We start from the raw sequence: 144179 nt of genomic DNA on the forward strand, positions 1-144179 counted from the left end.
TGTGAAGATTCCCAACTTTTTTTAGAAAAGATATAGTTAATGTCATTTTGTATATCAATAAGATTAGGGACCTTAATCAGAGAATTGCGTAGATCACCACCAACAAAAAGAAAACCACTTTTATTCATCAACACACATTTAAGACAGCGGTCTCTTAAATGGCTTCACAATTTTCAAGAATTTATGTGATCAACCTTACATATGACGAGTCAGATATTTTGATTATTGGAGTTTCCACATACGGATCTTGCTTTCTCTTGTTTAAGCCTCCTGCTCTTGCTTTTGCTTGTGCTCTTCTCTCACACTTGCTCACCCTTTCAACTAGTATCAAAGAAAATTGTCATTTGTGAATAAACCTAGTGTTCACAGTTTGGGACAAGAATTTATGTGATCAACCTCACATATTGCATATGACATACATAGAAATAAGCAAGAATTTATGTGATCAACCTTACATATTGCATATGACATATAGAAAAGAAGGCTCAATAGCATAAGCAAGGGTTATGGCCACTATTAGGAAAAGCAGTGTTGTTGGGGGTTAAAAGTTGATGTGCCTAACTGCCTGTATTTACCTTGTACTTAGTGCCCACACACTATTAGGAAAAGTGGTGTTGTTTGGGGTTAAAGGCGGATGTGCCTAGCCGCATGTATCTACCTTGTACTTAGTGCCCACAAACTATTAGGGAAAGTGGTATTGTTGGGGATTAAAGGCCGATGTGCCTAACCGCTTGTATTTACCTTATACTTAGTATCCACACATTTGTACACCACAAATGGTGGTCGCCCATCACTATTATCTTTATTCCTTATTCTATACTATGATAGAGCTTTTAAAAAAAGATGAGTCAAACATTATGACTTTTGGAGCTCCCACATATGGATCTTACTTTCTCTTATTCAAACCTCCATAGTTCTTGCTCTTGCTTCCGCTTGCGCTCTTCTCTCACACTTGCTCACCCTTTCAACTAGTATCAAAGCAAACTGTCATTTGTCAATAGACCTAGTGTTCACAGTTTGGGACAATAAACATTTGAATATTTATGCTTATTCACTAAGGTTATAATGTTGGGATGAGGTACTAATGCTTGGGGATGCTCTATGAATTGATTAGAGCTCATTTTTCTCAACCATTGAAAGGATCTCTGCTGAAATAAACAGTGAATAATACTTGCTTTGAATGTCAATAATCTATACTTACATGCCATCTAGGAATGCTCTTTAATCATATCTTTGCTTAACGCTATTGGTCATGTATAGATATGGTCTTCTTTGAGACTTGAGGTTTGCTTCTAAGCTCTCTTACATCCATACTTGAAAAGTTGCATGGTCTAATATCACGTGAAGCAGAATGTTTTAGCTACTTTCAACACTTTCTTGCTTTAATTGAGAACCAATCTAGGTATGGACTGAAATGCCTTAGATTAGATAATGGGGATGAGTACGTATCACATACTTTTGAGCACTTTTGTGATTATCAAAGCATAAAGCATCAATTGACCGCTCCTTATACCCCACCCTAAAATAGTGCTATCAAGCACATGAATAAGACCACTAACGAGAGTTTGTGGCATGCTCAATCGTACAAGCTTACCCCATACATTTGAGTTGAGGCAATTACTACTACAATTCATTTGATTAATAGATTTCCATGTACTACTCTTGGTGATAGAGTTACAGAGGAGGTATGGTTTTAAAATCTCCATATGCACACTTGAGAGTCTTTGGATGTGAGGGATTATGTCGTATTTCCAAAGACGAGTGCAACAAGTTGGATCAGAAGTATGTCAAATGCATCTTTCTTGGATATGATAATGTAGGTGAGATGGGCTATCTTCTTTGGGATCCACAGCTAGAAAAGTTATTTGTAGCCATGATGTGTTTCATGAGGATAAGATGCATAAGAAACCTAAGTAGGTGATTAAGATACATAGAATGATCTTTCAAGAGGAACCTCTGTTATTGTATAGTTAATCCCCATTAAACATCTTGAAGTTATTGATGATATTCTAATGGCCTAGGATCCACCTATTATGCAAAATCATATTGATGTTGGATAGAGAGGATATAACATACAGGTTCCACAACTAGTTTTGTGACACTCTACCAAAGTCTCGCATCCTCCTAATCATTATGAGCTCTCTATGGATTATGTCATGGTGACAAATTCCGATGAGCCCTTACTTTTGAGGGGGCTATGCATAGAGGTGACAATTCTTCCTAAAAGAGAACCATACAATCTGAGTTTGACTCATTGTAGAGAAACCATACATGGGATTTGGTTTCCCTACCTAATGGAAAACATGCATTGTCGTGCAAGTGGATTTATAAGAAGCTGAAGAGCACCCTTGGTCGCATTAAGCTAGCATGTAAGGCCCATTTGGTTGTAGAGGATTTTAAATTTTTAAAAAAGAGTTAAATTTGAGGAGATTTTTTATCCTATGGTCAAAATGAGTGTGCAAGTTAAGAGTCCCTATGGACTTAAGGAGACACCTAGGGAATGACGATACAAGTTTGATGCCTTTATGCATTCACAATCAAACATAGCCATTGGGTTGGAATTTGCCTCTAATCTTTACCTTCCTTAAAGTATTTCCCATTAGACATCATCCTAAAGGGAATTAATTTTGTAAATAAAAGAGTCTAAAATAGTGTAAATTTTAAAATTAATATTCGCAAAAATCATTTTTTGTAGCATAAATAAAAACCTTTAACTCAAAATTTTGGACAAACTATTAATTCAAATTATACATATTTATCATTTTATAATTAAAAATCTAGTAAAGTTCAAGATGTTGAGCCTTTTTGTTATTTCAAAGGCATTGCTAAAAAATTATTCGTATTTTTCATTTTACATTGAACCTCGATTTTCCATGAACATTGGAACTCCAAATTGCTTGATGTGCCTGTGCCAATTTAAGGAAAGTCAAATGGAGTTTGGGTACATAGGAGGATCTACACCAAGAGGAAGTAGCTCATATCAATCAATGCCGGAATCAAATCCTGCTCCTTCCCGCGTAAGACACAATCATCTTTAAAAGAAGAGAATTGCTAGCTACTGACCTTGAAACGAAGCCTACAAGTCTGTGACTTTGGCCTTTAGGTAAAAACATTGCAAATGCACAAGCTCGAGGTTCCCTGAAATGCACGACTCTTTTCTCCCTCCAAACGCTCCGTGAGAAACCCCTCTATCTCGAACACTCGGCATGGCCTTTGTGGCCTATTGTTGCATAAGTCACTATTGGCGCGTAGCATCTGGCCTTGTTCTCCGCATGCACGCAGGGAGCTCGTCCCGCTAATAAGCTTCCTTTCCCATGAGCGATCGGTAGAGCAATGGCAGCTCTTATCCTAGGAAAGCACGGAGGAATCAAGGTGATACAATGAAGATGGAGTACGCAGAAGTGCTCAGACATTCTTAGCCTGCCATGGAGGAGATCGGGCGTGCTCTGCCGGGTGATCTAACGGTCTATAATGAAAGGAAACAAGAGTCGAGGCTGTGTGGCAATGGAAGGGTGCTCAGAGCTCCAGCTCCATTCTCCCTGCCCCGACTCAAAGCAACAAGGTCTATTGATCACTCCCTCACAGGGTTCTTCTTTCACTCCTTGAGGGAACCCCCTGCTGAATAGTATTTGGAACAGTGGTTCGGCAAGACCTATCAGGCTAAAGCAATGCTGGTTCGGCATAGGTTTGTTGGTAGGAGCTTTTTCTAGGGAGTAGAGGATATGGGCTACCCTACCTTTTCAGATGCTTGTCATAGCGGACGTGGTGGTACCTTATTACTTGCTAAACAAGAATTGAGGCCAAATTTCCAATCTTCGGATGGTTCTGGAAAAATGATTGCAGTTAGGTTGCAGGTTGGACAGGAATCCTTTCTTGTGCTATTGGTGTGTGCACTGGACATGTCAGCTAACAGGGCTAGGAAGTGGGGTGCATTTAAAGATTTCCTAGGACAAGAGACTAATTTATTGATAGGAAATTGGAAGAGGCGAAATTGATAGTTCGCATGAGATGGGATTAACGGTTTATGATGTAAGGTTGAGAGACTCTATGCCTCAAACATAAGCTGATTGACATTGCTTTGGTCATAAGACATCACAGCACTTCAGTTTACATGGCACTATAGACATGATGATAGCTCATGGAGGGCTGCAAGTTTAGACAGATTTTAACCACTCATTGTGGTTGGTGGCTTGGGTCAAAAATGTAATCCTAGCATCAGACCACATCCCCTTGGTTCTCTCTAGCAGATTGATTACGATTATTAAAGAGTATTGGAGGCCCACCTATTTTCCAGCTAGAAACTGCCTTCCTACAGGATGAAACTTATATTAAAGCTACCGAAGAAGCTTGGGTTAATGCTACTGGGAACACCCGAGGGATAGGTGGATCAATGCAATTAGTGTTGTTGCTATCTCTGAAAGATATTGGAAGAGAAAGGCTGCAATGTGGCAATCACCTTTCAGTAGACTTACGGAATGTAGGGGAGATGTGCTTAGTGCTCTTGCTTTACTGGTTGAATTTTCTGGTGCGTCTTACAGGAGATTGAAACTTATCTTCAAAATCATTGAGCTCTCAGAATTAAATGTATCATGGCACAATTAAAGGCATCTTCGGAACTAGAAGGTGATGCAACCTTGAATACAGCACAGGTAGATGGTGGTTTTACATTTGGACTTCCACATTTTATAGCTTCTCTACTACTAACTTCACAGCACGTGTGCAGCCCTTTTCACACTACAGAAGATAAAAGTAGAAACGCATCTTCAATTACAAGAAGATGTCTTAAAATAGTCAAAGGATGTACTTTCATGTAGTATCTTTTCAAGCAATCTGTTCAACAGCTGTGGTTTTTCACACAGCTACAGAAGATAAATGTAGAAACTTACATTGAAAAACATACAAAACTGACAATATACTATGGAGAATAACTTCTTAAAACAAATAAAGAATGTAATTCCATGGATGAACCCCATTGCACTAACTACAGCAAGTGATGGGGAGTATAAACTAGTTGACTTGTAGAAAGGACAGACATTAAAAAGAAACTCTAAGAGCGGATGAAGACCCTTACAAGGACCTGGGCATTCTACATGATTTTTCTACACCTTTGTGAAAGTAATTAACATCTATCTATAGATTGGAACATGAAGCGTCTTTTATGAAACATTGTCCAGCTGCTTATAGTGGATCAGACCATGGTGCACGATGTTGTTGACTGTCACCTTTCCATTTCATGATTGATGTTCGGAGAAAAGGATCTCTTGTAAGACCTGTATGCTCTAGCTTTAGGTTTGTCATTGGTGAGGTTGCATGCTTATTAAGCCAATCTTTGATTGCAGCATGCTCATAGGTGAATCCATCAGCTGCAATGTATGGTTCTGACATCACTGTCTGAAAAAGTGTATAGAACAAGGTGAGTCCAGCTCACTTTGAAAAGGACAAGACAATTCATTGATGCACTAAGTATGTGCATAGATGTTGCCAGCAAAGAAGAAAATAAGTATATAACTATCTTCAAATACACAATGGAGTTATCATAACAGTAAACAACATATAATATTAATGAGTAGGAAAAAGTTGAGGAATCACACCTGAGACAGTGGGCAGACAAAACAGTTTGGCATAACCCTATTCTCAGAAAAACTGGCTTCCACAATAGATGCAGCTTGAGCAACCCTGCACAGTCTTTGAAGAGTAACAAGGACCTCGGTCTCAAGGTTAGGACGGTCTCTCCGTCTTGGTTCTGCACATTTCACAGCCAAGTTTGCTAATTCCAAAGTTTCAGGGAGTGGCCACTCTCCAGCAGATGTGTCAAGGATTTCTTCAAGCCTTTTGTCATTGATAGCTGCTTCAACCATGTCTGCCACACCAACAGCCTGCTTGCCTGTGAGAATTTGGAGGATCACAATCCCTAAAGCAAAGACATCAGAGAAGGGCCCAACGGATCCTGTGCGCAGGTATTCTGGATCCATGTATGCAAAGGTACCAGCTGGTGATGTATCTCTCTCAACAGTAATATAGTGAGGCAAGTTATTTGGGATCCATTTTGCAAGTCCAACATCACCCAGCTTGCTGACAAAGTTCTGGTCCAATAATATGTTGCCTGGCTTCAGGTCACGGTGAATGATTGGGTCTGGTGTCATATTATGAAGGAATGCCAAGGCAGTTGCTGTCTCAAAGATGATGCTGAAGCGTACATACCAAGGAAGTGGAGGTGTCCCCCCTCTGCACATCAAGCGATCTTCAAGACTCCCATTACTCATATATTCATAAACTATGCTTGCCCTTTCTTGGCACATACCAACAAGTGCTACAATGTAAGGGTGATGAACCTGGCTCAAAAGTTCAACCTGCCAGCAACAGTAAAACCGATTCTAACCCTTGTTGGATATTTTTGTATGCATTGGAGAATAGAAAGCATGAAACTAGCAGCCACCTATGAATGACCTAAAAGGGAAGAGAGACAACGAGACATCAAAATAGAGCTTCCATTAGAACACACTGATTTTTCCATGTTTAGAACACATTCTGAAATTGCAAAGCTGGATTTCAGGAGTTATCACACTGTGAAAACAAGTTTCAAAAACAGCAATTGTCCAGCACTGTTTGATAGAAACAGGACAAGCCAGAGGGCTAGAAGAGAGAGCTGCTACTAGTGAGATATTTACAAAAGATACCATCCCTCTGTTAACTAGCATATCATGAGATCCACTATGGCTTGTTCAAAAACAACCTCAATCCTTTTTTAGAATCTTGATCATGCACATGAGTAATACTACAAATCTATTCAAATTTCACAGAAACTATCCAGATTCTTTCTCTAAGACATTATCCTTCTATTAGTTCATATGGTAACTAAGTGCAATCTAATTTATACATAACAAGGGAAAGCAAGTAAGAGGGAAAAAGAAAACTACACTACTAGATGACAGCTTTGTTAGAAGAGTCTTTTCTTCGTCAAGTGGAGGGTGAAAAGGCCATATATATGGTCAGAGAGGCAGTTACCACTCCACTACTATGACCTCCTCATGCTGTTGTCCTTGCATTCCCCTATGAACCAGTGCATGTTATAAAGAAATGCTTGAATGGAGAATGAGAACTCCAAGTGGGCAACAAGAACATAGTGAAAGCAGTAGAACTCGAGGAGAAGAGGACTCTGAATGAAGAGTAAATGAATGACTGAATTAGAATATGCTGGTAGGGCAAAATGGCCCTCAAACCTCCATGTCTCAGGTGGTCTAGGGATGTGGTGAGCTAGAAGAGGATTCATAGACACCGATGGTAGCCCCAAAACTGTGTCGAATGGATCCCAAACACAAGCAGTCTCTCAGATGACCCGTTGCTGAAGACACAGATCATTGTACAATCACCTGTCCAAATCAGGCTTAAGCCAAGGGTGGCAGCAGGGCGGCCTGCTGGCTGCAAAAATGCAGGGTACAGCAGTCTACATGTGCCCTTTGTGTCTAAAATGCAGCTGTCAGCTGATGGGCAACAGCTGGAGGAGGAACACTGACTGCTCGGCGGCCTGAAACAGCTAGAGATGCAGCTTGACAGATGGCAACAGCTTTTGGAAGGTCCTTGACAGTTGGTAGCAGGTTGTGTGCTGAAAAAAAAAGGCTGGAGGTGGAACTGAATAGGTTGCTTGGCTGGGAGATTGTGGAATCAAATGGCAGCACTTTGAGGTCTCCAGGAACTGGGATATCCGCTGGAAGGGCCCAACAAGATGCTTTCAATGGCTTTTAATGATAGTGGGCAGAAAACATCCTCCATAAACAAAAGCCATGCAAGGCAATGTAGGGGTGATGAAGTACTTCATGAAGAAATGGTGTGGGTAATTGGATAAGGGTACTGATGAAGTAGCAAGGTAGACCACTGTTTGATGAAGTAAAAGGCAAGTATGCACAGATGCAAGGAGTTTTTGGCCTTGGATGGGCAGCCGACCTGGTCAAACCTGGCCAGCAGCCCCTAAGCTGGGCACATAGGTATGAATGCAGCCTCGGGCAGGCTAACATCTGAAAAGCATTGAACTAGATCACTGACAACCGGGGTTAAACACCAAAACCAACTAAAAAACGGAAATGCACACTAATGCAAGGGCTGAAAATAGTCAGAGATCCATCTCCATCAAAACTCTGATGGAATTCACAACCAAGAGATGACAAGCATGAAAAATACAAGCTAACACTTTCCACAGAACATGGGTATCCAGAGTTGCTTTGGGACTTGTCTTGCAAATGATATTTCATGAAGCCAAACTCAGAGTTAGCGATAGTGCTTCCATCATCCATAAGTCTATATACCTTTGTACCTTGAAGTATACGGTCTCATAAGGTGGAAATAAATATCGTACCTTGGAATCTTACAACCTAGAGCAATTTCGCTAGTCATTTGATTGTGCATTGTCCCTATGGATGAACCCTCAACTTGTGTCAGGATATCCCTCTAATTTGTAACAGTAGGGGGTAATGAAACAGAAGGTGGACACGATTATACGATATAACAATGAAGTATCAATCGTCGAGGTTTGATTAGGAATAGGAGTTTCAGTACCAATGAGGAGGATTCACAGAGTGAGGACAAGGCGTGGGCAAGGCTTGATGGTATTATAATGTTTGGGTTGCAATGTATCTCTTGCCACTTAGACAAGAAGCCGGCAAGTAGCATTCACTCCATACCAGTCGCTACTTGTATCTATTTTTCCAAAAAAGGAATTGACAAACCGGTCAGCATGGCTTTTTCTTTCTCCTTTTTTGGCAAAAAAGGAGTGGCTAATTATATTCCGTAGAAGAAGATGCAACGAAGCACAAACAATCAACAGTCTAGCTGGAATGGCACACAGATCAGCTGTATGATGATGAAATGATTGTGTCCTGACATAAGATTTTTCCATTCAAATAAAATATTCGACTGGAAAGTAAGCGATGGCTGGATTCAGCTTCATACATGCTGATAATAGATATACACCAACTATGAACAGAAATCAAAAGATTCTTGTGTTTTCAAAAATCTAACGCAAAGCAAACCAGTGAGTGAGAAAATTTATGATTGCTCACCTCGCGGAGAAACTGGCGTTGTCCATGTGAACCTGCTTGCCGAAGGACCTTAACAGCAACATCCATGTGGTGTAACACACCCTTATAGACCTGACCATAGCCTCCTTCACCAAGCTTTCCTTCCTGTGAAAAGTTATCTGTGGCCTCTTGGAGCTCATCAAAACTGTATTTTGTGAAAACATGCTGTGCCTTTTGCAACAACAGAATAACTTTCTGTTTTGCAATGGCTTCTTGCATAGCCTTCTCCTCAGCAAGTTTTCTGAGATTGAACTCCCTGGCTAGCTCTAACTTCATTTTTTCTAGATTGACCAAGGCCTCTTCATACCTAGATTGTATTGCAGCTTCTTGTTCTCTGGCAGAATTAACCTCCCATCTGTAAGCTTCCCCTTCAGCTTTAATTTTAGCAAGAGCAGTGATTACTTCCTTCCTTTTCCGTGATTCATCAGCTGCTATCTTAATTGCTACTTCCTTATCCTTCAGTGCAGCCTTTAGTGCTCTTTCCAGTGAGAGAAGTAACTCTTGCTGACGTTTTATCTCTGCTGCTGTTTGAAGTCTGATCTCTGCTAGATCCTTCAAAGCTGTTTCAAGCACCCAGGGACCTTCTCTACTCCTACTGTTATGCACATTTGCCTGGATTCAAAAATTAAAACATAAATCTACAGAAATTAACTGTAACATGTTTGCAGCCAGGGTTTGGAATAAACACTTCAAAATAATTTGTCACTTACATAGAACGTCTCTTCTTTTGCTATTAGTAATTCTAAATCTAGGTATATATTAAACTCAACTGCCATCTATATATGAACATGCATGTGAAATTCACAACTCTTAAAGAGCTAGTGGGCACAGACCAATTTTGGAAACTTCTGAAATCGAAACTACGGTTTATGTAACTTGGTCCAAATACAAATCTCCATTCCCATGTTTCTTTCGATTTACATTAATACTACTTGGTCCAAAATGAGAGTTTCATTCCCTTGCTTCAGTTGTAAAAGAAGAGAAGCTTTATATAAGGAAGCCCAAACCAATGCTACAGAAAACAGTACTGGTATCATTTCCTGAACATTCCACACGACAATCTACCTGTACACAGATAAATGGGTCAGAAATGAGTCCTGTGCAGAAACTAAGAATCCACGGGGCTTGAAACAATGTGCCCCAAAGAACCTTAAATTGGCAAAACTGCAAAACATGAATTTCATGCAGATACCAAACCAGTATCTGTATGATACTACATTATTGATCACATGCATCTAGGTGTTGGATTCCACCACCTCACTAATCGAAATTATCTGGTTCTGATATAACTGATATTTCAGACAAAGTGCCTGCACAAGCGAAGGTGGCAGAATTTTATAAACCCAAGCTGCGGGCCAAGTATGACTCATGCAGCAGAAAACGTCAACAAGACACAAGTATCAATAAGACACGTGCACACACGCACAGACATTTTTTTTTGTAAGCATAAATTGGTCTACATCAGTGCCAAGGGTAGAAAGGTCATGTTTAGCGTGAACATAGCCAATGCCAAAAACATTGAAAAAGGAGAAATACTGATCCTAATCGATATCCCGAAACCACAGTCATAAAGCGACTACTAGAGAGATCTCCTGTAAAAAGTAAAGGAGTCATAATGAAATGACCAAAGACAACATGTTGATTGCAATATTTCTAAATGCAAAACGTGAGAAAATTTGATTCAAGCAAAGGATGGAAAATAATGCTCTAAAGGAGCAGGGATGATTCCAAACATCAGTCTTTGCCAAACCTATGGGAATAGAAGCACGTCCTTAAGTAACATGATACTCCATGCTTGACAACACTAGAACAAGGGCAAAACCACATAATATGGGCGATTATTTTGTGAGTGCGATATCCACAACCCAAACTTGCAATCCTTCTCTTGGCAAGAAGTGTGACACACTAGGAGTGCATGGATGTGAAGAAAACCGCTAGGGTTTGCACTACAGAAACATAGTGTACAACCACAACAGAAACACAAAGAGATAGACACAAACACAAAAAGTAAAACTCAAACCCTAAACGCAAAACTCAAAACTCAAACACAAACAAAAGAAGGGAAAGAAGAACACAACTCTGAAGTGAATGAATACTGCAAATGAACGTAAAAGTGTACAGATACTCAAGGGTAGAGCAATGTGTCGGAGAGTGATATCCACCAAAGATGGATCCAAAATCTGTGACCACCAGTCGAACTGTGAAGAGAGAGGAATCTACAAAACGCTGACACCAGAGGCTGCTGGAGACAGACGCGACACCTGCAAAAAGTAATGAAGATGCTGGCAATGGCTGAAAGATGCCAAATGTAGCTTGGAGGAAGGCGCCAAACAGTGGGCAACAGCCTCGAGGAAGGTGCCAGGGCACTGCAAGGGATGATGGAGAGGTGGCAACAATCTCAAAGGTTGGACAGCCACATACAGAAAGAACTGATGGCTGAAATCTGTACTCAAGGGTGTGAAACCTGCACAGACAAGAATGAGGATGAATGGGGGCAGCTTGTCTATTTATAGATGTTGAAGGGTGTCCCAAAGAATTAGGGTTTTTGGGGGACCACTAAAACTCTCTTGGACCGCTCCTCTTTTTAGAGTTTTTCATTAATTAAGTGTGTTTTGGGGCTGTTTTAAGAATGCTAATCAGCTGAAAAGCATGTTTTAGCTCAACACCCCCTCTCAGGCCCAAAATGGAGTTGAAAGGTTAGGCCAGCCACTTTGATTTTTACTTACCCCAAGGTGTCCCACCCCAAAGCAACCAGGGCATCGAACAAAGGGTATACGTCAACTACCCAATGGCCTACCAAGACTGCAGAGGTGATGGTTATCTTACCATCGCCAAGGGAGTCCAAGTAGTCACCCTAGATTGGACAAGGCATTGGACAAAGAGTGCACGTTGACTGCCCACTGGCCTACCAAGCCCTACAAAGGCGGATGGAATCACATTGAACTTTTTTTTTAAATTTATAATGAGAGTTACATTTTATGGGATGCGGCCGATTGAGTAACAATGACCCAGAAGACAGGAGTAGGGAGGATACACCCAACACATCACAAAATAGTATAAGCTTACCCATCTACTCAAGGGTGTCGATGACAAGGAAAAAAAAGTAATGAGGTATTCATGTGATGATGGAGTATGGTGGTATGGTGACAATAACCGCTGGTGAAAACAACTTAGGATCCGCTCAAGTGGTGCTTTGCACAATGAGATACAAAGTATGCTACATGCTGAAGAATGCTCATACAGCAAGTGCCACTTGGATAGTGTCCCTTGTGGGAAAATTGTTCACTTGCCTAAGTGCCCTAGTACAAAGATGATGATATCATGCAATGCAAAGGGGAAAGGTACAACAGAGGGGAAGAAGCCGATGTCGAAGATGCTGAAGCCTGGAGAATACCAAGGGTAGGAACCCCCTCTCAACCTGGATGTAGATGCCAAAGAAGGAAGAGGAGCCTGATGTCGGTCTTCATGTGATGCCAAGAACCATAAGGAATGGAAGAAGATGATGAAGATTAAGTGGATAAAGCACCCCACTGGAAGAGCAAGGTAGAAGTCACTGCCATGATAGCATCGAGAGAGATGCTGCACAATTCGTCTCAGGAGAGGAAACCTCCATGCTTGAAGAAGAGCAAGTACTCCTAGGATGATGAAACCATGAAAGGAACGGTGCGCATCCCCATGTCTCTAGCCCAGGTAGGACCAAAGCAACCTGCAAGTTAGCCCTACACTGAAAGAGAAAACCTTGCAAAAGAGATAAAAATCTGCAAATATAGAGGTCAGTGGTGAGATGCTCAAAAGAAAAACATAACAGAGAGATAATCTAATTGAAAAGACAATGCAATGAATGTGTGTGTGTGTGAGTAAATGTAGCGGAAGACTTACGAATGGAAAAGCTATGGGCCCGACTCTAAGAGTGCGAAAAATGGATACTAGACTGACGTAGGGTATCCTAAAGAACCTAGAGATATGCTAGTCTAAGAAGTCTACCAACATGTACGTCCAGCAGGCTCTACCAAGGGAACACCTGACGAGGTGGAGAGGAAGGTGAGATGGATGCATGAAATGCAACAGGATCGGAACCTGCAAACCGATCAACCAATCCCTCAGGGGTAGTGAAAGAGACTGTTTGCTGAGGCTGTGCTCAGGTCATATGTCTAGCAGCAACAACGAGTGCTGAAGAAGCAAACGAAGCAAGAGCGGAAGGCGTAGCCCCACTCGACTGTGCAGGCGCAACGATTTGCTGAGGCTTTTTAGACGGAAGACCTTGTGCCTTGGAGTGACACTCCTCCATACTTCCAGACATCATTCATGACACACAGACAGGTTTTGTCTTTACCTTCTTCAAGACGAGTGACTAGGCCCAGCACAGTGGTCAAGGATTGGTTGTACTTCTTCTAGACTTCGAGAAAGCCTATGACAGGGTTGGCTGGGACTTCTTAGAGGGCACCATGGTGAGGTTGGGCTTCCCCCAGACATGGATCCACAAGGTTTCTGCACTTTACAGAGATCGGTCCAGTTGGGCTGTCCTCTTGCCCCGTATATGTTCCTACTCTTTGCAAAGGCGATGTCTTATTTCCTCCGGTCACGTGTGAGCGGGCTACGTGGCCTTTGACTTCCGATGAGAGAGAAGATAAAGCTGTTATATTCAGAGTATGCAGATGATACCGCCCTTTATATAGAGGATGATGAGTTGATGCTAGAGAGAGTGAGACTAGCTTTGGAGGTGTTTTGCACTGCAGCGGGAGCGAAAATCAACTGGCGAAAGTCGGTTTTCTTACAGACCCGGACTCTAGTACGGAGTGGGGCGTCTTGGGACTCGACATCACTCCTGCCCAGCAGTTTCTTCTAGTTCTTGAATCTATCAGGCAAAAGAAACCTACTCGAGTACTACCCGCCTTTCCTTAGCGGGCCGAACCTTGGTGGTCAACCAGGTCCTCCTAGCGACGGCTTGGTACATTGCCTCGTGTTGGTGCTTTTCCTCGTCTTGTGTAGTTCAACTTCGCCGCCTAGTGCAGAATTTCCTCTGGGCCAGCTCAAACGGTTCCACGGATTCTCAGGCCAAGGTGGCGTGGGCAGCCATCATCCGGCATTGGTCTGAGAGAGAGCTTGGGATCATAGACCCAGAGTTCTAGAGCCTGGCCCTTTTGGGCAAGCTAGTAGTCTGCGGGCTCACACCAGGAGGGTAGACCTAGAAGGTCCTTTTACAGAAGCGTTTCTAGGAGTGCAGACCGAGGCTTGGTGGCGATTGGAGGCCATCCTTCAGATGGATCTTCACGACGGCCCAGAGCACGCCACCCAAATCCTCCTTCCTCCGCAATCTACTTTGTGTGTGGAAGGGCCTCCGCAAGGCCCTAATTCAAGTCCCCCCAGGATGCTAGGAAGAGAGAGACCTCCAGCCAATGGTCTAGAACCCCCAGGTCATAGATCAGGACAAAATACAAATTGGCAAGCACCCCCAAATCCAGTGGGCTGGATGGGAGGCTGGCCCTGCTCATACTATCAGGACGTGGCAGGAGGTGTACAAGATAGTGGATCAGGAGAGGTGTTGAGTAGGCATCAAGTTGTTAGCGAGAAGCTGAGCTAAGGAGAAGGGATATTTACGCAGCGATCCCTCAGGAGTGGCTTGACCCCCCAATCCAAGAGCCGGTGGGGCTTGGTGAGGTATGGGCCGCTAGATTCTCACTAGCAGGTATTCCCCTACAGGTGACAAGTAGAGTGGGCGCCCCCTATGGGATTTTCTTCACCGTGCAGGATGGGGGGCGTTTGGTCCTTGACAGAGGACAGCAAGATGAGGAGATCATTGTCCTTCCTTGGAGGAGGATTCATGTGGTTGGTCTCCAAGGGAAGACCTAGCGTTTGGACCCTTATGTGTTCTAGGAGAAGTTCGGTGCAGTCACCAAGAAGCCACTGAGATTCTTGGAGTACACATCCAGGATTGGCAGACATGTACTAATGCAGTAAGACATGGACTGGGCACCTTCGTGTAGCAGATACTAGGCGGAGCACAGCATCACGAATGCCTTCCATCGGACTTTCTGCCGCCGCCTATGAGATAGCTGGAGGCCAAGGAGGGTATCGTATTTCCTATGGCTTTTGGCACATAGAGGTCTGGCGGTTGGGAGTTGGCTAGCACAGATGCAGCAGGATGGAGGATGTAAACGCTGCCCACATCAGCTTTTGGAAACTCCAAAGCATTGTCTTTGGTCTTCAAGGCGGCACAGCTTGTGTGGAGAGGAGCCTGGCGCATTCTCCGTTGTCTGGCACCTAGCCTTGGATATATCTCATGGGAGCTTTCTGCTAGTAGGCAATCAGCCAAGGCCGTCACCTTTTGTATGAGGCTGGGATGCAGGACACAATTTTCATCATTGAGGCTGGGTCTTGCACAGTGGTCGTCTTGGAGGCTTTACCCAACCACTAAGTACTGGAGCTCAAACAAGACCGCTCTGAGGTATGGGAGATCGTAGGGAGTCTTACAAGATGGTACATATGGAAGGCACGCAATCAAGAGGTTTTTGGTAGGGAGTGCCTTTCAGTACAGGCGACTTTGGCAGAGCTTTGGACTTCTATCATCCACCCCCTCCGCGGCCAGTGGGACCAAGTGCAGGGCAAGTCTCGAGCTCGTCAAGAGCTCCGTTTTCACTTTCTGCATACCTGGGGCGGCCAGGACCTGTTCTTCATGATGCAGGCACGCAGCCCCAAAGGCGATACACCCCTCTCCATGGCTTCTTGCCCCCATGCCCCCCAAACTACCTTGATAGGCTTGTATACATGATGTATTTGTGACTTTGCTTCAACTCCAGCTACTCTATTGAGCATGAGCACTCCATTGTAATCAACTTTTTGAGTAATATAATTAGCCACATTTTACTTGCAAAAAAAAGGGTGGCATTCCCCCTAATGAAGTTCCATGGTGCAAAGAGGTAGAGAATGGAGTAGAGAAGAAGAAGATGCTAGGAGTGGAGATGAAAGATCCAACCCCTAGTGTCTGTGAAGCGGATGTGGAGTGTAATTTGAGATTTTGAAAGGATGAAGAGAGATGATCAAGGGTGGGATGGGAGGGAAGTGAGAAGTGTGTGTTACATGCTCAAATGAAACAGAAGCTATAGATGTACCTAAATCCCGTCTACTTTGTGAGCCCCCTCTATTAAAGTTCACATACACAAATCCATCCGGATCCTGCACCTCAAAAGAAGAAATAAGCGAGGGTTTTGATTCATTCAACTCAAAAGGGTTATACGAATCTGACACTGGCCCTGGACGAAATGATGAAGATGGATCACCAGATGCTCCAAATGCCATATGTCCTCCATAATCAGAGAGGTGGCCAGTCTCACCAACCGGTCCGAATGTGGTAGCAAAGCTTGTAGGAGGGATGTAAACATTACCGTACTTGTTGCAATAGTACTCCTCAAATTTCTCCTCTGTCATGTTAGTGAAATCTGGAATAGGAGTAGAAAAAGAAGGTGAAGGTGAAAGTGGAGTCTCGTTCTCCTCATCGAGTCCATAATGCTGTCTCAGGGCCTCCAATGATGGAAAAGCGTGATAGGACATCATAGAAACTGAAGAAGAAGGTGCCTGGAACATTGTGATTCGGTTATGAATCGTATTGTGTGCCTCGCATAAAGACTAGCTCTCCACAATATCCGCGGGATACTCTTTACAAGAGCACTAGCTCCGATACCATGTGAAGAAAACTACTAGGGTTTGGACCGAGGAAACACAGAGTGTACGACCACGACAGAAACGCAAAGAGACAGACACAGACTCCTTAATCAAAACTCAAACCCTAAACGCAAACCTCAAAACTCAAACACAAACAGAAGAAGAGAAAGAATAATACAACTCTGAAGTGAATGAATACTGCAAATGAATGTAAGAGTGTACGGATACTGAAGGGAAGAGCAGTATGTCGAAGAGTGACGTCCATCAGAGACGGATACAAAATCTGTGGCCACCAATCGAACTGTGAAGAGAGAGGAATTTGCAAAACACTGCCACCAAAGGCTATTGGAGACAAAGGCGACAGCTACAAAAGGTGATGAAGATACTGGCGATGGCTGGAAGATGCCAAACGAAGCCTAGAGAAAGGCGCTAAACAGTGGGCGACAGCCTGGAGGAAGGTGCCAGGGCATTGCAAGGGTTGATGGAGAGGTGGCAGCAGTCTTGAAGGCTGGACAGCCACGTAGAGGTAGACTAATGGCTGAAATCTGCACTCAAGGGTGTGAAACCTGCACAGACAAGAATGAGGCTGAATGGGGGCAGCTTGTCTATTTATAGATGTTGAAGGGTGCCCTAAAGAATTAGGGTTTTTGGGGGACCACTGAAACTCTCTCGAACCGCTCCCCTTTTTAGGGTTTTTCATTAATTAATTGTGTTTTGGGGCTGTTTTAAGAATGCTAATCAGCTGAAAAGCATGTTTTAGCTCAACAGTGGAGTGCTTTGCCCAACTTTTCGTGCGTCACCCACGGTTGGCACTGTGATCCCCCGCAGTCAATCCACCACCTTTGCTCACAAGAAGGCACTTTGCTAGAAAAGAGTATAGCTTGTAAGAGAGCTTTGAGAATGAAAGAGAATAGTTGTATTATGAAGGTGCAAGGCCCATGTGGAGGGAGGAACACCCGAACGTTTGCAAGATGAATGTTTGTTACAATGCTTGTTTGCGCACTTCACCTCCCTCGTACATTCCCCTCCTACAAGAAAGCTTAATGCCCTCATTGAGCAGGAGTAGGACTAGTTGACTCAAAGAACCGGGGATCTTAATCAACTCCTAGAGAGTGGATCAATGTCTACCCGCTAAAAAGTTGCCTATCTAGGATTGTGCCTTGTTCACTGACTCAATACAAGTGTGAGACAAGTTCTTATTGAAACTACAATTATTTATTGATGTTGAGTGCCTTGCCCACTGACTCGATTACAGATGTGGATACAAGGACTTGAGAAAACAACAATTGGTCTACCCACCAACTGGTACAACTTGTGAAGTAGATGTTGGAAATACAACAACTGATCTGTCCACTAATCATTTACGACTTGTGAAGCAGATGATCACTCATGAGATAGAGGATGATATAAGTCGGGATCTTCTCACTCATTGTAGAATTGGAGTAACAAGTCACGAGCATCCTCAATGACTACCGGTTCTGCGACCCATGAAGCTTCTTTGATTGGCCGGTCCTTCCACTTGAGTAGGAACTCTAGATGTTTGGCAATGAACCGGGTTTCCAAGATGAGTTCTAGCTCAAACGGGACTTAGGCTAATTGAGTTGGAAGAGGTCGTTGTCGCCCAAACCTGGTATCTACATGAAAGTGCCGCAACTCTTGTACATGGAAAACATCATGAATCAACACATTGGGCGGCAGCTGTATCTTGTATGTCACATCATTGAGTTTGGCCACCACTTTGTAAGGTCCATAGTACCTGTTGTTGAACTTGGGAGTAAGGTTCTTGGGCAATTCAATGTTTTTGGAGCTAATAAGTACCAAATCTCTTGGGAAGAACTCTACATGTTTGCATCTCTTAGCATTATATCTCTTGGCAATTAAAATTTTGTTGTTGTGGAGACTCTCTTGGGCCACTGCATCCGTTGTTTCCATTTGAGGAGAAATTCTTCTGCATCTGGATCCTCCACATATTGCTTTCCTGCTGCCAAAGCCATGGGGGTGATAACTTATTTGCCTATAGCTACCTCGAAGGTGTGAATCCTGTGGAACTATGCAATGTGGCATTGTAATGAAATTCTAAGATGTCAAGATATTGCGCCCAATCCTTTCGATCAGCTCGAACATAACTGTGGATATAATCTTCAATGCCTTGATTCAATCTCTCTATCTGTCCATCTATTTGGGGATGAAAGATAGAAGAAAAACGAAGTTGAGTATCCATGAGCTTGAAGAGCTCTCGCCACATGTTACTAAGAAACTGGGGGTCCTGATCTGAAATGATTGCTAAAGGTAAGCCATGATATTTGAACACCCTTGAAAAGAACAGCTTGGCCACTTTCTAGGCTATAATAGGAGGTTCTATAGCAATGAAATGAGCTTGCTTTGAAAAATAATCGACCATCACAAAGATGGCCATGCATCCATGAGACTTTGGCAAATCTGTGATGAAATCCATACTAACCACGTCCCAAGGATGAGAAGGAATTGGCATCTCTTCAAGTTTCCCTATTGGCTTCATCCACTATGCTTTCAACATTTGATAAGTAGGATAGGTACATACATATTCTATAATGTCCTCCCGCATCTTGGGCCAATAGAAGAATCTTTTGAGGCGGTCGAATGTCCACACTTGGCCAAAGTGACCCCCTCTAGGGCTGTCGTGACACTCCCAAAGCACTTGTTTTCAAAGGTCATCATTCTTGGGAACGTAAAGAGCTCCTTGGCAATAGATGAGGCCATTTCTCATTTCGTACATTCCCCAAGGAGTGTTTCCTGCTGTTGTATCCTTCAAGAGCTGTTGTGTGTCTTCATCTGTCTCCATTTTCTCTCGCACTTGAACACCAAATCTACTTTCGGCCAAACTAATGACTTGTAATTTTGCTTGTCTGCTTAGAGCATTAGGCATCTTATTGGAGGAGCCTGGTTTGTGTAGAATTTCTATGTCAAATTCGGCTAGGAAAACCTGCCATCTGGCTTGCTTGGGGGATAGCTCAGACTGGTTTGGAAATACTTGAGGGAGATGTTATCTATGTACACCTTTGTTGGTTTATCCTATATATAATGTCTCTACTTTCTCAAACAATACAACACTGCATACATCTCCTTTTCATGAGTTTCCCATCTCCGTTCAATTGGATCTAACTTCTTTAACTCATAACACAGTGGATGCCCATCTTGCATACAATTCGCAGTTTTCGGGCTAGACATACAATTGGTTTGCTCGAAGCCTGCTAAAGACCTTCTCAAGATGTTTCAAGTGTTCTTCTAGAGTTTTGCTATAGATCAGCGCATCATCAATGTATATTATTACAAAGTCATCCAAGTAGTCAATAAACACTTTGTCCATGAGTTCACAAAAGGTAGCTAGGGCATTGGTGAGTCCTTCTGACATAACTAACCATTCATAGCTTCCATACCGGCTTTTGAATGCCGTCTTCGCTTCATCACCTTCCGCGATCCGGATTTGTTGGTACCCTGATCTCAAGTCGATTCTGTTGAAGTAACATGCCCCTTATGGAAAGCATTGTCACTAAGTAGAGAGAGGTGATCTTGCAAACAAAAATGTAGGTGCCTATTGATGCCAAATGGAGATTATGGATGCTAGGTGGAGGAAGAGAAGCTGTAGCAAAAAATGCAAATACAATCTGACACCAAATGGTGGAGATGGTCACCAAGTAAGTGAGCTGGAGGTTCATGCATTCAAGAGGAGAGTATTGGAACTATTTTAAACAAGGGATAATAGGGGAATAGAAGGCAACAAGCTATCCTTGAAGATCTTCATCTCTTATAAGGTCTTTGAGACAATCTCTCTCTTGATTCTTGATCCCAAACATCAAGGGAGCCTTCTTTGATCATCAAAGAGGAGTTTTGATGGGTTTATGCTTTTCTAACCTATCCAATAATTCATCCACCATTGGCACGGGTTACCTATTCCTTACTGTTGATTTATTAAGAGCCCTGTAATTTGTGCACACTCTGAGAGACCCATCCTTTTTCTTGACAAATAGCATGGGAACACCATAGGGTGATCTTCTAGGTCTGATGTGCCCGGATGCTTCCATTTCCCCCAATTTTCTTTTGAGCTCCACCAGCTCTGTACCCCGTCGTCTTGTAGGCAGGCCTAGTTGGGGGCTAAACTCCTAGCTAGAGATCCATCCTATGATCTACACTCCTACCGCGAGGCAATCCAGGGGGCAATCTGTCGAGCATGATATCCTAGAAAATGTTCAAGACCTCTCTCACCTTCTTATCTCTTATTGTCCAGATTATTTGTTGAATCACAGGTTCTTCAATCAGCCGCATCACACATAGCCGTAGTTAGCCCCCATGTTTCAACTCTCTTTCCAATTGCTTGGCAGTAATCTCCATGGGACATTGAGCATCCACTTGCTCTTCATGTTTCACCTTAACTGTCTTCGTTGCTTCCACTGCCAATGCTTCAATCTGGGCCTTCGCCAGCTTCATCTCTAGTAAGCTCTTGGCTTGTTCTTCATGGTTCTGATCCTTTGCTGCCACCTTTGGGACCCATACTTGCATAGTACTTTCTTTTGGAGCACACCTTGTTTTGTTCACCTTCGTGACCACCAGCCTAGCATCCACTGCATTGCCCGCCGGTGCTGCATTGTGGCCCTTGCTTCTTGTGCAAAAGCATGGCATCCACACCACTGCTTGTGGGGTTTGTAGGTAGATTTTATATTTCCTTAGACCCATTATTTGTGCGACATGGTTGTCTATCCAATCCATGCCCAATATGCCCTCAAAGTCATCCATCGGGACCACTATGAAACTCAAGCTTGCTTGCCAGTGCCCAATCTAAACCGGCACATCCTTTGCTATTTCACAATATCTGTATTTTCCTTGTACAAATGACACTTCCAATCCTTCTGCCCTCATAGGCCTCACACCTAGTCGAGCATCTACTTCAGGGGATAGAAAGTTGTGGATTGCGCCTATGTCCACCATCATCACTTGTGGTTGATTCCCCACCTTATCCTGAACAAACATGTTGGTGATGCTCGGAATGAAGGTAGGCACAGTCGATGAGGGTTTTGCCCCAACTGCTCTGACCTTGGCCTTTCCTTCCCATTCCTGGCCTTCATCTGCTATTTCCGTGATCTGTACTATGGACTTCGGCATCTCTGTCTCTGCCTGGGCATAAGCAAATCTAGATCCACTTGTTGAGGCCATTGCACCTCTCGGACATTCTCGTGTGAAGTGAGATCCCCCCCACATATATTGCAAGTTAGTGGGTCCCCTCTACCTTGATTGTATCTATTTCCCCCTCCATAGCCTCCCCTGTTTGTGTAATTCCCTTGACCCACTCCCGAGTTGGTAGTTCTAGAGCTACCAACTGTTTGGTGGAGTTGATTCGGACCAAGTTTTCTCACATTATAATCTAGCCTGAGGGATTGCCTGCTATTCCACCCACTGCTTCCAAATGCATTACCTTAAAATGATCCTTGATCTTGTTTATTTCCCTATGTCGAGTTTGCAGGACCGGTATTGCCTCCTTGCGAGGTATCACGACCTGCCTTGCCTTGCCTACCATCAAAATCTATTAGCCTTTCTGCCATGGTCATAGTCTCCATTACACTTCTTGGATCTTGTTTTTCTATTTCCCTTCGAGCCCAGGGTTGCATTCCATACAAAAAACCATGTAGTTTTGTATTAGTATCCATGTTTGGTAGCTACAGCATTAGAGATTTGCATTTTTGCACATAGTCTCTCATTCTTCCAACAATTTGCCTCAAATTCCTCCATTCATCTCTGACTTTCAATGGCTCATTCTTTGGCACAAAGTAATCCTTCATGTTTCTTTGCAACTCATCCCATGATAGTTTCCTGCCATATTGTTCTTCTTCATACATCAACCATTTTGAAGCATCGCCCTCCAACAGTTGGGCCGCCACCAATGCTTTTCTTTTGCTAGAAACTTTGAGCAGCCTCATGTACCCATCTACTTCACGAATCCATCTATTCATACTCGCAGAGTCCCTTTCTCCTTTATACTTCTCTGGTGCTTGGGGCTTATACTTCCCTAGTTCATCCAATGAAGAGTCATCCTGATCCTTCTTTTCTTTCTTTCTGCGTCTTCTATGATCACCTTAATTTTCGATCTCGGCTTGAGCCTTTCCCGAAGCTTTGGGTAGCATGGTGGCCAACAAGTCTTTTATCATCTCCCGCACGACCTCCATCAAGTCGAAGTTGCACTGTGGCACATCTCCACCATGAAGTGCTACTTCTATCTCATTTTCAGGTTCAAATGCATATCCTTCATCTACCTCAATTGGAGGTCTGCTTAGACCCATTCCTAGGGCCACTGAGATTTCATCTCGGTCAACTCTATTCCCACCTTTGTTCTTGTTGCATCCACCTATGTGATGAACCACAACTAGCTTTCTTGCCTGAATTGCTCCCACGCATGCCTTCGCATGAGGACAACTCTAATACCAAGTGTGATGCACTAGGAGTGCGTGGAGTGCTTTGCCCAACTTTTTGTTCGTCACCCACAATTGTGACCGTGATCCCCACAATCAATCCACCACTTTTGCTTATAAGAAGGCACTTTGCTAGAAAAGAATATATGTTGCAAGAGAGCTTTGAGAATGAAAGAAAATAGTTGTATTATGAAGGCACAAGGCCCAAGTGGAGGGAGGAACACCTAGATGTTTGCAAGATGAAAGTTTGATACAATGCTTGTTTGCGCACTTGACCTCCCTCATAAGAAGAGTACCAATCACTAAGCAAGTATTTCCACAAAAGGAGTTGTAATGTTTGTTTTTCCATCTGCCCTTGAATCTTCTCCCCCACTTTAATGGCTTTGTTGGATACCACAAAGCATTTGCATGAACCTTTGTCCATGGAGAAGGAACAATATGTCAAAAAATCCATTTTCAGTTAGAATTTGTAAAGACAAAGGTCTTTTGGCCAGGAAATCATACTATGAACTCTAATCTATCAACTAAAACATGGATAAGGAGAGAAGGCCTAAAATTGCCCAAACCGTATTGAATAGAATCGACAAAAACGTGATCTCATGACCATCATCATCCAACACTTGTGCACAAGGGATTCCCTTCTTTGTAAGGAAATTAGCTCTCTATGGCTTTATAATAGCCAAAGGGGGCATCAATTTACTACAATACTCTTTTTTTTTTGCAAATAAAGTGTGGCTTATTATATTACTTCAAAAAAAACATGAATACAAAGAAGTGCTCATGCTCAATAGACTAGCTGGAGCTGATGCAGAGTCACAAATATATCAAGTATACAAGCCTCTCAAGGCGGTCTAAGGGGGATGGGGGCAAGCCGCCATGGAGGGGGGATGAATCGCCATCTGGGGCTGCCTACCTGCATCATGAAAAACAAGTCCTGGCCGCCTCAAGTGCGCATGAAATGAAAATGAAGCTCCTGACGAGCTCGAGACTTGCCTTGCACTTGGTTCCATTGGCCGCGGAGGGAGTGGATGATGGAGGTCCAGAGCTCTGCCAAAGTCGCCTGTACTGAAAGTCTCTCCCCGCCAAAAACCTCCAAACACTGCGCCTTCCAGATGTGCCATCCAGTAAGACTCCCTACGATCTCCCATACCTCAGAGCGATCTGTTGTGGGCTCTAGTACCTGGCGGATGGGTAGAGCCTCCAAAAGCCGACCACTGCGCATGACCCAGCCTCAATAATGAATATCGTGTCCTGCATCCCAACCTCATACAGAAGGTGACGGCCCTAGCTGACTGCCTACCAGCAGAAGGCTCCCCATGAGATACATCCAAGACTGGGTGCTATACAGCAAAGAATGCGGCATGCTCCTCTCCACACGAACTGTGCTGCCTCACACGACCAAAGGCAGTGCTTTGGAGTTTCCAGAAGCTACTGTGTGCAGTGTTTACAACCTCCATCCTTCTACATCTAGGCTAACCAACTCCCCACCGCCAAGCCTCCACGTGCCAACAGCCATACGAAGTACGATACCCTCCTCGGCCTCCAGCTGTCCCATAAGCGGCGCCAGAAAGTCCACCGGAAAGCATCCGTGATGCTGTGCTCCACCCAATACCTACTACACGACGGCGCCCAATCCATGTCCTCTTGCATCAGTACTTGTCTTCCAATCTTGGATGTCTACTCCAGGAACCTCGGTGGCTTCTTGGCAACCGCAATGGCCGGCCATAGCCACTCTCCTGGGTCCCACTCCAGCTCACCAAGTGGCATGTCCTCCCATATCCAGAGGCACCACTCCCGGAGCTCCTCCCAGAACACATAAGGGTCCAGCCACCATGTCTTCCCCTAGAAGCCAACCATTCGAATCCTCCTCCACAAAAGGACAACTATCCCCTCATCCTACTGCCCTTTGTTAAGGACCAGACGCCCCCCCTCCTGCACGGTGAAGAAAGTCCCATGTGGGGCACCGCCCACTCTACCTGCCACCTATAGGGGGATACCTATTGGTGAAAGCCTAGCGGCCCATACCTCACCCGGCTCTACCGGCTCTCATATCGGGGGGTCACTCCTAAGGTATTCCTGCATCAATCTCCCTTCTCCTCAACTCCTCCGCGAAAGGGTGTGGGCAGCATGCTGAAAACACCTGAAATCTACAAAAACTAGATTTTGATGCAGCAGAAGAAGAAGAGAAGTGAATGCCGAACCCACCACCGGTCTTTGCCTTCACTAGAGTGGAGGATCTTTGCCGTTCTTTGAGCATATCCAACTCTGATACCATGTCAAAAGATGACGTACCAGCGAGGCAGTAGGATTTGTGGGGAGGAACACGGAGTGAACTCGGCAAACATGGAGAAGAGAAGAGAGGAGAGAAGAAACTTTGATGAATGGAATGATGAAGACTTGAATCATGGAGTGAATGTGATACAAGGGAACAAGGGTGCCGTAGCACAAGGAAGATGATGAAGACAGCCATGAACCACGAACCACAATGTCCTCCTGAAGGAGTGTGAGGGTAGTGGGGAGGCTAGAGAGAAGAGGTGACGAACCGAATGAATAAGCCGTAAGGAATGAATGAGAGAGTGGCCTATAAATAGGCACAGTTAGTCTAGGATGGCGCCCCTTTTTGGGGATGCAAATCCTAAACGCAAAACGTCAAACCTTTACCATAATGAAGCCATATGAATAAGTACACTTAATATATCTCAACATACACAAACAAGCAATCCAATGAGACATTTTTAGTGCATTAAATATTGATTAAGCAATGAAACTAAGAATGCAATATTTGGCCTAGTGTGTAGCAATGAAACTGAGAATGCAATATTTGGCCAGAGATCAATAGGTATGCTCATCGAAGAGCTGTCCATGAGGATCTTAGAAAAGCTTCAATAGGATCAAGAGGCATGGCCACAAGCAGTGTCAGATTGATGCAATACTGATCTACTAATTGAAGAGCATATTTTTGTTGGGATACAAAGATCTCATCGCCATCCTCTAACTACCTCCATGCCCAAAAAATAGAACTACTGACCAAGATCACTTATCTCAAATGTTGAACAAAGCTTAGCCTTTATATCTACAATGGCCACAAAATCTGAGTTTGTGATCAAAAGATCATCACCATATAGCAAGATACAGCTAACCCTCTCTAAAATGGTTTTGACATGTAAGTTCGTATTATAAGGAATAGAATGAAATCCATGAGTTCAAATAAACTCATCCATCCTATGGAATCACACACGCGAGGCTTGTTTCAGCCCATAAAATGCTTTGTGTAAGCAAAAGACCTCATCTTTATGGTCTAAAAGAGAAAGAAAGACTACTCCACGTAGACTTCCTCCTCCAAATAAACATTCAAGTAGGAAATTTTGACATCCATCCGATAGATTGGCCAACTATCATGAGCAGCCAGTGCAACCAACAAATGGAATGATGTCAACCACACAGCAACACAAAGATTTCTTCATAGTCAATCCCTTGCTTCTATCGAAATCCTTATACCACAAGGTGAGCCGTACTTATCCAAAGTTCCATGAACTTTCCTTTTTGTGCAAAAAATCCACTTAGTCCCAATGACCTTCTTATGGCTCGAATGATCCAAGGTCTAGGTTCTATTCTGGCCAATGCTCTCAAGCTCCTTTTCCATGGACTCTCACCATTTGATTCTCGCTGTTGGGAATGCTCGAGAGCCTCCTACCAATTGTTCAACTCAAAATGCGCTATATAATTTTTCATAAAGACAATTGCAAATGAAGCAATCAATGCAAGCCTAGCAAACCTTCTAGGTCTCTCCAGGATGGAATCAAGTGGAATGATCTCCAAATTCTACATGGTCTACTGGTACTACTGATGGAAGAGTCCCTAGGAGGGGACTAGGGGGATAAAGTCTATGCATGGTAGATAAGGCTCAGATGGCACTATCTCAAGTAATGAAGGCTAAGAAATCGGCTAGAAGCTGGTGCAAGGGGCTACACAATATCCCTCTCGTCAAAGATGGCATCTCTTCTTGTAAGGACTTACTTTGTTTTGGGATCAGATAACCCATATCCTTTAGCCTCAGACTAGACTATAAAAATCAACACCTTTGCTTAGGACAAAAGCTTTCTTATCTTGTCACTTGGAGTATGCATGTATATGCGACTCCCAAAAGACTCTAAGGTGAGAGATGATAAGCCAAGAGCCAAAGAATGCCTCATAGATTCTTTTGAGGGACCATTGTAGTTGGGCACTAATTGAGGATGTACACCTAAGTGTTAATAGTCTCAGTCCAAAGACACTTGGGAAGCTTTGTTGTGAACAACATGGAGCATGCAATGTTTATCACTATTCCGTTCCTAAGTACTAGAATCTGATATCTATTCACAAAGTCATCATCAATGAAACATGTAGAGGGCCTGGAGTCGACTAGGGCTTTGAGGGAAAGAGTCTTTCTCGATAGGATCATCTGGATTGTGACAATGAAAGTTTCCATGGGTGTGGTTGGGATCAAGAGACCCTTTCTTGTATCAAGGTCCGGTTGTACGGTCTCATTCACAACCAGACATCCTCGTTTTCCTACTCGAGGGGGCGGTTGTAGCAACTCTTGGGGTTCTTGCCCTCTTATTTGGATAATTTAGGGAAATGTGTCCAGGATTTCCACAATATATGCATAGATGATTCTCTCTTTGTCTTTGCTTTTCTTATGAGGTCAGGGCTAGAATTTAGTATTATCTATTTGCATCGGTTTGGGCTTGGTTTCTTCTTTGATTGGGTCTCTGATTGGGATTGGGTTGTTCCATTGGCGAGGCCTTAATTCTTCTTGCTTTTCTTACTTCCTCTCTAACAATCAATTATCACACTGGATGGCTTGCATGATATAATCGTTGAGTGTTTTTGCCTCAGGCATAGTGAGCATGACATGCTTAATGTCATCTCGAAGACCCCATCTAAATTGGTTGATAAAATACTCCTCATGCCAAGTGAGGTCACAGATTAATTTCTTAAATTTGGACGCATAAGCAGAGGCAGGGCAGTTAGCTTGTTGTAGCTTCCGAAGTTTTGTGTTTGCTACTCGACCAATGTCTGCATCTCCAAATGTGGAAGTGAGCTCACAAAGAAATGCCTCATAGTTACAAAGTATTGGCATCATAGTTATGAAGTAGTGGCATATTCTTTTCCAAGATTGGGATGAATCATAATAAAGCTTGACCACAAAGCAAAGTTCCAATGAATCCCACCTTGGAGGCGTCATCTGGATACCTATCCAATTGCATGCAGATATAGAGCTTGACTTGTTGCAGGAATCCCTTGAACTTCAAACAGTCACCATTGAACTTCTCTAGCATGCTGATCTTGGGTCCTCTTGTTGAGGGTTGATAAACATGCGGAATCATTTGATTACTTTCTTTGTTATTCTGCAAGTCTTGGATCTAGTCTTGCATCTCTTGAAGCACGGGGCCTAGATGCATAGAGTGTTCTATTTGAAGTTGCGCTTGTCGGTCATTCAAGTCTTGAATTTGTTGTTGGAGGTTTTGAAAGGCGGCCACGATTCTTTCAAGGGTCGCCTCCATGGTGCTCAGTAGGGCTAGAAAGTAGTCTTGCCAAACTGTTATGGGAGCACTAGAGTATGCTCAAGAGACTAGACTAGATGCAAGATTTGTAACAAGAATTCTGATTACAAGATAATCCCACATAGGGGCACAAGGTACAATGATAACTTAACAAGATACAAAAAATCCCACAACCCGAGACCGTAGGTATAGACAACACGACTTGATAGGATCCCACAACCTAGGATCATAGGTATGGATACAAGATATTAGAATTACAAGATCTCCCTAGATGGGGATGAAGAAGATACAAGACAATACTAGATAAGGTCTCGTGCTACGAGATTACAAGGTGACAAGGCAACAAGAGTATAATGGAAGACAAGACAAGACTACATACCATGACTAGACAAGAACTAGAGTTGGAATTCAAAGTTACTTACTTGGAGGTCTGGACTCCTTGAGCTCCCAAGACTCGCATTGGTAAGACTGAGGAACTCTATGGTGAGCCCCTCCTTTTATAGGTGTTGGAAGGAGGCTAAAGATCTTCTAGAATGTTCCATGATGACATCATTGATGATGCAAGTAATGACACGGCATATCTTCTAGAAGGTTCTATGATGACATCATCAATGATGCAGGTGATGACATGGCATATCTTCTAGAAGGTTCTATGATGACATAGCAAGCGTGGGTTCACATGGTTGGCTTGATGATGTCGTGTTAAGGGTGTGTTTGCATGGGGTGTGGATTCATATGGCATGGGAAAGAATTAATCGGTACACTTGATCATGGCATGTCCATGACACGATACACTCAAGAGTGGATTGTTGACAATGGTGCCTTGCAGCACATGACTCTTTCACCAAGTGTTGCTTATTTGTGGGCTTCGCATAGCCAGATTCTCATTGATGATAGTTCATCTATTCCTATACAAGGACGGGGAGACATGCATCTTATTCCGAATGGGTGAGGTAGTGCTCATACATCTGAGGTGTTTTATGTGCTGACCTTGGGCTACCATCTACTTTTGGTGCACAAGCTTTGTGCCCTCGGCCCTTTGGTCGAATTTGATGTGGATTCTTGATCATGGATCGAGACAGGTTCTTTCTTCAAGATATGAGGAGAATGGAATCTATAAGTTGTGGTCTTCTTCTACCTTGACTTCTCTTCTTCTTACCTCACAAACTCAATCCGAGCTTTGGCATGCTCGGTTTGGCCACCTCAACTATGATTATCTTTGGAAGACGTCCAAGGGCAACTTGTTTGAGGTTTGCTGGATATTGTGGTGAGCCAACAACCTTGTGTATCCTACATCCGTGGGAAGCAGACTCATGATGCTGTTCTCAACAAGGCTTCGAGGCAATCTTCAGCACCCTTGGAGCTTGTTTCTACCGATCTTTGTGGATCAATGAGGACGGAGTCCCTTAGAGGGAGCTTGTATTTCATGCTAATTGTGGATGATTATAGCAAGATAACATGGACTTATTTCTTGAAGCTAAAGTTTGAGGCTTTCTCCCACTTTAAGGATTGGTTGCTCTTTTGAGGAGAATTGATCGGGCCGAAAGGTGAAGACCTTACGATCGGATAAGAGCGGAGAATTTGTTTCTAATGAGCTTGCTCATTTTTGTGTAGATTGTGGTATTCACTAGGAGTTTTCCAATACGAACACCCCTTAGGAGAATGGCATATTAGAGCGGAAGAATCATAGTGTGATTGAGATGGCCCATGCCATGATGGAGCATTGTCAGACACCTGAGTGTCTATGGGCTGAGGCTTTGGCTGCTGCAGTTGACATCCTTAATCATTCCCCTACTTCTGTCATTGTTGGTATGATTCCATTTGAGGTGTACTTTGGGGCTAAGCCAAATGTTTTTTATTTTAGGGTTTTTAGATGTGATACCTATGTTTACATCCCAAAGACATAGTGTGACAAATTTGAAGTGGCTTCCAAAAGACATGTATTTGTGGGCTATAACTCGCAGTCTCAAATCTACCGACTGTATGATCTCGTTAAGCGGGATGTCTACACAAGCCATGATGTTAGGTTCGTGGAAGTTCTAGCCTCAAAGGGGGGTGAGGAACACCCTATTCTTGGAGATCCCGGTGATAGCTAGGCGCCAACGACTGTTTCTCTGAAGCTTGCGCCTCTTGAAGACTCTTTTTCAGATGAGGAGCTTAGTTCTCAGCCATCGGATTCACTGATTGCTCCCTTGTCGTCAGTGGACCTTCCAAAAACTTCAGCCGATGGAGAGCAACAAGACGAGATCTGGCCTTCTCCTCGTTGGGCTCGTGACACTCTTCATGATGTAGGGATTGAGGGGGTCCTTGAGGAGTAGTAGCCACAGGATGGCCTATGGCATTCTCAAAGGGAACCATGCACACCACACCAAGCTTGTTCACATTAATTACTCTTTGATGACTCATGTTATGCAAGATTTGGAGCCCACCTTCGTGGAGGCTTTATAGCATGATCATTGGCGGAAAGTGATGGAGCAAGAGCTAGAGTCGATTGAGAGGAATGGCACTTGGTATATTTTGTGCCGAAGCCTACTCATAAGAAGATTATTAGAGTCAAATGGGTCTTCAAGTCCAAGTACTGCAGTGATGGCACATTGGACAAGCACAAGGCCCACCTTGTTGCTAAAGGTTTTGCATAGCACCTAGGCATTGATTTCCATGATACTTTTGCCCCTACAACTTAGATCGCTATTATTCATGCAGTTTTTGCCTTGGCTAGCCATAGGAGATCTATATTGAGCAGCCTCCAAGCTTCAATTCTTCTGATGGTAAGGTGTAGGTTGCGGAAGGCTCTCTATGGCCTTAAGCAAGCTCCATGCGCTTGGAATGAGAAGATTGACTTGTTCCTCTAGAAGAAATTGGGGTATCGTTGTTTCAAAGGCAACCCCCAACTTTATGTTCATGCCTCAGTTGGAGGTCATGTGTTGTTTGTCCTTTATGTGGATGACTTGATTGTGACAGGTGACCATACTTAGATGGTCAAGCAAACAAAGGCAGCACTTCATGAGAAGTTTGATATGATCGATATGGGACTTTTTCATTTCTTTCGAGGTCGTGAGATCTATCGGACTTCGAGGGGGATCTTTATTTCCTAGCAGCGGTATGTACAGAGCTCTTGACTACGTGTGAGATGGAGGGATGCAAGTCTATTATGACTCCTATGAATTCGAATTGGAAGGCTACGGCTCATTCCGATTCTCTTTTGGTGGATGCTACCCGTTATAGGCAGTTGGTTGGCTCCTTAATCTGGCTTCTTAATACTTGTATTGACTTATGTTATGTTGTAGGTGTGCTAGCCAAGTTTATGAGTGAACCCAAGATGGTGCATTGGCAGGCTGCTCAAAGGATTTTGCGGCTCCTACGAACTCTTGATCTTTGGATCTATTATCTCGTTGGTACAGGTGCTACAGACTTGGTACTTACAGGATGGAGTGATTCAAGTTGGGTTGGTGATGTGGATTATCGAAGGTCCATGACATGTTACTGCTTTACCTTGGGTGCTCGTGCTATTTCATGGAGCAGCAAGAAGCAACCCACGATTGCCCTATCTTCGACTAAGGTGGAGTATCAGGCGACGTCTTCTATTACATGTGAGACAGTGTGGCTTTGCATGCTCTTGGAGGAGCTTGGGTGCCCGCAGAGCGGTCCTATTGTTCTCCAGTGAGACAATGAGAGTTGCATTGCCTTGGCCAAGAACCCTATTTTTCATGCTCGGACGAAGCATATTGAGATCCATTACCACTTCATTTGGGAGAAGATTTTGGATTAAACTATTTCCCTGGTCTATTGCAAGACAAAGGACAATCTTTTGTAAACTTGTTTACCACGGCACTTTCTCAGGCTTTACTTTGATCCCTTAGGCTTCTGCCATGTCTGGGATCTGAGAGGGGGTGTTAGAGCTGGACATTCCCCAGACAAGCAGCAGATACAGCAGGTACACCAGGCAATGATTGGTACAGGAGTGCCGTGCGGCTGCTGCCATGTGTCAAGTGAGGGCAGATTGCAGGTCACTGCTGGTCGGCGAGTTTTGCTGACCAATCGGCTGCATTAACTGCTATTTCTGGGTATTTTTGGCCGGCCTATTTATTGGCCTCGGTTTTTGCAGACTTGATCAGTCATGCTCCCAGTTTTCAAATTGCAGACCGTGGAGACTGCCCTTGGGGCTGACGGAGATTGAGATCTTCGAGGTGGAGACATACGTAGACATTCTCTCTGCACATATGTATATTTCTGCATCCTTATACAACATTCTTCACTGTAGATTTTTTGTGTTTCACAGTCTCTTTCTCTCTCTGTTCACTCTTTGTCTTGGTCATTTACTTCCGCATTGCTTCACTCTGGCAAGAGGCCCCTTAGGTTGATTCACTTTGACCTTTGTGTGCCAGCATCCACTACTGTTGTTAATGGCGCATTGTATTTTTTTCTTATTATGGATGACCTTTCGAGATATATGTGGCTCTACTTCTTATAATATGATACCTTTGTATATTTCTCTACTTAGGTGTGTCTTGTGCAAAGCAAAGAGGTATCCATATAAGAACCATAAAGAGTGATGGTGGTGGTGAGTTCTCATCTCCCATGGGTTTCTGAGTTTTTACATGAGCATGGCATTCAATGCTAGCTCACCTTTACCAACTCTCTTTCACATGATGGAGTTGCCTTTGCAACCTCCTTGGAGTCCAAGTTAAGTTATCCACAACCAACCATCCATAGACTGATGGTCAAACAGAATGGGCAAATCAAGTCTTGGAACAATATCTCCATTGCACAATCAACTACCATCAGAATGATTGGTTTGATTGTGCAATCCTTCTTTCAGGACAATCCTTCTTTCAGTAACATGTCTTGTCACACAAATGTGACAAGTGGACTCCTTGTCCTTGTCCTTCTTGGATTTGTCCTCCTGTTTCTTTTGGTCCTTCCCCTTCTTTTAAGAGGATTGACCAACTAAAGCCTCAAATTTAGAAGCATTGATTCCTTTCAACTACTCCTCTTGGTCTAAGACCATAGGAACCAACTCTTCTCACCGAAGAGTCTCAAACTGCCCTAAAGCAATCAAGGCGGAGTAAAAACCACTGAAACGGGGCGGTAACTGTGAAAGAAGAGTTATCGCCATGTCTTCAAAAGTGATCACATTCTTTGGGTTTTGTACCTGCATATGAAGCTACCTTAGCTTGTTAGTATGCTCCCACATAGAAGATGACTTGTTGACACCCATGGTCCTCATCTACACGTCCAAAGAAACTCATTTCATGAAGGTCATAAGATTGTGCATCTAATCAAGCTCCAGCCATATCTCCTGAGCCACCGTCAAGTGCTCAATATGAGAGATAACTGCTATAGTACATGAGAGAAATAAAAACGAGTGGGTTTGAGCATTGAGTTTATCCCAATATGCCTGAGCCTTTGCCAACTCCATCTTATCACTGGAAGAGATTTTGGGCTCATCTCCCGAAGAAGGATGATGAATAGCCTCCGTAACAAGCTCTACTAAATCATAGGACTGCAAAATGGCAAGCATCATGACCCACCAAATGCAATAATTCTCGCCATCGAGCTTTTGATTTGATGGAAGAGCTAGTAAGATAGGCACCTTCTGCTTCATGATTGCCTAAAACTCTGTTTCGGCCTCAGAAGATATCTTCACCTAGAATGTCTGCACAAAACACAAAAAATAACCCCCTCTAACTATGAGAATACAGCCTGCTAGGGCTTTTTACCGCTTGTCCCGCTCTTTCTTCACCCAACCAGAGGCAATGAAAAGGTTAAACCTGCACTTGAAGGCCCAAAATGTAGCCTTCTTCCTTCTCTAACAGCAGAAATCAGTAGCATCTTCAACAAATATTCTCCTTTCTTGCACGCCTATACTCACCTCAGCCTTGTTTTGATGTGTAGCCCTCTTGCTCGCCCTTGAATGCTGAAAATGTAGCCTTGTGTTGCGCTGAAGTCTCCTCTTCAAATAGGTCCACCCTAGGTCACTCCTTCAATGCTCTGATACGATGTCAGAGTGAAGCAATGCAGAAGTGAATGACCAAGACAAAGAGTGAAGAGAGAGAGAGAGAGAGAGAGAGAGAGAGAGAGAGAGAGAGAGTATATTAACGTCTCTAAAAGGCCAATGTGGCCTATGAGACCAAAGCAATACATACAATGATGGTGTGTTTCTCATCTGGAACGAGAAAAAAGATGAAAAACATGCCTATAAGACTGAAAAGGAAATGAAATAGTGTCCTATAAAAGGGAAACATGTCAGTGATCTGAAAGTGAGAGTAGAGAAAGGAAAACTCTCCATCAATGATATGTCTGTTCTCTAGGGAGGTGTATCTCTGCATGGCTGAGGCGTCTCGGCATCTGTCTCCTGTGGCGCTCAATGATGGCTTTAATTTGTCTGTGGTGTGGATGTCTAGGCCTTCGTCCGGGTGGACGTGGGTGCCTAGACCGGCTAAGTGCCACTGCTCTATCCAAAGGGACACCTACAGAAGATGAGGTCCAATGATGATGTACTCCTGTAGGCTGTGTGGCAGTGGCAGTGAAACACAAAAAATCTGCAATGAAGAATGCTGTATAAGGATGCAAAAATATACAAGGGTACAAAGAGAATGTCTAGGTATGTCTCCACCTTGAAGATCTCAATCTTCATTAGCCCTGAGGGCAATCTTGATAGTCTGCAGCCTGAAAACTGGGAGCACAACTGATCAAGACTGCAAAAACCAAGGCCAATAAAAAACCAGCCAAAAATAACCAGATATAGCAAGTTGGCTACATTAAATGCAGCCGATTGTTTAGCAAAACTGGTCGACCTGCAATCTAACTTCGCCTAACACGTGGTAGCTGCCACCTAGCACTCCTACACCAATTGCTGCCTGGTGTACTTGGTGTACCTGCTGCCTGTCCAGGGAATGCCCAGCTCTAACACCTCTCAACTCTATAAGTGGACTACTAAGGGAGCAAATGGAATGCAATGTTGCTTCCCAAGCTAACAAGCTTTGGAGACGTCCTTGGACAATTTCAATCATGAAAGGCCCTCAACCATCTCACAGCGTAAAAACTCATAAAGAGACTTATACCCAAGGTATCCAAAGCGAAAGTGTCAAAGACGTTCATCCTTCACAGGTTCCCTAGTAGTGTTTGGCTAGGGCATGAAGCCAATGAAACTAAGAGCCCTTGGATGTCAGCTAGGAGAGAAAATGTATCATCATATAGAGACCGCTAGACTATACCTTGCCACAAGCAATCACTAAAACAGTGGGCATCAAAAACCTCGACTATGGTTGTACAAAAAATTATTCGTCCCAATTGGCAAAGCTACTTAATAGGTAAAAGATTCACCCCAAGCTAAGAGACATACTAGACATCATCCAATGAAGCGAGGCCAAGGCCCCTGTTACTATCAAACTTATGCGACCAAGACCCTAGATCTTGGTTGAGGAGTTATTCCTACATTGGGCATTCCTGGCTCCAAGGGCTTAGGAGATGAAGATGTCATCGAGTGGAGTCATGCGATATGTGGCTTCACTATCCACAATCCAAGAAATTGGAGAACCGTTAGGTCAAGTATCGCGTGCTTGTGTGGTTGATTCACATCATGGGCAACTCACATATATAGACCAAGCTCTTAATCTCAAATGTCTCTATAGAAACGAGGTGGACTTGATGATTGAAATCAATCAATGGTCCTTTAGTCAAACATGCCCTCTCAAGTTGAGTAATACCAACTGTGATGGTTGATCAGTGACAATGTGATTCTAAGATCTCCATCACCCCTAACTTGTTTGGTAGCCACTACCTTCCCTCCCCTATTGGAGTTTACCCTCAAACTAAGGGGCAGCAGTTCGATTGTATTTTTGTTTACGTTGAGTGTCTTAGCCTTTGAGTGACCGTGTAGGTAGTATCTATTTTCCTTGGGAATACACCATCCTAATTTAAGTTGAGATTGGGTATTCCCTTGTGACTCACTACTTTGGTTTTGGTTTTAGTTTCGAGTGGAGCCTTCTTAACTTTCCCTTGTTGCCTCTCCTAAGCAATGGTAACAAGAGCTCCCTCTGAAGGTGAGAGAGAGACTGTTTTATGGAATTGGTCAAACAACCAAGCATAACGCAATAGCTCAACCCCAAACTCATAAAAAGTAGGCCACTAGGCTATGAGATCACTTGTTGAACAAAATTGAAGTACTTCTCGGGAGCTTGTACAAGAACAATGTGACCTGGTCATCAAGGAACTTAGGAGCCCCCATAGTGGCAAACTTGGCACGTAACCACCGATATTCTGCTAGATTGACCTTAAGGTCATCCTAATATGTGATTTTGAACTCTTGGAGCTCATAGTCGAGATGAATGTCTTATCCCAAGATGCATAGTTATCAGTCAAGTGTTCCCACAGTTTAGATGCAAGGTCAAAATATTGAACTTGTGTATGGAATTCTAGGAATAACCCTTGCATTAACTCAGCTATGGCTAAAGTATTATGTACTTTCCAAAAGCAGACAACCTTAGGTGGATAAAAGCAAGGATCTAGTTGGAGTTCCAACCCTTGCACTAAGGCCCACAAGTTCTCTAAGTCTAAGACACGCCTCATCAAGTTTACCAAGTGGGGTGATTAGGCCCATTAAAACGAGTTATGTTAGTGAAACCGTTCTTGGCAGATGCAAATGAGAAATTAGCACTATGAGGTATCAGAAAAGAAGGGTAAGGAGAATAAGATAGATAAGATGGGTAGCCAAGAATAGGATGTGATTTCCATAAGGTACCATGGGATGAGGCACTAGAATTTCATATCCTTGCTCAATTGTCTGAGACACAGGAACATAATTAGATGGGGCCAGCAAACTGCAGTATCAAATGTTCAACACTTGGAAGGGAAAATGAGTGGATAGGTAACCCATGCAAAGAATATCCCAAAAGTGCTTGGTTTGGAGAATAAGTCTCTACCATCGGTGCACTTCCACCACTGAGATAAACCAAAAATGAGGACTTAAAAGGAAGTGAAGTGCCTGTATTTGAAGATCCCCCCCAGTGTGGTGTGTGGTGAAACAAGTGGAATGGTAAAGGATGAAGTTACTGAAGATGTGGAAGCAATGGAAGAAAAGGGTGTGATAGGTAAGATTTGAAATGATAATGTAGATGAAATGAATGCATTTGATTAAATTTATGAATTAAAGGATAGAAATTGAAATAAAGATGTAGATGGAAATGAAGATGAAATACCAACATCAAAAAGACTATGAGAAGGAAACCTCAAAGAAGAAAAGCTTGAGAAAGATGTACTTGATTTTTTCTTATATCCACCTCTATGTGTGTTAACATATAGGAATCTGTCCTCTTCAAGACTTATCCCATATTCAACAAACTAAAATTTATCTTCTTCATAACCCATTCCAAAATCTTGCATAGATGTAGGAGCATAGGAAGAAAAAGGAACAAAAGTAGAAACTTTTGTGCCTTGCACCAAAGTAGATGAATCAAATTGGAAAAATACTCAATGTGTCTTTGTCCAATGGGGGCCCATCCTTGATGGAGGCTCTGACGATCCTGCAATATCTTCAAATTTATGCGCAACATCTAAATGCAAATAATTGTATTTACCTTCAATGGCTTATTGGGATCAATGCATGAGAATCAAATCATACTTGACCTATGAAATCTCAAATGGCTAGTAAAAGTCATGGTAGTTAGAGGTTTCTTTGGTAGTGTCAGAATCTCGTGGAGCAAGCTGTGAAGTCCACTTCTCCTCAATTCTCAGCATAGGGTACTTTACATCTTGAAGTGGTGAGGAAGTGTTTGAAGTCATCTTCCATTGAGAGTTCATGTTTCTGATGTCAAGCTTTTCAATCAAGGCCAAGGCTTCTTCAGAGAGTACCTAGCTCTGATACCATGTAAAGAAATTCTCGAATACAAAAACTAAATGCTAGTGTATGACAAAGCGCAGAGTGATATAGGACTAAGAGGTGAAGAGTAACTCAAAGACAATGAGCATTGAAGAAGAATGAATAAAGAATAATACAATGCTCAATGCAATATACATTATGCTGAGTGAATACAAACCCTTGAACTATCATGTCTGTGAAGGACCAGGGCTGAGAGATAAGCTAGAGAGAGTGTTGTACTCATTATGGATCCCAAAACACAGCATGCAGCCTCCATATGTGATCAGCAGCTGCAAATGCAGATCTATGTGTCTGAACAAGGTGGTGGCAGCTCAGAAACAATGGGCAGCAGGCTGAGAGAAAGGAGGAAGAAGCACGCGATACCCAGGACTGCAAAATGCAGCCTTTGGCTGCCTCTGAAGGCTGGCAACTGCTGCATAGTGAAAGATCTGACTTTCGAAGGGCTATCTGCAGCAGAACACAGCAGTCTGCTGCCCAAAAGATGATGGTGATGATTGGTAGACTGCAAAAACAGGCTGTAGATGAATCGCCAGCAGCAAACACGAGTATCTGGGTAGTCAGGTAGGCCGCCAAGAGCTAGGCACTAGCTACTACTTCCAAGTGCAATACAATCCAATTTCTAGACATTGTGATCAACATACTTGTACACATATTCAAGACCAAGATTGACTTTGGTGCACAAATTCAACCAACAAGGAAGCTTTTCCAGCTACCTTATGGTAATGGATGTCCAAAATATTAAGAGTGCCAAGAAATGTCGTAGAACAAAAATTTTCAAAAGCCTAAATCCTAAAAGCCTTTCTTAGTTTTCCAAAACATCTCAATTGCTACAAACATGAGATCATCAATATCCACTTATCTTGAAATTTTAAGTGGAAGAACGAACTAGATATAAAGCCATGTCGATTATCTCACTTAGTTGTATTTAGCATGCATGTGTGAGTGTGTACAGAATTTTTCTCTGGTGCATGAATAATATTGAATTATATTAAGGTACAAAGATGGCCATGCTCTGTGTGAGCATAGCCAAAGTCAAATACATGGAAAAAAGAGTGAATACCAGTTGTGATCGTTATCGTAGAGTCTATAGCCTTGCAATGTGCATTATGTGCTCACTTGTTAAAGAATGTCCTGGACTTGACACAGTAGTCAAGTTTGAGTCAAAGTACTTTTAAAACTAGACTTGCCACCAACTCGTAACCTCACCCAAGACATTCAAAAACTTTAGTGTAACTCTCTTTGGCAAGGGCCTTTTAGTCCAATAGATTCGCTGAGCACTACTTCACTCATGTGGAAAGAGACTTAGATGTGGTATCTACTGTGAGCAGAACATGGGAGGAGGGGTGAATTATCTTCATACTTTGACACGCATTTAGGCAAGACTCTATGACATTTCAAGGCCAAACAGGTGGCCTTGTTCTCTCACTGCTGATGGCCCTTAAGGATTGGTCGTAGGTACTTGCCTAGCATAGAGACCCCCTTCCCTCAAAATCGTCCAAATGCCAGCATCACCTCAGAGATGCAAAAACACCAATCAAGGACACTTTAACAGAGCAAGATCTTAAGTTGCTCTGGAGGGCAATGCAAGGCAAGTGATTGAGCAGCAAAGGACCAATCCAGAACCTAACTTAAATATCCCAAACTCCAGCACTGAAAGGAATATCCTGACCGTGCGTGCAACTAACTACCTAACTACGTGAAAAATAAAACTAAAGTGCATGAAAACCTACAGGATATCAATAACTCAAAGCATTGTATTTTATTTTTTAACGATATATATATATTTGTTTGGTTTTTTTTTTCAAAATGTAGAATAAAAGAAAAAACATAAAAGACTAAGAAAACAAAGTATCTAGACTAAAATCTTCAAAGTCTCTGAGATCTTCTAGTGAAAACAATAATCCTAATCCGAAATCATCAACTCCATCTAAGTCAAACCTATTAACTAAACACCTTCACATGCTAAGGGGAATACCTGCACACTGGAGAAGTTGTAGCCTTTGAGCTTTTCTAACTGATAAAAGATCTTGTTCAAGAAAATAATATTCTGAAAATATAACAAATTTAGCCAACTAAACAAATAACATGCCAACTTCTAGACACCCCACTCTACCGCGTTTGTGCGTAAGCTCTGTTTCTCTTAAATAAGTCAGGAAACTTCTTCTAGAGAATGGTATGAGTTTATCTTGGCATGGCCTGAGAGCTTAAGCGGTCTTGAGATTGGTTCTGGAATGTGGTGACACTACACGGACCGTACTAAATGTTGAATATTTTAATTGATCCCGACAAAGACATACTCAGATGTCTCAAAGGTTCTTGGATATGAGCATACACTTAAGGCTCATTATTTTGATTTTAAAATTTTTAAAAATACAACTGTGATGAAGTGTTACAAAGCTTTGTTTTCTGAAAAAACAAGGATGCGTGGAAAGTATTGACAAGCTTTTGGAGAAGAGCTTTCGGAAATGCTTTGAAAAAACGTTGGACCAGGCGATTATATAAGCATGGTAGCTGCTTGTCTTATGGGGGGATGGATCGTTAAGATTGTGTGGATGCTGTTGGGGAAGGCTGATTTGTCTGGGAGACTGGGCCTTGTGTGTTATGATCTGGATCTGGTTGCGAGGCTCATGAAGTACTTGGAGCGTTGATGCCCAGAGTGGTAGATCGGCTGACCGTGCTTGAACCGTAATGCAACGTGATTCAGGGGATATCAGCGCTGACTTGGGCCACTTCTCTACGTGGTCTGATAGAGGACTGGAGTATCGAAGTATTTGTCATCAAACTTGATGGGAGAAGAGCACCACAATACCCTCAACCTGAGCTGACGACGATATTTTATGTGGAGGGAAGTCTGCGGTTTTTCGGCAGGAGAGCATCGAGTATTCTGGGTTCGTGTTGCAGATATATCTCAGTGCTCCGAATAGCTATAGTCTAGGAGCTAGTAAAAGTTAACGTAGACAAACGATATGTTTGATGGAGCGGAGGCATGTGACACTTGCAGGCCGACTGATCATGGAAGATAGAAAGTTAACTGCATGTTTTATGGAGGTTGATGCTGTTATTAGAAGACTAATTGTCTGCGACATTACAACTGCCCCAGTTCTATTGGTCCTTAACGCCATAAGAATGATGAAGGGCTGGCTATCTTCAAGATTGGAGGATGCATTATATGAGACGAGGTGATCGAGGGGGTTCTCTTCTTCTTGGTCTAATTGTTTTATGAAGTTGGACGTGTGTTGCTGGATTGACTATGAAGTTTCAGCCCTGTATTTTGTAAGCTTGCAATCGCAGTGTGTATTCTCGAGGGAAGCTGTTGGCTTGTTTTAAAGGACCTTACTTGGATTGAAGAGAAAATCAGCTAGCATGACAATAAAGACGAGAGTTTTTTTCTTTTTGAGAAAGTATTACCAGCAAGTGGTCCTAAATTAGAAACAATGTTTTGATGGAATGTTATGAGGCATTTGATCAGGCTGGGTGGTTACTATCGTTAATGATTACATTGGGAGATACCTAAACACAACTAGTGGCATGCAAACGAGTGGCCTTGTATTTGGAGGCGATTGAAATGAACATATTAAACATGCTGGTTCTCTTGAATGCTTCATAGATTGGCCTTTCCTGCACTCTTGGGATTCCTTGGGATATCAAATATATCTACATTCACACTAGACTTATGGTCACTAAAATGATGTTTGGTTTTCATTGGATTCATGCAAGTTTAATTTGGTGATATTGGGTGATGTTCTTGTTTTGTCTTGTCTTTTGAGGCATTGAAAGTTGCTTGAGAAGCCAAAATCTGATTTACCTGAGCCTTAGCACCAAGCCAAGGACCTTTTCCAAGGCTCCTTTCTTCTCTTGTCTTTGGGTTGTGCCTGGTGTTTTCTCTAATCGCGGCTCGTGAAACAACGGAACAGGAAAGTGATATAGCTTTATGGGAGTCTATGAGAAAGGGTTTTTAAAAATCAGCTTCATTGTATGGTCATGTCAATGGAATTTCCCTTCCGAGGATTATGCAGACTAAACTGGGAAACCTATAGTCCCATTCAATCAGCAAATTTTGACTTAGAAACTTTATGTCAATCACAAGATTCCCAAATGCACAAGCTATGCAATCAGTAGTCTATTAGCCATTGACTTGGCAGCTAGCTCAATTTTCAAGGCATATGGAAAGACGTGTTTCATGATCAAAAGTTATTTGGCATTGTTCCCATGGCTTCTATGCTAGTTTCAACTTGTGTGGAAAATTGCATTAAGCAAGGTCCAATGTTGGACGCAAACATGCAGAGATCACATTGATCACATGTGTTGTTTAACTTTATCACTTTATTCTCTCTTGCTGTGTTCAATTCACCGAAATTGGCAAGACCCCAAGAATAATATTTTCTACAATTAAGGTGTTTTGAAAACGTTAAAGGTACAAGCCACACATTAAAAAACTAAGAAACAGCAAAATGCAGAGGATAGAAACCTTATGTGCTTGTCCTCATCATAAACACCCTTTTCAATGCAATTACATCTACACAATTTGAAGCTTTAAAAAATGCTAACCTTGTCAGAAATAGCTGCTTTCAGTGTGTCGACTTCCATTTTTAAGTCCCTTCTTGTGAAGGCATCACAGCTTGGATGACTATCCAAGAATGGAGCTTGACAGCAAGATTCAGAATTTGGTATCTCCCTGCTACCAAATGACGATGTGATTTCATCCTCATTTGAGCAGATATCTCGCCTAAAACTAGTTTCACGGTCCCATTGATAATCAAACACGTCATTTTCAGACAAGCACCCTGATCCATAATCATCTGCTCTGACCTTTGTAACAGGGCTATCTTTTGAACTTCTATTGCTTTCTGATCCACGCTCACTGACTGCAGATGGATATTTCGGTGGCAGCTGAATTTGGTTTATTGATGGAGCTTTTACAGATTCAATTTCTCCATGCATGTTATTTGTGCTGTAGAACTCCTCATTGTTCAATGTAAACTGGTTGCGTCTAGAAAAATCGAAACCGGAATCACTAGCTGATGAGATGCTTTGATCATAAAAGGTGCTACTTACACTTCTCATGGAAGACCGACAATTATTGTAAGTTTCTGCAGCACAAAAAGATGGGATGAAATCTCTCTCTCTCTTCTTTTTTTTCGTAAAAATCTCTCTCTCTCTTTCTCTCTCTCTCTCTCGCCCTCCTGACTGGCAAATGCAAATGCAATCATGATGTACTACAGCTGAATGCAGTCGTGATGTGGCTGTTGGTGTAGTAATGATGCTGCGACACAGACTTGAACCAATTGCTGGTTACTACAGTGCAGCGAACGCAGTGTCATAACCATGCTGTGCGATGAACACAGACCTGAAACACTTGCTGGTTACTACAGTGCAGTCACAAACAGTAAGCAACCCACTGTTGGCTACTTATTGCATTCTTGAACAGCAAGGAAGACTCTGCATTGAACCTATTGTTAGATACTTTATCACAGTTGTAAACAGTAAGGAATACAGTCGTATGCAGCTGTATAAACTACTAGAGATCATGAGAGCCTGATTGGGAACAATAATCCTGCTGCAATCTTTGAAAGCAATACAATTGTGAAATGCAGTAAGTGCTTTGACACTAAATTGACATCAATGCATTGGCATTGGATGCATCAACAAATTAAAATTAGCATAAAGTGCTGCAAACCTCTAGAGATGTGAAATAAAGAAGATCAGACATGCCAACAGAGAATGCAACCACTACAGCTATGGCAGCAGACACAGATACAGACACAGCCAGGACCATGAACAATGCATCTGTCCACGCACCAATTAAGGACTCGAAGATCAAGTTCACACATATATGGAAAGGTACAAATTGGGCCAAGACTAAAGAATCAAAGAGATGTGGGAAAGTGTCAAAATTAATTAATGAAGCAATAAATGATGATATAAAAGAACAATGTGGATAGAAATACACATGATACAGGAAGAGATTGAGCGCATTGTAATCTCAATAATGAATGAACAACGGGCTGAAATGTATGAAATGCTGAGAAGTGAAATGTAGGTTTTAGCCGCATGTAATACCCATGTTGAATGGCATCATTGAACTTTAAAGTGAGGCTACAATGCCATTCGTGATTCTAGTATCCCTAACCACCTACATCCAAAGTGCCACCCCTTGGCTTTGTCAGTCTTGTAACCACAGAAGAGAGTTGCCATAGACTAGTCCCGAATCCTTGCCACACATGCAGATGTCCAATGCAAAAACAAAGATAAAGGAAACTCTTCTTGATATGCCAAAAGCCCATTCAATGGAAAAAGCAAAAGAAGGTATGATGCTCCTCTTTCAATGCACTTGTTGGAATCCATCCAAATAGCTAGTCATTAACCTTGGAACGTTGCTGAGTCATGCCTGCCAAAATATAGGGCCACACCTTCCACACCACTATGCAAGGCTTGAACAAATTCAACAAATTTGTTGTAGCCTCAAGGCACAACACTTGGGTCGTGCAAGCTAAAAGGACATTTAAGGAGCACAACTACCATCTCACATGGCATTCAATTAAACTGAACTCTAGAAACCTTCTTCCCCCAAGCCTCACCAATGTATAACCCAAGATATCATCAATATTGCATTTGGTAGGAAGTTAGCTTTGTGTCTATGCTGCGAACGTTCCCATGCTCTATGTGCTAACACCACCTACCAAGAAACCTAAAGATGAGATAAGACTACAGATGACAAAGTTGAAGCTCTCTAACTACCATTAACAAAATCCAATCACAGCACTGGTATGGATATTGTCATTGGTTATTTGAGTCTGCTCAGCCAAGCTCTGCCCATAAGTACTTATGGGTTTTTGGCAAGACAAAAATCCTGAAACAACACTAACCACAAAGCAATAATATGGAATCACACATCTAGTAAAGGCAGCCCCACCCAAACATTTGAGATAAGTGATATGGTGCCAAGAAATCCATGCTTAACTATACTTATAACCCTACCTTTGTCCATAAAATTAACTGCATGGCTGCATGAGCTCTCAAAGAGATTTTTACAACAATAGTCAATAAGAAAGATACCATGCTATTCCTTGTCAACTATACCCCTTTCCAACTGACAAAAATTGGCCAGCCTTGATATTTCCAAAAGACAGTTACTCTAATACTTCCAGAGCTTCAATTCCAGCAATGCCTTAGGTGCTACATCAACCTATATTGCACATCCCAAATATCAAGATATGGTTCCTTGGTTGACTCACTGTCCCCACCATCCAAGACTTTCCAAGTCCTGCTCTACACAGCTTATGGGAGCCATTAATACATAATCCAGATAGATACCAACCAGTCATCACCCTAACCACATTATCTTTTTGATGCAGAACCATGAGTGGATCATCTGCTAGAGCCTATCCTAATAACTGTTGCCCAGCAACAAGTCTGCAGTCACACCATCTCCCCATCATTTGGGAACTTATCCACTAAAGAAAGTATAGGATGAGTAACAATGGTAAACACACATGACAAAACAGCTTACGCAAGCCATTAATACATTATCCAGAAGCTAATCCAGATAGCTACCAAGCAGTCATTGCCCTAACCACTTTATCTTTTTGATGCAGAACCATGAAGGGATCATCAGCTAGACCCTATCCTAATAACTACAGCCCAGCAACAAGTTTGCAGTCCCACCATCTCCCCATCATGTGGGAATTTATCAACTAAAGAAAGTATAGAATGAGTAGCAATGGTAAACACATGGGATGAGTGGACATCTCTGTCTGAACAGGTGTGCTTCTGTGACCCCTTAATTCGGCATCCAGCCACCCTAATGCTACTAACAGTATCAACAATCAGGCATTCAAGGATGGGAAACCTATGGCTTGTGTAAGAAAGAAACTATTACAAATGGATAGCTTATATAATCATATGCTTTCTCTATATCCACAGTACCTTCACCACTCGTTCATAGAAAAACTTTGCACAATCGATCCTAACTTGCATCGAGGATATTTGTGTAATTAAGACCCTTACTAAACCCATACCACCAGGGTGAAAATAAAGAGAGCATAAGAAGTAACAATGGTAAACAATATCAGATTAGTGGACATCCCGGTCTGAACATGTGTGTTAATCTAATGGGTTCAGTGATCCCACCATTCACTATCCAGCCACACCCACTGCTACTAATAGTACCAACAATTAGATATTTGAGACCCAAAACCCATAGCTTTCATGAACCATAAGCTAATACGCATTGAATCAGCTTAAATGATCATATGCTCTCTCTATACCCAGAGTACCAGCACCACCTGTTCGTTCAAAAACTTTGCCTAATCAAACCTGCCTGCATGTAACCTGTAGTGCTCCACGCCTCCTTGGAAGCTGCTGTGAGCAAGATTCTCAAGTCTTCTGTTTATTTAGTGAACTACATTGTGAAGCCTACCCCATTTTCTTTGGAAGATGAAGCAAGGAAAACCCCAACCTCACCTTCAGTAATGTCGACTAGTTCAGAAACCCAAGTGTCCGAAACTTGAACCCCAACCAAACCAAACATTGTTGGCCGGCTGCAATGATCATATGATGCTATCTAAGTGAATCCTAAGAGCAACAAGCAAGTATTTATCAAATTCCACACACGACCCACCCATCCTTAAAGGATCCAAAACCAACACATATTGGGCGTCCTTGATCTAAACAACAATCTGGTGAGAGTGCAAATGCTGCAAACAAGTATAAAAAGCTGGATGCACAAAGTCATGATCAAAAGGTGCATGATTTGGAAATGTTGGAAGTAACAAGTCAAGAGAGACTGATAAGTTTTGGCCAAAATTTTCTAGGCCTATCGAAAAACAATTCAAGAATTTTCTCTGTGGCTGCATGCTAAACACATTTGAGAACAAGAAGTTACAAGAATAAATCAGAGAATTTTTAGTGGGTGCATTACATATACAGATGGCTAACCATCCAATCAAGGATGTTAGTACAGGACAAAAGCAGAGCAGTGTTTAAATGTGATGCCTTCTCGTGAGGGATTGTAACTTTTACTCTCTGCTTTCCTAAAGGTACAGACATCATGCAACTGCAAGACCAAAGCCCCTGCATTTGGATCTCTTAGGCAGTGGTTACTGAAATATAGATTCATACTTCAACAAGTTGATGGGTCAATGGTTACTTGAATCTTTCTTTGCCAACAAAATATGCAACACCAGAAATTACCCAATTAACATAGTAAACTAATCAGATCTTATGTACCTTCGTTTATCTCAGACAATGAAGCACCAAACTTGCTACTGACACAATCAGAGCTATTTGAAGAGACTGATAACAATGAGTGCTTTGCATCTTTTACTGAAGAAAGTCTTCCTTTGTGCACAACCATGACAGCACAAAAATCAGGAGCATCCTGTGCTATTGATGCTGATGTTCGTGATTGCCTGAAGAATCTGCAAGAACAGCCAGGTAAAAAAAACAAGTGACTTTTCTAATGATTGATTAAAACTTACAATTTTTGCATTATATTGTCTGAAGGGAACCTCTTTGGTAATCTCAAATCATGCATACATACTGGAGGACAAAAAAGGATGAAAGAGTATAACAAAACATCACAGGGTGAAGTGTCATATTTGAGGTTTTCAAAAACAAATCCAATGCACATTAAGATTGAAAACAGCCTAAAGATTCCAAACTGCATCACTTGGAAGTTGGATGTATTCAAACCACTAGCTGCCAGCTGTGGTATACCTTGGTGGCTCATTCTATGCTGTATTTGGAGCTCTCTGGTGTGGACACCCTCCTCGGGCATCATCCTTGCAGTCGCCTCAGTTTCCTAGCTCTCTAGTGATCAACATTTGGTGTTTCCCTCACTTCATCACTCCAACTAGTGGTCACAATAGTTGGGATCCGTCTCCGGTGGAGTCACTCTCCGACACTTCATTGCACTACCCTTGGGCATTCTATACACTCTTACATTCATTTACAACATTATTTCACTTCACAGTTTCTTCTCTTTGTGTTTGAGTTTTGACTTTTGCGTTTAGGGTTTGAGTTTTGCTTATCACTATCTGAGTCTTTGTGTTTCCATCTTGGTCATACATGCTATGTTTCGTTAGTGCAAACCCTAGCATATCTTCACCTAGTATCAAAGCCAATGCTCTTATAAAGAGCATCCTACGATGATTGTGGAGGCTAATCTTTGTGCAAAACTCACACGCAACTTGATTCTAACTCATGATGTCTCAAGCACCTTCTCCTAGGGATCCTATGATGCCCTATCCTGCCTCTCCATCGTCGGAGGCTCTAAGAGAGCATTATGGTCTCGAGGAGGAGTTAGACATACCTTCACCTTTACCATCTTCCTCTTCACATTTCAGTCACCTTACAAAGGAGGAGTCTGAAGAGTACTTGCACATCATGTGTAGTTCGGTTTACACTCCTTTGAGGACTGCTACTACTCCATCTAGACCAATTGGTGAGACTAGCCACCTCTCTGATCTTGGAGGAGTCACAGCATTCGACACATTTGGCGATCCATCTCCTTCATCACAGCTAGGCCTTATGTTAGGTTTGTATAACCCTTTTGAGTTGTATGAGTCAAAACTCTCTTCTATTTCTCCTTTTGGTGTGCATGATCTAGATGGTTTTCAATATGTTAACTTTAATAGAGAAGGCTCACGAAGCACATACCCTTCATCAGGTATATCTTTGCCATCTATTTCATTTGAGCAAGTAAGCCACACTTCTCAACTCTTTCCCATCCCACTATCTTCTCCACATCCCGATCTCACATCTTCCTTCCAAAATCTTGGATCACAATCCACCTTTACTCAAAGCACATTAGAGGTTGGATCTTCCATCTCAACTCCTAGCACTTTCTCATTCCCCATTCCACCATCTATCTACCCTCCATTTATTGCACCTCCTAGTGCTTCATTAGGGAGCATGCCACTCTTTCACACTATACCTTCCACATATCCCCACTTTTACCACATCCTTACCCTCTAGGACGGTTGTGAAGGGCATTCCATACCCTCGGACACTCCAAACCCCCCCACATGACCTTTCAAATGCAAGGATATCCATCCTCGACTTATGGACTATCGTCACACATCCTTTGGGTCACTCCTATATAGGGATTCCCATCCTCTGCTCCATGTGTCCCTATCCCTCCACCTTGGGCTCCTCATGCGGTTACCATGCCCATACCCAGTCCACCTATGCCCACATTTGAAACCACTGTGCACACTTCTTGTATGCATGGTGGTACTCTAGGATTGCTTCCCAAGTGTACTCCACTCCTCCACCCTACCCCCATTACACACCTTCTCTATCTCCTAGCACCACCACTCCTATTGCGTTGCAACGGCTAGGAATGCCTTTGCAGATAAGACTCGTTTTAATGGGTCAAATTTCACCACTTGGTCGAACTTCAAGCAACAAGTGCTTGAATATCAAGGACTTTGGAACCTCGTCGTTGCTAGCAAGCCTATGACAAACCCTCGATGATTAGCTCACCCTAATCACATCCGTCAATGGCGAGCCCACCATGCCACGGCCAATGTTAACTTAATGCACGGGTTCCTTCTTGAGTTCCACTCTTAGTTACAGCACTTCTCCCTCACATTTGAGTGTTGCAATCATCTCATTGACCGCTATATGGAACGAGATCACACTCGACATATCAATCTCGATTTTGAGCTTTAGGAGTTGGCCAAATATCAGCAATTACTCGTCAAGTTTGCCACTACTGGCTCCCCGAAGTCAAACGACGGAGGACAAGTGTCATATCAAGGTCTAGGGTCTCCCATTGAGAAAAACATAGCAAACTATTGCAACTTCCTCCACTTCAACTAGCCAGTCTAGTGGGGCTATGCCTTCCATTGCTGCACCATCTACTCCATCTGTCCTAGTGACTACTAGACATGTGACACACGGAAAACCTCAGTAACCTATATGTTTCACTACTCAAGGATTAGCCGATTGGTCTACTAGTGGCTCACCTATTGCACTTTATGCATCCATTCCCAAGGCATCCATTGCACCTTCTAGGACCACTTCTCCACCTTGATGTACGCGATGGTGGCCACACACTTAGTCTTTCCCTTTTAGACTCCCATTGCATACATACATACTCATTGCATTGCACTTAGCTTTGCTTTCCTTTACTTTTAGTTTTGGTTTTTGGAGCATCTCATTACTCACCTCTGTGCTTACAAATTTTAATCTCTTTTGCAAGTTTTGGTATTTTAATGTAGGACTTACATGCAAGTTTGCACTAGTCCTTCCTGGGCTAGAGACAGGAGGTGTACGTTGTTCCTTTCATGGTTCCATCTACTTGGAGTTTTTCTCTTCTACCAGCATGGAGGTTTCCATGCAACATCTCTCTTGATACTATCATGGGGGTGTGTTCTATCCTTGCTCTTCCAGTAGGGATGCTTCCTCATCTTCATCCACATGATTCTCAGCACTACACAAAGACCGACATCATTAGGCTCCTCTTCCTTCTTCAGCATTAACATCTAGGTTGAAAGGGGCCCCTATCCTTCTTGGTATTCTACAGGTTTTGGCACTTGTCTTTGATATCAACCTTTTCCCCTTGTTGTACTTTCCCCTATGCATTGCATGATTTCATCATCTTTCTAAAGGCCGGTCTAAGAGGGGGTGTTGAGCTAAAACATGCTATACAATGGATTAGCTTCCTTAAACAGCCCCAAAACACGCTTAATTAATGAAAAACACAAAATCGGTGTGCAGTTTGAGAGAGTTTCAATGGTCCCTCAAAACCCTAAATTTTTGGGGCCCCATCAAACTACCTCCTATTGCTTGCATTTGATCCTAATCAACCAAGCAACAGTTGGCAATGCCCTTCCACATCATCAAGAGGCCTTCTGCCGTCTGCATTGGCCCTTTCCTTCACCTAGCAATAGTTGGCATGCTTCTCCATTCTCCTAGTGGCTCATTCTCTGTTGTGTTTGCATCTTTCTAGTGTTGCCACCCACCTCAGCCATCATCTTTGCACTCGCCTCAATTTCCTGACTCTCTATGATCAACATTTGGTGTTTTCCTCACCCTATCACTCCAACTCGTAGTCACAGCACTTGGGATCCATCTCCAATGAAGTCACTCTCCAACACTCCATTGCTCTATCCCTTGGGCATTCTATACACTCTTACATTCATTTACAACATTCATTCACTTCAGAGTTTCTTCTCTCCATGCTTATCTCTATGTTTGAGTTTTCAATTTTGCATTTGCAATTTGTGTTTAGGGTTTGAGTTTTGCTTGTAACTATCTAAGTCTTTGTGTTTCAATCTTGGTCGTACATGCTGTGTTTCCTCAATGCACACCCTGGCATATCTTCATAAGAGCTTCCCCAACAGTTGCCTATTTGCAACCACCTATTCAGAGAGATCTTTATTACTAATACCCTCAAGGACTACCTCACTTCCTCTAGTATCCTCCGCTTTCGTTGTCTTCTCCAACATCCCATTGCCCAAACGACTCCATTTTTCTCCCTCCACAAACTAGCACTTTCCTCATCATCGAACCCTCTTCCCAAAGGAGTACATTTTACTCCCTTCACAGTGTAGATCCGTTCCAAGTGCTACTACCTGATCAGCCAAGATAGTGAAGTCATCTCCAAGCTCTGCTCACCTCAATAGCAATCCTTGATATGCGGCCAGCTTGAGGCTTACTCACTCACTCTCACTCCATTTTACCACCATGATTCACTCACTATAATTTAGTGTTCATCATTCATCTTCGTTAATCTTCTATGTTTTTTAGCTCATTGTCACAATGTTTGCTTTATACACTTTGTGTTCTTCCCCACAAACCTTACCGTTTCTCAACACACAAAAGTAGCTGGAGACAATGGGCACAACCCACTTAAAGGAGATGGCAGCCATGTGCGGGATGCAAAGGATGCAAGTAACTAGCTCACACTCTATTCATAGGGATGGATGTCGAGAAATGGAATAGTATGTGCTAATACTATGTCAAGAAACAATAGGGTTTGCGGGGAGAAACACAAAGTCTATGGCAAACATTGTGACAAAGAAAATCAAAATATAGAAGAAGAATGAAGAATGATGAATACTGTTGATTCAATGGAGCGGAGCTCGGAGATGACCACACTCTCGTGGCTGATTAGATAATAGCACTTGGAAGGGTCTACACAATGAAGGGAGCAAAATGCAATCCTTCAAGCAAACCTATGAATGGCAAGGAAAATCGTTGCTCTATGGATGGAGTGAAACACAATCCTCGGAGGAGTGGAATGTCAGAATAGAATTGAAAGATGGACAATAGTAGAGGGAGTGAAGTGCAGTCCTCCAAAGCTATCAAAGATGAAGGATATGCTGAAATCTCTCCAAGGCGATGGTTGTTTTCAAGATAAGTGTGGGCAGCTAATTGGAGAGGAAAACACAAATATATCGCTTAATATCTCTCCCTACAAGTGGCTCCATAGGCAGCTACTAGGCAGCCTTTGAAGAGTGAAGAAAATACAAAAACGCAGATATTTGATATAGGGCTGATAAAGAGGGTGTAACCTGATGTAGACAACCTAAATCTACAACAAGCGAAGCCTACATAAAGTGACTAATGGTTGGGAACTGTCACCTAGGTGCTGGGGTGGCAACAAGAGTTGGAAACATACAATAATGATGAAGATGATCTATTGTACCACTCTAGGGAGGAGTGAAACCAGCCAACGCAGGAGTGGAAATGATGAAGAACAGGTCATCAAGCTGAATATGCAGGTTGGGCACGCCTTTTTACCCTAAGAGATCCCACACCAAAGCAACCAGGGCATCGGTTAATGGGTGCACATCAGCTACCCAAGAACCTACCAAGACTACACACTCGATGGTTATCTTCCCTTGGGAGTCCAAAGTGCCACATCAAAGAGGACAAGGTGCGAGACAAGGAGTCTATGTCAGTTGCCCAGTGGCCTATGAGGACTGGCAAAGGCAATGTATTAAGAACTTTGAACTTTTTATTTTTCCTTTTCTTTGTTTTTTTCTTTTCCAAAATAAAGTTATGCCCATTGGGAGAAAGGGAAGGTTGGTTCACAAAATCAATGACTTCACTGTATTTAAACCTCTATATCACGTACATTTAAGGCCTATTTAAAAATACCCTTATCTATGAATTTTCCTGAAATAAGACACATCCCTTTTCTATTCAATTTGTAAATGACTCCTTTATGTATCACCCTTTTGTATGTAATAAATATGTAGAAATTGTATTTTAAAATCCATTCTTTTTGAACCACGTGATATGCTTACATATTTATGAGCGACCACCCCGAGCTCACAAATCACAAAATAGGGAGCATCTACACAATCACCTGAAAATACCAAACGAAGGGTTAAAACTCCCTCTCGAACATGGATGTCGATGTCTAAGGAGTCTAATGTCGAACTTTGTTTGGTGCCAAGAACCAAGATGAAATGATGTACCTCAATGATGAAGGTAGACCTAACATCCCTTAGTAGGAAGAGCTAGAGGAGAATCAGCCATATGGGCACTCAGAACATGCCCAAACTCAAACTCAAGAGAGGACTCTTGTGTTGACTGAGTGGCATTGACAAGCCCAAATCTCAACCTTGAAAGATGGCTCCAATGCCAATCAAGAATCACCAAGATAGTAGTCCACCATGCAAATGGACCTAGTGGATGAGGAAGACAGATCTAGCACTCCCCAACAACAAGTACAGTTAGAGGCAGAGTCAACCACCTAGGTAGTTGAGACATGCACATACTCAAATCTTCAGAGATGGCTCCAATGCAACAAGTGTGTGGGCATGCATGAAAGATGTCTCCTACGCTAGTCAAGAATGCAAAGACAGAATCACCAAGGTAGCAATCAATGCCCTCTTTAGGCTAGATTCTTAGGCTTCCTAGGCTACCCTTAGGATCTTTAGGCTAGTTAGGGTACCATTCTTTAGGATGTGTTAGGCTTGTCTTTTCTTAGGCACTCTTGCTAGATCGGTAGGCTATTTTAAGCTATCATAGGCTTGTCTTTTCTGAGGCAGTCTAGCTAGATCTTTAAGCTATTTTAGGCTACCATAGGCCCATCTTGTCTTAGGCACTCTAGGTAGATATTTAGGCCACTTTAGGCTACCATAGGCTAAGACCTACTTTAGCATCTTTTTCTCATTATTCTACTACACACTTATTCACTTACCTTTCATTTATGTCCACTACACATACACTCAATTAGATACATTTTTAGCTTTAGGGATTAAATTTATTTTTAGCTTTAGCACAATACTAGAAACATCTCAATATGAAATCATTGGTATGTCCATTGTGGCTTATCTTATGGTATTTACAATCTAGGTTTTTTAATTTCAATTCAAGACTAACATTGCAGATATCTGCTGGTCTTGATTGGGCTAAAGGTTTGGTTTTTCAATTCTTGTCTTGGTGAGGATTGCCTCCATATCCTTGACCAGGATGGAGACAGAGATAGTATTTTCTCCTATGTGACCCTGTCTCGAGTATCATTTTCACTGATCAAACCAATCAAATATGCCATAAGGCACTGATTGATGGGGAGATCCAAAATCGACCACCCCGATGGCTACCAACTAATGATACACATACCAAGGGATAGAGAAATTTCACTGCCTCCCTAAGGAAGGGCCCCTTTCAACCTCCATGGAGTGGCACTACCACTCACCAAAAGGGGGCTAAGGTTGATTTTGGCATTCGTACTAAGTTAAGCTTTGGTAAGGCTACAATGCCCTAGCTGTGCATGGTTTGATTATGGGTGTTAGACCCTTGGCCTATGAGGGAGAGTTGTCATCTACAATGTTGGGTTTCTAGCAAAATGTAGAAGACCTATTCCTATTAGGCAAGTGATACCAGAAATCTTGTTGTGACAATTTAACTTTACCACTCCCTTGTTCCTTCAATGAAGAAGACTAATCATTGGAATTTGGCACAAGATTTTCATCTATGTTTGGGATCAACCAAGGAGGATGGGACTGCCAAGTCTCAGTGTCTAGGTAATTCCCTACTTCCTTCAAGGAAAAAGGTGATTCATCAACAAAAGAGGAGGGTCTTTGTTCTCAAGCAACCGTGGAGGGTAGTATAGTATGTTGGAGGGGAATTCCCATACAACTAGACTAGATTGACAGTGCGATTTACTTGTTGATATGATGGAGGCACATAGTACACAAGTGGCATTCTTGGAAACAAAGCACCAAGGTTCAAAGTGGTACATCTGTAAGTATCTAATGATGGCCTAAAGCCTAAATGTGGATCAAAACAATGTGTGCTAACACTTGATACCCTATAATTGGTCAAAAGCTAGGCTCTAAATTTAGTGCAAATGAATTCTTTTAGTTGGTCGAAAATAAGTGCTCCCCAATCAAACACCTTGCATATCATCCTCTCTGAGGAACAGCTCTTAGTTGTCCATGCCACAAAGCTGGAGCTAAAGAAAATAGCGATCTTTGGTCCAGGTAGTAGGATACTCACCATCCAGGGCCCAACTTTGGGACTGGCTCCACTCCATGCTGAGCATCAGCACAGCGCAGATCGTGAAGGCAATTCTAATGGGTCAAGGGATCTTCATGGTACGACTCACCTCAACAGACACAGCTTGAGATCTACTGGCCAACTCACCCTATGCCTCCATGAAGGGGGTAATCTACATGGTTCCCTGGTACAGTGGAGGCATTCGTGCTCCACAATAGGTTCCTTAGACACCCGGTCACCCTACTCTTCCCCGGACTGGTGATAGAGTATTGCAAGTTAGTGGAAGACTTTGGACGGCTCTTCGGCACTATCCTCCCTGCCTCTTTCACGGATGCAGTGACAGCCGCAGGAGTCCCAAAGATACGGGTGGCAGTGAAAGATACAAAGAACATACCAAAGTTTCTAGAGATCGAGGCAGGCAGACACTCTTTCAGGTAGCAGGTTATTGTGACCGGGCAGCCAGGGCAGTGCCTGCATTGCCATGATTTTGGGCATCAAACAGCAGAGTGCATGCACTTCGGAGCCAAGGCGGCTTCACCGACAGACCCATAGGTGGATGCGGATGGCTTTACAAGGGTCCAAAGACGACAAAGAGGGAGATGGCACGGGTGGCCGCAGTCAGCTCCTTAGACACAGCCACGACAGCAGGGTGCAGGAGGGCGAGCATTGCCCCCCCGACAAAAACCACGCACTCCCCCCCCTCCTCCTCGCTCCATCCAGTAGGACCACAAGCCTACACATCCACCCCCCATGAAGGTGTCACAAACCACCTCACCTGAGGGCCCACACCCCCCACACCCTCCCTCCCCCTCCCCACCGTCCCTCCCCCACCTCCCCCCCCCACCCCTAGCCCACAACCCCCCCCCCCTAGAGCTTCTGGTCCCCCCTACCAACACTCGCCTTGCGCAACTGACCACCCCTCGATCCCCCCCTCTCGCCCCACCTTCACCCCTGTCGACGCCCCCCCCCCATCCACAAGAGGTGAGGAGCCCCATACGTCGACTTCCTCCACTCACAAGCAATCTACCCCCCTCCCCACACAGCCACCAGTTCATCCACCCATGCCGCCCGTCACATCTTCCCAAGACAAGCGTAGCTGCTACCACAAGAGTTTTTCCGCAGTGAGCCATGGTCTTACCTGAGAGTTGCAGAGCACGAAGTGTTTCCACTACCCCTAGAAGTGGGAATCTTCGTGGTACGCAAGTCAAGGAGTGGCAAGATCCATCTACTAGCACCACCAGATGGACCAAACTATGCCTTCTTTCTTCAGACCTCTCACATAGGAGACTGGATGATGGCTCAGATAGAGAAGGAGGTGAAGAGCTAGGTGGCAGACCACATTTCCCAGTGGATGGGAGAAGATGGACTGACACTTTTCTCCCAGCAGTGGCCAAGTTGCGTGATGGACATCAACTGGTGGGCTAGGGCCGAGGTCCCACATCTGAGCATTATCTTTCGAGTTCCCCTGCATTGGAGAGCTACGATGGATATGATCGAGTGGCCTCTGGCACAAGTGGCCCGTTTCTATCAGTGCACAGAGTCCCACCTCTCAGCTTGGCTGATAGATGCTCTAGTGGTACCACCAGGCGCATCCATCACCCCCATGGTCTTACCATGGGCGAATGGAGCTCACCATCGAGGCTGGCAGCGAAGCGTATCTGCATGCCTCATAGCCACTCCTCCTCATCAACAGCTTCCACACCGAACGTCACATGTTTCCTCATGAGCTTACATCTTGCATCCTGGAATGTGAATAGACTCCACTATAGTGGAGCACGTGGTTCCAGAAAGTTGATTGTTCGGCAGGAGCTCCAGTCTGCCCTTGCTAGACGGATCAACATCTTATTGTTATAGGAGCACAAGCTCACCCCTGCCCAACAAGTAGGGAAGGTACTCCCGGGCAGTTCACATACTTACTGGGAGCACTCCATCGGTGCCCACGGCAGGAGTGGAGGTGTATGCACCTCGATTGGCTCGAGCCTCACTGCCTGTGTACGAGACCATGGGACGATTGTGGCAAGGAGGATTCTCTAGATCAAATTGGATATTGGGGACTCGTACCTTGGAGTCCTCAATGTCTATGCTCCTACGGAGGTCAAGGCACACAGCAGGTTCTAGGTGGAGATTACAGCAAGACTCCCAGAGGTGGACTCCTGGATTGTTGGAGGAGACTTCAACAACTTGGAGACCTTAGAGAACCAGTAGGGCAGAGGCAAAAATTACAAAGGCATAGCTGGAGAGGAGCAGGAGGCTTGGGAGATCTTCCTATTGGCAGTAGAAGCATGTGACGCTTGTAGAGACCCAGCTTTCCACATGAGGGATAGGTCGCTCAACTTCTCGTGAGGATACAGGCGGCTAGGCGAAGTCTTGCTGGAGCGGTTGGACAGGTTCTATGTGGGAGAATGGGGTTGCTCTCACAGAGGCCAGATAGGGCAGCTGGCTAGCACCACTTTGTCCAATCACTGCCCGATTCTCCTGACACTTAATCCCCCACCATCTTCCCTAGACACATGATCTTGTCGGATCCCTAACTCAATCTATAGGAGAGAGGAGGTGAAGAGACAGATTGAGCAGAATTGGACTAGGGAGTGGGGCAACAAGGACCGGATCACAGAGGAGGTTGCAGAAGTCCTAGCTGAGTCGAGCAATATCTACCAGGAGGCAATACTACAAGCCACGCAGCAGAGCTAGGAGGAGGAGAGAGCACTCCGGCGGGACTTAGCAACCACGTAAAGATTACTACAGGAGACACCAGGGGATCCCATCCTCCACGCACAGGAGGTGCGTGCAGGAGCAGCCATCGTCGGCCTAGAGGACAAGTGCTTGGAGTTCTCATTCAGCACCACAGCAGCCTTCTAGGCGTGGAAGGGGGGCACCATGTGCAAGGAGTTTTTTCAGGTACATCAGCCCCGCACCTCAGGAGAGAAAATACGCAACGTTCGGGATCAGCATGGGAGGATTCTCTCTAGCCCAGTCAAGGTGATGGAGATTGCCACCGACTACTGCACTTGCCTTTTCCAATAGTAAACAGCCTCAGCCAGAGGACAGCGATGCAGACAACAGGTTTGGGATCACATCCCGTCACTCATCACAGAGGAGATGGGATGTTCCCTCTTAGACCCCTTCACAAAGAAGGAATTAGAGGAGGCTTTCCACACATAGAACGAGCTAAAATGCTTGGGAGAGAATGGCCTCTCTAAGACCTTCTTTACCACCTACTAGGAGGTAGTGAAGGACCCCCTACTGCCAGCTTTATAGGAGATTTTCAGCTCAGGACAGATACCAGGGAGTCTATCAGCAGGTGTTATCAGTCTCCTCCCCAAAGGGGGAGACCATTTGGAGCTATCCCAATGGAGACCGATCACCCTGCTGTCAATAGCCTATAAGGCACTGGCAAAGATAATTGATAGGTGACTCCACCCCGTGCTTCCAGACATCATTCATGACACACAGACAAGCTTTGTCCAGGATAGAATTATCCTTGACAATATCTTTACCTTTTTTGAGGCGACAGAGTGAGCCCAACACAGTGGTCAAGGATTGGTTGTACTATTGAACTTCGAGAAAGCCTATGACAGGGTGGACTGGGACTTCTTAGAGGCCACCATGGTGAGGTTGAGCTTCCCCCAGGCATAGATCCGTGGGGTCTCCGCACTTTACAGATCGACTACTAGTAGGATTCTCATTGGTGGCAGACGAGGAGAGGAATTTCAGCTGGAGAGATCAGTACGGCAGGGTTTCGCACTGGCCCCATATGTGTTCCTACTCTTTGCAGAGGCGATGTCTCACTTCCTTAGATCACGTGTGAGCGGGTTACGCGGCTTCCGACTTTCGGTGAGAGAGGAGACGGAGCTGTTAGACTCAAGAGTATACAGATGATACAACACTTTACATAGAGGAAGATGAGCTGATGCTGGAGAGAGTGAGAATAGCTCTCGAGGTGTTCTGTACTGCAGCGGAAGCGAAAATCAACTGGCAAAAGTCGGTTGGTTTCCTTACAGACTTGGACTCTAGTACGGTGTCGTGCCACTACGCGGGCACAGTGTGAAAAACTCTGGAGTGTATCATTATCCGATTTCTTTATTGATGTAGAGAGTCAATGTGATCTGAGTCATTAGTGCTAGTGTCCATGGAATAGATGGTCCAAAAATACTAGATTTTTTGACAATTTTAGCCTATTCTTGATATTATTTATTGGAAAATACCGAAAAAGTTAGAAAAGCTTATAGATTAGGATGGCATGCAAAAAGCAAGTTGCTTTTTCAGCCAGTTATGGGATTTTTCATAAAAAAGAAAGATTAGCGAAATCGCGCACGTCGCAATCACTGTTGACAGACTGAAAACTGCATTTTGAACTGGAAGAATAATGAATGAACTAGGAGATTCTGAGTCAGGTATCCTACAGTTTAACCCCTCTTTCAGAGCCAACGAAGCCATCAGATTTGGGTTCCGAGCAGCAAAGAAAGAGCTATTATTTTAATGCACGTTTTTGTTCTGCAAAGGAGCTCCAGGAGATCTAATCCCTGGAGATTGCTTCTGAGTAGTGCCAGACAAAGGATTTCAAGTTCTGTCAATACATATTGATTCAATTCGTTGTGCTTTGTCTTTGTTGTGTTTACCTCTTGTCTGTTCTTTTTCTTCTCTTCCATCTCCTATCTCTACTTCCTGCTACCTCTGATCCTCGGTGGATACGACCTTTCGACAAAAACCCCTCTGACATTGGTGAACCCGACGTGAAAGGTCGTCAGAAGAAGGAAAGACAAGATGGGAGAACCTTCGAACACAATCTCCAGTGATGTTTTGCAACAGTTGGTGCAAAATATGAATATGCTTATGCAGGTACAACAACAACAACAGGTCATGCAAGCTTCTGCTCAAACAGAAAGTGTTGTGATGAATGCTCTGCAAGCAGGTGAGCGTGAGATGAAGTTATTCAATGGCAGGAATGTATATACATATGTACATACCTATGCTCAGAAGATGGAATTCTTTGGGGTGGCTCAACTTTCATGGAGCCAGTATTTTGTACGTGTTACTATACATGAACTGAAAGAGTGAATTACTGAATTATACATGCAGGATGCTGACTGGGTAGCTTTTAAGAAGACACTCAAGGAAGAATTTTACATTGAAGATACCACTTTGATTACGTGCAAGACTTTTCAGGAGTGGGTTTTACAACCCAATAAGGGTCTTGTGGCTACAGAATTGTTAAGAGAATTTGAAAGTCGATTTGAGCAGTTGGATCTTGCAGAACAGCAAACTCTTGCAAGTCAGAAAATTAAATTGTTTCTACAAGCAACAGATCCTAAGCTTCAAGAGAAGCTTGATGATTTGCTGGAGGATCGGACTACAAAGACAGGTTTGAAAATAGAGTACAGACATGTCAAGGAAGCTGTTACTGCACTTGTGAAAAAGCATAGAAGAAGAGAAAGATTGTATATCTCTAGCTTGCCCACTGTTACAGGGAAGACAGTTGAAGTATCCAGTAAGCCACCCACTTATGTGGCTAATCCTATGGCTATACCTGCTATTCCCAATGTTAAGAAGAAAAATATCTTAGATAAATTGGTCAAAGGCATGCAGCATCTTCAATTGAAGGTTGCAAAATTGGATGAAAAAGGACAAAAAGAAAGGGGACGGGCAACAGCTCCTAAGCCAGGAAAAAGATGTATGTGGTGTGATAGTTTGCAGCATGAGAGAAAGGATTGTGCTGTCAGATGGGAGAGGATCGAGGTGCAGCTGAAGTGCAGTAGACAGTGTGAGAGTGAGAGACAGAGTTGAGCACGACACCCAATGCAATAGTACTGAATAGAGTGTTAGCTGAAAGTACAAATGATAACCCTTATACCTTAGAGTTATAAGGGGCTGTTCACACCCGAACACAGTAAGTGCCCGTAAGTGTGCACCACAAGCACATACAAAATAGTACACATAATCTGGGGGAAAAAACCTCTCCTACCGAGAGTAAAAAGTGCCCCAGTGTCCTAGTGATCACCCGCACACTCCCATATGAGCGTAGGCGTAAGTAAGGCGTGTGAGATACCCAACAAACCCCCCTGGAGTGAAGAGTGATCAAGTGTACAAGGATCATCCGCCACCAAAGGGCGTCAAATTCAAAGCATCGCGAAATGCTTCAAATTTGTCTCGTGGAAGAGCTTTGGTGAAGATGTCTGCCACATTGCTGGTGGTAGGACAGTAGACAAGGCTGATATCACCTGCATGTAGCCTCTCTCTGACAAAGTGGTAGTGAATCTCTATGTGTTTCGTGCGAGCATGAAACACAGGGTTCTGTGCCACTGCAATGGCACTCTGACTGTCAGTATATAAAGGAGTAGGCTCCGTAACAGATACATCCAAATCAGCAAGTAAACGTCTAAGCCATACGCACTCAACTGCAGTAGTGAAGGCTGCCTTGTACTCAGCTTCACATGACGACGTGGCAACAGTGGATTGTTTCTTGCTAAGCCAAGAAATGCATGACGAGCCAAGAAAGAAACAATTGCCACTAGTGGAGTGACGAGTATCAAAATCACCAGCCCAATCAGAGTCACTGTAAGCATGTAACTGCAGTGGTCCCCCCTTGGCATAAAGCAATCCAAGAGCTCTAGTACCCTGCAAGTAACGAAACACACGCTTCACAGCTTGCCAATGCGACATACGAGGCTGATGCATGTACCTGCTCAAAACTGAAACGGCAAACTGTATGTCTGGCCGAGTGTGGCATAGATAGATGAGACATCCCACTGCTGGAGCATAAGTATGGATATCAAACAAATCACTGTCATCATGTAATGACAGTTTGAGCCCAGGTTCCATGGGTGTACAAACTGGCTTGCAATCCTGTAAGCCAAACTTCTCAAGAAGTTGCCCAATGTACCTTGACTGACATAATCCAATGCCTCTAGCATCATGTACAAACTGGATGCCCAAGTAATAGTGCAAAATACCCAAGTCAGACATGTCAAAAGTTTGCTGTAAATTATTTTTGAATGCTGAAATCTGATCAGCATGTGTTCCAGTGAGCAAAAGGTCATCTACATATAGACACAAAATCAGCATGGATCCCCCCTCTTTATGTACATAAAGGGTAGACTCAGATGGGCTGTTTACAAACCCCTGACTAAGCAAGAAAGCATCTATCTTTGCGTACCAAGCTCGTGGAGCTTGTTTCAAACCATATAGAGCTTTTTTCAGCTTGCATACTAAATTTTCTGAGCCTTCAACTGCAAAACCAATGGGCTGCTGTACATACACTTCTTCCTGAAGTTCCCCATGTAAGAATGCAGTCTTTATATCCAGCTGATGCACTTTCCAACCAAAATGTGCAGCCAAGGCAATCATAGACCGAATGGTCGTCATACGGGAGGTAGGAGCAAAGGTCTCCTCATAGTCAATGCCCTTTTTCTGTGCGTAGCCTTTAGCTACCAGCCGTGCCTTGTACTTATCTATGGATCCATCTGCATTCCTTTTCAATTTGTAGACCCATTTCGTACCAATGGCACGCTTGCCAACTGGCAAAGACACCAAATCCCAAGTATGATTCTTATGAATAGAATCCAATTCAGCTTGCATGGCTGCCATCCAATGCACACTATGTCGTGCATCCTCAAAACATTCAGGCTCCTCATTATCATGAGTACATGCTGCCATAACAAACTCCATGGAATGTGCTGAATCATGCAGTCGAGTTTGCCTTCGAGTACGACCAGCCAAGGGTGTTTCCAAATGACTATCTCTCATAGTCTGCGTGTACCATCTAGGCACCTGTCTTGCTTCCTGACTGTGTACAAGTTCCTGCTGAATTTCAGTTTCAGCAATGTGCTGATTTACTGCATGTTCCATAGGAGCAGCTGGCTGAACATTAGGTTCATTTGCTGAAGTACCAGCTGAATCACCAAATGTGATGGGCAGCAGCCCTTCAAAGACATCACGGGCAGCCTGATATGTATCAAAACCAGCCAAGGATAATTCTGATTTTTCATCAAATACAACATCCCTGCTGACAAAAACCTTCTTGGTCACGGGATCATAGAGTCTGTAGCCTTTGCTTTCGCTGCTATATCCCATAAAGATGCATTTTACAGCCTTGTTGTCCAACTTCTTTCGAAGTACCTGTGGAATATGGGCATATGCAAGACACCCAAAAGTACGGAAGTGGCCAACAGAAGGTTTGCGGCTGTGCCAAGCCTCAAAAGGTGTGACGGTTTTCAAGGCCTTGGTAGGACATCTGTTCAAAATGTGGCAAGCGCACATGACGGCTTCCATCCAAAAACTATGAGGCAAACTCTTTGCCTTCAGCATACATCTGGCCATCTCCATGAGTGACCGATTTTTCCTCTCTGCTACCCCATTCTGCTGTGGAGTATATGCAGTAGTGTACTGATGGATAATGCCCTTCTGCTGCAAATAAGAATTCAGCATAGAGGACATGTATTCCCCCCCTCGGTCCGAACGGAGAGTCTTAATCTTGCAACCAGACTGAGTTTCCACAAGTGCACTGAAAGCCAAAAATGCATCATACACTTCTGACTTCTTTTTCAAACAGTAGACCCAGCACAAACGTGTAAAGTCATCAATAAATGTTACAAAATAGTAACAACCACCCAATGACTGTGTCTGCATGGGCCCACAAACATCCGAATGCACAAGCTGTAATCTGGCTGTTGCTCTAAAAGCAACATCACGGGGAAAAGAGAAACGATGCATTTTCCCCAAAATGCAACCCTCGCATAAATGCTCAGGAGGTCTCTCCAAGAGAGGTAATCCATCCAACATCTGAGTACGCTGTAATAGCATCAAGCTGCCATAGTTTACATGCCCCAAACGAGCATGCCATAACTCTGCCTCTAACATAGCAGGAGTAAGAGTGGATGTCAAATATGCAGACTGATCTACCGAAAGAGCATCCAACTCATATAACCCATGACACAAAGAACCTGTCAAGACCAATGTCATGTGTTCCTTGTCACGGACCATGCAACGGTCATCATCAAAGGTGACCTGCAAACCACAACGTGCCATAGAAGAAATGGAAAGCAGATTCTTCTTAATGCCAGGCACATACAAAGCATCCTGTAGGCGGAGAATAGAGCCATCAATGGCTGTAAGCTGAATCTCCCCAATACCACGAACAGGGTATGATGCATTATTAGCACACTGAACAGACTTCCCAACGGGAGGTGCACCAAGAGAAGCAAACAAATCTCTACGAGATGTGATATGCCGTGAAGCACCACTGTCAAAGAACCAAGTGTCAGCATCTTCTGTAGAGCTAAATGCTCTATCAGCCCAAGAGACATCATAACTGCAAGTGTAAAAACAATAGTCCCTGTCTGCAACAAAGGACGCGGACTCACTAGCAGTGGAAGGAGCTGCAGAAACAGACATCCCTGACTCCTTCTTCTTCTCTTTGGCGATGCGCTTCCTGCACTCAGTGATGTAGTGGCCAGGCTTCTTGCAGTAATGGCATTTTCCTTTCTTGGCTTGCGTGCCCCCCTGTTTCTGACTTGTCTGTGAAGTGTTATTACTACCAGAACTCTGCGAAGCATTTTTCCCTTGGCTGTTTTTACCCTTCTGCCTTGACATAAAAGCCTGCTCAGAGGCTATACCATCCACACCACTGTTCCGTCTAGTTTGCTCCTCCTCTAGAAGTAAACTGACAAGCTGAATGAAAGTGATGGGCTCTTTCGAAATCCTCATAGTGAGGTTCAAGGCAGTATGAAAAGCCAAGTAAGAGGGAGCCAGTGAATTCAATGTCGTAGAAATCAGCTGCGCATCTGAGTAGTACTCATCCACATTCATGAGTTGCTCCCACAAGTCCTGAATTTTGTTGAGATGATCCTGCATAGAATCACCCTCATTCATCTTTAGAGTCTCTAGCTCTTTCTTCAAGAAAGAGATGCGAGTCTCATTCTTTCCTGCAAACATCTGCTCCAATATCAACCAAGCTTCTTGTGAAGAAGCTGCTGAACGAATATGAGGAATGATAGAACGCTGAACTGCCAATGCAATCAGCGACATAGCCTGTGCATCCCGTGTATCCCAAGTTTTCTGAGCTGCAGTTCTTGGGGGAAGTGGCTGAGCGGGGTGAGGTGGAGGGGGCTGAGGTTGCCCTCTTGCACGTCCTCCTGGAGGAGGAGTAGCGGGAGCCACAACTCCCGGTCGTGCTTCCTCTCCACTGACATAATCCCACAAATTTTTTGCCACTAATACATTCTTCATCATGAAAGACCAAAGGGAATAATTGTTCCCATCCAATCGGTCTTCCTTGGACACATAGGTGAATACATCTCCTCCCTGATTTGCCATTATTTCCCAAAAGGCAATAGAGCAATGTCAATGCAGTCCGGGCTGGAAATCTGCAAATTTCCAGAAATTGCAGCAAACACAAGTCTGCAATTAATGTGCAAAGGGTACTCTGTCAAAAAACTGTCCTTTCCTGCACGCTTCCCAAGGTGCAATTAGTGCTCAGCAGCACTAAAACATCAAAAGCCCCAAAATTTTCTGCCCAAAATTTCTGTCACAAATGTCTGTTACAAAAGCCCCAAAATGTGCATTCAATGTGTCACAGACAGACACAGCACGTTTCCCAATGCTGAAAACTGAACCTGCTGTTCAGCACGTTTCCCAATGCTGAACCTGAACCTGTTGCACGAACTCCTGTGTAAAAGAAAAGTGCAGAATGTTACCTCTGCGTGTTGACGACGGGCACGATTCCCGAGGTAATGACTGCTGGGTACAGTCGGACTGACGCACAGGTACAGGCGTGCAGGTCCAGTGACACGCGCAGGCAGGACTGGGCGCGCGCTGGGCTGAGGAGGCGGCACCCAGGACTGGCTGGTGGAGACAGGTGGCGCGCTGGCAGCTGGAGCTGACGGCACAGGCTAGCTCAGCGCAGGGAGGCTGCGCAGGCAGACTGACAGGCGAAGGGGCACTCTGGGCAGACACAGGGCAGAGGACTCGCTGGGCAGGGGTGGCAGCATGCAGGTACAGGAGGCGCGCTGGGCAGAGGTGGCAGCACGCAGGTACAGGTGGCGCTCTGATTGTTGGAGCTGCACGCTGGGCAGAGGAGTCGTCTGGTGCTGCGCGCTGACGGACTGACAGGCGCAGGCAGGACTGGGCAGGAACAGGCGGCTGGGGCAGAACTGGCGGTGGCTGCAGACTGCAGACTGAAGACTGCTCTGAGCTGAGCTCTGATACCAAATGTCAGATGGGAGAGGATCGAGGTGCAGCTGAAGTGCAGTAGACAGTGTGAGAGTGAGAGACAGAGTTGAGCACGACACCCAATGCAATAGTACTGAATAGAGTGTTAGCTGAAAGTACAAATGATAACCCTTATACCTTAGAGTTATAAGGGGCTGTTCACACCCGAACACAGTAAGTGCCCGTAAGTGTGCACCACAAGCACATACAAAATAGTACACATAATCTGGGGGAAAAAACCTCTCCTACCGAGAGTAAAAAGTGCCCCAGTGTCCTAGTGATCACCCGCACACTCCCATATGAGCGTAGGCGTAAGTAAGGCGTGTGAGATACCCAACATGTGCTGCCTATCAGGAGGCCTTGGCACGACATCTCATCTTTTGGAAAGATGGTAAGATCCATGCACAAGAAACGAGATTGCCTCTTGCTTTGAATTTTGGAAAGGGAGGCATGCAGAAGTTGTTGGAAGACTTGGCTGCTTGAAATGCTTATGCAACGGTACATGCTTCTACTTTTGGTCTACAATTGGATAGAATGCATGGCCAAGTGATGGTTGGTCCAAAGGCTGAAATATGGACACATGCTTTACATGCAGCTGAAAAGAGAAAGATTACTGATAGTGAAATGTCTCATGCAAGGCAAGACATTCGTGACATAACTAGTTGGAAATCACCGGTAGATGCATATTCAATGGATGCATATTTAGAAAAATGACAAAACATAGATGCACTTGTGGAAGAGAAATAAAAGAGAGATGAAGATAATGCAGGGATATCTAAGGAAGTGACAAAAAGAAGTGTGGATTTTCCTAAAGCTATAAATCAGCCACCTCCCGAGCATGTTATGAAAGAGATCAACAGTCAGGAGTAAAAACATGATAGCAAGCAAGAGGGCAAACAGCTGGGATATAAGCTACAGTCTGATATTAAGACATGTACAGATGCCTTGGAAGATCATGTAGTGGAAGAGTCAGCGATTGCATCTATAGATTTTCTTAATGTATCTAAAGAGGTTTATGAAGATCATGTTTTACTTGATGCAGGGACTCAAACAGAGATTAGTGACTTGTTGGATGCACATGATTTGCAAGATGATACAGTTATCGTTTCTGAAATAGTTCATGAGCTCGAGGATATGCATTTACAAGATGTTAGATATAATGCTTTACAGCTGGAAAATGTTTCGGACGCTTTGTCAAAGGCCTTGATTGACAATTCTAAGATGCTTCAAGATATGGATTGTTTCACTATTTTTGGTGATGGTGAGAATGTATTGAATGCAAATGAGACTCAATTTATGTTGGATGAGGAGCAAAAAGGTTATCACAAGCAACTTCCCATGCGATGGACTTTGAAAGAGCATGCATGTTGCTATGTATTTGTTGATGGGTGTATTGATAGCATGTATATGGAGATTCAACAACCTCTAGTGTATGATATGCACCCAAGGCCTTATGACACTAGAGGGGGTACTAAGTATGACTCAAGAGTTGTACAAATGCCCGAGTATTTTGATCTATGATCTAGGGGGATGCCTTCTTATATGCATGATGAGCAACAAGTTGAAGCTATGGGTGTTTACCCAGGTGGTGCATCGGTGGCATATACCGAAGGATGTGTAGGTTCAAAGGAGATGGATGTCGTGCCACTACGTGGGCACAGTGTGAAAAACTCTAGAGTATATCATCATCCGACTTCTTTATTGATGTAGAGAGTCAATGTGATCCGAGTCATTAGTGCTAGTGTCCATGGCATAGATGGTCCCCAGTGGATACGACCTTCTACTTCCTTCTACCTCTGATCCCCGATGGATACGACCTTTCGACAAAAACCCCTCTGATAACGGAGTGGGGAGTTTACTTGGGATTTAGATGGGTCTGAAGAGGGCAAACCGTCTGTTACCTAGGGTTCCAAGTAGGACTCGACATCACTCCCGCCCAACAGTTTTTTCCAGCCCTCGACTCTATTCAGAAAAAGCTAACCTACTGGAGTACTGCTCGCCTTTCCTTAGCGGGCCAAGCCCGGGTGGTCAACCAGGTCCTCCTAGCAATGGCTTGGTACATCACCTCGTGTTAGTGACTCTCCTCGTCCTATGTGTCTCAGCTTCGCCGCCTGGTGCAAAACTTCCTCTGGGCCGGGTCAGACAGTTCCAAGGACTCTCGGGCCAAGGTGGCATGGACGACCATCATCCAGCACCAGTCAAAGGGAGGGCTTAGGATCATTGACCCAGAGTATCAGAGTCTGACCCTTTTGGGCAAGCTAGTAGTCTGCACTCTCATACCAGGAGGGCGGACTTGGAAGGTTCTACTGTAGGAGGGTCTCCAAGAGTGTCGACTAAGGCTTAGAGAGGATTGGAGACCGTCCTTGAGATGGATCTTCACGACGGCCCAGATCACGCCCCCGAGATCCCCCTTCCTTCACAACTTACTTCATGTGTGGCAAGGCCTGCGTAAGACCCTAATTCAAAGCCCCCCAAGCTGCCAAGAGGAGATAGACCACTAGCCAGTGATCTGGAACCCCCAAGTCAGAGATCAGGAGGGGGTACAGATTGGTGAGCACCCCCACATCCAATGGGCTGGCTAGGAGGCCAGCCCGGCTCGCACCATCAGGATCTGGAGGGAGGTGTACAGGATGGCGGATGAGGTGTTGCAGCAAGCACCAGGTTACCAAAGAGGAGTTGAGTTGAGGAGAAGGGAGATTGATGCAGCAATACCTCAGGAGTGGCTTGGTCCCCCCAATACAAGAGCCAGTAGAGCTCGGGGAGGTATGGGCCGCTAAGTTTTCACCAGCAAGTATCCCCCTACAGGTGGCACGTAGAGTAATAGGCACCCCACACGAGACTTTCTTCACCATGCAGGAGGGGGGACGTCTGGCCCTGGACAAAGGGCAGCAAGATGAGGGGATAGCTATCCTTTCGTGGAGGATTCAAGTGGTTGGCCTTCAGGGGAAGACATGGCGGCTAGACCCATATTTCTTCTAGGAGGAGCTCTGGGAGTGGCACCTCTAGATTTGGGAGGGCAGGCCACTTGATGAGCTGGAGTGGGATCCAAGAGAGTGGCTATGGCCGGCCACTACGGTCGCCAAGAAGCCACCAAGGTTCCTGGAGTACACAACCACGATTGACAGACATGTACTGATGCAGGAGGACATGTATTGATGTAGGAGGACATAACTGATGCAGGAGGACATGGACTGGGCACCGTCACGTAGCAGTTATTGGGCAGAGCACAACACGATGGATGCTTTCCGACGAACTTTCTGGCGCAGCCTATGGAACAACTGGAGGCCGAGGAGAGTATCGTACTTTTTATGGCTGGTGGAACATGGAGGCCTAGCAGTGGGGGGTTGCTTAGCCCAAATGCAGAAGGATGGAGGGCGTAAACGCTCCACACAGCAGCTTCTGGAAACTTCAATGCACTGCCTTTTGGTCGTGTGAAGCGGCGCAGCTTGTGTGGAGAGGAGCATGCCACATCCTCTGCCATAGCACCCAGCCTTGGATGTATCTCATGGGGAGCTTTCAGATGGCAAGCAGTCAGCCAGGGCCATCACCTTCTGTATGAGGCTAGGATGCATAACACGATATTCATTATTGAGGCTAGGTCATGCGCAGTGGTCGGTTTGGAGACTCTACCCATCCGCCAGGTATTGGAGCCCACAGCAGACCGCTCTGAGGTATGGGAGATCGTAGGGAGTCTCACTGAATGGCATATCTGGAAGGCGCGGTGTCGAGGTTTTTGGAAATTGGCGGAGATAGACTTTCTATACAGGCGACTTTAGCAAAGCTCTGGACCTCCATCATCCACTCCCTTCGCGGTTGATGGAACTAGATGCAGGGCGAGTCTCGAGGTCGTCAGGAGCTCCGTTTTCATTTCATGCGCACTTGGGGCGGCCAAGACTTGCTTTTCGGGATGCATGCAAGCAAACCCCAGATGGCAATACACCCCCCCTCCATGGCTTCTTGCCCTCATCCCCCCTAGACCGCCCTGAGAGGCCTATATATTTGATATATCTATGACTCTACATTAGCTCCAGCTAGTCTATTGAGCATGAGAACTTCCTTGTATTCACGTTTTTTCTGAAGTAATATAATCAGCCACACTTTATTTGCAAAAAAAAAAAAAAAACTCTTCAAGACATGTCCATTCATCATGAATCAATCATAAAACTTCTACCAAGTCTGCTAAAGCCTTTACACAAGATAAAGACAAAGCTCAATGATTCAAACTCTCCATATATTACATGTAAACTCTATTGTACATCCAAGACAAAGAGTCCAAACAATATAAATGTCAATAGATTTAGATGATTTCTCGGTAGGAGAAGCCCAAGTACTTCTCCCGGGAGCACTATGTGTTGATAGAACCTAAGAAGGGAAACAAAAGCCTTGTATTGGACTCCAAAAAAACTTCAACCCTACATATTCCCTGTTATTACAGCAGTTATAGCTGATCGTTTAATGGCTAAACTCCAAGAAAAATGGTTCTTGGATTATCTAGACAATGTCTACTACTACTCGAAAGCAATCTCCAAGCATTAGATCTCCTGGAGATCCCAGTTATACCCAAAAACGTGCACCAAACGCTAGCTTCTACTTTGTTGCTCAGATGACAAATCTAATGGTTTCGTTGTCTCCGAAAGGGGAGTAAAACCCCAAGATGCCTAGTTAGAATTCTCCCAAATCGTTCCTTCTCCTCTCCTCCTATCCCGAGTGCTATTTGCTGCCTGAAAACTGCGATCCCACACCGTGTAAATGTGAAGATCTTCTTTTTTATGAGATTTCCCAAAACTAGCTGAAAAGCCACTTGCTTTTTGCATAATCCTATTCTAGAAGTTTATTACACTTTTTGAGAATATTTACAATAAATAATGGCCAAAATATCAAAAATATGCTAAAATTGTCCAAAAATCCTGTATTTTTGAACCATCCATACTATAGATACTAACACTAATGACTAATATGACATTGACTCTCTAGATTAATAAGAAAGATAGATTATGCAATCCAAGGTTTTTCACAAAGTTTCCGTGTAACGGTATGACAACGGCAATAACTATTCTCTATGGTCCTTCACAATGAAGAATGTACTGATTGCAAAAAATCTTCAGAATTATGTTAGTGGTGAGGAATTTTGTCCTAGAGTTGTGGCTCTTGCAACACCTCCCCCACGAGGACGTAATCAAAGGCCCACTCTAGCTCAACCACTCCCCCAAAGATGTGCAAAACAAAAGACTTGGAACACATGGGATACTCACTAATTGCATTGGCAGTTCAGCCGTCTATAATCCCACATAATAACTATTGTCTATGGTCCTTCATGATGAAGAATGTGCTGATTGCAAAACATCTTTGGGATTATGTTAATGGTGAGGAATTCCATCCTAGAGTTGTGGCTCCTGCAACACCTCCCTCAGGAAGATGTAGTCGAAGGCCCAATCCAGGTCAGCCACGTCCCCAAAGATCTACAACACAAAAGGCTTGGGACAGAGGGATGCTCAAGCATTGTCACTAATTGCATTGGCAGTTCAGTGGTCTATAATCCTGAATATACGGTCTGTTGCTTCTTCACGAGAAGCATGGCTCACACTTAAGCAAATGTTTGCAGGAAAAAATGAGACATGCATCTTTCTTGAAAAAGGAGCTTTAGAATGTGAAGATGGATGAAGATGATGCCATGCAGGATCATCTTAACAAAATTCACGATTTGCGTGAGCAGTTAATGAATGTAGATGAGTATTGTTCTAATGCACAGATTATCTCTAGTACTCTAAATTCCTTGGCACCCTCTTATCTGGCCTTTCACACGGCCTTGAACCCACTTACCTTTCTTCAATTGGTTAGTTTTCTCCTAGAAGAAGAGCAAACAAGAAAGAACAATGGGGTGGACGTTATAGCCTCTTAACAAACTTTTATGGTGAGACAAAAGGGCAAGGGCAACCACTCTAGAAATGTTCCACAAAGTTCTGAAAGTACAGGTACTTCACAGAGCAATAAGAAGCAAAAGGCCACGCAAGCCAAGAAGGGTAAGTGCCATTATTGTGAGAATCCAGGTCACTACATCACGAAATGTAAGAAGCACATTGCCAGGAAGAAGGAGGAGTTTGGGATGTCTGTTTCTAATGCATATTCTACTACTACAGAGTCCATATCTCTTGTTGTAGACCATGACTACTATTTTTACACTTGCAGTTATGATTATTCTTAGGCTGATAGAGCATTTATCTCTATTGAGGATGCTAGCACTTGGTCCTTTGACAGTGGTGCTTTTGAGCACACAAAAATCCGCACATAGAAACGTCAAGTTAGACCTGCGTGAGTGTAGGCGACAACTTCCTAAGCAACGACAGGTTAGTCAATAGCTTCTCAAGCAGTCGATAGATCAAGGGCAGACAACGACAACTCAGACGCACGCAATGATAGGTCATATATGTCAGCACAGGTCACATTGGTCAGTTGCACGCAGCACAAGTAGAATCAATGCAATCAAATCAGCCGGCAGCTCATCGTGTTCCCAAGAGAGTTCATCATTTTTCTTACAGTTCGTCAATTTTTTTCAATATCCTTTTCAACCAGCTTTCTTGCTCACTAAGAGGGGTTCTCATGCATAGACATAGTTCACAAATTTCTGGCCAAAATTTGGGGCTTTTCCCAGATTTGATGCAATTCATACATAACAATGACATTTGACCCTGAAATTGCAAACATTGTGCACATTGGCTCTGAAATTTTGGTATTTTCATGTATCAATGAAATTTTTCTCAACTGAGTCGAATTTACTGACATTGGTGCACATTTGGACCTGAGAAATTAGAACTTTTGCAAAATTTTGTGAAATTTTGCTAAATTTGCTCGTTCTATGCTCTCGGGAATACATATTAATACATTGGGAACGATTGGTCAGTGAAATTCTGGGGCTTTTGCTAAAATTTGTGGATTTTGGCAAACTTGATGTGTGAAATGCATCTTGGGGAACATTGCTGAAGGAATCTTGGTGATGTAAGCAATGTAATACGAATCTTTTATCTCCCATTTGTGAGATATTTGAAAAATTGTAGAGAATCTTTGGGCATTTTGTGTATCAAAAGTTGATTTGGACACATATGTATGCAGTATAATCTCAAGCAGCTTCTATTGAGTTGATCTATCGCTGAATATTTATGGTGCAACAGTCTTGGAGATCATTTGCAGATTTGGGATTGTTGCAAATGTATTTTTGGTGATATTGCTGAAGTGGGAGTCATTTGGCAATTATGTATGCATGTAATGTATGCTGAAGTTATATTGCTGAAAGTCATTCTCTCTACTGGTGTACTTGTATTTGGGCACTGTCTACAATATAGTGACACTAAATCTTGCTCTTATTTCCTTCAATTTTGGGCTGAAATTAGCTGAATATTCAACTTGTTGTCTGCTGTCATAAATTGCAGCATTGGTTTTTTGGTGTACTGCTGACAAATGGCCTCTAATGGTTCTAGCAACAGTGATACTAAATCCCTCCTTGAAATCAAGAGGTTTGATGGCACTGGCTTTGATCTGTAGAAGGATAGGATGCAAGGCATTTTGTTTCTCAAAGACTGTGATGATGCTCTCTTGGAAACTAAGCCTGCAACTATGGCAGATGAGGATTGGGCTAGACTCAACAAGAAGGCCATTGCATACATTAAAATGGTTGTATTTGATGATATACTAACAAACATTAAGCATCTTGATACAGTTTATGTTGTATGGAAAAAGTTAATGGATACTTATGAAAATACAACTCCAGTAAATCAAGTGCACCTCATGCGCAAGCTTGTGAACATGGAGTTGGACGAGTCTAAGCCAGCATCCAAGCATTTCAGTGCTTCCACACAGATTTTGAGTCAGTTGCAAGACTTTGGTTTGCAACCTTTCAATGATAAACTGAAGGCTATTTTCTTGCTAATGACTTCACTTAATAGCTCGAAGGCTTTCGTTGTTTCACTTAGCAACCACATTGCTTTAACCTTTGATTGTGTTAGGGGCTCTATTCTCAATGAGGAGATTAGAAAAAAGTCTAGTGAAGAAAGCAGTGGATTAGCCTATCATCTTAGAGGGAGGTTAGAGAAGAGGGGTAATGCAACAAATAAAGGCAAAGTGGGCGTAAAAGCAAGGGCACACAACAAGATGTTACTTGCTATCAGTGTGGGCGTAAAGGGCATAAAAAACCCGATTGTTAATATTACAAGAAATGGCAAGGAGAGAAAAAGAAGGATGACAAGAAAGATGATGATAGCTCTCCCTCAAAAGAAGTTGCAAAGGCAAATGTTGCATCTAGTGTGGTCATTGAAGAGCTCTCTGCCATTAGAGAGATACTTGTTGCAGCCTCATGCAATGATGTAGACATTATGGCAACAGCAGGTGATATGCATATCACCAAAAAGGAAGTAATTAATGCCTTACTTTCAACTCATGATGGGCTATCCCAATCAAGGATAGTGGATAGCAGTGCCTCTTTTCATGTTACTCCCTCTGTGAAGTCATTTTCTGAATACACTACAAGTTGCCTAGGCAAGGTTTACTCAGGCAACAACTATCCATGTGAGACAAAGGCGTAGGTACCACTCATTTGGTCCTTGAAAACAGCCAACAGCTGATTTTATAAGATATCAAATATATACTGGCATAAAGAAAATTCTACTATCAATTGGGCAGCTTGATGCAAGAGGATATTTTACTACCTTTGGTGGTGGATCTTGGAAGGTCCACAAGGTCTCTATGCTAATTGTCAAAGGCAACAAAAAGGAGACTTTGATTTATTTGCATTGTAAAGCATTACCTGGCAAGTTCTTAGCTATGGTTGAAGTTCATTCACAAATGGAACTTTGGCACAAAAGACTTGGACATATGAGCCAAAAAGGCCTTTAGATTCTCTTCTCTTTAGGGATATTCAATGTAAAAGGATCTGGTTTCGAAATTTGTAACGAGTACATGTATGGAAAACATGTGAAGTCTCCTTATTACTCTGGTGTCATTAAAAAATCCAATGCTCTTGATTTAGTGCACTCTGACATGTGCACTATTCCTATTAATTCATATGGGGATGCACGGTACTTTGTCACATTTATTGATGTTTTCAATAAAGAGTAATGAGTGTATGTGTTAAAGAGCAAAAAGAAAGTGTTGGCTTCTTTTAAAATGTTTCATGCTTTTGTTACCACACAGAAAGGGCTTAAGTTAAAAGCTATAAGAACGGATAATGGGAATATAATCGCACACTTTGTGAGAGTTAGATGCATGCTGTCCACAGTTAATCTCCCGTAGTAGTTTTGGGGAGAGCCTCTTAAAACTGCAGTTCATGTATGCAATTACTCTCCAAATCGTGCATTGAAAAATAGCATTCCTGAAGAGGTTTGATCTGGCAAACTTGCTTTATATGATCGTTTGCGTGTCTTTGGTTGTGATACCTTTGTGCATGTACTTGTGGATCAGAGGACCAAACTAGACATGAAATCCATCAATGGTATCTTCATGGAATATGGAGATGAGGGAGAGATGGGTTACAGAGTTTGGCTCCTCAGGGCAGAAAGATAGTACACAGCCGAGACATAGTATTTAATGACACAAAGTTGCTGAAACATGCTACACAAGGTAACCTTGATAAAAAGAAGGTCAACTTTCAGAATGAACAGCCAGCAATTCAATAGCCATTAGCTGAAGATTTTGTTCCTTTTAATGCTGAAAATGAGTAACAACCCATTGTGGTACAGCCAAAAGATAATGGACAACAAATAGATGCATGGGATGGAATAAGACACCAAGAACAACATGCTGAAAACAGGTTACAGCAGCAAGAAAATGCTGAATATTAGTAACCTAGTGATGATTTGTATGCATCTAAGGATGTAGGCCCATTGCCCGACAATACAGATCATTGGGTAAGGTTTACATGTGTCAAAAGGCAGCCATAGAGGTTCCAGCCATCTTTGGATTGCATTTTGTTGACTAATGAGGGTGAGCCTCTGATATTTAGAGAGGCACAATCATGTGAAAACAAGAGAAAGTAGGAGCTTGCTATGTAGGAAGAGATAAAGTCTTTATATGCAAATAACACTTGGGAGCTTGTACCTTTGCCCAAAGATAGGAAAGTAATCCCTAATAAATGGGTTTACAAAGTGAAATGTATTGATGGAAAACCCAAGTACAAGGCATGTTTAGTTGCTAAGTGCTATACACAGAAGGAAGGCATAGACTTCCAAGAGGTCTTCTCACAAGTAGTGAAGATGACTACGCTCTATGTTTTGATTGCTCTCACTGCATCCTTGGATTTAGAGTTGGATCAGATGGATATGAAGACTTCTTTTCTTTATAGTGACTTGGATGAAGAGCTGTACATGAAATGGCCACAAGGTTTTGCCATTTCAAGGAAAGAGCTATTGGTTTGTAAGCTGAAACACAACTTATATAGGCTGAAACAAGCTCCTAGACAATGGTACAAAAAGTGTGATACCTTCATGCTCAGCCATGGATTTAAATGCAATCATGTAAATGACTGCTTATACACTAAAAAGACTGATGATGGAAGTCTTATTGTGTTGGTCTTATAAGTGGATGACATGCTGATTGCAGAAAAGCATAAGAGTACTTTGAATGCTCTTCAAAGGCAGCTAAGTTCAACCTTCTCTATGAAAGATTTGGGGGCAACTCCTTCATCGGCCGCCTTCCTCCATCTGGAGGTGATTGAGAATGTTTCTCTAATGGCCATTAATACAACAATGATGGCCCCACAGTCTCGTGAGTGGATTGTGGACAATGGTGCTTCCTACCACACGAGTCCTTCTTCAGATGGGATTGCTCATATGCATTCAATGCATGAGCAAATCCTTAAAGGTGATAGTTCTTCGGTCCCCATCAAAGGCAAGGGTGTATACAACTGATTCCGGATGGGCAAGGTGGTGCCCACACATCACAGGTGCTCTATGTATCAGGTTTAGGGTATCATCTCCTTTCAATAAGAAATATATATATTCTTGGTCTAACAATTGAGTTTGATAAGGACTCCTTACGAGCTCTTGATGGTGTTTCTCAATAGGTTCTTTGTGCAAGACATGAGGATAATGGAGTCTACAAGACGCGGTCTTCTTTTGCCTTTTCTTCTTTTTTTCTCTTCACAGACTCAAACAGAGCTTTGGTATCCTCGGTTTAACCACCTCAACTATGAGTACCTTCAGAAGGCTACTCATGGTCAATTGGTACATGGGTTACCTGAGATTGGGGTAAGCCACCTGCCATGTGTCTCTTGTATTCGTGGCCAGCTGCATAGAGATGCTATTACCATCAAGGCTTCCTGACACACTAAGGCGCCCTTGGAGCTTGTTTCAATGGGCTTGTTTGGACCCATGAAGACACAATCCCTTAAGGGGAGTTTCTATTTTATGCTAATTGTTGATAATTTTAGCAAGATGACATGGGTATAATTCTTGGCCTTGAAGTCCAAAGCATTCTCACATTTTAAGGATTGGTTGATCTTTGAAGAGAATGGGTCTAGCACGAAACTCAAGACACTATGTTCCGACAAGAGAGGGGAGTTTTCCTTCTACCTCTACTCCAAGGGTTACCCATGAGTCAGTGTTCCTCCATATTGTTCAATTGGAGGAGCCTTCTTCAGTGATTGCCTCATCTTCCGAGAGGCCTTGGCTGGTTGATAGTGGTGTTAGCCTGTCTTGGCCAGTCAATCAACTCCTGGGTGTAGGCAATCGGCCCATTTTATGGGCAAGTCGGCCAGTTTTGGGCCAGGTCGGCCAGTTTGGAGGCTAGGGGGCAATGTATAGCAGTCCCCCCCATCAGTCCCTTACATTTTCTTGCAGATTTCAGCACACTCTCCCACTCCGGCATTGGTACTGCCATTGCTTCCAGCCTGATATGGTGCCCTCACTGACGCTCCAGGCTGCGTGCAGGGACTGATCAGTCCACACCTTTGTATTCAGCATTCATTTCAGTCAGTGCAGATTTTCTTCCTTCATTTTCTGCTTTCTCTCTCTTCCTCTGTGTTCGTGTTCCTTCTTCCGTTGCGCACTCTCACAAGTGGAGCTTCTAGTCATATGACTCCACAAGGTGATTTGTTGCAGGATCTACACTCTTCTGAAGATTCCGTCAATGTTGGTGACATTGTATCGGTGCCTATTTGTGGTGTTGGCACTCTGCCTTTGTTTTCCGACTATGCTTCGAGCTCCCTTTCACCCAACCCTTTTTGTTCCGAACTTCGGCTTTCCACTCCTCTCAATTTATGGCCTTACTAGGCTTAGTACCTGGGTTATCTTCACCGAGCAAGCCATTCGTATTGAGGATTCTTCTACAGGGGCTGTTATCACGACACGTTGGCAAGAGAGCGGGCTTTACAAGCTCCATTCCCCTTCTCTTATGCAGGGTTCTCCGAGGCAGTTATCTATTGCCACACCCGCTCCCGCTTGTGCACCATCTATTCCACAAGTTCCTTACCATCCTCCACCCTCTCCTCCGGTGGTTTCCTCGTACCCCCAATCCCTTTTACAAGGGGGCAGACTTGGTGATGCGGCTATGGATTTCCTGGCCCTAGTGTTTCAAAGGGGTTTTCCCAAGATCATGAGGAGCTTTTTCATTGGTAGTCTTCATCAGCAAGATCTGTTTCTTCCTTGGCCTTCCACCACATCCAAGATTTGGAGAAGGTGTTAGCAATCATGTTTGTCATGCCTTGTCATCTCCTGCCTGTAAGCCTCAATCTGAGTCAAACGAGGACTTTAGGAGCTCTGACCTGTCTGTCACTCAGTTTATTGCCTTTCAAGCATTTTCTCCTTCAATTGAGATTTTGTGTGCATTTCTCGAGCAGTTACTGCTTTCCACAGTCTACTTATACCTACCAAACATTGTCATCATCATCCAAGGTTTTCCTATCTCCGGTGTTGCTTTCATCATCAGCCTAATCTGGTGCCCTCACTGATGATGTGGGTTGCGTGCAGGGAGTGATCAATCTCTTTCTGCTTTCCCATTTGTATCAACATTCTTTCTTGTTCAATGCAAATTTCATTCTTCTTTTCTTGCAATCTCTCTCTATTCCTTTGTCTCTGTGTTTTCATTCCTTTCCATTGCGCACTCTCACACAGATCATGGATGAGACATTTGATATGGTTTACTACAAGACAAAGGATAACATAGCAGATTTGTTTACGAAGGCGCCTCCTCAGGTTGTTCTCCAATAGCACTCTAGATCCTTAAGCCTTAGTGTAGGATTTGAGAGGGGGTGTTAGAGATTAGTCATCCCCAACACTAGCATTCTCATGATACAATTGTTGCAGCTGGTTCTCTTGGAGGGGCTCACGCATTTTTCTTATCAATTAGTGGGCATTTTCAGCAGTCACAGTGTACGGGCACCTTATCAGGTAAGTGATTATGCCAAGTGGCAACCAGGCTGGTTATCGCTGATTGTTTTACTAACTTATGATCAGGTCAGCCAGTTTTGCTGGCCACCAACATTACTTTATTGCTTTGTTTCATGCTATTTATGCTCCAATGGCAACCTGCCCCCATCACTTGTCTTCCAGGTGTTGGTGAAAGAGATTCGGCTGGACAAGATACATCAGCAGCCCTTGCTCTCTTCATTTCAGCATTCATTGACTCCAGATTTCTGGGTTCTTTTGTCTCGTTTCTCTCTCCATCTTCTCTCATGTTCATTGTCTTTCAGTCTTGTCCATACACTTCCGCATTCTCTGCACTCTGACACCTTTACCTTTAAGAAGGACAGTTTTTTTCGTGGCTGGGAGATTGATTTTTGGCCTGTTCTAAGTCAGATGTTCAACTAGAAGGTTTTACTGTGACAGAACCTTCAAATGGAGGACTAGTCAAAGCTACCTCCAGAATGGTCCCTGAATAGTGGTAGCCTACTTGTTAAGATTTGGTCTAATAACAATGGCCAGCAAGTTCAGACACCAACACTTTCCAGGGTGCTGTTTACACTTTATGTGGTTCTTGCTGCTTCCCAAAAACACTGCATTTTTGACAAGTTCTATTATTCTTTGAATCATTGCTCCTTCCTCAACCAAGTGCAGATCCTGCACAAGGTGAGTGTGGTGCATGTGTGTGATCAGTTGAAAAGCATCAACACAAAAACACTGACTACTATTCTTAAGCATTTACTTATATCTTCTTCCATATCTGTTTACATATAACCAAAGGCCTGGACTTCACAATGCATTTAGACTTCAGAAACGACTGTGTGGGACTCCAAATTTGACCCAACTGTGAAGCAAGTCTAGTCATCACAAAAGCACCACTGTTCTGCCATCTCAGTGCGTTAACTTTCATGTAGCTTTCAAGACTGGATTTCGCAATTAAGTGTCTGAATTCGGAGAAGCAACCCCTTTAGTTTTTCAGAGTGCAAATTCAACTTCAGCTGGCTTTTTTGGGAGTGTTCAAAAATAGTTTCACGCAAGTATTGAGACAAAGAGGTGGAAAAAACGTATCCAATCAAACCCCTCATCACATTGTCTGAAAGAAACCCAAGACAGAGTGAATCACCATTTCCAATTGCTAGTTTTGGGAAGGATTTTTTGACATAATCCTCGCCTCAAATATATCGTGTAAGAGCTGCTCTTGAATTGAAAACTTGATTTATCCATGTTGTTCTGGAGAAGTGAGGTGCCTAGGTGAGTCTCCTTGTATGTGGTTGAAGAAAGAATCCTAACTGTGTCAGAGTTCATGTCAGATTAAATTGTGTTTTGCTGCTGAACAAATGACAAAGGACATACCTCCTGAGTCCACTTTGGGATGAAGACCCCAGAACAAGTTTGGAGATGCTAAGGGTTTGGACTTGCTGCAGCACTCCATCTTTAATAGAATCACTGTCAATACAGAAGACCTGTGGTTCTACCTGTAAAACAGTTTTGGCGTTTTCTCTTTAAAAGTATGTGAAACACCAATTTAATTTTATCACTAGAAATATGCCGGCTTAAATACAAAGGTATACTGAATGCACCTCCTTTTTTTCGCAGATTTTTCTATACTTCTGCATCAATTTCTCAGCTGCTGCAGCATGCTGCCGTCTGGCTTGTTTCCTGCTTTCTTCATTCGCCTGATCGAAAGGGAGGTGCCCTACTGCAGCAAAACACAGAAATTCACCTTCAAAGGGTCCATCTTAGACATGAACAACGTTTATGTCTTGCTTAAATCCAGATTCCACTTGGTAGTGATTGACTAAGCATGATGTGGAGTAACAGATCATGTGCAGCAAGGAAGATAGAGGGGGCATACGTGGAGTCTGGATGAAGCGTAGTGGAGGCTGTACATGCAGAAGGTACACGGTACCACCCGCAGGGACCATTTTGTCTAATGCCCATCTGAGCGCTTGAACGCTGCTGTGATGTTTGTCTACCGCCACAGCGACCTTGGGTTCCAGGCATGATAACGGCTCTCCCTCTTCTACAATTGCATCGTCCTCCTCGGTAAGCATCTGATCAACCTTTTACACAATCAATTTCTTGTGCAGTTGTCCACTAGCACGTGCTCAGCTTTGCTGTTGGCTTTCCTTGGGATCAAACATCGTACAGTCGGCAACAGGATCAAATATTGCACATTCGACAACGTCGATCAGAGCCCCAGTCGAGTCCCGAAGCACTGTGGGTACCTGGACTGTATGCTCTGATAATTGCACTGAGCAGCTACTGTCATACTTGATCGTAATTGAGCAGCTAGTGAGCACCTTGGAGCTCTCCTATGTTGATGCTGAACTTTGTGTTGCGACCTCTCACCCTTGGTAGATATGGCTACTCTGTCTTCACAAATTAGCACGCATGCTGCTGAATAGTCATATGTGCTGCTGAACAGTGCAAGTAAGTTGAACTGTTCAATTAAGCGAGCCGTGGAACGCTCCGGGAGAGAAGCAGCGAATCCGCATCCTTAAGAGAAGCAGCAAATCCGCGTCCTTAAACTCTTTCGTAAAGAGAGGTGTAAATCTTGTAGGAAACCTCTTTGTCTTATCGTGCCTTAAGCCACAAAGCGAAGGTGACAAATATATAGACATGCAGGTAAGAAAAGCGAGGGTTATTAATGATGGGTAGACCGTAGATGGAAGCAAGACGACTGAGAACTATAAGCTAATGGTAAATAAATGGAAGGGTAGAAAAGCAAAGGTGGGGCTACGAAGACTGTTCAGTAGGTCTGAGAGCTGGAGCGGTCAAGTGATGATGACAGAGCTCCGATCAAGTGATGGTGAGAGAGAGAGAGAGAGAGAGAGAGAGAGAGAGAGAGAGAGGAGCTCTGAGGCTTCAGCTGGCCGCTGGGGGTAAAGACAAAAGCGTTGTGGGGAAGGCAGGGGGAAATCGGCAGATCAACGACCCCTCTCTCTCGATACGCGTGCGTGTATGTGTCGGCAAGGCCGGAAGAGAATCTCTTCTGAGTCTTCTAAGTTCTCTCACACACTGAGATCTCTGAGCGTCTCTCTCTCTCTCCCCCTCTCTCTCTGCCCCTCGCCCCCCGCCCTTTCTCTTACCAACTGGTTCTCTCGAGTATAGAGCCCTTCCTCACCCACCCACATGGAGCCTCTTTGACAGTCCATGCGCGGGCGCCTGTCGACATCAATGTCTTGCATCATCATCATTTAAGTACGTGTGCATGCGATGTACCCAGCCCCCTCATCACTGAAAGGAATCCGATTCCCACGGGATTATGGATATCCTCTCCCCCCCCTCTCTCTCTCTCTCTCCCGCCGCCCCCCCAAGTCCCACCTAAAACACGGCACAGTGCACGCCTTCATTCGACCAAGCCCAACCATCCTCTGAGTCTTGTTCCTCCTCGCCTTAATTAAGGCTTCCCGAGCTTCTCTCTTCATTACCATTAATTCATACATCCATCAACCTTTCTGAGGCTGGGCCCGCGCGCCTTCACACAGAAGACGAAGACTACGACCTAAACAGATTCATCGGACAAGTGCTTAGATTCTAAATTATCCGTGCATGTGGATCATGTGATTTCTTTTTCTTCCCCTTTTATAAAGTTGATGATGATTGATGATGATGAAAACGTATGTGCCTAGCAACTTGTGCCTCACACCTTACCACTTGCAAATCACACCCCTCCACCTATGCATTTTTGCCTTGGGCAAGGAGCATATCATACATAATACATATCACCTCTCTAGTCAACTAGCATTTTGGCCCAACATAAAGTCTTGCCTTTCAATTGCCATGCCTAAACACTTGTGCATTTGTCTCTCCTTGTTCTAGCTCTTTAATCTTACTAGTTAGGCACTCCATGCCTAGGTCACACAAATCACTATGTCACCAAAATGGAGTGCACTTCACACCATAAGCCATAATTCATGTAGCAAGCGCGCGCGTTGTTGGCCATTAAAACTTTACACAATGGCATCCATTATTGTAACCCTCATACTTTGTGGAGAACTCATATGCGTGTGTATCGTGGTGTTCCTAGGTATATATCCCAAGAAGTCCTACATATAAAATTGTGCTTTTGGCACTTGGTTCAATCAATAAGCTTTTATGTCACAAGAATTAAATTACTGTAATAAATTCATTAAAAAGGTCAAACGTCCAATCCAAAACCTATAGTAGAATATCAATGCACAAACAATGGAATAAGATACATATGCTAAAATGTGTGTTCTCCATAAAACAGTTATTAGATACAACTAATAAAAGTATAAGTGTAAAGTAAAGTAGCAATTATAGTTACAACTAATAAAAGTATAGGTGCACAATAAAGTAACAATTATAGTTAAAATGTGAGAGAGAGATAGAGAGAGGCATACTAAAAAATAAATAATTTTACAATGAGAGAAATGAATAAATTATGAAAAACTAAAATCAAATGGGAGAAAGGGAGAGAAGTAATCTAGCCTTTCAAAAATAATTGTGTTATCCTTAGGCCATAATACAAATGTCACGATAATAATAAATCATTCCCATAAAAGCACATAGACAGATCTGCACAATAGTAGTGCCCAAAAAAACTTCACACACTCCATTGACAAACAATCATTGCATTTGCATAACTTTGTTTAATAATTTGCTCACCAAAAAATGCAAACGCATTATTTCCTCACCACTTATGTGCCAAGCACAATGTCATTAGTTTTACACACACATGCACAACACGTAATAAGCCACTACTATGCAATGCATAGAAAACAACAATATAAAATTATAAAATAAATAAATAAATAATCATATTATGTTCAAAGCAATAAAATAAATATTGTAACATTGCTTGAATGTTACAATATTTATTATTGAAAAATAAGATGATTATCTACCTTCATTAGATACCTCTTATTTGTATGCAAGCGATGATTCAATCAAGTGCATAGTCCGGTAGCTCCTTGATGTTGTAGTGTTGTTGGTTCGTTGATAGCTTTACACAGCACTGAGCTTGGATATGTCTAGTCTTACTACACCTATATAGCAAGTGGACTTGAATCTCATATGTTAGGTATTGAGGTTGTGGCGTATTGCTTTTCTTTGGGTTCCCTAGGTTTTTATTCCACTCCTTTTTTAAATGTAAAATTGGCTAATTGTGGATTTGGGAGAGACTTAGGATGGAGAGAATTGAAAGGTCTTTTAAACTTGCATCCTTAAGTACTTGGTTCTTGACTTCAAATGAGCTATGCAATAGTTTGAAACACTTTTTTGGTGTCATGTACATGAGAAGTGGCATTTTAGAGAGAAGAAGGATGAAGGGTGTTGAGCTTTGCTTCGATAAGTGTTCAAGACCATCTTTGTATTTTTTGTTGGAGTGCAGTCTCAAAAACTTCTTCAAGCATGCACAATAGAAGAGGTCAGCTTTGCCAAAATCTCTCAATCAAGATAACGACAATATCACCTTCTTGCTAGCCCAATTGGGCTTGGTGTGAAGGAGAAACTAAGGAGGAAGGAATGATTCTTTAATTCTTTCGTAAAAATCATCCCAAGTGGTAGAATAATTGGAGCTTTGATGATGAAAATTCCACCAAAGTGAAGCTTTTTAACCAAATAATTGATGGCACACTTGATTTCATCTTCTTCAGGAAAGGATCCATCAAAGTAATCATTGAATTGGCTTAACTATGTCAAAATGGTTTTTCCATACTTTTTGCAATAAAATTGAAAAAATAGAAAAGATTTATGGCTAATCTTCTTGTTCTTTTTGGCTTGTTGAGCACATCAAAGACACTTGGGTGCCGTAAGAAATTAGATCATCTTTGGATTGTGACTCTTCATTTTAGCATTCATGCTCTTGAGGCACTTGAGTAACTTCCACCAAATTGTGTTGCCTTAGGCCATAATACAAATATTATAAAAATAATATATAATTTTGTGCATATACACATAAATAAATTTTCATAATAGTAGTGTCCAAAATAATTGTCATTCTACGCACCAAATACACTCCACTAATAAATTAAAAAATCATTGTATTTGCATAGCTCCGTTTAATAATCTACTTGCCAAGTATACAAAACACATAAATTGAACACTTTCTATCTACCAAGCATAATGCAACCATTAGTATATGCAAAATGTATGTAGCAAGTCACACTTATATGGCTAATAGAAAATGATAATGAAAATCTATGAAACAAATAATAAAAATGTAATTTGACAAGTAAATTATTTGTAATGTAATATAATTAAGATTTTAGAATAAATACATTAAATTATAAAAAACTAATTCAAAATAAATTGTTATGAAGAATTAATTATTATTATTATATATATATATAATAAAATATTTATTAAGCATATATTTATGAAGAAATTGATAACAAAATAACACAAAATACATAAAAATGTAAAATACTATAAAAACAAAGAGAGAGAGAGAGAGAGAGAGAGAGAGAGAGAGAGAGAGAGAGAGAGATAATGCATCTATGTTTGTGTGTGTGTGTGTGTGTGTGTGTGTGTGTGTGTGTGTGTGTGTGTGTGTGTGTGTGTGTGTGTGTGTGTGTGTGTGTGTGTGTGTGTGTGTGTGTGTGTGTGTGTGTGTGTGTGTGTGTGTGTGTGTGTGTGTGTGTGTGTGTGTGTGTGTGTGTGCGATCGTGCGTCTGTGTGTAGTACATACCAACACATCACAAAATTTGGAGAGGCAAAGGTAATGCACTTATAGATGAGGGATATTTAAGGTTTGAGACAAGAAACAACTTTTGTGATTTGAGATAATGTTCTACATTGAGGGGTGCCATAACTGAAACAGCCACCACATTTATCTTTGTGGGTGTAGGCAAGTAACTTTGTGGGCATGGTTACAACTATAGGTGGGTTCTTAATTTGCGAGCATGCACCCACACACATGCCCTTTCATGAGCGAGCCATGTGCTATGTGCCCCCCCCCCCCCCCCCTTCAGGGGAAAAAAGGAAAAAAAAGATCCTATTAAGAATAGTAACAGATACACATGTAGATTTAAACAGAATATTACTAAAACATACATGTTGATTAACACGACCTATCTTATGACACTTAAGTAAAAAGTTGTGATCCTTCGAGGCATTTTTCATTTTGATCTCAAATCATAATTCAAGCACATGTTGGAAATTGTAGAATGCAATTTGCATTTCTCAACATTTCTTAGAAAAATATGGTATTGAAGGGTCAACTGACCACTTTTTAGCAAAAAACAAATGACATATATGCAACATTTGAAGAGTCAATGTCTTGAAAATTGGAGTTAGACAAGACTAGTTGTTGGATGTTGCCTTATTATTAGTCCCTTTACCTTCATAATGAAAAGCATTCGAATATTGTCATTATCAAAGAAAAGAAGGAAACCATGAATAGTGTCATTATCAAAGAAAAGAAGGAATCCTTTGAAAATTTGGCAGTGGACAGGCAACCCATGAATTCATCTTGAAAGTACTTGTTATTATTATTATGGTCTTGAGATTCCTATTTAGTAGGTAACAATTTAGCTAGGGTTCTTCTAAAATTTTTCTAAAACAAAATTTGAAAATGTAAAGTCTACATCTCATGTAAGGTTTGAAAACTATCAAAAAAAGTTTTTACCCTTGACAATAACAACTCTTAAATGGATGGTTTTCAGAAGCCTGCATGGAAAGATCCTTTTCCACATACATGAGGCTATGATTATCTCAAAATTATGATCCAAAAGTTTGCCCATAAGGACTCGAGGCATTCCATACCTCTAGATTCAAAACAACAAGTAAAGGCAAATCAATCATTGGATCGTTTGTCCATCTAATACCTATAGCTTCACATGCAAAGTTAGCATGTGCTCTACATCTTTGGAGGTAAGAGGCGCAATCCAATCATGTTTTGCATTTCTTAATCAAACTATCTATTCTCTCTACATAGTCCATCATTTTGATACTTCTTGCTTTTTTTGTTTTATTTCGATACTATGCTTAGAGTCATGTATACCTATCCTTGTGCCTCTTTTGAGAGTATCTACGTTACCTCTACTATAAATGCTTCAACTTTTGAGAGAATGTGTTAGATCAACTTTCTTATTTCTTTATTAGTTGATCCTACAAAAGGGATCAACCATTTATATATAATTGTTTACATCATGTAGTTGTTTATGCTTAGCCAATGGTGATTCATTGTTGAAAATTTCTACTAAATGATTTATTTTCAAGTCACTTGAATGTCCTTTGGACATGCTTCAAAGTGATCATTGGACATGACTTAAATTGAGCACAAATTGAATATTGGGTTCTATTGAGAGCACACAATGTGGCATTAAATAAAAGGCTAAGTTGAACATGTGAGGATAGTTTGAGATCTTCACATAGCAATATCTAATGGATTCATTGGAGAAGAGAGTAGATCTTATAGCATATCCGATTGAGAATTGTGATTATTAGAAAGTACAATTACTTGTCAATTAGCATGCTTTTTAAAAGTTGTAATGCATGATATGTAATTATACTTAACTAGAAAAATAACTAGCAACCCAAAGCACTCAAATAACATCATTTTTAAATTGAAAAATGAGGCACCTATTCAACCCAAGGTCTACAATAAATTTTGTTGAAGCCAAGTTTCTTATTGGTTTCACCCCTCCTTCCATGAAAGGTATTTCATACTAGAATTAGGGAGACCATCTTTCAAACCTTACATAGCTTAGGAATTAAGGCCTATCAACTTTATATGTATAGAATCTCAATTACTACAAGGGCAATAATTATTCCACAAATTAGATCTAAGATCACTTTATTATTCTCAAAGTTATCCCTCACTTCCTTGTTAAAAAAGTTATCCTTGATAAAGTCTTAAGAAACCCGTCCACTTTGCATTGAGGCACCTACCACATGTAAGCGTCACATGGGTTGGGTGTTATCACAACATTGTGCAATCCTACATTGAGAAAACCTCCCACCTTAACTAAGGTTTTGTTAATTGCAAGTATGAACATGTCAATCACATTCTTCATTTATTTATCTTATTATCATATCTCTCTTCATTTTAGCAATTCTTTGTATGAGCATGCAATCATATTCTTCATTTCTTGTCTTATTATCAGATCTCTCTTCATTTGAGCAATTCTTTGTATGAGCATATCAATCACATTCTTCATTTCTTGATCTTATTATCAAATCTCTCTTCATTCTAGAAATTCTTTCTTTTATGATATGACTATGCTTGCAGACCTCCAAGAACATTCTCAAAGTCTTGATGCATGAATAGCCAATAGTGCAATATAACAAACATTGATGTGTGCCTATAACAAAAGAATATTCTTTTTCCAACTTGAGATTTGTTTGACCAACATCAAACCCCATGTTGTGTGTAGATGCATAAACATTACCCTACTTGACTTTGAAAAATTTAAACTTTCACAAGTTCTCATTATGTTGAAGTGAAAGTAGTTATTTCAATAATGTAGCAATGACAATATTTTTTACTAAAAGTTTTAATAATAAATAGGAACCTATATCCACCAATAAAAAGAAAAAGTTTTGTATGTGAAGGGATTATTGAATTGCCTCGAATGCACTAATTCAAAGTTTGTTAATTGTTTAACCAAGATAGTTCATTCTCAAGTCAAGTGAATATAGTTGCACAAATTCTTCAAAGTAACCACAACATAAGGTTGACTAGGATAACTCTCCATTATTAAATCAACAAGTTTTCATAGCAAGTTTTGGGAATAAGGTTCAATAGCATATTCATCCATTATTGAACAAGGGCGCACTATCATGTAGAAGAGCATTGCCTTTTTTTTTCTACATGAGAGAGAGAATCCTTTTTCTTTAATTTTATAAAATAAATTATTTTTTCTTGAAAATTAAGATATCCACATATTTCAACGTTAAGTGGACTACCTATCTAAAATTAACATTGGGTAATTATTTTGGGACTTGTACCACCTTGTCACTACACCATTGTATAAATAGATTCCCTAAAGGGCAATGCTAATCAAAACTTTTTGTAGCAATTGTGGAAAGGTTTTTGCATTTCATGTGTTTACATACCCACATTTTTCTTGTGAAACCATTGTTCATTAACTCAATAATGTAAATGGAGAGTAGATATACATGTATCTACAAAACTAACTTTATCCCACTTAATATGAATGAATTGGGAGATTCTTTATTCCAACAAAATCATACACAACTTCACTTCAAAAGAGTATATCCCCCTTCCCATTTTGGTCTTAAATTCACTTGCTTTAGTCCATTACTTATTTTTGTCACGATCCTTATGGATTGTGTATATGTCTATGCTGATGAGGAAATGGGTGTCAATCGATAACTTTCACAACTACAATATCAATAAAGCCTTGCACTTTGAAGTAATTAGTGGTAATATTGTGAATATTGATGAAGTTAAAAAGGAAGGATATAGAAATCTTATTTCAAATCCTCACTCTTCAAACATAAGACAAATGCAACAACTTTTTCTTAGGTCGAGGTTTAGGCAAGAAAAGAATTCATTTGCTCATCCTTTTCCACCAATATCCTTAGACCTCTAGCACATAAGAAAGTTTGGTGAACTTGCAAGGAGTCTACGTTGTTTCCTATTTTAACTTACAAGCAATCTTGATGGAAAACATTTTTTGAAGATCAATAAGAAAATCTCTCAATTAAAAAACATTTAGCTTTTCTAGGTTACTAAACAAAAATATTAATCAAATGGACTCATTTTCGAATACCTCTCCAATAATTTGGAGGATTCTTTTGTATTTTTGCAAAATTTTTTGTACTAAATTGTAATGAAATCGAAAAGATAATTTTTAGAGAGAATATGTGGGAAATACTCTAGCTACATTGGTATTAGTATACAAGATGTAAGAGGATTATTTTTTCCATCATGCATTGGGTAATATGAAACAATTATAAGGAATGATACTAAGAGGAGAGAGGAATTTTGAACAAGGAGAGAGAGAATTCTAGAGATAAAGAGAGATAAACAAGAAGAACAAAGAGAAATAAGAGGAAGCCAGCGAAGCTAAAGACAAAAATGTTGGAGAAAAAAATGGATTCGTCTTTACTAATTTTAAGATTTCTCAACAAAATTGAAGGATTTTTTTATTTTTGTACTTTTTAATACTAAATTGTAATGAAGTGAAAATGATTATTTTTTAGAGAGAATATGTGAGAAATACTCTACCCACATTGGCATGAGCATATAATATGTAAGAGGATTTGTTTTTTCATCATGCCATCAAGTAATAAGAACCACTTATAAGGAATGACACTAAGAGGAGAGAGAGTCTGAACAAGGACAGAGAAATTCTAGAAATAAAGAGAGAAAGACAATAAGAAATAGAAAGAAGAATAAGCCATGGAAGCTGAAGACAAGAAGGTTGGAGATGAAGAGGATTCTTATTACTCAATGAATGATGAAAAAAATAATCCTCTTACAACTTATGTACTCATTCCAGTGTGATTAAAGTATTTCCCACATATTCTTTCTGAAAATAAGTGTATTTTCCACTTCATTACAATCCATCCTCACCCAAGGGTTTTTTCCCTCAAAAACAAGAAATGGGCTTATTACAAATGATTGCACAATGGAGAGGACAAAGTATCACTTTGTTAAAATGATTATGAGAATGGAGAAATCTGAAAAATTCTTCATGAAAGTGATTGGATTTGGAGTACATAGCCAAATAGGCCACATATATATCCACTATAGGCCATAAAGATAAGAATTTGGTCACAATAACTTCATGAAGATGCTCTTGTAAATAGTGAACAACATGTTGTCTACAATAGTCCTCGGGGGGTTCACTATAGATGTTGTATGGTATCATGTGAGTGTAAGGGAGGGGGGTTTTTGGAAGGGGATACTTAAGCGTATACATTAGAGGTAGACCCCTCTTAATTTCCTACATTGAACTTAAATTTAAGAAGGGGATAGAGGTAAAAAAGAAGGGGGGGATGCATTTGATCACCTCTCTCCATAGATTGGTTTCTCCATGGCATACGAGACCTTGACAAGTAAGGTTAAAACCCTAAACCCTCACATAGTAGGGTTATTGAACCTAAGGTTTCTAACAAAAAAAACATTCGCAAACTGTGATATGAGCATTTTGATACTTTTAATTGCTTAGGACAATTCCAACTTTTAAAAAGAAAGTTAGTATATGTTCTATGAAGACTTAGATTTAAGAAAGGGGATACATAAAAAGTCACACATGTATATATCTTATAAGCTTAAATAGGGGGATATATTAGTCTTACAAGCTTCATAAATAGGGGTTTTTTTAGAAGTCCTTGCACGTAGGTGACATGCCTTCTTTACTATGAGTGAACCCCCCGTGAAATAGTCCTACTCTAGTAAAACTAAGATAAATTTTTATGGGCTAGTCCAAATTGAGCATGCCATATATAAAAAGAAAGCTTATGTCGTATAATTTTAGCCCATATAGGTTATACATCTCTCAAAATTATTCAAAACAAAAGTTGTTCTAAAACAATAAGATGTCTAGAAACAGTTTGCAATGAAATAGTGGCTAAAATTACCTAGTTTTTAAAGCCAAAATAGCTTCTTTGAGATAGGGAAATTCCTCCAAGATAGATATTGGTCACCAAAAAGCTCCCTCCAAAGGTAAACCTTTCCATTTGATCAAGTATTCAACTATAGATTTGGGTCTGAAGCTTGTTTTCCCACTAGCAAATGATATCCTTAGTGACATACTACATAATAACCTCTTTATCCATTGATGGTAACTCCTCAAGATAATCCATTTGTCAGCCAATAAAGTGTATAAGTTGACTCACATGAAAGACATTATAGATCTTAGTGGAAGAAGGGAGCTTCAATTTATATGCCAAATCTCCAACACATTTAAGAATCTTATATGGCCCATAGTAGTAGTGTGCCAATTTATTACTTGAGTCATCCTTAAGTATAGCATATCTAAACTTGGGTACTCTCAAAAGCACTACCTCTCCTCTTTGAAACTCCATGGACCTCCATCTTTCATCTAGCATAGAGCTACATCTATTCATGTGCCTTCTAAGGTTCATTTTGCATTGATTCCAACTCTTCCTTTTCTTATGGATTGATCTTCTCATTGAACATGATTGTTGCAAGGGGCACCTTGTAACCATGCAGAGCCTCAAAAGGGGAAAGTTCAATGCTTGCATGTGTGGTATTATTTTGTGCAAACTTAGCTAGATGAAGCCCATCATCCCATGTATGTTGCACATCATAGCAGTAGTGGCGAAGATAAGTCTTAAGCCTTATTTTTAGCCACTTTGTTTGGCCATCAATTTGAGAATGGTATACTATGAAGGAAGCTAGTTTTGTCCCTATTAGAACTAAAAACTTATTGCGAAACGCTAGTTACTCACATGAACTTGGAATCACGGTCATGAATAATGACTCCAAGTAGCCCATGCAATTTGAACACTTGTTCTATGAAATGGTTTGCCACTTGAGATGCTGAAAATATAGCCTTTATAGCGATAAAGTAAGACGATTTGATCAAAATATCTACCACAATATAGATACTATTTCACCCCTTCTTGATTGTAGATAAGCTAATGATAAAGTCCATAATGATGTGTGTCCATTTACCCTCACAAATAGGCAATAGTTGCAATAGACCTCTTGGCTTATAAGTAGTATCTTTGTTTTGTTGGCATGGAATAAATACATCATAAGATTTCCAATGAAATCTTTTAGAAATTTTATCATAGGTTTTGAATACTACCCATTGGCGAATAATGCATTTCCTCCATAATATTCTACTTGAATGAGAAAGTATAGTGAATAGTAATGTTGCCACAAAACTATATGAGACTATTCTTAAGTTGAAAATGGAAATTTTCATACATTAAATCCTATTGTGATTTTTGAAAAAGATGGTTGAATTTTTTGTCCAAAAGATAAGCCTCATGTAACTCTTCAACCCAATTAGCACAGAATTCAATCTCATGGAAGACAATTTTCAAGTCCACGTTCTTGAGAGAGAATTAGCATAATGTTATCTTTTCCCCTTTTATATGTAATATCAAAATCATAATTCTATAGAGTGGCCACCCATCTTCTTTACTTTGGAGTAAGGGTGGACTTCATAAGGAAGTACTTGAGAGCTCTATGGTCACTCTTCACTCTGAATTGTTGGCATAAAGATAATGGTCCCATTTCTTTATTGCTTGTAGCATAGCCAATATCTCCTAGTCATATACATTCATTTCCATCTCTTTTTCACTCAACTTGCAACTTTCAAAAGCAATGGCTCCATGCTCTTCAAGAAGAACGGCACCTAAACCCTAGCCACAAGCATCTCATTGAATGGTAAATTCCTTTGAGAAATTGGGGTACACAAAAATGGGGGCTGAATTGAGCAATTCCCTCAACTGATTGAAGATATGATTGGTTATGGTATCCCAAAAGAATACTTCCTTCTTTAGCCTATTTGTGAAAGGTGCTAACAATAGTCATATAGTGCCTAATAAATCCTCAATAGAAAGAAGACATGCCAAGAAATCCATGAAGGGAAGTAGTATTGGTGGCTATTGGCCAATATCAAACACATTGCACTTTCTTTGGGTTAGCATTAATCCCTTCTCTACTTGCAATGTGTTCCAAGTACTTCACTTCACTTGAGATAAATGCACATTTGGTCTCCTTAGCAAATAGATTATGCTCTCTCAAAACATCAATCACCTTCCTTACATGGGATAGATGGTTCTCCATTACTAGGGAAGAATACCATCGAAGAATACTAACACAAACTTGAAAAGGAAGGGCCAAAGTATCTTGTTCATAAGACTTTGAAAGGTGATTGGGATATTTGTCAACCCAAATGGCATAACAAGGAAGTGATAAAACCCTCTATTAGTTCAAAAAGTTGTCTTCATCTCATCACCCTCTCTCATCCTGATATGATGATAGTCCAACCTCAAGTCTATCTTTGTGAAAAACTTAGCCCCCTTAAACTCATCCAATAGATCATCAACTTATGGGATAGGGTACTTGTTTTTGATGGTAATCTTATTTAAATCCTTGTCATCTATATACATGTGAAAAGCACCATCCTTCTTCTTAACAATAATACTGGAGAGGCATATGATGAAGAACTAGGCTCTGCAAATCCCATCTCCAACAACTCTGCTTTACTTGGCTACTTTTTCTCTTTTACACTTTGAAATCTTATAAGGAGCTTTGCTGACAACCATTGAGTTAGGCTCTAGATCAATACAATGATCTACCCCTCTTTTTGGAGGAGACTTGTGTTGTACTTGAAACAAATCTTTATATTTCTCCAATAAACATTTCAGATCTACATCCCTTATTGAATTATTGGGCTGATCTACGATTTCTTGATTAAAATGTAGTAAAAATATTTGAGACCCCTTTTTAAACTCTTTCTTGAATGATTGGATTGATATGTGATTCCCTTATTAAGACGTAATACAAATATTTGAGAGTAGTTAAACTCTCTCTTGAGTTGGTTAGTGGTAATAAGTTGAAAATTTGATTTATATTGAACTCCCTTATTAAGATGCAATACAAATATTTGAGACTGCTTGTTAAGCTCTCTCTTAAGTTGCTTATGTTAGATATGCTCAATGCCCCACCCTCATAAGGTGCCACCAATAATCCATGGTGCTCAAAGTTGTAAGGCCACCATTATGAGGTGAAGCCATAAGTGAGCCCGGATATTGGTTGAGTCTTGACTTGTATGTCACATGAGGTCTATGTGACCGGATGGCAAAAAGGTGAATGTTGTGGGTCTAATCTTTGGGTTACATGGAGTAGTTAAGCTAGTAGCAACTCGAGGCACATTGCATCAAGTTGTGGGGTAAGAGATTTTAAAGGGGCCCCTATTTTGGGGTCCAGGGGTAGCGCCTCGGTCTGACGGTAAAGGGAATGTTCCCTAGCCAACTAGCGGAGGCTCATATGGTAGGTCGGCCAAGCCGACCTAACCGTCTTCACAGGCTATAAAAGCTAAACCCCTTCATAGCCATCAATAATCTATATTTCACCCAATAAGAGTTATTCTAGCTAGCCTTAAGCTCTTCACCTATCTTCTGTCTAGATCACCATCTAAGCTTCACAGTGGGAGTGCACCGGTGGACAGAGTCATCTTTGTATAAGTTGTTTGAAGCTAAAGAATTTTATTCTCCTCTTATCTATTGTGTACTCTCTATCTCTTTCTTAGATTCGATTTGCTGCACCGTGTAATTTTTTACATGGTATCAGGGCCTATGGGGCTCTAGGGATTGAAGAGTGTGTAAGAGGAAAAGGCTTCAAAACAACAAAGAGGAACTATGTCGACTTCCAAAAGCAGTTTTGGCCCATTAGGAAGCAGTGTAGGAGGTGGTGGTGCTATACCGGCTATTCAAACACTAAGGATTCGTCCACCAACCTTCGGCGAAGGCAAGTTAGATGGTACAAACTACACCTTGTGGAAGTTCAAAATTACAACTATCCTTGATTCTTATGAGATTTTGGAGACTGTGTTGGGGATTAACGCAGAACCACATCCTACCCATGACCCATCAATTTCTAGTGTGATGATTCCTTCGAATGCAGATCTTCTACGAGCTTGGAAACGAAGGAATGTAGATGCATTGTGTGCCTTAGTTACATGCTATTTTGATAATGTTTTGACTTTGATTAAGCATACAACCAAAGCATTAGAGGCTTGGAATGTATTGAGGAGTCAGTACAAAACACGAAACCAAACAAGGATTCAAAACTTGGAGAATCAACTAGCAGCGGAGAAGTTTGCTAAAGGAGAGACGGTTGAAGCATTCATCACCCGAATTGAGAATTTGCGCGACCACATGGTTGGTGTTGGGATCAAAAGTTTGATGGAGTAGTAACTACCCTTAATACTCAGGTGAGACCTCAAGCTTTGAGTTTTGAGGAGTTTTGTGCATTATTGTTGGAGGAGGAGTTGAGGTTGAAAGCTCGAGAAGGAAGCAACAATGGAGATTATGCATTCTCTCTCAATGCAAAAGGCAAAGGTGGTTCCTCCACCAAAAATGATGGTGACAAAAAGAAAAATGGCGGTAAGAAGAAGTTTCAAGGAGAGTGCTTCTACTGCAAGAAGAAAGGACATGCAATCGCAGATTGTCATGTCAAGAAGGCAGATGAAAAGAATGGTACCCTTAAAAGTAAAGGGAAAGAGACAGCCAATATGGCTGAAGCAGAGTTGGAGTTATTCATGGAGACCATTGAGGAAGTGTGCTCCTCGACGGAAGAAGAATCTACCACTAACTCATGGGTGTTGGATAGTGGGGCCTCCCGTCACATGACCAACAAGAAAGGTCTATATAGTTTTATGCAACCTCTACAAGAATCCATCACTATGATGGTTGGACATGATGCAAAATGCCTTGTTGCAGGCACATGCATTATTTCATTTGTTGCTGCAAATGGTGAAGTCAAAGAGCTTTCCAATGTGTTGTATGTTCTGGAAATTAGAAGAAATATGTTATCAGTTGTTGCGGCCAAAACCGATCTTGGTCATGAAGTGAGGTTCAATAAGACAAGTGCAGAAATTCTTGATAGTGCTGGCAAAGTTGTTGGCAAAGGAGAAAGAAGGAACAATATGTATGAGCTAAGTGCTCTTACAACCACCGCTAGAGTAGGCACAAGTAAGCTTTGGCACGAAAGGTTTGGACACATCAAATTTGTAGTATTGAAGGAGATGCACAGCAAGGTATGGTTGCTCACCTACATGCAGTGATTAAATTGAAGAAACCATGTGAAGCTTGTATGATGGGCAAGCAATAGAGAAAGGCATTTCCACAGGAAACCAAGAATAGATCATAGGCTCCTCTAGAGTTGGTGCATGTTGACTTGTACGATAAGATGCCTACACAGTCCTTGGGGGGATCTTCTTATTTTATGTTGATTGTCGATGACTACTGTAGGAAGATATGGGTGTACTTCCTTCGTGATAAGGCTCAAGCTTTTGGTAAGTTTAAAGAATGGATAAAACTTGTTGAGAATGAAACATGGAAAAGTGTAAAGAAATTTAGAACAAATGGTGGTGGTGAGTTCAACTCAAAGGACTTTGAAGACTTTTGCAAGAGCAAAGGGATCAAGCATCAATTGACGATGCCTCACACACTTCAACAGAACGGTGTTGTGGAGGAACACAGGAATAACACCATTGTGGAGATGGCAAGACGCATGCTAAGGAGCAAGGGATTCCCTAACCATTTTTGGACTGAAGCTATTAATACTGCAGTCTACATTCTAAATTGGAGCTACACAAAGGCTCTCAAGGGAAAAACACCTTATGAGGCTTACATTGGTAAGAAACCATCTCTCTCACATTTCAGAATTTTTGGATGTGAATGTTATGCACATATTCCGGATGAGAAGAGGAACAAGTTATAACCAAAAAGCAAAAAATGTATCTTCTTGGGTTATAGTGATGAGCAGAAGGCTTACAAATTATATGATCAAGAGGCAAAGAAGATCATCACAAGCCGTGATACGGTGTTCAAGGAGGAGCCGCATACAGTGGAGGAGGAGAAGGCAACTTCTTCCACTTTATCATCAAGAGAAGAAGTAGTCCACTATGAACCTATCCCAAGAGCTGTCCTTATCCTTAAGGAGGAGGAAGCATCATCTTTAGATGATGAGAAAAATACTTCACCAACCTGACATTACCTCACTAGAAAATATAGCCTTTATAGCGATAAAGTAAGATGATTTGATCAAAATATCTACCACAACATAGATAGTATTTCACCCCTTTTTGATTGTAGATAAGCTAATGATGAAGTCTATAATGATGTGTGTCCATTTACCCTCATGAATAGGCAATAGTTGCAATAGACCTCTTGGCTTATAAGTAGTATCTTTGTTTTGTTGGCATGGAATAAATACATCATAAGATTTCCAATGAAAGCTTTTAGAAATTTTATCACAGGTTTTGAATATTAGCCATTGGCGAATAATGCATTTCCTCCATAATATTCTACTTGAATGAGAAAGTATAGGGAATAGTAATGTTGCCACAAAACTATACGAGACTATTCTTAACTTGAAAATGGAAATTTTCATACATTAAATCCTATTGTGATTTTTGAAAAAGATGGTTGAATTTTTTGTCCAAAAGATAGGCCTCATGTAACTCTTCAACCTAATTAGCACAGAGTTCAATCTCATGGAAGACACTTTTCAAGTCCATGTTCTTGAGAGAGAATTAGCCATAATGTTATCTTTGCCCCTTTTATATGTAATATCAAAATCATAATTCTATAGAGTGGCCACCCATCTTCTTTGCTTTGGAGTAAGGCTGGACTTCATAAGAAAGTAGTTGAGAGCTCTATGGTCACTCTTCACTCTGAATTGTTGCCATAAAGATAATGGTCCCATTTCTTTATTGCTTGTAGCATAGCCAATATATCCTAGTCATATACATTCATTTCCATCTCTTTTTCACTGAACTTGTGACTTTCAAAATCAATGACTCCATGCTCTTCAAGAAGAACAGCACCTAAACCCTAGCCACAAGCATCACATTGAATGCTAAATTTATTTGAGAAATTGGGGTAGACGAAAATACGGGCTAAATTGAGCAATTCATTCAACTGATTGAAGATATGATTGGCTATGGTATCCTAAAGGAATACTTCCTTCTTCAGCCTATTTGTGAAAGGTGCTAACAATAGTCATATAGTGCCTAATAAATCCTCAATAGAAAGAAGACATGCCAAGAAATCAATGAAGGGAAATGGTATTGGTGGGTATTGGCCAATATCAAACACATTGCACTTTCTTTGGGTTAGCATTAATCCCTTCTTCACTTGCAATGTGTCCCAAGTACTTTACTTCACTTTAGATAAATGCACATTTGGTCTCCTTAGCAAAGAGATGATCCTCTCTCAAAGCATCAACCACCTTCCTTACATGGGATAGATGGCTCTCCAATGATTTACTAGGGAAGAATATCATCGAATAATACTAACACAAACTTGAAAAGGAAGGGCCAAAGTATCTTGTTCATAAGACTTTGAAAGGTGATTGGGATATTTATCAACCCAAATGGCATAACAAGGAAGTGATAAAACCCTCTATTAGTTCAAAAAGTTGTCCATCTTATCACCCTCTCTCATCCTGATATGACGATAGTCCAACCTCAAGTCTATCTTTGTGAAAAACTTATCCCCCTTAAGCTCATCCAATAGACCATCAACTTATGGGATAGGGTACTTGTTCTTGATGGCAATCTTATTTAAATCCTTGTCATCTATATACATGTGAAAAGCATCATCCATCTTCTTAACAATAATATCGGAGAGGCATATGATGAAGAACTAGGCTCTGCAAATCCCATCTCCAACAACTCTTTGATTTGCTTGGCTACTTTTTCTCTTTTACACTTTGAAATCTTATAGGGAGCTTTGCTCACAACCATTGAGTTAGGCTTTAGATCAATACAATGATCTACTGCTCTTTTTGGAGGAGACTTGTGTTGTACTTGAAACAAATCTTTATATTTCTCCAATAAACATTTCAGATCTACATCCCTTATTGAATTATTTGTCTGATCTATGATTTCTTGATTAAAATGTAGTAAAAATATTTGAGACCCCTTTTTAAACTCTTTCTTGAATGATTGGATTGATATGTGATTCCCTTATTAAGACGTAATACAAATATTTGAGACTACTTGTTAAACTCTCTCTTGAGTTGGTTAGTGGTAATAAGTTGAAAATTTGATTTATATTAAACTCCCTTATTAAGATGCAATACAAATATTTGAGACTGCTTGTTAAGCTCTCTCTGAGTTGCTTATGTTAGATATGCTCAACGCCCCACCCTCATAAGGTGCCACCAATAATCCATGGTGCTCAAAGTTGTAAGGCCCCCATTATGAGGAGAAGCCATAAGTGAGCCCGGATATTGGTGTTGGGGTAAAAGGCCTCTGGGCCTACCCATGTATACTGTGATCGCCCATTCTTTATTCATATATAATACGATAGTGCAATAAGGCTGTCAGTTCAGTTGGATAGCACCTACATTGTGTGTGCTCTTCTCTCCTGCATCTTCCTCTTCTTCTTCTCCATTGCCATTGCATCCCCTTCAACTGGTATCAGAGCGGGTCTTCAAGAGCTCATCCCGGCCTTCTGCACGAGGTATGAGATCTTCATTCTCACTCAGTTTTTAGCTCAACGGGGTTTTCACAGGTTGTGGTGGACAGCCATAGCTCACACCTCTTGGAGCTTCCTTTACCTGGATCTTGCTTCCAACCTATCAAGGCTTGCTGAGGCTTGGTGTAGGCCTTCTTTGGCCCCCATTTTGTGCCCCCTTTGGGCCCCATTGTTGACACATGGGACAGCAGACCCCCCAAGCCAGCTCACGTTTTTTTTAAAATGCCTATTTCAAAATCTGGCCCAAAAATCACTCTTTTTGTCATATCTCGGGTTCGAAACCCGATTCAGGCAACGTAAGATCTAAATTGGGGTTTTGGCACGCTTCGGACGCGATAGTGATGTCGGATTTGCCAAATTCTGATGACAGAATATTCTGCAACGAATTTCACTCCCGGCTACTCCGTATGATGTCATGATGTATTTGGACTATGCCACATGTCTTGTTTATGCTCTGGAATGCTTTTGAGTTGAGATTAGAGCTCGATTTGGGTTTGACTGTCACTTCTTTGCAGCTGGCATTTCATCTATGACATGGTTTATGCCTAGGTTACCCAGTACGGGTTATGATATCTTGGTGAATGCTTTATGCTTTGGCTGTGGATGGCAATTTTTTGAGCTCGTCTCGACATTCATTTGAGTATTCCCTTGAGTAGTTGGACTTTTCCTGAAAGGGAGCGACGGATCGAAGGTTGGACTCGAGAGCTATGGCGGGAGGGCAAGAGCAAGAAAGGGAGAGACTAGAAATGGGAACTCCAACGGTCACAATGTGTGATCGGGCCTTCATTTATTCAAATTGTCACTAAAAGAATAAAGAATAAAGTGATGGTGACGGGCGCCCGCCACCTGTAGTGTGCAGTGGTGGTGACTGTTAGTGTAGTAATACATGGGCGGCTAGGTAGAGGCGCCTTTACCCCCAACAACCTCCCACTTAAAGGCGAATCTGCCCCAGTGAGGAGTGAAAAGAAAAAGAAAAAAGATAGTACAGCATGTACACATGTACAACAGGATGAGGAAAGATGTCATCTCATCCCATGCCCATCAACCTCTTGAGGAAGGCAAAGCGCTCTGTAGAGAGGCTTTTCGTGAGCAGATCTCCAGGATTCTGGTCAGTCGAGATCTTGACAAGATCAACAAACTTGTCCTCAACGACCCCACGTATGAAGTGATACCTCATCTCAATGTGTTTCGTCTTCGCATGGAAGACCGGATTCTTGGCTAATTGAATAGCACTCATAGAATCCGAATGCAGTGTAGGGATAGCATCAATACCAAGGTTAGCAACTAAACAACCCAACCAAATGGCCTCCTTGCAAGCCTCAGTGGCTGCAACATACTCGGCCTCTGTAGTAGAAAGGGTCGTGCATTTCTGCACCCTGGACATCCAAGAAACAGCACCTCCAACATAGGTGAATACATAGCCGAAAGTGGACTTCCTACTATCTGCATGCCCTGCATAATCAGAGTCAGTGTACCCCACGACTCCTATATCATGGCTACCATAGCATATGCACATATATGTAGTGCCCTTCAGGCACCTCATGATACCCTTCACGGCATCCCAATGCTTCTTGCTAGGTGTAGCCATATAGCGTGCCACAACACCAACTGCAAAGGCAATATCTGGACGAGTGGCTATCATGGCATACATAAGACTGCCCATTGCGGATGCATAGGGAATCTTGGCCATCTCAGCCCTCAGCTCATCTGTCTGCGGACAATCAGCATGTGATAACTTCACATAAGAAGTCAATGGACAACCAATAGGCTTTACGTCCTACATGCGGAAGCGCTCAAGGACTTTATGAATGTACTCCCTCTGTGACAAGTAGAGGAGTCCCTGATGCTTGTCACATCTAATGCGCATACCAAGTATGTGAGTGGCATGTCCCAGATCTTTCATCTCAAAGCTCTTCTTGAGCTGAGCCTTAAGAGCATCTAGCTTATCATGAGCTTTCCCTACTATCAGCATATCATCCACGTAGAGTACCAAAATTAATAAAGAACCATCACGGACTTTCTTCGTATAAAGACACGGATCCATAGCACTTCGACTGTAGCCCTGTGACTGCATAAAGGCATCAAAGTTATGATACCACTCCCTAGGTGTCTATTTCAAGCCATAAAGACTTTTCTTCAATTTGCACACTAGGTGCTGCCTGCCAGGTTCTGCAAAGCCCTTAGGCTGCTCCATATAAATCTCATCATGCTAGTCCCCATGTAAGAAAGCCGTCTTGACATCCATCTGGTATAAATCCAAGTCAAGCTAAGCAACCAAAGCCAAGACTAAGCGCAGGGTGATCATCTTAACCACAGGAGAAAAGACCTCGTCAAAGTTCACACTATGCTCCTGCTTAAAACCCTTTGCTACCAATCTAGCCTTGTATGCCAGCTTGGGGTGTCCAAGGGTACTTTTTAGCTTGTACACCCACTTGCATGGCAAAGCCTTCTTGCCCATAGGCAAGGAAACCAAATCCCAAGTGTCATTCTTATGCAGGGAGTCTATCTCAGACTGCATAGCCCTCTCCCAGGAGTGACTGTCACCCCTGCGCATAGCCTCATCATAGGTGAAAGGCTCTCCTGCATCTGTAACCAAGACATAATGCATCGAGGGCTGAAATCTATCAGGTGGATGTCTGTCTCTAATAGACCGTCTCACGGCAGGCTCTGCTGCCTGCCCAACTGCCTGTCCAACACCCTAACCATGAGCATCTGCTGCAGCTGTAGGCTGTCCAACTGGCTGTGTGGGAGCTCTCAGCTCCTCCTGAAATATGACCTTGCGGATCTCAACAACTCTCTCAGGTTGCCTATGCATTTTGTCTTCATGGAAGGCTACATCATGACTACGGATGACTTTCCACACCTGCGGATCCCAGAGACGGTAACCTTTTCGCCTGCATCCCCATAATCAAGGAAAATGCATTTGACACTCTTGGAATCCAGCTTACTTCTCTTGTCCCTGGGCACATGGCAAAATGCCTCATATCCAAAGACATGGAGATGCGCATAAGAGGGAGGTTTTCCAGTCCATACCTCCTCTGCAACTTCGAAATCCAAACCACTAGAGGGTGATCTGTTTATGACATGTAGAGCTGTACTAACTGCCTCAGCCCAAAAGCTCTATGGTAGGCTTGCATGGCTAAGCATACTGCGTACACGCTCCTGGATGGTTCTATTCATCCGCTCAGCCAAACCATTCTGGGAAGGGTGTAGGGGGCGTCAGAGCTGATGCTTAATACCCCTCTCATCACATAACTGCTCAAAAGCACGTGAGACATACTCACCCCCATTATCTGTCCTTAGGCATTTTAGCCTATACCTAGACTGGTTCTCAACCAATGCAATCCATCTCTGAAACACAGCTAAGACATCAGATTTCAGCTTAATGGGATAAGCCCAAACTTTCTGTGAAAAATCATATATGAACATAACAAAATACTTTGCACCACCCATAGAGTGACAAGGCATGGGCCCACAGACATCCGAATGTACCAATGCCAAGGGCTCACTCATGCGTGGCCTACCAGACTTCTTATGCATAGACCTAGTCTGCCTGCCATAACGACAATCCTCACATGAATCAAAACATGCATAATCAAGGGGGGGCGGTAAGTACTGCAAACCAGAAAGCATTTTCATTCCCTTCAAAGACATATGGCCCAAACGGGCATGCCAAAGAGATACATGTGGGATAGAACCCACAGACAAAACATGATCAAGGGAAGAAGCTGATACAATCATGGGTAGAGACTGCCAGCCTTGGCACCTCTCGCAATCACAAGTTTGCCACGAGTGATCTTCCATGCAGAGTCTCCAAAACATACATGATATCCTGCATCATCAAGCTGTCCAGTTGACATGAGACTGCGTGTCAAAGCAGGTACATGACATACATCCTGCATAACAAAACTGCTGCCAGAAGGAAACTGCAGCCTAACATCACCAATACCCACAATATCAAGAGAGCTGTCATCACCCAAGCGCAGGAACCCAAAACAGTACGGTATGAATGAAACTACTCTCGGTAAGGTGTCACATGAAAGGACACACCTGAGTCCAAGAGCCAACACTGTGCATACATAGAGTGTATCTCTGTCATCTGCGAAGCACTAGAAGAAGCTGCTAGGATATAATCATCATCATCAACATTCTCAGGCTGCATAACATTGATCTCTTCAATTTTAACACTGGACTTTGCAGGTACTATGCTGCGATCAGAAGACTTATCCTGCACTTTGTCTTTTCCCTTATCTTTGTGCCTTTCATTGCGCAATTCATGGCATTGTGGCCTAATATGGCCCTTTTTCCCACAATGGTGACAAGTAACATCTGCATTCCTGCCATGGGATTTGCTACGTGACTTTCCACGAGACTTGGATCGAGATTTCTGAGAATCCTGTCCATGGCCACTACCACTGCCATGCTTTCCATATCCATCATTCCTGCCTCTAACTGTCATAGCATGAGACACACGAGAGGCATCCAAATTCTTACAGTTAACCTCTTCCTGCAAAAGAGCACTCTCAACATCAGATAATTTCAAGGTAGCAGTAGAGGCACATAATGCAGTGCGGAATACATCCCATGACTCATTAAGAGTACCAAGTAAGAAAAGAGGAGTGACATCCTCTGCAAAAGTGATGTCCTGCGAAGTCAAGTTCTTGAGTATAGCATGGAACTGGCTTAAGTGAGTAGACATAGTCACATTCTCCTTCATGCCAAGATCCATAAGCTGCTTCAGCCAATACATCTGACTCGTTGGACTTTTCTTGCCATAGAGTTTTTTATGTTTTCCCACAACTGCCATGCAGTTGCAGGCGGATGCCCACTTAACCTCAAAGGTTTGATCTGTGATTTCTGCACCAACACCTGCCAAATCTGGCTTTTCCAATAAGAGTAATTCGTACCATCAAGCTTAGTGATGTTGAAAATAGCATGATTAGTGGACGAACTTGCCATAATGTAGGCTGGAAGACTGAAGACAGTTCAAAACTGCTTGTTGTTTACTGTAGAAAATGACAAAAAAATCACCAAAATCGAGGAAAAATGGTGAAGAAAGTGGAACCAAAGCTGCTGCCCACCAAGTACTAGTGAAAGTATATCATTTCAGAGTGTTTGAGCATGAAAAATCCATGTCAGTCCATACATATATGCTTGCTGTAATAAATTTCAGATTTCAGTAAAAGAGAGCTAACAATGCCAAAATCGGATCCCAAGGCAATCAAATACTGCCAAGACCAAAGCCGGCATCATGCGGGCATAGCATAAGCATATGACGGTCGAGAAGCACGAATCCAACACCCAAGTATGTCATACAAACATCTGCCAGTGAGTAGTCACACCCCCAGGCAATGGGGCAAAGTGTTCCTGCCACTACCAAAACTCGACACAAGTAGGTGTCAATTCACAAAGATACGGATCCAAAGCTGAGACTTAGCCCATAAGCATACAGTGAACCAAGACATATGATGTATCATCCCAAAAGGTAAGAAGTCCCAAAGTCTCAAGTGTCTGTAATAACTGCTCAATAGCATGTAACAGCTCAATGCATAAAAGTACCACCTGCTCAATGTCTGATAAGCATTCAAGAATGCTCCCACTAGCACAAAATCCATATGTACGAGCTCAAGAGCTCAAGCCAAGGCAAGACATAGTGCCAATGACATAAGTCCAAGACAATACATCAATAGTACATCTCGAATATGTAGGCGATAGAGCATCCGTATGTAGCATCCATAAGCATGTAAGACATCAAGTACATCCCAAGATGCAACTCTGGCAAGCCAATAAATAGCTCAAGTAAGCTCTGAGAATCCAAGGTCAAGCCAAGACCGAGCTCCAGTAGCAATAGGCTCCAAACAATGTAACTAGCATATAGTAATGGCATAGGCTAAGCATGTCAAGACCGGTCAGACATAAGCAACATACATGCCATAAGTACATCCAAGATGGAGCATCCAAATGCTTTGCAAAGTGAGCTCAAGCTCAACCAACGATCCCGAATCAAAACCAAGCTCTATGTGGAGCCCCAAGTGTCAATACATCACCATATATGCTCGAAACATAGCCCGAAAAGCATAGGCATAAGTATACATGAGTAAAATGACTTCAGCCCAACTGTGTACAGCAGTGATTTACTCAGCACCAAAATCAGCTCCAAATGGTTGCCAAACAATAGGCATACATTCCCCTAACATCCGGGCATCAAACGGGACCAACCGGGCATCAAATGACAATGCCAAACAACCTGTAGCATCAAATGTCAGTGTAACACTATCATAAACTGCCTATGGATTGTTATGACAGTCCCAAAATAGTGTTAAATCAGTCCAAATGCCATGCCAACACATCAATTGTTAACCCTCAAACGAACGAAGGTGGGAAATCCAAAAAAGCTAAAGCAGAAGACAAAGACAAAGGCCAAGGCAAAGAGAAACGGAAGACAAAGACGCACAAGGAGAAGAGTCCTAAATAAGGGAGAAAGGCGTACAAGGAAAAGCGCAAGTCAAAACTTTTGTAAAAGAGCACAAGCGCATCATGGTTTAATTCAAGGAGCGCCGGGCTCTCACCCGTGCAATTTGTAAATGTAGATGGGCGGTGGAAAGGAAGCTAGGAAGATAGAATGACAATGGGAAAAAGGGCCTAGGCTACGGCCGGCTATGTAAAAAGGGGAAAAGGGGATGACCGCCCAAAAGGGATTTAGGGTTTTGTATATAAAGTTGAAAAGTGAATGAGAAGCTCATTCTTGTGTGTGGCCAAAAGTAGCTCTCTTCTTCTTCTTCTTCTTCTTGTTTTTTCTTGCTTGAGCTTGTGCTTGAGAGAGGGAGTGTGAGAGTGTGAGGGAGTGAGTGTGTGAGGGTGAGAGACCGAGGAGGAGAAGCTCTCCATATTCTCCTCTCTTTTTCTCTTCTCTTCTCTTCTCTTGTCTTTCTCGTGGCAATGGAGCTTGGAGCTTGGAGCTTGAGGATGGAGCTTGCTTGAAGCTTGCACTTGGATCGTGGAGCTACCGGAGTGTGCGGGAGAGGAGATATATGGCACGGAGGTAAGCTCACTACACCCTTAGATATGGATGGCATGTCGGTTATGTGAGAGGTAGCCATTAGTGCTCGGCTTGGAACGCTTGAAACAATAAGCGGTCCGTGGGTCTTGGCGGTTGAGTGAAAGCTCCCACATTTTGGTTCCGTTGCCGGGACCAACGGATTCAAGCCTTGAGCGCTTGCGCGCTTCGAATCGAGCATCGAAGTAAGGGCTTTTCCCGAACTGGTGCTTGAGATAGGTAGGAAGGGAGGGGGTTGAAGATGGTATTCGATCTCCTTGGCAAGTAGGTTTTTTGCTTTCTTGAGATTTATATTATGGAATGAAGTAGTGTAGGTATTTACTTTGTGATTTGTATGCATTTAGGATAGGAAAAAACAAAGAAAAAGAAGCAAACAGTAGGGTTTTCTGTTGCTGTATAACATGCTAAAACAGGGAAATAGGGACACAGATCCTTGAAGTGTCGTTTGATTCGAGCACCATAGTGATTCCAGGCATGTCTGGCATTTCCTTGTAGTGTTTTGTATCTATTTGGAAGGCGCTGGACGATTCGGTGTAGTAGACGTCAGCCTAGAGGCATCGCGTGCAACTTGCGGACCGTCGACCGCGTAGTTGGACCAGCTCGTCCGAGTCCCAGAATCGGACCAGTCCATAATCGGATGCTCGGACAATCGTCTGATTGGACCATCCTGTCCGATCGGACCACTCGGACCAACCCGTTCGATTTTGGAAATCGGACCACTCGGACACTCGGACTCGGACCACTCGGACCATCCTGTCCAATCGGACCACTCGGACCAACCCGTCCGATTTTAGAAATCGGACCACTCGGACCACTGTGACTCGGACCACTCGGACCAACCTGTCCGATCGAGGAAATCGGATCCACCCCTGTCCGAATCGGACGAGTCCGAATCGGACCAGTCCAGAATCGGACCAGTCGAGAATCGGACCAGTCGAGAATCGGACCAGTCAGAATCGGACCAGTCAGAATCGGACTACTAGAATCGGACCACTCTGTCCGATCCGATTCCTAGAATCGGACGTGACCAAATTCGGACCATTGGGCCGATTGGACCACCCAGAATCGGACGTCCGATTCTGATAATCGGACTCCTGAAAATCGGACATCGGAGAATCGGATAGAAAATTGTCAAAATTGGACACGTGTCTAGAACACTGTGTCTGACACATCTAAACCCTGAGATTGACCCCAAAGGCTATGTAGAGCTAAAGGCACATCACAGATCCATCACCGGGCTAAAACTTAGAGCAAGTAGTTCAAAATTTGGCTATAAACGGTCCTCCAAATCTCGCATGGTGTTTACCGTAACGGCCCTGCGGGCCGAGGGGGACTGCCCCCCCGGACCCCCGCTCTACCCCCTCCGCACCTCCCCCAAGTAGGTTGGAGAGAAAACGTGCGACGTGACAAGTCCTCCAAATTGAACCCTAGTGTAGTAATGGCTCTACACGAGCATGCATCCTCACTTGCAAAAGAGCAACCAAAAGCCCATACCTGAACAGAGAGAAATAGAGACCCTAGAACATCAATGGGCCAAACTAGCCATCAAGGGCAAAAAGGCCACGCCATGAGAACACAAAGACATTGTGTTCATACCATGTCTAGTCAGTGCGAAATGCAACATCAGCAAGTTACAAATGCAAAGATGACTAGACATGACACTCTTGACGAGAGATGTGCCTTGAATAGCACTGCACTGACGATCCAAGACATCAGTGGAGAATCCACATCTGATTGTGCAGTTGAGAACTCAAGGACATCTGTCAGAAGGCTTAAATTTACAAGCTAGGACCCGGAAGATGAAGACATAATACCACTTGCTTATCTTAGGGTCAAACTCACCGCGAAAAGAGAGCATACTATCGATGCTCTGATTGATGAAGGAGTAGATTTTAACATCTTGACCTATGAATCATGGACCCTACTAGGCCAACCAGAGCTCACATCGACTAGTGTAACTCTTAGCCCTTATGGGGGACACCCACAAGCACTCATAGGGAAGTGCAAAATCCTTGCGACAATTGAAACGGAAAGCTTGCCTATCCTATTTCATGTTCCTCCAAATAGTGCCAGTTGCGGGAAAGAAACCCTCCTAGGAAGACCCTTCAAAAGGGTGACCAAGTGTGAGGCCGACTATGTAGCACAGAGGATACACCTGACACTACCAGGTGTGAGGATAGTCACAACCTTTAGCAAGGGTGACCTCATTAAACCTTAAGGGAAAGGCAAGGAAGGTGCTGACGTAATAGTCAAGCCTGCTAACGAGAGCAAGGACTTGTTAGAAAAACTGATACAAGCACAGGTCGAACAACGAGAACCAGTGAGTGAGGCCAGGCCTGGAAAAAGAAGGTCAAGAGACAATGCCAAGGACGGGCTTTGGACTTACAAATATCGTAGAACACCCCAAAAGAAGCCCAAGCCTTATAGACGCAGGCATCGATGGAGGGTCAGCACAACGCCGCGATGGATATCCAAAGCGTTGCTACGTGCTCAAGGGTACTACGCAGGTAACCGATGGATTTGGGTACCAAAATCCCCTGCTACACCACCTCTATTAGCTGAAGGCCAGAGTGCATCAAAAGCAATGAAGCACAGGAGGAAATCTAAGAGAAACTCTAGGTCTCGAGACAAGAAAGCAAACATGAGTGTTCGAAAGAAAGAGCCTCAACCTAGCATGCTTAGCAAGCAGATATCAGAGGTAACTGTCAAGCGTGCACAAGGACCACTAGTGCTCAAGGAGCCTTTGACTACCCAAAAGGATAATGAGCACCACAGGCACAACATTGCTTAAGGCAAGGCTAATCGCTTAACAAAGCAAATGGCACAATCGTCTAATAGCCTCGAGCAAATCATTCAGCCAGTACCAAGTCCACCTAAGAGTCCTAGATCTCCTACATCCTCTTTTTCCAAACGAACACAGGAAGCACAACAGCGGTTGTCAAGGGAAACTGCTCAATTCCAATCTCTATCTCCATCTAAGCTTCCAAATGTCCAAGAGGTGGGACATGACGCCATCTGTAGCTCTCGACCCAAGGATATGCCTGTGCAACCCAATGTGACCAGATCAACTCATGCTCGATCTACACAGATGAGTGCTCAAAGGGCAACAAAAAACATGGCCACTTCCAATCGCCCTAGGGACTTGGCACCGCAATCCACCAAGGGTAGCCAGTCCATTGAACTAGCTGCTACTACTTCAAATAAGGGATCACAGCAGTCACAGCACTTGGCCGTGACAAGACCCCTTGCGAAAGGTGTCCTTAGTAGTTTACTTGTGGAGGAGGTGTCACAACCAACTTCATTAACAACTCCACCCCTTCCTAAGCACCTAAAGCCTAGGCATTAGGGGAGTTTTGAGGTCTCGAAAATGCCCTGTAAGAGATCCTAGAGAGAGAAAACAATTTAAGAAATAAAATCATTTTATAGAATTTTTAAAATGTTTATATTTTGTTAAGTTAAAATATCAAAATTCGTTAATAAGTCATTGTCGTGATATTCTCATGGTCACATCAAACCTAGAAATCTAGGTCGCCATAAAGTTGGCAAGGTTGTCATAATGAAGATCTTACCTCTCCTCATTAAAGTGAAAAGTAATATTCAATTTGAATTTTGGTGGATACTCGATTGCCTCCCTCGATCGTTTCTCTCTTCTTTTTTTCTCCTCCTTAGTAGTCTCTTCTTTGTTTTCGTTCTTGCTTCTAATCATATCCTTAGCTATGGATCAATCACCCAATGATCTCTGTAACTCAGTTATGGATCAATCATCTAATGATCTCTGTAGCTCTCATAAAAGACCTCTCTATCATCTTCATATTGAGTTGGACAATGAGTATGAACCAATAAGAAAGAGAACAAAATCTATCACGGTTACAGAGTCTATGAAACATATACTGAGATTTGAAGGAAAGAAGAATATTGATCTTTGGTTAGATGGAAAGCTATATCCCAAAGATCCTAGCAGAAATAGCACTCCTCCTTTCTATAATAGCTCGTCATTAATGAGGTTTATTGGTGATGGCTACAATGGATTTTTAGGTTATACACTTAATCTTGTTGCAGAAAAGGATATCCTTGGACTAGAGAATCATCTTTTGATGAAACACAATATAGAGTTGTTGCAGAAGCTAGAGGATTGTCAACAAAAAATTCATTTATTGGAAAAGCGTATCAAAGCTTATCAACGAAAGCAAACTTTATGAGGCCTTCGAAATCGACAAAGAGCTCTTAAAAATATTGAGAATCTCAAACAAGGAGGAGGAGGCTGTGGTAAAAGAATCCAAGCAGCAAGGTATATTTTTTTTCACTTGAAAAATCTTAAATATGGCTTTATTTAAACTACTTGCATTGATTTGTGATGTTAATTTTGCTTAGATCTCTTCTACAACCAAATGCAAGTGAAAGAGATTCTTTAAAAGCATCTCAGTTTTATTATCATCTTCTTCCTTCAATAGTTTCAAATGATATTTTGGAGAAGAAGAAATTTAAAAAAGCAAAGAAACAATGCTTGGAGTCATTTGTAAAGGATCATTCTTTCGATTCTGAGTTAGTACAGAAGACACTGGATAGTATTGGTATTAGTCGAGATGCTTATATGCAACTTTTCCAGCTTTTACAATCAAATATGAAGCAAGGACAGGTACGCAATTGCATACTTCCGAAGCCATTTGTGGTTAGGACTATCAGACAGAGAGTTAATAACAAAGTGATGGAGATTCTAGGTGAGCCTTTTCATATCAAGGCTAGCTTCAAGGGCAAGAAAAAGGAGGTTACATTCAATGAATTTAACAATATTTTCCTTGACTTGCCCGCCCTACAATGCTTAATGATCAAATTTTATGACTTGTCAGTGTAGCAGAGGCACAGGGAGTGGCTAGATTTGTGATTAAACTTGATGAAAGTGAGATTCTGAAATGTAAAAAATTGGAGAGAATCTCTATCACCTTGATGAATAGAGCACTTTCTCAGGTCATTGCAATCACTCAACATCATTTAGTGTTCAATCTGAATATAACATCTGGTGGCTAGGAGCATTTGAGGTAGATACTGAGAATTTTGATATAGTATATTGGGTTTTTCATCAAACATCAATACCTAATGTTATTCAAAGGCAACAAGCAGGAGAAGAGCTATTTGTTGAAGGATTTGGGAACTACAGGATTGAGTGGCACATAGCTGGTGACCTAAAGACACTCAAATGTATGTATAATGTATCAAAGGGAGCTAACTCGAGATCTCCTTGCTTATACTGCATGTCACCAGCTGTAGAGTTAAACTCAAGCAATTGGAATAGAGCTCCCTCTAGGCACAATAAGGATCCACAGTTTAAACCAGACTTGGACATTCCTTTAGCGAATGCCCATATTTGTACACTTCATGCACTTTGCAGGATAATTGAAAAGCTTGTTCATCTCTATATAGGATTTGCATGGAAGCTGAAGTCATTATCAACTAGAACAGATGCTATAACAAAGGTTGAAAAAGTTCTCTCTGCAATTGGTTTGCATGGTGGCAATGTTGTTATTGAACCAGATCTTCAAAAGTCTAAGGATGGTAATTGTGTCCCAAAAAAACCATCTATTGGTGGAGTGAAGGCTAGAAGGTTTCTAGGCTTTCGTGGGAGACTTGGCAAGATAAACTTGAGAAATGATGTCTCAACTATTAAATTTAATCAGTGGAAATCCCTACATAATGCAGTTAATGATCACACTGATAATGGACAAGCTCGAAATAGAAAAGCTAAAGTTTGGGAAACACCAGACAAAGTGTTTTTTTATTGTGATAAGACTGAATGGAATGACGATGATCTCAAAGACTTTAAAAACCAATTGAATCTTTTCAAAAAGGCGATGACAGAAGCTTAGGGTGATCAACACTTTACTCACTATATGGTAAGAAGTTTGTATATGTTTGTTTCTTCATTGTCGAACTCATATAATGTTTTTTAATAACTTTCTTTATTTGTTGACTATGCAGCATATTCTATACAACCATGCTCCATACTTTATTAAACAATATGGATCTCTATCTATCTGGTCAACCCAAGGTATGGAAAAATCACATTATCAAGCAAGAACAAAATATTTCAGACACACAAGACATGGAGGTGGAAGACACAAAGCCAGCAGTTTATTAGAGGTCTTTCAATGGTTCTATCGACAAATTTGGCATAAATTCAAGCTTAAAGATACAACCACATCAAGCAATACATCATCTTTAGCAAGGACTATACAAATTGTTACCCAAAGAAGAAAAGATAGATATTTAAATTCTTGCGCAAAGCAAAGATTTACAGAATGGTTACAAACCAAACAAAGAGTTGGGAAAATATGGGTTTCAAGAAACCCTTAATCTTTGGCATCTTTTAGTCTGATTGTGTTGCAGAAGAGTCCTTAGTTTCAGGCACCTCAATAGGGCCTTCAGAGGAGTCCTTGGTTTCAGGTAGCTCGACAGGGCCTCTAGAGGAATCTTTTATTTCATCCCACTCAATAAGACCTCTGTATTTCAAAAACTCTTGTTTCCGATAGCTTGGAAGAAGCTTCAAATTCTTACTATCTCCTACATAAGAGAGCAAATAGGAGCCAAGAACTCCAAAATATCTAGCTCTAGATCCACTGTATCCAGGCATGAAGCCAAAAACTCTTATGGCTTCTTCCTTCTCCACTAAAATGATCTTGTCCAAACCTTTGCTGAAAACTTGAGATCCAATTACCTTTGAGATAGCTCTCAAAGCCATCATTGGTAGACTTGGAGAGCTTGACAATCTACTATGATATATTACAATTGTTTGATTGTTTAAGTTTCCAATATAATGACCAAGGCTTTGATTTTTTCCAAGATTTATTGGCCTAGAGCCCTTGGCCCTTCCAAGAAAGTTGTCCAGATCTTCAATCTCAATTTACAGAACAAACCACAACAGTACAAGATATAAGATATTTATCTATAATGCATAATAAAGTCTAACATAAACTCAATGGGTAACTTCGAATTATATTTCATACCTTAGGGTGTTCGTCTTCTTCAAGAAGACTATCATCATAAAGATTTATTGAACTCTTGGGCTTCTCATCTGATGGAGACTTCAATCTCTCTTCATACCCTACATCATCAATATGAAGTTTCTTCTAGACCTGCAAGAACTCTTCTTCTGTAGGTAGCCCCCCCTTTTCATATTCTATGATCTGATTAATACATGTATGTAAGGCTATAGAGCTATCTTGGAAATTCTCTCCCTCAACATCAAGACTTGCTAGTGGTTCTTGTTCATAACCTATAAAATTCATGTCATTTTTGCCCCAATCTGCAAGGATTGCTAAGCAATAATCTTCTCTAAGATAAAAAAGATGTTGAATATCATTTAGCAACACATATCTCTTGTTGATAAGATAAGTGGGAAATGTTGGAACACATGCAAGAGGACCTTCTTCATCAACATGTGCACTTGGCTCGATATCCTTTTCTTCCACCATTGTGATATTGTCACTCTTGAACAAACCTACATCAAAACCTTGGACAAGTTGATTCTCAACATCTTCTTGGAACATCTCCTCCTTCTCTTCGACCTCCTTATCCATACTTGCAATATCCTCTAGCTTTCCCTGTTGGTCTATATCTGGAGAAGAATTTTCCATGTACTGAAGATACACAATAAATCCAACGTCCTTGTGGATCAGAAGGCATTGGTGTTGATACCTGTGGAAAAGGCAACATGTTTCTTTCTTTCTGAATTCCTCATCAATGAGGTTGAACCTGCCTAGCAAAGTTGACCTGGATGTACTGGTGGCTTCCATGACATCATTATAATGAACAAATCCATTGACTTCCAAACCTTGCACATGTCTATCATAAAAACATCTGTACTCCTTAAGTTTATCTTCAAGATCCTCCAATAACTCCTTCAAATCAAAAGGAACATTGAAAATTTCCCTGATATAGCCAAACTTGGAAGAATTTCCAGTGGTGTGTAAGAAATCAAAAAGTCTATCATCAGATGTCTCAATTATCTCCTCCTCATCCATTCCTTCCAGAGATAGCTTCCTCTTTGTCATCTTGACCAAGAAAAGATTTATCCCTGAAAACAAAGCAAAATAGAACCAATATCCAATAAAACAAGATGGAACCATGGAAAGAGGCCCAAAATTGCATTTTTCAAGACAAAAAAAAAGGAGAAATTTTTTTAGTTGACCGGTGAAACGCGAAAATTAAAGTGTCCAAGGCAAATGCCTGTGAAGAAATCGCGTTTCACCGGACACTACCTTGAAGATGAAAATTATTTCAATATCTCACCGGTGAAATGCGATACTTAGCAAAATATCACTAACAGGGACATTATTTCGCATTTCACTGGTCAAAAGATGCAAATCAAGAAGAGAAACAAGAACTATAAATTAATTCTATGGAAACACAGAAATTTATGATAAAATCCTTTCTGGAAAAGCTATGTTGCTTTTAAAAGATATAAAGCACATAACATCTGTAATTATTCAAGTGTTATTAAAAATTCTTTCTATATTAATCAAATTTGTTTTGTTAAAATACTTGTAATAAAATTTTTTTGTTACCTATCAAAGATTGTTGAACTGCTCTCCACACAGGAAGCAAGGACCCTGAAGGGAAGTCAAGACGAAATTTCGACAGAAAAGAAGACAATGTCAGAGAAATGGCTTTGAAATGCTTTTATATTGACCGTTAAGCATGTGGTGATAGTTCCAACAAAAGGAAAAATAAACGGGACGGAAAATTTGAATGAAATTTCCAATATTTTTGCATGCATGAAATGCCTCAGAATACGTGCACACGTGTCTCACTTAACACACCGTATCAAACTCCTCAGAAGACGTGCGCACTCTCTTTTTTCGAAAATACATCACACGTGTGTTACATAACACTTTTCCAAGTTAAAAAAAATTCCAGTAAGCGAGAATACGTCACACGTGTGTTACTAACACTTTGTCAAGAACGTTGAGTCCATGCAAATTCACCGCCTTCGCCTTTCACCGCATTTCCAGCAAAAGCAGAAAACATTGCTACTCCGCCTTTACCTTTGGTGTTCCTTCCAATCTCCAAGCATTTCACTGCTTCCCCAACAAAGGAAACCTTCGAGCATATTCTCGTCATTAGGCTGCGATTGTGAAGAACAAGCTAAAAAGAAGGTATGGTTTCTGCATCTTGCTTTTCAATAACAGGCTCCATTCAATGCATTCTTTTGATACTTTTCCTTAATCGTTTATGTTATTATGAGCTTATCAACACTACAAAAGAATTTTTTCCACAGTGGGAGCATTCCTTCATGTTGTGGAGATTTAAGGAAATCTTCAAACTTCTTCCCTAATTCTCTGGATATTTTATGTAATTTTAAAAGCTTTCCTTAGATCAAAGCTCTTTTTTCTTGGTTTTGTCGATTTCTATGCTATTCATGAGTTGTCCAGTGAAACGCGAAAAGAACGTGCTTCAAGGAGGCCTCTTGTCTTAAATTCGCGTTTCACTGGACACAATGGACAACAAGTTTGGTGAAACGCGAAAAGAAGCAGCTGCAATGAGGCACCTTGCTTGACATCAGCTGAAATGCGAAAACGACATGCAGCATGGATACCTCTTGTCTGGGACTTGCGTTTCGCTGGACATGTTGGAGAAGAAGTAACATGTCTTTTTTTGGCAGATGGCTAGGACTAAGGCAACAGCAAGAAAGGAGAAGATTGATCCTAGGGATTTAGCATCAAAGGTTCATCAGTCTTCAAACCCTCAGAAGCTCTCTAGAAAGTCAAAGCCAAAGAGAAAGTTTTCTCAAAATGTCAGGTGCCTAAGGGAGATTAGGAAGGCAGTAAAGGCTCTTGACAATGCAATTCCAAAGTTGTCTTTTCAGAGGCTTGTCAGGGAAATTTGTGACAAATATAGTTTGGATAGTTTCAGATGGACAAGAACAGCTCTTAATTGTATACAAGAAGCCACAGAGGATTTTTTAGTTGAGGTTTTTCAAGATGCCTATATTTTGTGGTGCTCATGCTCATAGGCTCACACTCATGGACAAGGACATGGTAATTCTTAGGAGGCTAAGCTATAGATTTTCAAAGGTCCTTGAGCCAATTCCCCTCACTGATGTGAAGACATTTAATATCCTTAATGTGCCCCGAGTTAGGAGAAAGAAAGATGATTCTGGTCTCAGGGTTGAGGATGTCACCCATGAGAAGGATACAAGGCAACATGAAAAAGAGGAGAAAGCTAAAGAGGAACAGGCAGATAAATGGAGAGAGTATAGGAGGCAAAGGGTTGAAGAAAGGGAAACAGAGCAACTAGAGTCATTTGAAAATGAGCTAGCCACCCTTCTTGAAGCAGCTAATCCAAAAGGATTCAGTGTGTTTTGTTTCTTACCTGGTGACTTAGGCAAAAGAACTGAGGTTATCTCCTTTGATGTTGTATGTGTTCAGATTCTTAAGGATAAAAGAAGAGAAGTAAATGATAGTATTATTCTTGTTGGCCTAAGGTATATCCATCCATAATTACTTATACTTTTTGATATTTTTTAAACAATAAGATTTTTCTTGTTTATACTCACTATTTCTATGCCTTTTCTAGGTGTATAATGCATGAGTTTCCTTTGGATATACAACAAAAAATTGAGGTTCTTGATCCATCTATCTCATTCTTTATGAGGAACGAGCTTGATACAAGTTTTATTGAGCACTGGCTCAATCTGATTGACTTCGATACTTTGGAGCTCCTAATAATTCCATATAATGAAAAGTAAGTGATTCAATATTCTGTTAGATTTTTTGAGATTTTATCCTACTAATTTGTTGAGATATGATTGCTTTTAGTTCTCATTGGAGCTTGATTACAATAGACCTTGTGGATAAGCAATGTTTTTTAATCAACTCTATGAAAGGAAGCCATGGAAATGCTAAATTGTAAGTTATATTATCCAAGGGCTCCTTGATATTTCAATTCTTTTTTTTGTAAGTACTCTAAATTTCAACATATTTTATATATAGAGGTGCCAAAAGATTAATTGAAGAGCTAGAGAAAAGACCCCCTATGCCGTCTGATTTGCTTGCAACAATGCAATATAGACAAGTTGTGGTAAGTTATTCATTAAAATAATTGAAACATGAGTTTATTCTATGAAATACCATCCGTCCTCTTTATAGTTTTACTTTGTGTTGGTGGTTGCAGTGTCCCCATCAGGATGATAGCCATTCTTGTGGCTGGAGGGTGATTGCAAATGCTAGAAGAATGGTTAGCTTTGTTTATCTTAATGATGATAAACATGTAAAGGTAATATGAAAGATGCTAAAATTTAAGATAGATATTAATTGCAAATAGTCCATTGATGATAAAAATATAGTCTATTGTAAGAACAATAATGAACTAAAACTCTTTTTTCTATAAATGTGTGACAGTTTTCGAAGGATTGCTATACATCTGAGCATGTTTGGTACGTTAGAGCAAAGCTCTTGAAGTATATAATGGTCAATTGTATACAACCAACAACAGAGATTGGTGGCGATTTGCACCATGAAGGAGATGCGGTGCCTATAACCATGGAAGGCGAAGCCACAGCTTCAACACCTTCTATACCCAAGACATCAAAGAAAGGCAAAAGGACTCCTAGAAAGGATATTTCTCCAAAAAAGAAATAGCTTTGCCATATCGCCTTGTAAGCCTTCATATATAGAAATTTGCCCTTCAGCCCTTGTATATCTCATAGAGATGGCAGATAGACATCTGCTACAAAATTTGTACATATATTTTATATTGATAGTAAAGATATCTTTTCTTGAATGTCCTTGCAGTGTATATTATTTTCTCTCCTTTTCGATATCTGCAAAAAATAAATTACAAATGTTTGTTAGTTAGAAAGTGAGATATTGATATACATCTAAGTAGATATAATATGATGTGAAAACTTACTCGTTTCTTGTCAAGTTGGAATACAAAGGAGCATGGTAGTTCAATGTCTTCATTTTGTAAATCCATCCTCACTTGATGTAGTGTACATGATTTTCTGATCTTTAAGATTGCAATAATATCCTCGTTGAACCAAATATCAAGATCCACTATAGGATCTTTGCTGAAATCATTAAGATTCTGGTCTAAAGCAACTAGACTACTACCAACAAAATGCCATCGACTATAGTAAAGGCTAAGGATAAAATTTTGAGTAGCAATCATATATTTACAAGCTATAGAGTCTTGATCTATCTTACATATAATTTTTCCTTCTGTCCTTGTATCCCATCCTTCATCAACAAATTGTATGATATGATCATATGTTAGTCTCTTCACTGAAAGCATGGTTTTGTTATTCTTATCTCCATATTAGAGAAGAAATCAATAAATATATTAATAGGTATAAATAAAGTAACTTTGCTTAGCCTACTTGAGATATTAGATTTTAGTGTTTTCTGGATCTCAGAAAATATCTTATATCTATAGCCCTCACTAGTAGCTGGACTTGGCAAAGGCCACTCAAAGCTTGAAAAATCTGGCAAAGGAAGAAGTTTTATTGATCCCCATTGGCAACGCCGCATAGGAATAACATAAGAATGGTCATATAAGAATATTCCATTCTCTGCAAGCTCTGTCTTCTTTCTGCCTCTATACATTTCTTCTCCAATTGAACCATGTATAACATCAATAATAGATTCCACCGGTTGCTATTTCTCAAGATTAGAGGGATAGACATCTATAAGACAAACAAATATTATAATGGAAAAACCTAAACCATGTTTAAGAAAGAAAAAACTTTAAGAATCAAATTCTTACAATTTGGTCTATGCAGTGGAAGCCTTGAAGATCCAGGTTTCAAACACAGCTCTCTATGCATGAACACATGTTGCACTAGTACCTCTTTGATGCTATTCTTATTTGCTCCAAGCTTAAAATCTCGGATTTTGCCCTTCCAAGCAGAGATAAACGAGCTCTTATGTCTTTGCCTTTTTTCACATTTTGCTTGTTACATGGTGATCCAACTACCTTTGCTAATGATAGTAGGAATCCATCTTCCATCAGTTTGGAATCAGTTAAACACTGATATGGATGTGATTTGGGAGCTTGGACGCCTTGTTGAAGGTCGAATTTCTGTATCCATGGTAGAAGAGAGAGATACATGCAGAGAGAGAGAGAGAGAGAGAGAGAGAGAGAGAGAGAGAGAGAGAGAGAGAGAGAGAGAGAGAGAGAGAGAGAGAGAGAGAGAGAGAGAGAGAGAAAGAGAGAGGACTAGGCTACCATAACGGAGGGAAAAACAATAGAGGAATAAAAGAAAGGAGGGAAAAAATACTTTTTACCAATTTGAATTTCGATTATATCAGTCATTATCATTAATCTAAAAACATCATTAAATAAAAGTAGCCGAGACTCTATGCCATTAATGCAAAAGATGTCATAATCACGAATATAAGAGACTAAAAATACATAATAAAAATACAAATTCGTAATATTATTATATTTATATATTTTTGTAAAATGATTTTTTAATTTTTTAAAAATAGAAGTTCCGTTATGGAGGCTTTGCTCTTATTAGTCTAGAGCACTCTCTCTCCACATCCTAAAAGGCATTTTCAAGACCTCAAAACTCCCCTAATGCCTGAGGAGAAACCTCTCAAAGATGTGGTCAAGGAGGTGGCGCATCTAACCACTCAACCTGACAAGGCTATTCTGCAGGTCACGGCTATGTCCCATAAGGACACACTAGAGAAGGGAAATGCTGAGGCCCGACCAAGAACATCAATGGTCGATATAGCCCAGGGTCCTGAGATGTTAGATACACTTGCGTTGACCAAGAAAAAGAGGAGAAAGCAGAGAAAACAACAACAATTGCAGGTGGTTGTGGACCCCAAAAACATTGAGACGAAGAGCGTCGGAGAGCCGATGAATAAAGCATCGAGTCCATCCACCAATGAACCCATTAATGCCTCTCCTAATAGAGGTGAACCCTTAGACACATCCATGTGCTTTGGAAAACCAAAGCAACCGTTGCCATCAACAGTTGCTTGCAACACTCTATCCACTGACAATAGAACTCACATTGATCAATCAAGAGTGGATACAACGCTGTCACAAACAGGGTGACAAGGTCATACCAGTCACACCCAAGGAGAACCATGACGCAATAACGAAGCCTCAAGAGAAATAAGGAAACCCCAAGAGCATGAGCAATCCTAGCATTGACCAATCTTGCTCATACAGGCCTGAACCCCTAGCTATGCTAAAGCCTATGCAAACTCCTAGAACCTTGCATGAAATAGCAACCGAGCAAGCCCTCGTTGAACATAGAAGTGTCGCAGAATGCTTAACTGAGTTGGATGCTAAGCTCAAGGTGTTTGCATGCATTTACGTCCTTGCGGACGTGGGCACAATCCCCAAGGAGCAGCTTGGAGATTACTTGCCCTTTCCTCTATCCTGGGAAGAGCAAGAACATCTTAACGAGCACTATGATAGGCTCCTGCATGAACGCATGCGACTCATCTCTGACGAGGAAGCCGATGAACTGCGCTTAACTGTCACGTTCAATGATGTGCTCTGCATGAACGCATGTGACTCATCTCTGACGAGGAAGCCGACGAACTGCACTTAACTGTCACGCTCAACGATGTGCTCTGCCGACCGAATCTCGTAGACATAGAGCAACTAAAGCGATTGTCAGCAGGCCAGAGTCAATTTGAACAACGTTGGTGTGAAAATCGTGTTGCAATGGCCGAACTAGGAGCTCAGATCATGATAGTCTCAGAGGAGCGATTGGCCAAATGGCGGTCTCAAATAGACCCAACCTATGTAGCACCAACTTCCCTTCGAGTGCTAACTGCCATTTGGGGTATGAACTTAGGTGAAACTAGCCAAGAGAATGCTCTGTTTGATAAGGTTCTCAATGAGGAGGAGTTACATATTGCCAGTAGACTCGGACAAGGTTCCATGCTACTCGATGTGGCAAAATATCTATCGGTATTGAGTAAGCTGCCACGAATACTAGATGCATGTGCCACGCTCCAGTATAATCCCGAGTTCTACAATTGGTTTCTATCCTCGTGAGGTGACATGGATTCGTATATATATATATATATATAGATGTATATATAAGCAATGATTTTTGTGTCACCTTGTATAGATACTATCAACACACACAAGCAATGATAGTCAAGCGCAGGGAGAAGAGTTGGGTTTGACAGGCTAAGCTCCTCAGGTCCTCCTCTCATCACACTTTTAAAAGTCGTGTGACCATTCCCACCTCCAAGTGAAGGGCATGCAACTCTCATTACCGCCATAGGAAGCCTTGACCAATGACTCTGATGGTGTAGATGGGGTACCATCCCTTTCTATATACCTTTCCCCCTTTCTGGTCTATCCTTCCGAGGAGGAACCCTACCTAAATCCATGACCGCCAGCCGATGTAACTCGGCGTGAACCAAGATCTGGCAGGAGGCTAAATATACATCACGGGGGCCATCCCTCTATAACAAGCACTGCATGCCCCACCCCTCCCCTTCTCATCCTATGCGCTTGATAACCTGCACTATAATCCCTTACATACGAATGGTCTTATCATGTAACAAATCCTAATCCTTGATTCGCATCTCACAGGCCCCCCGTGAGGAAAACATGGAGAACCAAGGGAAGCTAGCTTGCAAGGACGCTCTTTGCAGCCGAGGGGAACATGTAGCACATGCCCCTCCGCTAGTGCGCTACGTGCCCACTCTTAAAAGGTACGCCAAGAAACACGGCCTCAAGGGACACCGCCCCGGACGAAGGCCGAAGAATCCGCGGGCTAGGGGAGCGGATGCTCAAAGAGGCACATGCAATGTGGCAAGCACAAACCCCCAATGTACGCTCGGGCACCAGATGCTCAAGGGCAGAAAGGGCAGCTCGGGATAGGGCAGAATTTAATGAATTGTTTAAAGACATTCTGGAAACGGTAGCGGCCCGGGACTACACCATTCATGTCCCGGCCGAGATGTTCCCTGCCCAGCCTCACAGGAGCCCTGCACTAGCACCGCCCCGGTTGCTTAGTCAACGGGACTCACCCCACCTCGTATCTATCGGCTAAATCCCTATGATGTACAAGTAGCTCGACAAGTCAGCATGCCAGAACATTTTGTTTTTCGATGAGTAAAGGGGCAAGATCCCCACTTGTACATTTTCTCGTTACTTCTCGTTAATGCATGCGACCTTAACAAGCAATGAAATAGGCATCCCAATAGACATCATAGAATTCTGAAAAAATTATGTCTTATCATGATTGCATTTGATTCGATGTACTTAACACAAGCGAGCATATACTCTCACGAAGTGACAAGTGGATGCAGGATAATACAGGTCCTTGTGCGAAAGTGTTCAATGCCCGATCACCACAAGACCATCGACCCCACAAAGAGCCGCGATAAAGCCACGCTGCTGAAAGCAAAAATCACCCTTGCCGACTGCCTACATTGCATAGCCCAAAGCATATTCATGGGCTATGCTCTCTTTCTGGGTTAAGCTCTATAGTTGGCTCACGATAGTCGTTACCTCAATTGTACCAACATCGCGTGTGTCGCAAGGAGGTTTGCAATATCTCAAGTGTATCTCCCCATCTCAACAACTGCTTCTCTAACAACGAGGCTAGGACACAATCATCACTGTAATATCCATTTCTTGAGCCTTCGAAGCTTGACATTTTCCAACCCACTGAAAGGCTGATAGCCTCAACATATTGCAATGGTTGTACTTAGGCAAGTTTTTTAAAAAAAAGGAGAAGAGAAAGAAAGAAAGAAAGCAAGAAAAAAGCACAAGAAAAAGAAACAAAAAAGAAAACAAAAAAAAGAGAAAAAAGAGAGAGAAAAAAAAGGAAGAAAAAAGAAAAGAAAAGAAATGAACAAAAAGAAACACCCATAATCACAGCACAATACCTAGGGGTCCTCAAATTAGGTACGTCCAGTGACCTTGATCGACTGGCTTCGTCCCTAGTCCCCTAGCCCTTTAGCATAACCCACAATTGTTTAGGGCACATCAAGGGTAGGACATACCTAGGGAGCTTGTCTCGCCTATGGTTAGACCTGTCACCCTGACCCACTTGCACAATTCTCTCTTGCACTCTACCTTAATACCATTGCAATCAATTGTGGTAAGCACCGCACGATTGGCCATGAAATGTACACCATCCTCATCAAGCAAGTCCAATAGCTTCCAGCTACTACCGAAAGTGCGGTGTCCCTGTATTCAATTATGCTACGTCATGCAGTCACAATGCAAAGGATATCTCATATATCTTCACGTGTACTTCTTCTCAATATGGACAACTTTGCTTCATCCACACATTGTTACGAGAAACTAGCCCACAGTCTTCTAACTACGTAATATCTAAGTATGTACGGGAACTTACATAATATCTGCATCGAAGTATATACACAGTTTGGGTCCTCAAGTGCATGACAATACTCTCAGCTTGCTTAGAGTTCGACTTGTCTCCCAAACTAATCAAATATGTCTTGTGCATGATAAGAAGACTAGCACTACCCCTTAGGGAGAGACCACACGAGAGGTTTTCAAATTGCAGGTGTTGAAGACTCCAACGAAAGTGTCGTTCGATCTTCATCAACACCCAACTCTGAATGCTTATTCCTTACCATCCGACAAGCCTGCAAAGAATCGTCATGTGCAGAATCCCCAACAAACTAGCACTTGTGCTGGCCATCAATGCAATCCCCAACACAAAATAGCCCTACCGCCAACTCCAACAACCTTCCACCAGCCACCTTGGCCACCAACAGGCCCCCAGGACCTTCTTCCACACCATCACCAACACTCCTCCATGGAAACCACATGCATCCTTGTCACCCACGTCTTCGGTGCATGCTACAGCTTGCTACCTACGACAATGAGTGCCATGGAACTGGCACTCATCTAGGAGGGGGGTAATGTTAACCCTTAAATGAATGAAGGTGGGAAATTCGAAAAAGCTAAAGCAAAAGACAAAGACAAAGGCCAAGGCAAAGAGAAACGGAAGACAAAGACGCACAAGGAGAAGAGTCCTAAATAAGGGAGAAAGGCGCGCAAGGAAAACCGCAAGTCAAAACTTTTGTAAAAGAGCACAAGCGCATCATGATTTAATTCAAGGAGCGCCGGGCTCTCACCCGTGCAATTTGTAAATGTAGATGGGTGGTGGAAAGGAAGCTAGGAAGATAGAATGACAATGGGAAAAAGGGCCTAGGCTACGGCCGGCCATGTAAAAAGGGGAAAAGGGGATGACCGCCCAAAAGGGATTTAGGGTTTTGTATATAAAGTTGAAAAGTGAATGAGAAGCTCATTCTTGTGTGTGGCCAAAAGTAGCTCTCTTCTTCTTCTTCTTCTTCTTCTTGTTCTTGCTTGCTTGAGCTTGTGCTTTAGAGAGGGAGTGTGAGAGTGCGAGGGAGTGAGTGTGTGAGAGTGAGGGACCGAGGAGGAGAAGCTCTCCATCTTCTCCTCTCTTCTTCTCTTCTCTTCTCTTCTCTTGTCTTTCTCGTGGCAATGGAGCTTGGAGCTTGGAGCTTGAGGATGGAGCTTGCACTTAGATCGTGGAGCTACCGGAGTGCGTGGGAGAGGAGGTAACTCGAACGGCACGGAGGTAAACTCACTACACCCTTAGATATGGATGGCGCATCGATTATGTGAGAGGTAGCCATTAGTGCTCGGCTTGGAACGCTTGAAACAATAAGCGGTCTGTGGGTCTTGGCGGTTGAGTGAAAGCTCCCACATCAACCATCAAAACCAAGCATCAAAGCATGTTTATATGCTCGAAATGGAGCCTTTCCAAGTGCCAATGGAGGGGGAGAGCTGCTGTTGTGACTGTCAATGCTGAAGACACATATGGGAGAGCTGTATGATTCTGCCAACTGTAAATGCTGGTCGTGGGGCTGTAAAAAATGGTGGCCAAGATTTGGAGGGGTCCAGTTAAAGCCAAGGAAGGTCTCAAACAAGCTCCAGTAAGTCTTGTTCAAAAGCAAGTGAGATATGAAGCAAGGAAGCTTCAATGGTGGCTGCCCCAATCTTGTTTACAGCCTGTGAGACCTGAGAACTGAAGTAAACCCTGAAGAAAATGATCAAATATCTCTGATGTAATGCCTTGAAGGTGCCCAACAATGCCAAGAAGGTGCTCGGGAAGCCGGGGAGTGATAGAAGCTCGAAAGAGTCGGATATGGCTGTTGGGAAGGAGACCCAATGTAGGTAGGGAGTCGAGGGGATGTTGAGAATGCCACGAACCAAGCTCAAGAGTCGGAAAGCAAAGCTCTGATACCAGTTGAAAGGGAGCGACGGATCGAAGGTTGGACCCGAGAGCTATGGCGGGAGGGCAAGAGCAAGAAAGGGAGAGACTAGAAATGGGAACTCCAACGGTCACAATGTGTGACTGGGCCTTCCTTTATTCAAACTATCACTAAAAGAATAAAGAATAAAGTGATGGTGACGGGTGCCTGCCACCTGCAGTGTGCAGTGGCGGTGACTATCAGTGTAGTAATACACGGGCAGCTAGGCAGAGGCGCCTTTACCCCCAACATTTTTGTTACAAATTGGCTTTTTCCGTTACAACCTTGGATGCTATATGGGATTTGATGCTCCGATTATGGATCTTAGCTATTACTTGGATGCACTTACAGGTATTAAGCAATGAATTGCTCCCTTGTTTTGGCAGTTGCCTATTGAGTTGTGATTACTCGTTTGCATTTGATATGCGGGATACTTACTAATCAGTGGACTTGGATAGTACTTGGGATTTACAATTATGTCTTTCTTGCTCCTTTGTTGCCTAGCTTCTATGCTAGTTGGGCTCCTATTGCCCATCCATGTTAGAGAGCATATGCTATGTATGCTTACCTGTCTATGCACATGGTCTACTGTTGTATACCTTACATAGCCACTTATTTGGATGTTGTTGTATAGATGTTTGGGCTTCACCTGGAGCTTGAATCTTGCAGGATGCTTTGCCACTTGTCGGTCTTTCCTTGACTTGGATGTTCCTTGGTGGCATGATGTATTGAAGAGCTGTGCGTATGCATATGGTTATGGGTTGATTTCATGGCTGAATATCATATGCTCTTACGACAGATGTATTATGCTTTACTGTACTGTGGTTGGTTATGTCATGCAGTTGGCTACGACTCTTCTTCATGTGGGAGCTTTTGCATCCTTGATTGATGCCTTTATGTCCTCCCATCCATTGAGGTTTCATGAGCATTTGCAGCATGCTTCTACCACTGATATACTAGCAGATGATTATCTTTATGAGCAGGTTCCCTATGTTGGGATAACCCTTGACTGCTTGAGCTCCGTGGATGCTATAGATAGCCCTATTCATGATGACTTGGATTCCTTGTCATCTTCTACAGGTTCTTCTACTTCAAATGTTGTTTGCTTCCATTGTGGGAAGCTTGGGCATGTTCAAAGAAAATGCTTTAGACGGATTAGAGAGTATAGAGGCAGAGACGAACTCGACATGAGCAGAGAGTCAGCAATGCAGCAAGTATTACCACTCTTTCTAGTGGTAAGGTACATTCAATTACCCATGATGATGCAGTTGAGCATGTCCTCCTGTCATCGAGTTTCCCTACAGCTTACTTGCTCAATGATCAGGTCCATGCCTTTGATTGACTTTTTGACTCTATGGCATCTTGTCATGTTACCCCTTATAGAGAACTGTTCTCTTCTTGTAGGGAGGTTGATGGATGTATTGATCTGGACCTTGAGCAGACTTATGCTATTGTTGGTACAGGGAACATACACCTAGCTTTGCCTAATGGGACTTCTCTTATGCTCAGGGATGTTCTACATGTTCCCATGCTCAGTAAGAGCTTGATTTCTGTCAGTCAGTTGCATGATGCAGGTTACTCTGTTTCTCTTTAGGATAGGTCATGGAAGATCTATCATGGTTGCTTGGTTTTGGCCAGAGGTTCTCGAGTTGGTTCTCATTACCCAGTGCATGTCTCTCATGTGGGAGTTTCTATGGTTGCAGTTATCCGGATACCACATACTTTGTTATGGCATTATCGTCTAGGCCATATGCACCACAGAGAGATGGAGATCTTGTCTTGTTCAAACTCATTGCTGCCTCCTATATCACTTATAGATCTTGATGATTGCCCTAATTGTCCTCTTGGTCCTTGCAAAGCCCCCTTGGCTTATGGCGATCGTATGAGGCATGCTCCTCTAGATCTTGTTGATTGTGCAGTATATGGACCTATGCCTTCCCAGTCACTTGGTGGGGCGTCGTACTTTGTGAACTTTGTTGATCATGCTACCCATTGTGTTTGGGATTTTCCCTTGGTGCAGATTGAGGATATTACAGTTATGCTTGATAGGTTTATGGATTTTGATGGTAGCAGGCCTAGGTGCTTGCAGATGGATTATGAGAGTCATTCTCTCTCTCCCAGCTTTCAGACCTCTTGTCAGCAGTATGGCATTGATTTCTTATGCCCACGGTATTATGGGATTGCTCATGGCATGTGTTTGACCTTACAGGCAAAGGTTGCTTCTATGCTTACCACAGCTGGGTTGTCTTATGGCTTTTGGCCTAAGGCCCTTATGACAGCAGTCTATTTGGTTAACATGATGCCGTGCTTGACCTTGGATGGTATTACACCCCATGAGGCATGGAGTGGCATGCAGCCCTCCTATGATTACTTGAGGATGTTTGGCTACCAAGCATCTATACATATGCCACATGAGCTTATGTCATGTAGATGTATCCTCATTGGTTATGGAGATGGTGACTTTAAGGCCTGCAAATTATGGGATTTGGATGCCCAGCAGGTCATACGCAACCGTCATGCTGTCTTCTATGAGATGCAGACACTTCTTAGCCCTCTTGATCAGCGTTCAGTATGCTTTATGGCTGATTTTACAGCAGCTATAGTGCCATTACAGCAAGTTGTTTATGCTGAAAATGAGGCACTTATTGGCCCAGATGACGTAGCTATGCATAACAGTCAGGGTCAGGATGTTGATGGTCAGTTTCTAGACCCCTTGCAGGCTCATGAGAGTCATTTTCTTGTAGTTTTGCACACTAGACAGCCAGCCATATGTCAGTCTTCTGCTTCACTGAGGCCGTATGTAGTCTTGAGACCTTGTGGGACGAGTGTCTGGGATATTGGCCCTCTTTCAGTGATTGACTCTGGAGAGTTTGACTGCTCTCCGCTGTCTTATATGCGCCATGCTGATGCTATGCGTGACTCTGATGCTTTACAGCCGTGCATTGATGAGTTGTGCTTGCTTCATGAGAAGCATTCTTGGATTGCTCCATTGTATGGTGCTGCGGGATCGCTTATCTCCCGGATGTCATGGACTTGGGGATGCTTGACTCTTCTTCTGTAGAGGTTCCCGACACTTCTTGCACAGCTTGCTTTCCAATTGGGCGTTGGGTGAGATGTTATGATTCCTCACCTTGTCTTTTTCTTTTCTTTTCTTTGTTTTCACTCCCTAGCAACATTGGCCTTTTAATGGGAGGTTGTTGGGGTAAAAGGTCTCTGGCCTACCCGTGTATACTATGACCGACTATTCTTTATTCATATATAATATGATAGTGCAATAAGGCTATCAGTTCAGTTGGACATCACCTACATTGTGTGTGCTCTTCTCTCCCGCATCTTCCTCTTCTCCTTCTCCACTGCCATTGCATCCCCTTCAATTGGTTGAGTCCTGACTTGTATGTCAGATGAGGTTTGTGTGACTGGATGGCAAAAAGGTGAGTGTTGTGGGTCTAATCTTTGGGTTAGATGGAGTAGTTAAGCTAGTAGCAACTCGAGGCACATTGCATCGAGTTGTGGGGTAAGAGAATTTAAAGGGGCCCCTATTTTGGGGTATGGGGCCAGTGCCTCTGGCCCAACTGTAAAGGGAATATTCTCTAGAATATTCCATAGCCGACTAGTGGAGGCTCATATGGTAGGTCGGCCAGGCCGGCCTAACCACCTTCGGGGGCTATAAAAACTAAACCCCTTCACAGCCATCGATCATCTATCTTTCACCCAGTAAGAGTTGTTCTAGCTAGCCTTAAGCTCTTCACCTATCTTCTGTCTAGATCGCCATCTAAGCTTCACAGTGGGAGCGCACGGGTGGACAGAGTCATCTTTGTATAAGTTGTTTGAAGCTAAAGAATTTTATTCTCCTCTTACCTATTGTGTACTCTCTATCTCTTTCTTAGATTCGGTTTGCTGCACTGTGTAATTTTTTACATGGTATCAGGGCCCATGGGGCTCTAGGGATTGAAGAGTGTGTAAGAGGCAAAGGCTTCAATAGCAAAGAGGAACTATGTCAACTTCCAGAAGGAGTTTTGGCCCATTAGGAAGCGGTGTAGGAGGTGGTGGTGCTGTACCGGCTATTCAAACACTAAGGATTCGTCCACCAACCTTTAGCAAAGGCAAGTTAGATGGTACAAACTACACCTTGTGGAAGTTCAAAATTACAACTATCCTTGATTCTTATGAGATTTTGGAGACTGTGTTGGGGATTGACGCAGAACCATAGCCTACCCACGGCCCATCAATTTCTAGTGTGATGATTCCTCCAAATAATGCAGATCTTCTACGAGCTTGGAAACGAAGGAATGCAGATGCATTGTGTGCCTTAGTTACAAGCTGTTCTGATAATGTTTTGACTTTGATTAAGCATACAACCAAAGCATCAAAGGCTTGGAATGTACTGAGGAGTCAGTATGAAATGCGAAACCAAATAAGGATTCAAACCTTGGAGAATCAACTAGTAGTGGAGAAGTTTGTTAAAGGAGAGATAGCTGAAGCATTCATCACCCGGATTAAGAATCTACACGACTAGATGGCTCGTGCTGCGACACAAAAGACTAGCAAGGAGCTAGCTCGGAGATGTCTTCGAATTTGTCCACAAAAGTTTGATGGAGTAGTAATTGCCCTTAATACTTAGGTGAGACCTCAAGCTTTGAGTTTTAAGGAGTTTTGTGCATTATTGTTGGAGGAGGAGTTGAGGCTAAAAGCTGGAGAAGGAAGCAACAATCGAGAAGGAGGAGAAGTTGAGACTGAAAGCTTGAGAAGGAAGCAACAATGGAGATGATGCATTCTCTCTCAATGCAAAAGGCAAAGGTAGTTTCTCCACCAAAAATGATGGTGACAAAAAGAAAAAGGGCGGTAAGAAGAAGTTTCAAGGAGAGTGCTTCTACTGCAAGAAGAAAGGACATGCAATCACAGATTGTCATGTCAAGAAGGCAGATGAAAAGAATGGTACCCTTAAAAGTAAAGGAAAAGAGACAGCCAATATGACTGAAGCAGAGTTGGAGTTATTCATGGCGACCATTGAGGAAGTGTGCTCCTCGGCGGAAGAAGAATCTACCACTAACTCATGGGTGTTGGATAGTGGGGCCTCCCGTCACATGACCAACAAGAAAGGTCTATATAGTTCTATGCAACCTCTATAAGAATCCATCACTGTGACGGTTGGACATGATGCAAAATGCCTTGCTGTGGGCACATGTTCTATTTCATTTGTTTTTGCAAATGGTGAAGTCAAAAAGCTTTCAAATGTGTTGTATATTCTGGAAATTAGAAGAAATATATTATCAGTTGTTGCTACCAAAACCGATCTTGGTGAGGAAGTGAGGTTCAAGAAGACAGGTGCAAAAATTCTTGATAGTGCTGGCAAAGTTGTTGGCAAAGGAGAAAGAAGGAACAATATGTATGAGCTAACTGCTCTTACAGCCACCGCTAGAGTGGGTACAAGTAAGCTTTGACACGATGGAAAATGCCTTGCTGCGGGTAGAGGTACTATTTCATTTATTGCTGCAAATGATGAAGTCAAAAAGCTTTCCAATGTGTTGTATGTTCCCGAAATTAGAAGAAATCTATTATCAATTGTTGCCATAACTAATCTTGGTCATGAAGTGAGGTTCAAGAAGATAGGTATTGAAATTCTTGATAATGCTAGCAAAGTTGTTGGCAAAGGAGAAAGAAGGAACAGTCTGTATGAGCTAAGTGCTCTTACAGCCACCGATGGAGTAGGCACAAGTAAGCTTTGGCATGAAAGGTTTGGACACATCGGATTTGCAGTATTGAAGGAGATGCATAAGCAAGGTATGGTTGCTCTCCTACCTACAGTGATTGAATTGAAGGAAACATGTGAAGCTTGTATGATGGGAAAGTAACAGAGAAAGGCATTTCCATAGGAATGCAAGAATAGTGCACAGGCTCCTCTAGAGTTGGTACATGCTGACTGTACAGTAAGATGCCTACACAGGCCTTGGAGGGATTTTCTTATTTTATGTTGATTGTCGATGACTACAGTAGGAAGATGTGGGTGTACTTCCTTCATGATAAGGCTCAAGCTTTTGGTAAGTTTAAAGAATGGCTAAAACTTGTTGAGAATGAAATAGGAAAAAGTGTGAAAAAATTTAGAACAGATGGTGGTGGTGAGTTCAACTCAAAGGAGTTTGAAGACTTTTGCAAGAGCAAAGGGATCAGGCATTAATTGATGATGCCTCACACACCTCAGCAGAACACTGTTGTGGAGGAACACAGGAATAACACCATTGTAGAGATGGCAAGATGCATGCTAAAGGGTAAGGGATTCCCTGACCATTTTTGGACTGAAGCTGTTAATACTGCAGTCTACATTCTAAATCGGAGCTACACAAAGGCTCTCAAGGGACAAACACCTCATGAGGCTTACACTGGTAAGAAACTATCTCTCTCACATTTCAGAATTTTTGGATGTGAATGTTATGCACATATTCCAGATGAGAAGAGGAACAAGTTGTAACCAAAAAGCAAAAAATGTATCTTCTTGGGTTATAGTTATGAGCAAAAGGCTTACAAATTATATGACCAAGAGGCAAAGAAGATCATCATGAGCCGTGATGTGGTGTTCAAGGAGGAGCCGCATACAGTGGAGGAGGAGAAGGCAAGTTCTTCCACTTTATCATCCAGCAAAGAAGTAGTCCACTATGAACTTGTCCCGAGAGCTGTCCCAATCCTTAAGGAGGAGGAATCATCATCTTTAGATGATGAGAAGAAAAGTTCACCAACCTGACATCACTCCACTGGAAAAGCCATTGCCGCATTGGGTGAAGCAACTCTATGACCACAATAATCCTATGCCTACATGTGTTGAGGAGAAGGCAGACGGACTAAGGAGGTCTCAGAGAATAGAGGAGCAAAGGAGGGCTTCTACTCACATAGTCAATATGGCCTTGATGACTAAGATTATGAGAGAAGTAAAGGACCTAACTAATTTAGAAGAAGCACTTGTAGATCTTGCATGGAAGGCAGCTATGCAAGCCGAGTATGACAGCATAATGAAGAATGACACTTGGGAGCTAGTGAATCGGCCAGCAAAGTGGAAGGTGATTGGCACCAAGTGGGAAGGCATTATACAGGTTGAAACAAGCTCTCATAGCATGGTACCAGTAGATAGATAAGTTACTATTAAGCTTAAAATTTAGAAGATGTGCCTCAGATGCTAACTTCTATGTTTACAGGAATGGTGAAAAGTCCTTTATGTGGACGACCTTCTTATTACAGGTGACTATGAAGATATGATCAAACAAACTCGAAAGGCTTTGAGTTCTGAGTTTGAAATGACATACTTGGACTTGCTGCACTATTGTTTGGGGATTGAAGTCTAGCAAGAGCTCGGAAAGATCTTCATCTCTCAGAAGAAGTATGCATGGGAGATCTTGAAGGCATTTCGCATGACTGAGTGCAAGGTGATAGCTACACCTATGGAGGTGAATGCAAAGTTATTTGTTGAGGATACATCAGCACTAGTAGACATTGGGAGGTATAGAAGGTTGGTCGACAATCTGATCTACTTGTGTAACACGAGACCAGATATCAGTTTTGTTGTTGGTGTTTTGAGCAGGTTCTCTAACAAACCTCATGAGAGTCATTGGAAAGATGGGATGTGAGTGCTCAGATACTTAAAGGAAACTCTTCACTATGGTATCACATAAAGTTCTTGAACTTCTCTTGTGGGGAACTGTGACTCACATTGGGCTGGAGATAGTGATTCTAGGAAGTTTATGTTTGGTTATTGTTTCTCTTTGGGTTCAGGAAATTTCTCTTGGATTAATAAGAAGCAGCCAATAGTGGCATTACATTCTACCGAAGCAGAGAACAAGGCAGCTTGTTTTGCTGCATGTGAAGCAGTATGGTTGAGAAGGATGCTGTGGCATATGGGAGTGTAGGATGAAGAACCAAGAGTGCTGAGATATGACAATCAAAGTTGCATCACCATTGCCAAAAATCCAGTGTTTCATACACGCACCAAACATATAGAGATCTAGTATCGCTATGTGCATGATTTGATTGAGGATGGGATAGTGGAATTGTTCTACTGTCCAATAGAGGAGAATGGAGCATATATCTTTACCAAAGCACTTACGAAGGATCTGCTTGAAGTTTATCTTCAGAGACTTGACATTGGGCTGAGGAGGTAGTTCACCTGCGGGGGTGGACACTGAGGGGGGGGTGTTAGATATGCTCAATGCCCCACCCTCATAAGGTGCCACCAATAATCCATGGTGCTCAAAGTTGTATGGCTCCCATTATGAGGAGAAGCCATGAGCAAGCCCAGATATTGGTCGAGTCCTGACTTGTATGTTCGATGAGGTCTATATGATCGGATGGCAAAAAGGTGAGTGTTGTGGGTCTAATCTTTGGGTTAGATGGAGTAGTTAAGCGAGTAGCAACTCGAGGCACATTGCATTGAGTTGCGGGGTAAGAGAGTTTAAAGGGGCCCCTATTTTGGGGTCCGAGGGCAGCGCCCCTGGCCCAATGGTAAATGAAATATTCCCTAGCCGACTAGTGGAGGCTCATATGGTAGGTCAGCTAGGCTGACCTAATCGCCTTTGCGGGCTATAAAAGCTAAACCCCTTCACAGCCATCGATCATCTATCTTTCACCCAATCAGAGTTGTTCTAGCTAGCCTTAAGCTCTTTACCTATGTTCTGTCTAGGTCGCCATCTAAGCTTCACAGTGGGAGCGCACGGGTGGACAGAGCCATCTTTGTATCAGCTGTTTGAAGCTAAAGAATTTTATTCTCCTCTTATCTGTTGTGTACTCTCTATCTCTTTCTCAGATTCTGTTTGCTGCACTGTGTAGTTTTTTATAGCTTAGTGGTAATAGGATGAAAATTTGATTTATATTGAACTCCCTATAAGTGCATAGCTATCCATCACACACAAACTCCATGTACAATTACGAGAACCCAATGTGATCTTGCCTATTTACTTCAACCAATCACATCCCAAGCCAACAACAATAGGGCCCATTTCTAGAGCTAACATGTCACACTCGTACTTCATAATTTGCAACAAGACATAGATGAACCTTTGAGAAAATTTAGGTGTTATTCTCGTCATCCCCATTGACCACTTGAACTTTTATTAGATTCAACAAATCTATGGGCAGATACTTCAATCGATCCATGGCGAATTTATTAATGAAATAGTGTGTGCCACCACTATCCACTAGAATGAAAACATTCTTCACATTGTTACTTCCTTGGATTGGAAGTATATTTCGACTCCTAAAACTAGTCCATGCATCCATTGAGAGAAAGTAAACTGAAGTAGCAACATGTGAAAAATCATTCCCACCTAGATCAAATGATACATGCTTAGATGGGGCCTCTCGTCACATGACCAATAAGAAAGGTCTATATAGTTCTATGTAGCCTCTTCAAGAATCCATCACTATGATGGCTGGACATGATGCAAAATGCTCTGCTGCGGGTAGAGGTACTATTTCATTTGCTGCTGCAAATGGTAAAGTCAAAAGGCTTTCGAATGTGTTGTATGTTCCCAAAATTAGAAGAAATCTGTTATCAGTTGTTGCCATAACTGATCGTGGTCATGAAGTGAGGCTCAAGAAGACAGCTATTGAAATTCTTGATAGTGCTAGCAAAGTTGTTGGCAAAGGAGAAAGAAGGAACAGTCTATATGAGCTAAGTGCTCTTACAGCCACCGATGGAGTAGGCACAAGTAAGCTTTGGCATGAAAGGTTTGGACACATCGGATTTGCAGTATTGAAGGAGATGCACAAGCAAGGTATGGTTGCTCTCCTACCTACAGTGATTGAATTGAAGGAAACATGTGAAGCTTGTATGATGGGCAAGCAACAGAGAAATGCATTTCCACAGGAAACAAAGAATAGAGCACGTGCTCCTCTAGAGTTGGTATATGCTGACTTGTATAGTAAGATGCCTACACAGGCTTTGGGGGGATCTTCTTATTTTATGTTGATTGTCAACGACTACAATAGGAAGATGTGGGTGTACTTCCTTCGTGATAAGGCTCAAGCTTTTGGTAAGTTTAAAGAATGGCTAAAACTTGTTGAGAATGAAACAGGGAAAGTTGTGAAGAAATTTAGAACAGATGGTGGTGGTGAGTTCAACTCAAAGGAGTTTGAAGACTTTTGCAAGAGCAAAGGGATCAAGCATCAATTGACGATGCCTCACACACCTTAGCAGAATAGTGTTGTGGAGGAACACAGGAATAGCACCATTGTGGAGATGGCAAGATGCATGCTAAAGGGAAAGGGATTCCCTAACCAGTTTTGGGCTGAAGTTGTTAATACTGCAGTCTACATTCTAAATTGGAGCTACACAAAGGCTCTCAAGGGAAAAACACCTCATGAGGCTTACACTGGTAAGAAACCATCTCTCTCACATTTCAAAATTTTTGGATGTGAATGTTATGCACATATTCGAGATGAGAATGAAGGTGATTGGCACCAAGTGGGAAGGCATTGTACGGGTTGAGACAAGCTCCCAGAGCATGGTACCAACGGATAGATAACTTCTTGTTAAGCTTAAACTTTAGAAGATGTGCCTCAGATGCTAACTTGTATGTTTACAGGGATGGTGAAAAGTCTATAGTGATTGTCCTATATGTGGATGACCTTCTTATTACAGGTGACTATGAAGATATGATCAACCAAACTCGAAAGGATTTGAGTTCTGAGTTTGAAATGACAGACTTGGGCTTGCTGCACTATTGTTTGGGGATTGAAGTCTAGCAAGAGCTCGGAAAGATCTTCATCTCTCAGAAGAAGTATGCATGGGAGATCTTAAAGGCTTTTGGCATGACTGAGTGCAAGAAGATAGCTACACCTATGGAGGTGAATGCAAAGTTATTTGTTGAGGATACATCAGCACTAGTAGACATTGGGAGGTATAGGAGGTTGGTCGGCAATCTGATCTACTTGTGTAACACAAGACCAGATATCAGTTTTGTTGGTGTTTTGAGCAGGTTCTCTAACAAACCTCATGAGAGTCATTGGAAAGCTGGGATGTGAGTGCTCAGATACTTAAAGGAAACTCTTGACTATGGTATCACATACCGTTCTGGAACTTCTCTTGTGGGGAACTGTGACTCAGATTGGGCAGGAGATAGTGATTCCAAGAAGTCTGTTTTTGGTTATTGTTTCTCTTTGGGTTCAGGAAATTTCTCTTGGATTAATAAGAAGCAGACAATAGTGGCATTATCTTCTATCAAAGCAGAGTACAAGGCAGCTTGTTTTGCTGCATGTGAAGCAGTATGGTTGAGAAGGATCCTATGACATATGGGAGTGCAGGATGAAGAACCAATAGTGTTGAGATGTGACAATCAAAGTTGCATCGCCATTGCCAAAAATCCAGTGTTTCATGCACGCACCAAACATATAGAGATCTAGTATCACTATGTGCGTGATTTGATCGAGAATGGGATAATGGAACTGGTCTACTATCCAAGAGAGGAGAATGGAGCGGATATCTTCACCAAAGCACTTACGAATGATCTGCTTCAAGTTTATCTTCAGAGACTCGACATTGGGCCGAGGAGGTAGTTCACTTGCGCGTGGACATTGAGGGGGGGTGTTAGATATGCTCAGTGCCCCACCCTCATAAGGTGCCACCAATAATCCATGGTGCTCAAAGTTGCAAGGCCCCCATTATGAGGAGAAGCCATGAGCGAGCCCAGATATTGGTTGAGTCCTGACTTGTATGTCAAATGAGGTCTATGTGACTGGATGGAAAAAAGGTGACTGTTGTGGGTCTAATCTTTGGGTTAGATGGAGTAGTTAAGCTAGTAGCAACTCGAGGCACATTGCATCGAGTTGTGGGGTAAGAGAGTTTAAAGGGGCCCCTATTTTGGTGTCCGGGGGCAGCGCCCCTGGCCCAATGATAAACTAGTGGAGGCTCATATGGTAGGTTAGCCAGGCCGATCTAACCACCTTTGCAAGCTATAAAAGCTAAATCCCTTCACAGCCATCGATTATCTATCTTTCACCTAGTCAGAGTTGTTCCAGCTAGCCTTAATCTCTTCACCTATCTTCTGTCTAGATTGCCATCGAAGCTTCACAGTGGGAGCACACGGGTGGACATAGCCATCTTTGTATCAGTTGTTTGAAGCTAAATAATTTTATTCTCCTCTTATCTATTGTGCACTCTCTATCTCTTTCTCAGATTTTGTTCGTTGCGCTATGTAGTTTTTTATAGTTTAGTGGTAATAAGATGAAAAACTGATACTATGTAGGATAAGTAAGTTCAGTGGTGAGCTTGATTTGTTGGCTAAAGAAAATGCTAAGTTGAAAGCTGATAGAGTATTGTTGGATGCTCATTTGCAACCTCTTCTTAAAGTGGAAAAGAAAATCTTGAGTGATATGGAGTTTGATCTTGATGGATCAATTTTTATGCAGCATGACTTAGCATCTATGAGGACTACATTGACCAGTTTAAAGCATGACCAGTGGGTAGGTTTTGCTTCTCGGATGTCTTAGGTTATATCTTGGCCCTATGCAATTTTGCAACAGACATTTGTGTCCAAAAATATGGAAGCATTTATTCATGAAAAAAAGGCTCTTAAGGAGAAAATTGATGGGATGTAGGTTGAGTATCATAAACTTGTGGCAATGGTTACTACTTTACAGAGTGTTAAGCAGATTGATCATGCTCAAAATCGACCTTGTGATGTTGATGTTATCAAGGCTGACATTAATGATGTGTTGCAGGATCTTAACTAGCAGGTTAAGATTAGAGATCTCACAGCTGATAGAGTTCATGATATGGATGTTTTACCTCTTGGATCACATGAGCAGTAGTACTAGGAGCAGTCTACTATGGACTGCCATGATGCTCATGAGCCTCATAGTTTATGAGTGATTTTGATGTTCCAAATGCGAGACTTTGTTTCTTTCTTTGTCTATCATACTTCCATTAGATTATGAGTGATTTTGATGTTCCAACTGCGAGACTTTGTTTCTTTCTTTGTCTATCATACTTCCATTAGATTATGACATGTATGCCTCTATGATTATGCCTTTATGTTTTGTTTTAATTGTCTATTGAGGGGCTTATGCAATTGCAGTAGAAGGCTTTAAGTACCCTACTAGAGAGGCTCTACTTATGGTTTTTCTATGTGGCTTACTTTACGGTGAAAGGTTGTGGGTAAGGCATAATCTTTCTCATTAGATATGTTAGTTTTGGATAAGGCATTTGCACTTCATACATCATGTAAGGGTTCGTGTCATGGATGTGCCAACCATCCACCGGGCTGTGCCAGGTGTTATCCACGGTCATGGTTTCATAGTATATTGATCATGTATTATGCCATTAGCTTACTTTACGGTGAAAGGCTGTGGATAAGGCATAATCTTCAGGTGTTATCCACGGTCATGGTTTCATAGTATATTGATCATGTATTATGCCATTAGCATGGTTAAGACCTTAGTTGTGTTAGTTCTATGTGTGCAGCCGCCTCTAATTGTCCCATGAATTTCTTTGCCTCACAAAGTATAGTTTTTGGGTAGTTGTACAAACGTGACTTGATGATGTATTTTCATGTATCTTTCTTGTCTATCTAATCATCTTTGATGTCTAGTTTTGATGTATGATGGATTTACTTCAAAATATGAAGGATTTGGTAGTTGGCGCCATCATTTCTAGTGTATCTTTCTTGTCTATCTAATCATTTTTGATGTCTACTTCTGATGTATGATGGATTTACTTCAAAATATGAAGGATTTGGTAGTTGGTGCCATCATTTCTAGTGTTTCTATTCTACTTACAATATGCTTTATGCACTATGGTTCTTATTCTCTGATTTGTAGTGCTAAGTAGAGTAGGCTGTGTTGTCATATGATTATTTATGAGTCTCTATGATTTTTGGGCATGATATGGAGTATTTGCTTCATGAAGTATTTCTCTGTTCTTTTATGCATTTTGCATAGAAAGGGCAACAACAAAGAAGATGCTCATTTAATTCCAAGCAGCCATTATTCATGAACGCATTGGGCTGGTGCTACAACACAGACAATTGTTAAAGTGGGAGAAAGAGAGATGCCTTGCATAGCTCTCCTGCAAGGCATTTATTTCGTTAGTGCATTTAGAGATAATAAGGTTTAATCTTATTAAGATTAACCTTATTTTTGAATTCCACTCCCTCAAGATAAGCCAATAATGCAGTGGATTTATTCTTCCCTATTCTCACAATCTTGTAGGGACCGTCCCATTTGGGCTCAAGCTTTCCTGGAAACAACTCTCTCCATGCATCATAATAAAGAACTAACTGCGCCTTCTCAAAGGTATATTTCTTCGCTTTTAATCATGCAACCACTTCATCTAATGCTTAGCCACTTCCTGCTGTAACAAACTCTATAATTTGAGCTCATCTAGGTGGACCAGAGTCTTAAAACACTCGAATAGGGCATCCTCATCACCCAAATAGTGATATCCTTCTACAATTATCCTAGTCTCGTTTCTTTTCGGAGACTATCTTGGACATGATATCCACAAGCTGGTTATTGGTGCTTTCGACTTGTCCAGTTGCTTGTAGATTATAGGAGGTCGTCTTGTTATGCTTGATTTGCCAAGCTTCAATCATGATTTTGATCACTTTATTCAAAAAGTGGGTTGCATGGTCTGATACTATTTCCTTTGGCAGACCAAAACATCAGATGATCTGCTCAAGTAGGAAATTCACAGTCTCTTTTGCATTGTCCTGCCTTGTCGCTCATGCTTTTGACCACTTGGTGAAGTAATCAATGGCTACTATAATGTATCTCTTCTGAGTAGTAGACGATGGGGTAATAGGATCCACAAAGTTGATGCCCCACTTTTCAAATGGAAGTGTAGCCATAATCGGCATAAGTGGGCCCTTCCTATTCTCTTTATTATCATGCCATTGACAAGTATCTCAACGCTTAACATACTCAAATGCATCTTGAAAGATGAACAACCACCAATATCCAGCTCTTAAAGCTTTTTGGGCCAGCGAAGTGCCCTCCACAAGCGGAGTCATGGTACTCTTCCAAAATAAGTGGAACCTCGTCAGGCATCACACATCGGTAATAGATATTATCAACACCCTATTAATATAGTATGCATGTGATTAATGCAAATTTTAAAGCCTATTGTTTAATTTTTCTCTTCTCAAATTCGGAGGGAATACCAAGAGAGAATAGAAGCTGTATCAATCTTAAACAATGTCTCCATATCACTTCCTTCAGCCAAGACCTCTTTTGGCTCTCTGAAATCCACAAGACATTCTACAATGCCCTGTAGCTTTGGTGGCTTGCTCTTAAACTCGTAATCAAACTCCTGCAAAGTAATTAACCACTTTGCTAAATGATTAGGCGGCTACAACTTGTTCAGTAACAATTTAAGTCCTTCCACCTTTGTATAAAAAACCACCTTCTCATAAAGAATGTAGTGCCTGAACTTTTTGGTCACAAATACCATCGCAAGGCACAATTTCTCCATATAGGTGTAGTTAATTTCTGATATGTCCAACTTCCAACTAGCAAAGGCTATAGGATGGTACCACTTTTCCTCCCAGATTTGGGATAAGTAGCAGAAGCTGATGCTATACATGGTGGCTACTAAAAATATATAAGCACAATATTAGTGAGTTTGGGAATCTCCCAATTCTCATTTTTTGAATACTAAAAAGGTGGCACTCGGATAACATGCCCATAAGTTTATCAAAATTATACAATGTGATCTATCATTGGAAAGCGCTTGAAAAATGGAATCTATTGAGCTATAGAGCGCTTGATTTCCAAAGATTTGACCACATGTCCCAAACTTATGGAAAATTCCCATATTCCCCAATATGGTGTTTATAGAATATTTTGCCCCTTTTAGGTGCTTTCAAAACAGGTGCTTTTATGAGCTCCTGCTTCACATTGTCAAAAGATACTTTACAAGCATCACTCCATGCAAACAAACAATTAAAGAACAATAGGTTTATTAGTGGCAATGTTCTCTCTGCCAGGGAATTGATAAACCGCCGATAATACCCTACTAAGGACAAAAAGCTATGCACCTAGTTTAGAGTGCGCGGTGGACTCATGGCGACTATGACCTTGATCTTTTCAGGGTCTATCGCGATCCCTACTGAACTAAC

General features: G+C 42.2%; 1 protein-coding gene across 2 annotated transcripts; it reads right to left on the reverse strand.

Annotated features, from left to right (window-relative positions):
• Window positions 1-4882: 4882 nt before the first annotated feature.
• LOC148020286 (U-box domain-containing protein 52-like) lies at window positions 4883-83682 on the reverse strand. Of its 2 annotated transcripts, none has more exons than XM_087700619.1 (8): window positions 82502-83682; window positions 82227-82342; window positions 82000-82121; window positions 47822-48012; window positions 43142-43683; window positions 9054-9683; window positions 5592-6350; window positions 4883-5391 (listed from the first exon to the last, which is right to left on the reverse strand). In XM_087700619.1, exons 1-8 carry the CDS (start codon window positions 82698-82700, stop codon window positions 5179-5181), a joined length of 2772 nt encoding a protein of 923 aa, XP_087556745.1. In that variant the 5' UTR covers window positions 82701-83682; the 3' UTR covers window positions 4883-5178. The 2 variants fall into 2 exon arrangements, with proteins under 2 accessions (XP_087556745.1, XP_087556743.1); XM_087700617.1 differs by having other exon boundaries at window positions 82227-82345; window positions 82502-83681.
• Window positions 83683-144179: the final 60497 nt, after the last annotated feature.

The sequence above is a fragment of the Lygodium microphyllum genome, chromosome 19 (genome assembly GCF_053477565.2).
Source record: "Lygodium microphyllum isolate KBCC chromosome 19, Lygodium_microphyllum_v1.1.10, whole genome shotgun sequence".
NCBI lineage: Eukaryota > Viridiplantae > Streptophyta > Polypodiopsida > Schizaeales > Lygodiaceae > Lygodium > Lygodium microphyllum.

What these genes read in the sequence shown, in the direction of transcription:
- LOC148020286 (XM_087700617.1), bottom strand. Translation starts at nt 82,700, where the DNA reads ATGCTTACCGAGGAGGACGATGCAATTGTAGAAGAGGGAGAGCCGTTA. An exon ending in ATTGTCTGAGATAAACGAAG is followed by an intron (nt 43,684 to 47,821) that starts GTACATAAGATC and finishes TTTGTGCTGCAG; the next exon opens with AAACTTACAATAATTGTCGG. An exon ending in TTGTCTGCCCACTGTCTCAG is followed by an intron (nt 5,392 to 5,591) that starts GTGTGATTCCTC and finishes ACACTTTTTCAG; the next exon opens with ACAGTGATGTCAGAACCATA.